We start from the raw sequence: 144,179 nt of genomic DNA on the forward strand, positions 1-144,179 counted from the left end.
TACTAACACCCCCAGAGCAATGGGTAGGTAGGGTAGTAGCCGCAAATTGCAACACTAGATTTCTTTATAATCGGATGAATCTAGTGTTGCAATACCTCCCATAGGCAGCCAATGCATCAAAACGTTGTTTTGCTATCTGATTGTGTTAAACGACGTCAAACTCACCAATATTGCAGCTCTATGGAAAGCTTGGAATTTACTCTTGCCATCTGCAAAGTGTTTGTTTCTGAAAAATCACACCCGTGTTAACTGAGCGGTGGTCGTGGTGTGTGTGTGTGTGTGTGTGTGTGTGTGTGTGTGAGACCCCCCCTCCCCTCCCCCTGTGTGTGTGTGTGTGTGTGTGTGTGTGTGTGTGTGTGTGTGTGTGTGTGTGTGTGTGTGTGTGTGTGTGTGTGTGTGTGAACGTGTGTGTGTGAGTGTGCCTGGCCTATCCTGAACAACAGCACCCCTCCCTTAACATGTGTGGTCATAAAAGGTACTGTAGGCTACATACAGACACGGACGGAGACAGACAGACAGACAGACATACCCACACACACCGCCACGTATAGGAGCGTTGTGACCACCGCTCAAAAATCCACTGTATGATTGTTATGATTTATTTTCTGTCAAGAAATCCAAGCAGACATGGTTTATTTTCTAGGTGTTGAACTTCGGAAGCGCTCGTCTTCTCTATAACGCCATGTCCCGCAGCCTCCTGCATTATGTGATATTTAGAACCAGGTGGTCACAGGACCGTTGAGGGATTTTCCACGAGCGCTTCCAAACTCCAGGACTTAGAAAAGATTATCACCTGAACCAAATTTCTTGGATAGAAAGTAGCTCCTAACATGTCTATTGTGGATTTTTCTGAAACAAACACTTTGCAGATAGCAAGAGTAAATTCCAAGCTTTCCATAGAGCCGCAATATTTGTGAGTTTGAAGTTGTTTAACACAATCAGATATCAAAAAACTGTTTTGATGCATTGGATCCCTATGGGAGGTACTGCAACCCTAGATTCATCCGATTATAAAAAAATCTAGTGTTGCAATTTGCGGCTAGTAGGGTAGTACCACCGACAACATGAAGTAGAAACAGCTGAAGTACTAGTAAAAGTAGTAATAGTGTTATTATCAGCAGTAATACTAACAGAAAGTATAGAAATAGTAGTAACAAAGTAGAATTTTAGTAGTAGTATTAGTAGAACCACTAGTCAGTGGTGGAAAGTAACTAAGTGCATTTAATTAAGTACTGTATTACCATATTGGGGTATTTGTACTGGAGTATGTCCAATTTCCAATACTTTCACTTCTATTCCACTCCATCTCAGATCCAAATATTGTACGTCACTACAATTATTTGTCAATTTAGTTGATTAATTGATTGATTGATTGATTGAATAATGTATGGATAGAACAGAGTACTTTGCATAGGATAACATCAATTACAAAAGCAGGTTCTGAATATTAATACAAAACATACATTTCACTTGTATTAAAGTATTTCTACATGACAGTATTAACACTTTGACTTGAGTAAAACATTTGAGTACTTTATCCACCGCTGCCACTTGTAATACTACTTCAAGCCCTATGAGGGGGGAATCCCTTTACAACCTTAACGTTAATCCAGGATATTGTTAGCATGCTAGCACACCTAATTCAGCTTAGCCGAGGCTTTAGCATGTGGCTAACGTTAGCCGGGAGGACCCCTATGCTCCCTGTATCTTCCACGCATTCATTGCAAGGACTTCGTAGCAATATTGTTTTCAAACATTATGTATTTGCCATTATTATGTTCTCTCCCCACTCTGTGAATACTTCCTCTATGCTGTATACCAAACTCGCTAGCTTAGCCACTCGGCCAACAACAAACATTACAATAAACAACAAGAAATACATGGCGTTGACGTCAAAAATCGCCCGAATGTGGAACATGTACACGCTAAAATACCACATGAACCTGCTCATGAGTGGAGGTAAGGTAATAAATGTACCCGTTGGTTGTTGGTCTTTCCAGAATGTTTTCAAGCTTTGGTCGTTTGTTACTGTTTGTCGCCCGAGTGATGACGTCGTCTTCTCTATAGCCCCTTTTCGACTGCAGCTTTAGCACCACACCACACCACATAAAAATATCTTCATTTTCAAGACACCAGTCATGTTGCCATACCTTAGCAACAGGCATGATACTTTTATTTTGAGAAGTACATTTTCCCCCCTGGCCCTGTTTCTACGGTTTCTTGGGCTGGATATGGCAAACTTGGCATGTTAAACGAGCCAAAATTAACAATAATGCATTGCACCTGTGCAGCTGACCTGCGGAACCTGGGAATATAGGCCTACCATTCTGTCAACATGGGGAGAATACAAGTGTGGAGAATATAATTATGATATGATATGATAGTTACCTACTCCTCCCCGGGGGAAATTCGGGTATCGCAGCCCAACCCAGCTGCTCTGGGGTCTCCGGAGTCCTAGGTATGGACACTAACCACTCAGCCATCACTGCTCTTTAATTATAGGCTAATAGGCTACCTTGTTAAAGTAACCATTTTGTTAAATTTTGCTTTTGTAGTTATATTACTGTAATTTAACAACATAATAACCAGCACAGATAGACAAAGAGACATTCATGGATTTATATTTAAAAGTAACTTGTATTTTCCCCCCTGGACCCAGGGTATGGCAGCTGCATACCCCTGCCATACCCAATTGACGGCCTGCTTTTATCTGTGATTATAATACAATATAGAGTATTAATGTATTACTATGATAATTATAATACACTATAATAGATTATAATAGTGGTTATAACACAATATAATCTATTATCATGTATTACAACTATATCCTGGTGGTCTAAATGAAAAGTCAGTGAGTGATCAGTCATTATGAAGTGTTTGGCCCTGTTTGGCCTAGCTCAGACCTACTCTAGATTGGATACTTTTTACTACCACGTTTAGTACCACTTTCACAAAACTCTACCCAGGTCCTTGTAGTGGAAAACCTGCACAAGTGGGCGGTGTGGTGTGGACTGGAGTGGTGTGGTGTTGGGTCTGTGGAAAAGGGGCTTATTCTCTGTTTGGTTTGGTCACAAAAAACAGCTGGCGTCCATATGCGGTGCGTTACCGCCATCTGCTGTATTCTAACAGCTTAGAGCAGGGGTCTTCAACGTTCTCAGGCCAGGGACCCCCAAACTGATAGGGAGATGGAGCAGGGACCCCCTACTTCAAAGGGTGGGGCAACAACATATACGTGTATATTTATGTATAACATTGTGTTTCATGTGTATAAGCACATGTTATTGTGCATTCAATACTATGCAATTAAAATAATCTAATTAATATAGGCCTATTCATGTTTTTATTTTAAGCATGCATGTACAAGTGGCAGTAGGCTACCACTGCCATTTATAAACATACCTTATTAACTGTTCTGTCAATTCTATCAATCTATCACTATAACAATCTGTCAATTGCACTGTAATCGTGTAGCTATTCAAAAGAGATAGAATCATGTTTTCTTTTTTATATTTAAAGAAAAATTTTCTAAAACATTTTTTCCGCAACAATTTCTGGGACCCCCTGCAGTATCCCCACGGACCCCCTGTTGAAGACCCCTGGCTTAGAGCAGTGTTTCTCAATCTTTTAATTTCAAGGTCTCCCCTTAACTCTGACAGTGTACAAATGGACATCATTTGGTTCCATTTGTACACTGTCAGAGTTACAGACTTGTATGGGTCAATTTAGATCCCCCTATAACTTTAAGGAACCCACTTTCCCTAGAATCAACTTTGAGAACACTGGCTTAGACTATTTAGCCTACATCAGTGGTTCTCAAACTTTTTTTTTTTATGTCAAGGACCCCCCATTAAATTGACACTTATTAGCCCGTGGACCCCCTTTTGAAAATATATGCCAGGAGGCAGGGACCCACATAAGAAAAGATGATTACAGCTCTATAACAGTGATTCCCAAAACCATTCAAGGACCCCCAGTTTGACATTCAGTAAGCGGACAGTAGTTCTCAAACTTGTTCATGTCAAGGACCCTCAAATTGACACTTAATTATTAGGCCACGGACCTCCATTTGAAAAGATATATCCGGGATTTTTGAAGCGGTGAAAACCGCTTCCTATGAGTGGCTTTGTGTGTATCACGCCCATATATGGTCATTTTTGTCCAGAATGAACAGGCTTTTTCAAAAACAGAATGTATGTCACCTCATGTCCATATATGGTCACTCCAGGCCAGAATGAACAGGTTTTATCTGTCCTGTACGTCCAGAATATGTGTGCGGTGTCCCTCCCGGTCAGATGAATGGATACTTTGAGGATTGGTCAAGCTTCACATGAAATCTGGCCTTCATGTTTTATCTGTCTTGTACATGCAATAGGTCTCACCTATTGCAGCAATGACAAATAGCCGCATAAGAGCAAAAGCAAAGGCATAATAAGAATATACAATACATTGAAAATCTAGCAGAAGTTGAAAAATTTAGTAGGCCACAAAGATAACAGAAACTGAAATAATTATAGAGGGATGCAGTTGACAAACAACTAAGAGACCAGCAAGCAGGACTTTTTATATATTTTTTTAAAACCTATTATACCGGCTGTCATACCGGCTCTCCAGACAATTCTATACTAAGATTCACCGCTTCACTTCGAACCGAGGTTTTATTTTTATTTTTACGGCTCAGTGATTCTCAACCATTTTTCAAGGACACCAGTTCGACATGCGTTTGGCTGGCATTTATATCTCTGAGACCACGATTTACACTGTAAAAGTATTTATCTCTGGAATGGAACCAAATGGACCCTAAACTATAATTTAGCTGGGGACCCCCTGGAACTCCCTCAAGGACCCCTGTGGGTCTCCGGACCCTAATTTGAGGACCAATGCCGTAAGCTAAGGAACCCCCAGTTAATGCTATTTATATCTCTGAGACCCTAATTTAGTCAAATATTGGCCTAATTGTAAAATCAATGTTTAACTCAGAGTGTACAAATGGAACCAAATGGACCCAACTCAGAATTACCCATATGAGGGTCCATTTGGTTCCTATATCACTTAGCTGGGGACCCCCTGGAACTTCCTCAAGGACCCCTGGGGGTCCCCGGACACCACTTTTAGAACCAATGATTTACAGTACAGTGTCACCCAAAGTGAGTCCCACTCCCATTCACGACATTATGCATTCAGAACTGTCTGTGCACATATCTTTTCTTCAGTGTATAATCTATTCTAGAGCTTTAATTCCACAATGTAAAAACAAATACATGTTATTATCTCTCTGAAAGCCAGATGCATAAATTGGATTGTGATAATATCATGGAGAGTGGAGATATGTTATAATGACAGTGAGCTACACTCACTCATTTTATTTACTGTGTTCATATGGCGGGCATTTTTACTCTTCATAGTTCATACCGACTCCAGTTCAGTTAATAAAGTTTTAAGAATTTGTATCTGATGTACTAATCTTTTTCTCTTCCTTTCTTTAATAGAGAGGGACAGTACAGGTACAAACCAGGTGATAAATAGGTTTTTCCACCTATTAGTCTGAAAATAATCACGCAGTTGAGGAGAAAGACGTACAACGTTCTTGGTTTTATTCGTGAGAGCTCTCAAGCTTAGCATACAGTAAAAACATCATCTCATATACAGAGCCAAGTTCCTCCCACAACCCCAGGGAGGCCTGACCAAGGCCCTAACACCTTTGGCAGACTGAGACAAAGCTCACATGGAAATTAGAGAACAACACTGTCAAAAGAATTTCAATACATTAAGTCCAGACAGTCGTTGATTAGCAATCTGAAACAAAAGAGCACACACACTACATGGGGTCCGCGAGCCAAACTGGAAGAACCAGTTTGAAGGTCACAAGAATATGGGGGCTTCAACCATCACTCTGTCAGGTTTCAAAAGTTCAGAGAGCATAGAGTGAAATACAATGTTTAAAATAGGCATATAAAATTCACCTTATCACCAGGTACCACAGGCACAGCCCTTCTCACCAAAACTGAGACTGAATCCCCTCACCCCATGTTATGTGGTCGATGAGTCAGTTCAAGTATAATGAGGACTCAATGAGATACTTTTCCCTGATGGAATCAAAATACATAAAATATAGTAGCAATTAGTGGCTCTCATTTGGGTTCACAATGACTTTCATATTTCACATTGGCAATTGAAAATAGGGATCCGATCCAGCATATCAAAATAGCACAAAATCTGTCAAAGTTCTTTATCTGTACCCTTTGAGAACATGTTAGAGGTTGGTACCCAGTTAAGAAGTGTTATAGTACTAAACTAAAATCAACCCCACAACCCAAGATGGGGTCCAACCAAAATGGCCTATTATATGGTATAGTTATTTGGTTATGATTTGTGTAGTGTATGGGCCCAAACCTCCAGCAGTACAAAACAAATACATGGTCCTACTGTTATTATGAGCCTTGACTAAGGTAGCTGTTTTCTTTGCAAAACATATTGATATGCCTTTTTTTATTTGAAAAAAGCCTTTGGCCTTTTTGTTTCTTTAACCAAAGAAGAAAGAAAGAGAAACATAAATAATTGTATGAATGTAATGAGACAGCAGCCAACACATTGTATTCAGTTATATTCTGTAATAGCCTATCCTTTTTTTTTCCTCATTCTATTAGTTTAGGCAGAGTAGATGTGTTGTGGGATCAGTTAGGTGGTTCTCAATTTTTTTTATATATTAATTTAATATAGGCTGCCTACCCAATAAATATTTTGTGCCAGGGAATCCCATGTTTCAAAAATGTCAAGATTTTTTGAAAATAACAGATCTACAAGCTCACAACTTGTTGCATCACGATGCGTTGTAAGCTTGTAGATTGGCTATTTGCAAATATCTGATTTATATAATCTATATGTTAAATTGTTCGATACTAACACTATTTTGCTGGAGACCCCCTCAAGGGCCGCTGGGGGTCCCCAGACCCCACTTTGACTACCACCGGTTGTGGACAAATGTTTGGTCACATTTCCTGAACCAACACCCAATCAAGTGCGCCCATAGTCTGGCCCTCCTACAAGTCCCAATTTGATTGGCTGAGAGTCGAGCTTGCAAACGACGAATGCAATATTTGAATTCCGGGACGGTGCAGACAGTTTTATTTACGATTTTGCAGACATAAACGCATGTTCTCGGCCTTTTAAACCCTACGCTCTCCAACTGTTGTTATAACAACATATACATTAGCGAGTGGGGTTGTTCGTTGTGACTTGGTGGTGCTGGTAGGAGGAGAAAGATGCGCCGCGGCCACGATGATTCTACAGCCAGTCGTCGGAAGGGCAAGACCCCCCAACGGCGAGAACCTTTGCCTTCATCAGCACCGGGACCCTCTGGATCCAGGGCGTCGCTCGACCGGAGCGGTGTTGCAGGTGAGGACCAACGCAATATGTATTTATTCATATGATCAGGACAGGTGGTGAATCCAAGGATTCTTTCACACGCAGAGATAGTTTTTAGGGGCGAGATCTGTGCTGCAAACAACTCGGGTATCAGCGGCGTAAGTTCAGAAAAAGCTAAGGTATGGCAACATCATGACTGGTGTCTTGCACGCGTGCAAGACACCAGGTTGCCATACCTTAGCAACAGGCATGATTACAGTACATGTTATTGTTTTGCCATAGCTTGCCATAGCCAATTGACGCCTCGGGGTGAGGACCAACGCAATATGTATTTATTCATATGATCAGGTGGCGAATCCAAGGATTCTTTGACACACAGAGATAGTTTTAGGGGCGAGATCTGTGCTGCAAACAACTCGGGTATCGTCAGCATTGCGTTTTTGACAATGATCGTCTCCAAAACTCGTAATGGTAGCGCAGACAGAACTGCAGCATGAAAAGTGACGACGGGCCCGTCGAGCCGTCTAAATATTATGGTCCGTTATAGACAACGATTTTGACATCGTAACTCGTGCACTGTCAGGCACCCTTTCGGAATAAATAAATGTATAAAAAGTTCTATGCTTGGCCTGGGCTGCTGGCGCACTCGGTGTAGGCTGACAGTGTGTGACAGTGACAATAACAATGTGATCAATTCAAGTACCGACGGTTTCTGCTGCATGGCACGTCTCATCTGACTTCCCATCTCTCTCCCCCATTTCCTGTCAGCCTACTATCTATCTCTATCAATAAAGGCCCTGTATGTGGTTACAATTGGGGGGCGGAGCATGGGTACAATTTCAGCCTTAAAATGCCAAATGTAGCTGTAGGCTACAGATCTGATGACTGAAGCAAAGTAAGACATCTTTAATAATGACTTCTCATCTTTAAGTCATTACATATATGAATATCTATGATCTTGCATGCATTGCCCACACCACCCAAGCGGGGGGTCTGGGGGGCCTCCCCCATAAATGTTAACATAGGGCCTAGTAGATGCATGTAATTTCCTGTGTTCTGGTGATTTTTTGGAGTTTGATAGTGTAGCAGCATGGGTGTTGGTTCCCACAGCCCACCCTCCTCAAAAAAAAAAAAAAAAATGGCTTTCAGCTGTGAGTTAGCTGTTGTACTTTTGTTAAAAACGTGTTTCTGCCTGCCTTTGTAAAACGAACTTGTGTGCTCCTTTATACACCAAGGTGTTTAAATCGAGTAATTCTAAAATATAACTATTTCTGGGGGCGCAACTCCCCCGGTGGCGTTGTCTGGCAATAACTTCAATTATACCACTATCTATGTCACAATTGCAAATCCAGGAGACCCCTGCCAAATCCAGGACTGTTGGCAAGCCTGAGTTACATGCTTTTTTATGTGCCTTTTTACAGATGGCGCTGCCCCCAGAAGGAGAAGGTACCGTCCAGGAACTAGGGCACTGATGGAGATCAGAAAGTACCAGAAGAGCACTGACCTACTGTTGAGGAAGGCACCCTTCATGCGCTTGGTGAGATGTTAGACAAACTTCCATGGACACCTTCAACCTAATGTCGTCCTTTCTTTATTGCTTGTTTATCATCGTGCTTTCTATTTCATTCTAGACATTCTCTTTTTAAATTCATCACTGCAAACCAAGGCCAACTAGAAGCGGTGCTCTTCCAAGCACAGGTCTCCACCAGGCCAGGCGTCCTGGTGGTGCTATAATAGGCCAATGTAAAAAGGGTGGCATGTGTTCTTCACCAATCTTGAGGCTGAGGCTGATTTGGACATTTTGTAGTGTAATTTCTTTCTTGGCCTTTTGCGAATGTGCATGCACAATTTCATTACAATTGCACGCTGTGTTCATGATTTGAGGCATTTTGTTCGAAACGGATCAATCCTGCAAAGTTTGGAGGCCAATCTTAGCCAATCAGGATGGAATATTTAATATGGGACAGATCCGTCTTGATCATTTGACTGTAGAGATGCTGTGTACTGATTTGTGTTAATTTTGAGTAATATCCAAAAATTTGTCTTACATAAGTCGGCCTCCTGGTGGCGCTATAAAAGGCTGATTGAAGGCTGAAGGCGTTTGAAACTGATCAGTGGAGTTATAGGTAAAACCACAAATTGGCCTGTTATAGTGCCACCATGACGCTGATTTCAAACATTTGAAGTGGCATTTCTTCCTTGGCTTAGTGGGAACGTGTGTGCGTGATTTCATGTTAATTGTACTCTGTGTTTGTGATATGAGGCATTTGGTCCAAAACGGACCAATCTTACAAACTTTGAAAGCCAATCTCACCCAATCGGGATGGAATATGGACAATCAGACAGATCAAATGACTGTAGAGATGCTGTCTACCGATTTGCGTGATTTTTGGACAAAATCTGTAGGAGTACTGGCCAAAGGGTAGTTTTGCACAAATTGGCCTCCTGGTGGTGCTAGAACAGGCCCATGTGAAAAATGTGGGGCAGAGGTTCTGAATTGGCATCCAGGGAGTGTGTGTGTGTGTGTGCTCAGTTTGGCAGCGACCGGGCCGACGGCGACTGAGATTAGGTGGTAACAAACTGCGAGGACTCACGCACGGACGGAGACGAAAACATACACTCCCCCATGCCTTCGGCTGGTGGAGACTGGAGACAATAACTAGATTAGTTGGTGCACATCATTTGTGTTAAATATCTGACATTCCTTCTTGTTTCAGGTAAGGGAGGTGTGCCAGACTTACACCAACCAAAATCTCAGATGGCAACTCACTGCTTTGATGGCCATACAGGAGGTTAGACAAATCTACATAAATTATACATTTAGTAAGGGAAAGTTAGCCTATTGCTACATCAATCTGGGAACTAAATCTAAATCACTAGCTTTCTTCACAAATGTGTTCACAAAGGTGTCTACTATCACCTCTGAACTTTGTCAAACCCAACTCCCTAGACATACTTTGTGGGAGCCAATCAAAGTTGGGGGTATCGGGATACCCAGGGCCTGGGATTAAAGGGGGAAAAATAAAACATGGCCAATATGAACGTATGAAGTGTGTAATTAGGGTATTGTTGGGCTGCTGAATCCATTCCAACCATTAGTTATAAGTAAAAATGACTCCTTGGCCATAAAAAAGGCCTTTAGCCAATCATGTCATTCGAGTTCACCTGTGTCCTGTTAGTCCCTATGTTTTAAACCCTGTGTTTGAATGTTCCTTGTCAGATTGTATCATGTTATCCTGTGTGTCATGTGTGATTACCCACCTGATCTTGAATAGTTTTCATGAATTCAAACACTACTCCAACCTTTTTTTTATTGCCAATACTAAAAGCTAGCGTCTAGTCGGCGACCTGGCCAACTCGGGAACGATGTAAATAGGGAATGAATGCCCCGCCCTTTAATGCAAACCCCATTATACCTGTTGTCATAGGACCCGTTTTGACCATCTGTTTGCCTGTGTCCATTTATGCCCATATATGGAGATATCTGTTATCTGTCTGTCTGTCAGCGTCCATTTTATGTCCATATATGGAGATCACTGCAGATATAGTTCTGGGTCCATTTTATGCCCATATGCCCATATATGGAGATATCTGTCTATTTGCGTCCATTTCATGCCCATATATGGAGATCTCTGTATCTGTCTGTCTGTGTCCCTTTATGCCCGTATATGGAGATCTTTGTGATTCTGCGTAAATTTTATGCCCATATATGCCATTTGCGTCCCTTTTATGCCCATTTATGGAGATCTCTGTATCCGTCTGTCTGTGTCCCTTTATGCCCGTATATGGAGATCTTTGTGATTCTGCGTCCATTTTATGCCCATATATGCTATATGGAGATATTCAGAGATTTTTTGTTGACTCATGTGGCGTACATGATGTCAGAGCCTTTTATGAGTGATGTCACAATGAGTCAGCGCTTGCGCCGATTTCCTCCGGAACAGCCTGATGTCAACAATCAGCTCTGCATAAGGATATTCCGAACGTTTCGGGCCGGTTTCGGAAAACCGCGCGTCGGGTCGGGTCGAGGCCCGGCACTGCACTCCGCGCCGCGGCGGGGAACGCGCGTGCCGAATCTGAAGCCGGTGGGACGAACGGTTCTCGAGATACGCGGATTACAGACAGACAGACACACACGCAGAGACTTCTCGCATTTATAGATAGATTATATGTCTGACACACAAAATTAGGTGTGGCCTATTTTATGGCCAAGGAGTCATTTTAACTGAAAATGAATGGTTGGAATGGATTCAGCAGCCCAAAAATACCCAAATTACACACCTCATACGCTCATATTGGCCATTTTTAATTTTTCCCCCTTTAATCCCAGGCCCTCGGGATACCCAATAACTTTGATTGGCTCTCACAAAGTATGTCAAGGGAGTTGGGGTTGACAAAGTTCAGAGGTGATAGTAGACACCTTTATGAACACATTTGTGAAGAAAGCTAGGGATTTAGATTTAGTTCCCAGATTGATGTAGCAATATGCTAACTTTCTCTTACTAATTATACAGTATGTTTAGCACCTTTCCACTCTGGTAAAACAATTAGTCAGAAACTTGAGTTTTTTTTTATACAGTGGAATTAATTGAAAGTCACTTTAACCCATTTAGGCCTAAAATTATTGAATGCTTTAACCAGTGAAAAATAGCAGATATACAAGCTCACAGTGCGGCACAGAGTGCCGCGCTGCGAGCTTGTAGATCTGCTATTTTTGGAAAAAGTCGTGAAAATGTGTGCAAATCTTTGAATATAATGTATTTTCAAGGCAAACGTTTGCAACTCAAATTTTGCTTCTGGGTTGTCCCTGGAACTAAATATTTTGAGATGGGGGTCCGTGGCCAAATACATATAATTTTGGGGGTCCTTCACATGAAAAGGTTTGAGCACCACTGACATAGTAGTCTCTCAAGAACAGACCAACTGAGCTCCATTTAAGTGAAAAGGACCTATACTTTAATGATGGCTAGCCAGATTGCTGACAAAAAAAACCTTAGAAGGATTCAAAAGACACTTATAGAATCGGGTCAAAATTCAAATTTTCACGATTTTTCAAAAATGGCAGATCTACAAGCTCGCAACTGTGAGCTTGTAGAGCTGCTATTTTTCAAAAGTTAGTGCATAAAATAATGATACACAATAATGTGCATAAAATAATGATACAATAATGTGTACCCGTTCTATTTAATGAATCTTTGATATTGTAATCACTATACTGCTGTCTGTCTTTTCATATGTACAGTGCCTCAACCTAAGTTCTCTATCCTCCTCTCCCAGGCGACGGAGGCCTTCTTGGTCAGGTTGTTGGCTGATGCCAACCTGTGCGCCATCCATGCCAAGCGGGTCACATTAATGACCAGAGACATTCACCTGGCTCGAAGACTCCGTGGCGTGGATGAGCTGTGACCAACCCTGCAATAAGTTATTGTTGAGGGGAGTTGTCGATTTGTAAAATAGTTCTGTTCTTACCAGTTTTTATGTATTTTTATACAAATTGAGGTTTGAGGTTTTACTTTTTTGTTTTGGATTATTTTTTATTCAGTTTTGTCAAAAACTTCTTATGCATGACGTGTGCTGTTCTGTTGATTTTTTTTTTTAAACAAAAAATATATAATCCAAGATTTGTTATCTGTATTCTTTTGTTGTATTTGATGTTAAGCCTGCTGTGGCCATCTGTCATGGGTATTTGATAGCTACTTGTTACTATTGCCATTACTGATGTTGATAGAACTACCACATTTTTGAGGTTTTAGATATTTTTTTGCATAAATCAGGACTATTGAATGAACACTCAGAGTGTTGGTTAAAATAATATTTAAAGTATAGATATTTAAAGTATAGGACAAAACCTAACTCCACACTTTCTGCCAAACCAGCTAAGTCCACCCGATTGGCCCTCACTTTAATGTGCGTTATTGAACAAACACCCTTTACGTCTGTGTGTTGGTTAAAAAAATATTGAACCAATTAAAAGTAGTAAAAAATCTAACTGCCTGAACTAATTTCCCCTGAAAATGAACGTTTTGGAGGTAGGTTTCAGCCTGAGATATATAGCGCATACATTGAGCTACACTCACTCATTGACCATGTTCAAATGGCAGGCAGTTTTACTCTTCATTCTGACTCCATCGGTGTATCCGATGCAATCCCAGTATGAGGGGGGAGGTGAGTGACCAGAACCCACTAGATGAAACCAAATTACCTTTCATCAGAACAGTTTGTGTCGTGATCCATTGGGACTTGATTGACCACCTGTTACAGTAGAATAACATTTATCTGTGTGCATTGAAATTTCATATACCTACATATTGGTTGTTTAACTGGTCTTGTGATGCCATTAGAGCACTACAAATTCTCTCACACTCAAACGCACGCAGGATGCACTGGTTCATAATGGAAAGGAGGTGAGCGAGATTTTGGTTTATAAATGTCGAGAGGAAACAGGTTCATAATGGAGAAAGAGAGCCAGTCAGTCACATATATAAATGCATTTATGAGTAAATGTGTTTGATACAAAGACATTGACGTTTTGACAGTGATTAGTGTTATGGAAAAAACATTAAAATAAAAAACCCCATAAAAACCATGAGACATTGAAAACATGTACAAGTATTTACAAACGGTGATACCAGTACTTCCTGTGTGATGTAAAGGCTTTGGAGGTTCATATAAAAAATAATTCCACCATGATTGTTTCCAAACCGTTGATGGTACTATTGCAGTAATAGTATTATGCTGGTACTGATGATAGTAATTCTGCAGCGCTGTCGTACAGTTAACCCATTTAGGCCTAAAATTATTGGATGCTTTAACTATTGAAAAATAGCAGATATACAAGCTCACAGCGCAAGCTTGTATATCTGCTATTTTTGAAAAAAGTTGTGAAAATGTGTGCAAATCTTTGAATATATGTATTTTCAAAGCGAACGTTTGTAACTCAAATTTTGCTTCTGGGTGGTCCCTGGAACTAGATATTTTGAGATATGGGTCCGTGGCCAAATAAATATCATTTTGGGGGTCCTTCACATGAAAAAGTTTGAGAACCACTGACATAGTCTCTCAAGAACAGGCTAACTGAGTTCCAGTTAAGTGAAAAGGACCTTTTCTTTGACGATGGCTGGCCAAATTGCTGACATAGAAACATAGGGTTTTTCAAAAAACCTTAGAAGGATTCAAAAGACACTTATAGAATCGGGTCAAAATTCTAATTTTCATGATTTTTCAAAAATAGCAGATCTACAAGCTCGCAGCGCGGCACTCGGTGCCGCGCTGTGAGCTTGTAGATCTGCTATTTTTCAATAGTTAAAGCATTCAATAATCCTAGGCCTAAAAGGTCCTTACACACCAGGAGCGGGACAAGACAAACTCTGAAAAATGCATCTGTGAATATTTCACATCAAACTATTAATTCGGTGATGGTCATTCACGCTGGTTGATGCTTTTATCTGCGGTGAAGAATCGCCCCCTTGCTTCGAAAATAAATCACATCGCTCTATCACCAGGTAATTATTTGCACTGTGTGTTTATGTACTCGTGACACAAACAGCAGTCTAAAGGGATGCAAATTAATCGAACAAAATAAATGCTCCCAGTGTAAGGACCTTTATTGTTAATAGTACTACAGCAGTACAAGCAGTTACTGTTAATCGTACTACTGAACTTAAGTACTAGTAAAGCTACCATTACAGTTAATTGTACTATTGCAGCAGCACTAGTAGTTACTATTGCTAGTACTAATGTTGATAGCACCAACTACAGTACAAGGGGCCGTGTCCGGGCGCGTAGCGCTATCCGAGGATAACCTGCCGACGCTGGTGAATGCTAACCTGCCGACGCTGGTGAATGCTAACCCTAACCGGACTACCTGGGACCTCGAAACAACGGGTCCTCGGAATATCGAGATTTTGCCCCGTGTCTAGCGCTAGCATGCAGCGTTTATTGACACTGCTCAACCGCTGCTGTGCTGTCAGTAGCCGAAAACAAACGGTAAACATGGACTGTTCATCGTTGTGATAACTGTTCAACGTCGGGTCGTAAACAACCGGCGTGTCAGACACAGCAGGGAGGATCAGACATTTGAGAGAAATTGGGTTTCTTCACAGGTGTTACCAATGATACTAATGAAGGCTCTGTTGCATTCTGGTCAAACAGAGTCAGGGTGCTGATATTGTGTACAGTATGTTGGCTCACTGGAAACACTGCTATACCGGTGGGTCCCAAATTACCCCTTAAAAGTGTGTAACTGAGAGCATACAAATGGAACCAAATGGACCCGTAATGCTCTCAGAGTTATGGGAGTCCTTGTAATAAAAGATTTGAGAACCACTGTGCTACATGAAATGGAACAGAGCCTTCATTAGAATCATTGGTAACACCTTTGAAGGAAGTGAGAAGAGACCCAACTTCTCTTCAAAATGGCTGCTGTGCATATAGCCTATTGTCTGCTCGAAGCGCCATAAAAACACCAGACACTGTGAAGCGTGATTCCTGGGCGCTGGGAAGCAGCGTTCTATTTACCTCAGAATGCATGTCAGACAGGCAGCGGGCAGCTTTAAAGAAAAAAATATATATATACGCTTTGTGTGGACACGGTCCCTAATATTACAATTACTGTTCATAGTACTACAGCAGTAGGCCACTAATACAGTTGCTGGTGATAGTGCCTTGTATTAAAGCAGTACAGGTACTGTTGATAGTGCCATTACGGGACTAGTACAGCTGCTGTTCAAAGTACTACTGTCGATAGTGCTACTGCGGTGCTCTTACAGGTGATATTGACTACTACTGTAGATAGTGCGTACTGTATTAGTAAAGTTACTGTTGAAAGCTACTGCAGTAGCAGTACAGCTGGTGTGTTGCGCTAATGGTGTTTCTGTTGTAGTCAGGGACCCACAAGCCCGAAAGCTCAAGGAATAGGGTTGAACCTGTGATGCCATGCCGTACTTTTTATTTCTGTTTTATCTAATAGTTTGTTCGTTAAGGTCCACAGAATGCGAGGCCTGCTCTGCCGGAAACATCGCGAAAAAAGGTTATGGCCATTTGTATATTCACTGTCCCATCGACTTCACTATACAGGAAAAGAAAAAAATATATATATATTTTTTTTTTAAAGAGAAGAATCTGCTTTTTGTTCTTCATGATTCTGATTCCATTGCAAGCATATTTTGTTTGGCATGAAAAACATTCCTTGGGCTACATTTCAGCCTCACAAAACAGTAAATATACAAACGGTCATAACCTTTTTCCACAATGTTTCCGGCAGAGCAGGCCTCTCATTCTGTGGACCTTAAAGACCAAACTAATAGATAAAACAGAAATAAAAAGTACGGCACGGCATCACAGGTCAGATCTCACATTCTGGGTGACTGGGTCCCCGGCTATTGATAGTACTGGTACAGGAGGTATGTAGGACAGACATGCAATAATACAAAGTAGCACCTCGTCACAGGAAAGTCACCCCCCAAATAGTGTTTAAAAGCAGTCAACTTTACAAAGTAGTGAACGCTACAACGTTAATAAATACACACCCTTCATTACTAAAATACTTTTTTTTTTCCAGGGGCAGAGCTTGCATGTATCCTATTCTACCCGGCAACGGTGAACAGAGGAGCCTCATTTGGCTCTCAATAAACGGACTTGAGTTCGGAAGTGTCACGTAATACTGTGACTGCCGGACGATGAAGCGCTGATGGATGATGGGAAATGTAGTGTTGTTGTTCGATGACTCAGCCTACACGTAATAGAATCGCAAATGTCCTGGCAACAGTGTCTATTATCACTCCTCTTTTAACATGGCTGACTTGTAGTTCTTTGGGCTGGGAATGTAGTCCTTGGCAACGCTAATGGCACATTGAGCAAATGGTCGGGGCCAACGTTTAGCTAGCCAGTTTAGCTGGTCAGGAAGTCAGTTGATTTGTTAACTAGTCAAACAGTAAGTCAGTTTGCGGGCGGTCAGTCAGTCAGTCATAAAATCAAAGCCAGTAAACCAGCTGTCCGTTCATTTCTTCTTAACAGCAGCCAGGTCTTTCTGAATTTCAGAGAAGTTGGGTCGGTTCTCAGGCTTGTAATCCCAACAGCGCGTCATCACCTTGAAGACGTCGTCCGGACAACGCTGAGGACAGGACATCCTGTAACCTAAGAACAGGACAGGGGGTTGGGCCATGTGACAGTGGGACGAGTCAAACAACTAGCAAATGGCAATAATGTGTTCCTTTTCTTTTATTCCATGATTTTTCCACCATTTTTTTTCACCCAGTGTCAATTGTCTAATGCAGGGTTCCCCAATTAGTTTTCCCCAAGGGCCACATTATGTCTAGGGTACCAAGCCGAAGGCCACAGCATTGCGGGGGACGACGGTGGCGTTCCCGCTACTCCAGCGACAGTTCAGATATCGTCGTTGTCGGGTGAAAATCTTGTTTGTCCAAAACCGTTCGTTTTGCATTTATCATTTTATAAATGATTTAAACTAGTGAAAACAGCCGATCTACAAGCACACAACGCCTCGCACCGCGAGGCGTTGTGTGCTTGTAGATCTGCTGTTTTCACTACTTTTGTGAGACGGCCTTGAATGATGAAGCAGGGCTTTACTTTGCGAAAGAACGTAAAAATTTGGAGATACGAGGTTTCCACCTGACAACGACGATATACTAGTGTTGTTGCTGCTCTTATAGCACCATTATAACTGGGGTTGGTGGGGGCCTGACAGTAGCCCCCCGCGGGCCGCAAATGGCCCGCAGGCCGCCTATTGGGGAACCCTGGTCTAATGTAATCCTGGGCGCTACACTCTCCCTGCCACGTTATTTGGAATCACCTCTCTGCCAACCTGGGGAGAGCAACGGACTGACATCATGCTTCTTTCTATGCATGAGGAGTCCAAGTCGCTTCTTTTCACCTGACAGGGGGGATTTCCCCGGTTAGACGCAGCGCGTGGAAGGAACACGTTATTCCAACCAGTTCCTTTCCCCTCCATCAGGCGCCCCGGCTGGCCAGGGGGAGGGCAGTGTAGAGACCAGGATTACTGCCTGTTTTTTATGAGGGTACCTACCCTAGGAGGCACAGGGAGTACGTGCAAACTCCATACAGAAAGGCCCTTTCGCCAACAACACCTAGGGTGTGGGCACTGATGACGCGGAGGAGAATGTGCCCACAGCGTCCCCAGCGGCAATCGACCCTTCTAGCTGTGAGGCGACAGCACTACCAGCTGCACCACGTGCCCCCCTAATATAAGTATGTGTTCCCTAAGTGTGCCATTAGCGTAACAAAGAATCTAAAGTAACTTTCATTACTAAGAAAGGCGCTATATAAACCAGAGGTAAATAATGTTATTCATTATTATTACTACCTTTCTCCACCTGCTCACGGGCTTGCTGATTGGTCATTCCCGGGTAAGGACACACCCCCAGGCTGAAGGTCTCCCACAGAAGGATTCCGTAACTCCAAACGTCACTTTCTGAACTGTATCTCCCTAGGAAACGACCAATACAAATGTATTGATCACTTAAGTACATAGGTTTCATTCATAGTATAGTAGTATGACATTTCGTCCTTTTTGTGACATAGTATGATGTTTAGACTTGTTTCATTCAAAATGCCAATACAATCCTATCAACAATTAGTACTATTACAAGCAATTGTTATAGTAGAGGTAAGAAGATCAGTGCACACGACATTGGACCACAAGTGGGCATGATTAATGCTCTGTTTCAGAATGATGTTCCAGGTTGTTAACCCATTTAGGTCTAGAATTATTGAATGCTTTAACCAGTGAAAAATAGCAGATATACAAGCTCACAGCCGCGCTGCGAGCTTGTAGATCTGCTATTTTTGAAAAAGTTGTGAAAATGTCTGCAAATCTTTGAACATATGTATTTTCAAAGTGAACGTTTGTAACTCAAAGTTTGCTTCTGGGTGGTCCCTGGAACTAAATATTTTGAGATGGGGGTCCGTGGCCAAATACTTATCATTTTGGGGGTCCTTCACATGAAAAAGTTTGAGAACCACTGACATAGTAGTCTCTCAAGAACAGACTAACTGAGCTCCAGTTGAGTGAAAAGGACCTTTTCTTTGACGATGGCTAGCCAGATTGCTGACATAGAAACATAGGTTTTTCAAAAAATCTTGCATGTGTATGATCTTTTACTGAACTTTGCTAATGCTGGAGTGAATTGCCGTAGCTATACCAGGATCTGTACATGAATAGGGATGTCAGAAAAGAAAGGGGAAGGCGTCATTTTGTACCGGATCTTTCCGACGAAAGGTTCGGTGGTCGGAGACAGTATGGACAGGCCTTTAAATTAAGGCATAAGAGCTGGTCCTTAAGACAATCAAAATAGAGCCTGCATGTTTCTCAATAATAAACAAGAAACAAATTAACTGTAATAACAAAACATTCCTAATGTGAAAATAAGCGGATTCTCAAGGGAGGGGAACGGTGGAGGTAGCTCTAGTGAATATACAAAAAAGAGAGACAGTGAAATGTATATCTACCCCGATATGCAATCTGTGCTCATGTAAACAACCCCCGGACTGTGAAACAGCATTAAAACATAAAGGCTGTGAGAGGCTATGTTAGTGAATGGTAAACCAACTCTAGCTATGGTTAGTCTATACCAGTGTTTCTCCAATGGGGGTACGTGTACCCCTAGGGGTACGCGGAGGTACTACAGGGGGTACTTGAGAGAACATGGAAAATGGAAACATTTATTTTACTGTTATGTTTAATGATAAAACATTGACAAATGTATGTGAACGTGCTGCTCTGTATATGTAGCTTTAAACCAAATTAAGTACAAATTTTACTGTTACTGTGAATAGAAAACAGGCTACTTACTTTTATTTTCAACATATTGACATAAAAACTTTTGATGTCAGTATTTTCTAGTCAAAATGTTGTCGATTAGAGCAGTGTTTCTCAAACTACCAAATGTCAAGGTATCCCCTTAACTCTGACAGTGTACAAATGTACACTGTCAGAGTTACAGACTTGTATGGGTCACTGGATTAAGTTTGAGAACCACTGGTCTATACAGTCACTAGTGTCAGTAGTGTCCCACAGGCTACATTTGACTGGATTTCATTTACAATTTCTCTAAGACAGGAAACTTACCATAATTCAAGGCCTCCGGCGCGGTCCATTTGATGGGAATCTGCTTCAGCCCCGAAGAGGAATAGATGCCATCATCTTCCTGACGACTCATCCCAAAATCACTGATCTTTAACATGTTATTATCGCCCACCAGACAGTTCCTGGCTGCCAGGTCTCTGTAGAAACACAGGGATTGGCACTCCATTAATGGTACTGATGACAACTAATACTAGCACTGAATCATCATAGTAGTACAGCTGGACTGCAATAGAGTGCTCAGTTCCCATTCACATGGCTTGACCAGGGACATGCTGGCCAATGGGAAAAGCGGGACAACTCCCGAACGGCCGGTTCATTCCCGGCCAGGCCGGCCATTAGGAAAAAAAATTAAATAAAATGTCGGCCTTCGTTCCATTTTGGGGGCTGGGTGGCCAACAAAGTAAATCGTCACAGTCGGGCAGAAACCTCGTATCTCCAAGTTTCAAATGTATAACTTTTTTCGCAAAGCAAAGCCCTGCTTCATCATACAAGGCAGTGGCACAAAAGTAGTGAAAACAGCAGATCTACAAGCACACAACGCCTCGCGGTGCGAGGCGTTGTGTGCTTGTAGATCGGCTGTTTTCACTAGTTTAAATCATTTTTAAAATGATAAATACAAAACAAACGGTTTTGGACATACAAGGTTTCCACCGACAACGACGAAATATAACTCATGTACAGTAATTGGCCCACTGGCTTGTCACTTGTCATGATCTGAAATGGCAAATCTTTGAGTAGCAGCAGAGCTATAGAGAGAGATCTCTCTCTATAGCGCGCAATGAGGGCCTCTCCAACTCTTTTTCCCGGGCCCAGGGGCCCAGCATGTCCCTGGGCTTGACTACAGTAGTAGTAGTAATAGTAGTAATTGCATCTGTAATTCTAGGTATAGTTCAAAAGAGGCTGTGAAAGGCTAAACATGGAACGTCAACATTGTATGACACGCACGCACAAAGAATTCAGGTCCACTCCAATCCTTGCGTTTGACCATTTTATGTATCCACAACACACGTAAAATACAACAGTTTCCAGTAATTAACTATTGTAAACTAAACGTGGATGTTAAGTTTGTTGCGGTCATCAGAAAACATTGGCTCCCACACTCCACCCACTCTGTCCAAATTCCCACACTACCGTGCACAGGTGAACGGCCATGACTAATTATTACCATGGCAGCGCCCAGCTCAAGTGATCACGCCCACCACCTAATACCCAATCTGTCAATCAAGTGTGCACCCCTTCACGTCAATAATAAAAACACGAGACTTCTATCTGAACGTCAGTAGCAGCAGCAGCAGTCGTCGTACTCACCTGTGTATACAATTGTTACTTTCCAGGTATGCCATCCCATTAGCAGCATCCAATGCAAACTTCACCAGCTGTTTGGTTTTCAGCTCCTCTTTTCGCTTCCTCAAAAATGACAAGAAATCGCCCCCTAAAAGAATGATGATAAATAAAGTGGAAGATAGAGTTAAAATTAATGATAAAAGTAAGTTAATGAAGTCAATATTTTTGGTAAAATAAGATACTCAAGCTCAAATTGATGGTCAAATAAGATAATAAAGGCTTCACTAGGACACTGTTATATTCCAATACAGCATGGGTCTTCAACAGGGGGTCTGGGACCCCTAGGGGGTCCTCAGAGTTACTACAGGGGGTCCTCCAAATCTTTGTGTGATAGAAACTTTTTCTCCTTTTTATATATTAACCACTTGAATCCTAGTGTCCATATTCGGAGAACTTTAGCCAAAAATAGCAGATCTACAAGCTCACAACGCCTCGCAGCGCGAGGCGTTGTGAGCTTGTAGATCGGCTATTTACGGCAAAGAGGTTTGGAGTAGAGGGGAAAAAGAGCAGACTAAGTACAGAGTGAAAGGTCAAGTTTATTTAATAAACTTGATTGTTCAAGTGGTTAAATATCTGTAAACACACATTGACATGAATCCAAAATACACTGATGATCGTACTGTCAAACGATGAAACTATATGGAATCTATGAAAGGGTTGTGGGGGTCCCTGCTTCATCTCTCTCTCAACGAAGTGGTCCTTGGCAGGAAAAGGTTGAAGACCCCTGCATTACAGGAATGGCATTCTAATAATGGAATGAATGGATGGCTGAATAAATAAATACAGTACCTGGTACTAGTTCCATCACAATATATATGGGCTGTCTCTGGGTGCACACTCCTATCAGCTTTACGATGTTTGCATGGTCGTATTGCTTCAGAATCCTACAACAAAACCATTTTATTAGCATTATATTTGTAATTATTTCATGGTAATAATTTAAAAAAAATAAGAACGATAATGCAGTACAATTAATATAAATACAAATATATAATATTTAATAGATATATATACCTGTATACAGTATATATATATAAAAAAATCACACCCGTGTGAAGTGGAGCTGTGTGTGTGTGTGTGTGTGTGTGTGTGTGTGTGTGTGTGTGTGTGTGTGTGTGTGTGTGTGTGTGTGTGTGTGGATCATGTGTACCGATTTTTGTGACATTTGAAGAAAATATGTAGGAAAAGGAGCAAAAAGTGTGTTTTGGAGAAAATTCAAGATGGCGGAAAATCTATCATGGCGCAAATGGGCGTGGCCTATATGGGGAGATGCGTCATGACCCAAGGAATCCAGGGAAAAAATAATTTTGAACTTGAAATCATTATGAACCTCCTCTCCAAGTCTTGAAACTCTAGCCCCTATGGTTTGCGAGAGACAAATAATTGAATGTGAGTTTTTGCAATTCCCATTATAAGTCAATGGGGAAAATTAATTCACTAATAAATTAATATCAATTAAACTATAGAACCTTTCTCTTAGAAAAGTAATAGCCCACGATTCCCGAGTAAGCCGGTCGATTTGACATATGGCGCGAGTGTGTGGTGGCAAAACTGTGGGACTAGTGGCGTGCCGAAGTTTAGGAAGTTCAGGCTACATACACACACACACACACACACACACACAGACAGACAGACCCACACGGCCACGTATAGGGAGCCTGTGCTTCACACAGCTCCAAATATATCAAATACACCCACACACACACACACACACACACACACACACTACCAGTAAGACTCCCTAATCGGTAGATAAGAAACCGTCACGTCGCATACACAAACTGTAGAAGGCAGTCCCAGCCAATCAGGAAGGAATATGGGAAATGGGACAGATCCATGTTGATGACATGACTCTAGACATACTGTGTGTCGCTTTGCGTGATTTTAGGCCAAAATCTGTAGGAGCAGTGTCCAAAAATGTGTTTTGCAAAATCACCCTGATGGTGCCGCCAAATGGGACAGATGCATGTTGATGACATGACTCTAGACATACTGTGTACCGCTTTGCGTGATTTTAGGGCAAAATCTGCAGGAGCAGTGTCCAAAAATGTGTTTTGCAAGAATCGGCCTCATGGTGGCGCTAGAAGATGGCCATGTGAGAATTGAGGGGTGGAGGTTGTGGTTTGGCAGCCAAGGAGTGTGTGTGCAAAGTTTGGCATGGATAGGGGCAACGGTGGCAGAGATATGAGTAGGGCAAAAGTGTGACGTGACTGACTGACAGCCGGTGGAGGTTTTAATAGTAACTGCGACCTGTACACACACACACACACACACACACACACACACACACACACACACACACACACACACACACACACACACACACACACACACACACACACACACACACACACACACACACACACACACACTCGGATATAAATAATATTCAAACTACTGGGAACTGAGTAATATGTAGTATACATGCCTGGCTTCCGACAGAAACTTGATTTTCAGCTCTTGGGGTAAATCCTCTTTGCAGGTTTTGACGGCGACTGGGGTTTTATCCCGTAATGTCCCTTTAAAAACCTCTCCAAAGTTACCCTGACAGACAGACAGACAGACAGACAGACAGACAGACAGACAGACAGACAGGTAGTGTTTAATCTCCAAATACATGACGACAAGACTTAAGAACATAAAGCAGGGGTGTCCACTCTTGTTTCAAAGGGGGCCACATTAGAAAATATTAAAACACCCAAGGGTCGATTATATCTCCCGACAAAATGTACTTCTGGCCAGACCATAATAAAGTCACATACAAATGCATCGCAATTAAAAGATTTTATTTAACTATCATCATCAATATTTAATATCAATGGTCTTTTGTCAGTTTGGCCTTGTGCCCCTCAAACCAATCGCATGACCTGAGGCCACAGTGGCCTTAATGCCCCAGCTGACTGTACCACTTTCTCCTCTGTCTCTTTCTTGTCAATATGTAGACAGTAGACACTGGTGTCTCTTTCTTGTCATGTAGACACCAGTGTCTTTTGTTGAGATTCTGAAATCTTAACTTCCCCATCTTTAAACCAATCATGTGACTTTGATTGGTGCAGGGCTGAGCATGGATCTGATTGTAAATACTATTTCACTACAGATAGGTTATCATCCCTAATGCTTAAATTCATCAAATTCTTTCAATGGACTAAAATCTTGTTTTATTTGATTGCCTCCTGCCCTGGCATTTTGCATACAGTATGTCAAAGAATGGACAACACCAAAGGCCAAATGGCCTTGCCCCTAAAATGATGAAATTCCAGGCCTGGTCAGGTCTCGTTACCAAATGTAACCAGACTTGCAAGCTAAAAAAATACAATAGAATAGCCTTTCTTTGACCCTTTCAAAATGAGATAACAGGAAACAATCGTGACAAATTATACTCTGGGAATATATACTTGCTTGACGGCGCTGGCAATTTAATACAATTTAGGAATGAAGCCCTGGGCCATTTGGCCCCCTGGGCCGCACTTTGGACAACTCTGACACACTAAAAGACATCAGATGAAAATCTGTAATTGGGTGTCTGTGGCCGATAATTGTCTGCAGTTTTTGTGGTGTGTCCTGTGCTGTTGGTACAGAGTGTTGTAGGATCGAGTCCTAAACCCATAGAAATATGAAAAATAAAAAAAAGTTTCACTTTGGGGTTGGTTAGATTATTGGTTTACAAGCTCACAATGCGCTGCGATACCCAGATTACCCACTCTCCCTTTGGCTATTAAACCTTAGCGGGCGGCAGTGGCTCAAGAAATAGCACGGCTGCTTGGGAAGCAGAAGGTTCCCAGTTTGATCCCCGGCTCCTCCTGGCTTAGTGTAGAAGTGTCCTTGAGCAAGAAGACACTGATCCCCTAACAGCTCCCAATGAGTAGTATCAGTAATCGTAATACCAGAAATACTAACCTTTCCCAACAGCTCTCCTAGAATCACATCCTCGTGGTTTAAGATCCACTTCTTGTCCTGTCCAAACAAAACATGAACAGTTATTAAATTAATCAATTAACAAAGACTATCTTTGTTATGTCTGTGTGAAAGCAATACGTTACCTTGACAACAGGGTTGAGTAGAACCACACCAGACTTCTTGGTGATGACATGTTTGGAAGTGTAGTGATGTTCTATCAACTGCGGGATTGTGGGAAATCCCGTGCCTTCAAACCGATACTGATTCTGTCTCACACACAAAGAAAGAGATAGAGAGAGCCTTGACTTTACTTTTAGACTTACTTACTATTACAACTACCTTTTTTGTGAAGATGTTACACCTTTTTCTCCCCAATGTAGTCGTTAAGCCAATGTATCCCCCTCCCCCCAAACACACATTTCTGTGTCGTCTCTGCCGTTGTATCCTACTGACCACAGATATAAAAAGCTAGATACCTCATCCGCCGCTGCAGTTCATTGGTGCAACTGGTAAAACAGGAAGTGCAGAAGTGTGGAAAGCACTCTGCCACACTTACATTCAATTAAAATGAGCTTTATTGGCATGAGGAGACAAACGTTTACATTGCCAAAGCAAGTGCCTCTGGGGAAGAGGGAGTCCCGCATCTGATTGGCCTTCCCCTTCTGTGACACACAAGGAAGAGTCCTTCAGAATCCAGGAAGCTTGCCTTAATAAAAAAAAGGCCAGTCCTCTTTTACCAACGCCCCAGAGCCGGAGGAGGCGTCTACCTTTCTATGTCAATGCTACTGACTCCCCTGCCAGTGAGGAGCCCCTAACGGGAGGCCACAGAGCTTTAGTCCTACTCCTCCCGTCCAACACTACCTGCTGACAGAAGCCATAGACAGTAGAAGTACATGCTGTGACAAATATCATCCTCCCCGTCTGGCTTCCCTCCCCCACTCTTCTAACCTAACGCGGACAGTTTGTGTAGGCAGATGGGCGGGCGCGGCGAGTCTCTCCGCAAGTCTCTGTTTTGGAATTCATCAATATCACTTCAGTAAAACAGACCTGATTTGCACTAGGGGTGGGCGATATGGTGAAAATTATCGTTGAGACGATACAATGTCTCCACGATATGCCTTCTCAGAAGTATCGTATATATATCGTGATACAATTGAGGGAGCCTTGTAAAACATCCTGTTTAATCGTCAATACAGAGATTCATTGCAGAATTCAATTTAAACCTGCATTTTGGTCTAAATCAGTAGTTCTCAAACTTTAAAATGTCAAGGTCTCCACTTAACTCTGACAGTATACAAATGAAACCAAATGGACCCGCAAGGGTCCATTTGGTTTCATTTGTATACTGTCAGAGTTACATATGTGTAAAGTTCAAATTAGACCTCCCAAAAGGAACCCAGAGAGTCTAGTTTTTGTCAAGTAACTTGTCAAAAAATAACCATAAAAACCAATGTGAAAAAGAATCGTGATAAAATCGTGTATCGTGATACAGCTTGGGAAAATATCGTGATATTGTATTTTTCCATATCGCCCACCCCTAATTTGCACTGTACTTGAGTTATTTTTCTACCCCAACTTTCTTCACCAAAAATAGCCGCTGTGACGCGTGGTGAGCTTGTAGATCGGCTATTTTTGGTGAACCTTCCCCCCAGAATAGGGATGCTGGGGTTCAAGTGGTTAAACGTCAAGTATAACGTTATTTTCAGTCAGTTCAGATGGAAACGGATATATTTCTCAGTGACATAGCCTACCGTATCGCCGGTGGAAAGATGTGCATATTTACCTTAGCGTAATATGATATAAGATTCTAAAAAATAACAGCGTAATTCAGGGGTGCCATGGATGAAAACGTTATTTACAAAGGTGCCCAGAGTCAAGTTTGAAAACAACTGTAGTACAGGGTTTTTTACTACCAGTAGCAGTACACAGGGGCGTCACACCAAATTCTGGGCCCTGGGTACAAGGATTCACTGCGGGCCCCCCATGAATGTTAACTATTGAAAAATAGCAGATATACAAGCCCGCAGCGCGGCACTCGGTGCGCTTGTAGATCTGCTATTTTTGAAAAATCGTGAAAATGTGTGCCAAGAAACCTATGTTTCCATGTCAGTCATGCTCAAACTTTTTCATGTGAAGGACCCCCCCATCTCAAAATATTTCGTTCCAGGGACCCCCCAGAAGCAAAATTTGAGTTACAAATGTTCACTTAAAAAATACATATATTCAAACTAAGATTTGCGCACATTTTCACGACTTTTCAAAAATAGCAGATCTACAAGCTCGCAGCGCGGCACTCGGTGCCGCGCTGCGAGCTTGTATATCTGCTATTTTTCAACAGCTAAAGTTACTAGGGCCCCTCAACCTTGGGCCCTGGTAACTCAGTCCCACTTTCCTACCCCTTGTGACGCCCCTGGCAGTACAAGTACTCACGTCAGCATACTGGATGATGAAGTGGCGCCTCTGACCGTCGGAGTACACCGACAGCACGTACTCCCCGGGCTTCCCGTGACTCTCCCGTACCAGGAAGTCCCCCTGCGTGCGGAGCAGCTCCTGGGCCTCGGTGCGGGGGATGGCTCCGTGGTACCACTCCTGGTCCGACAGCGGACGCTCGCTGGTCGCGATGACGTCAAAGAACTGCTGAGAGAGGGAAGGAGAGAGAGAGAGAGAGGTGGATATGGAGGGCAAGTGAGGGGGGAAGAGAGAGAGAGGGAAACGGAGAGTTATTCAGCATTGTTTTGATGTTAGATAGAAACAGTGGCGTCAGTTCAGAAAAAGCTAAGGTATGGCAACATGACTGGTGCCTTGCAAGCGCGACACCAGTCATGTTGCCATAACTTAGCAACAAGCATTTATTTTAAGAAGTGCATTCTATTTTTCCCCCCCGTTTCTACGGTTTCTTGGGCTGGATATGGCAGCCTGGAATGGTTGTTCAAGTGCAGCTAAACTTGGCATGTTAGTAAACGTGCCACAATTAACAATAAAGAATTGCACCTGTAGCTGACCTAAGGAACCTGGGAATATAACATTTTGTCAAGTTGGGGAGAATACAAGTGTGGAGAATATAATTATAATACATTTTTAAAGTGACCATTTTGTTAAATTTTGCATTTGTAGTTATTTTACTGTAATTTAACAACATAATAACCAAAACAGATAGACATAGAGACATTCATGGATTTATATTTAAAAGTAACTTTTATTTTCCCCCCTGGACCCAAGGTATGGCAGCTGCATACCCCTGCCATACCCAATTGACGCCCTTGGATAGAAATAGAGAAAGAGATGAGGAGAAGAGGTAATTGAGTACCTGAGACGAATAACGGTCCATATTGTAAATCTTTTGAATATAGATATTCTTTTGATTTACCAGACTGTAAACCACAAACTAGTCATTTTAATCTGTTAAATTGTTAATGCACTCCCCCCTCATTTTGTTTAATTGTCTGTTTTAATGTTATCTGCTCCCTTTGTCTGCTGAATATTGGTTGTACGGACTTATACTGTTGTTCCACATTTACTGTTTTTCCACTTTCTATAAGTATTATGTCTTATAATTCCTAATATATGAGAGTTAAGTAAAACAAATCTAATTCAACAAAATGAGGGGGGAGTGCATTAAGAATTTAACATTGATTAAAAACTTCTAGTTTGTGGTTTACATTCTGGTAAATCAAAAACATATCTATATCTCTGCTGTCGGGCCGAAACCTCCAAAATGTTCATTTTCGGGAAAATGAGCTCAAGTGGAGTTAGGAGGTTTTGACCGAAGGGCTTTTTACTACTTTCCATTGGTTCAATATTATTTTAACCAACACTCAGACGTAAAGGGTGTTCAATAGCACATATTTATGAAAAAAGAGAGGGCCATTCGGGTGGAGTTAGCTGGTTTGGCAGACAGTGTGGAGTTAATATTATTCAATATTATTTTAACCAACACTCGGATGTAAAGGGTGTTCAATAGCCCTGATTTATGCCAAAAAAAATCAAAAACCTCAAAAATGGAGTTAAGAGGTTTTGGCCAGACAGACAGTGACGATATTCAACATTTTAAAATATGGACTTTGTTTTTTCGTCTCAGGTACTCAATTGATTATTGATGTTTACCGAGGATGAGCCCAACATGGATTTAGGAGATCTGATAATTCCAGCGATGGAGTGACGCAACGTATCAAACTTGCTGGACACTTTATGACTTTTATCCTGAAAAACAAACACACAAACAGGAAATATTTTACCCACAACTCATGTAAATCGACAACTGCTATGATTGCTACTGGTAATATACTTCTTTGTTTTATTGATTTCCAAATACAAGAAAGTCACTATAAGCCAAGGGTCTTCAACAGGGGGTCCGGGACCCCTAGGGGGGGGTCCTCAGAGTTACTACAGGGGGTCCTCCAAATCTTCCAATCCTTTTTATATATTAACAACTTGAACCCTAGTGTCCATTTTCTGAGAACTGTAGCCAAAAATAGCCGATCTACAAGCTCACAACGCCTCGCAGCGCGAGGCGTTGAGAGCTTGTAGATCGGCTATTTTCGGCAAAGGGGTTTGGTGTAGAGGGAAAAAATAGCTGACTAAGTACAGAGTAAAAGGTCAAGTTTATTAGGTAATGACGGTTCAAGTGGTTAAATATCTGAAAACACAAATTGACATGAATCCAAAATACACTGATGATCGTGCTGTCAAACAATTAAACTATATGGAATCTACTGTATGAAAGGGTTGTGGGGGTCCCTGCTTCATCGCTCTCTCAGCTAAGGGGTCCTTGGCCTGAAAACGTTGAAGACCCCTGCACTAAGCCGTACAACTCAAACTAGCGCCACTACCATGGAGTTGGGCTGTCACGATATGACATTTTACATGACGATTAATTGTCACTCAAATAATTGGCGATTAACGACTTAATTGTGTTTTTGTCGTTGATAATTACATTTCTGTTTGGCTTTTAGTCTTTGAAGTTTACATGGTAGATATGACACATAACCTAAATATACAAAGAAATTACTGACATATTTGACAACTTACTACTTAAAAAATAACTTTGATAGTGGAAATAGCCGATCTACAAGCTCACAACGCGTCGCGATGCGACGCGTTGTGAGCTTGTAGATCTGCTATTTCCACAATGTTTGACCTTTTTTTAAATATATGAACAGTTTTCAACATGGAAACGATTATGACGATTATGAAAAATAATCACGATTATGTCAAAAAATCACGATTAGATGATTATGTAATAATTGTGACAGCCCTACCATGGAGTTGACGGAGCGGGCGTCGTCTTCGTAGTTGACGACACTCTGAGAGTCGGCCATCTTGTTCTCCAGCAGGCTCTTCTGGCTGGAGAGCTTGGCCTCGGAGCAGCGCAGCGATTGGACCGTCTGCCGCAGCTCCTCCAATGACTGCTTCTGGCTGAGCAGCAGCACCACACTGGGAGAGAGCCAATCACATTGTGTGTCTGTTATTATAATGATGATAATATCACAAGAGTGATATTCACTATGAAAATGAAACTTAACATAACTTAACCCATTTAGGCCTAGGATTTAACTATTGAAAAATAGCAGATATACAAGCTCACAGCGCGGCACCGAGTGCCGCGCTGCGAGCTTGTAGATCTGCTATTTTTGAAAAAGTCGTGAAAATGTGTGCAAATCTTTGAATATATGTATTTTCAAAGCGAACGTTTGTAACTCAAATTTTGCTTCTGGGTGGTCCCTGGAACTAAATATTTCGAGATGGGGGTCTGTGGCCAAATACATATCAGTTTGGGGGTCCTTGACATGAAAAAGTTTGAGAACGGCTGACATAGTAGTCTCTCAAGAACAGACCAACTGAGCTCCATTTAAGTGAAAAAGACCTTTTCTTTGACGATGGCTGGCCAGATTGCTGACATTGAAACATAGGTTTTTTCCAAAAACCTTAGAAGGATTCAAAAGACACTTATAGAATCGGGTCAAAATTCAAATTTTCAAGATTTTTCAAAAATAGCAGATCTACAAGCTCGCAGCGGGGCACTCGGTGCCGCACTGTGAGCTTGTATATCTGCTATTTTTTTTAATATTTAAAGCATAAAATATTGCGTCTAAATGTGTTCAGGCCTAAATGGGTTAAACAAAAAGTCTGTTGAATTACATTTTATTATACTAATTATATTATCCAATAAAAGATTGAGGACTGAATTAAACACCAAAGTACAATTGTATAAACCCATTCATTATTAATTATTGTATACTTTAGCTATTGAAAAATAGCAGATATACAAGCTCACAGTGCGGCACCGAGTGCTGTGCTGCAAGCCGCGCTGCGAGCTTGTAGATCTGCTATGTTTGAAAAATCGTATGGATTTGTGCAAATCTTTGAATATATGTATTTTTAAAGCGAGCATTTGTAACTTTGTAGCTTCTGGGGGTACCTGGAACTAAATAGTTTGAGATGGGGGTCCGTGGCCAAATACATCTTGGGGGTCCTTGACATGAAAAAGTTTGAGCACCACTGATATAGAAACGTAGGTTTTTTAGAAAGCCGTTAGGATTTAGGAGAGATTTATAGAATCGGGTCAATATATTCAAAGACTTGCTCAAAATGTCATGATTTTTCAAACATAGCAGATCTACAAGCTCGCAGAGCAGCACTCTGTGCCAAGCAGTGAGCATTTATATCTGCTATTTTTTAATAGTTAAATCATAAAATAATGGTTAAACACACACACACACACACACACACACACACACACACACACACACACACACACACACACACACACACACACACACACACACACACACACACACACACACACACACACACACACACACACACACACACACACACACACACACATATACCCACTCTGATTTCTTAAGGCAGGTTTTGGACGACTCGTCCAGCTTGGCTTCCAGGTCGCTGACCAGCTCCTCCTTGCTCTTCAGAGTCTGCTGAGTCAGCATTAATTCTTCTGCTGTCGACTTCAACCTGAAACACAGCCAAGAGAACCATTAAATGACATCCCATGGTTTATGAATCATTGTTCCAATATGTATTATATTCAAATAAATACACTTGTATATCGTCGTTGTTGGGTGGAAACCTTGTATGTCCAAGACCTTTTGTTTTGTATTTATCGTTTTAAAAATGAACTAAACTAGTGAAAACAGCAGATCTACAAGCACACAACGTCTCGCGGTGCGAGGCGTTGTGTGCCGGTAGATCGGCTGTATTCATTACTTTTGTGCGACAGCCTTTTATGATGAAGCAGGTCTTTACTTCTGCTGCGTATGTGAGTGTACATCTGTACTTATCTGTACTAACTATTTAATATTATTAGCAGTAAGACTCCCTAAATCGGGAGATAAGCAACCGTCAGGTTGCATACACAAACTTTAGAAGGCAATGGTAGCCAATCAGGAGGGAATATGGGAAATGCTGATCCATGTTGATGACATGACTTTAGAGATACTGTGTACCGCTTTGTGTGATTTTAGGGCAAAATCTGCAGGAGCAGTGTCCAAAAATTGTTTTTTCAAAAACCGTCCAGATGTTGGCGCTAGATGGGACAGATGCATTTTGATGACATGACTGTAGAGATACTGTGTACCGCTTTGCGTGATGTTTTCTCATGCCAATAAAGTTCCTTTGAATTGATATTTTTTTTCCTCTGCATTTTACCCATCCGCCCCTTTTCGACTGCAGTTTTAGCACTACCCCACACTACACTACACCACACCACACCGCACCACATAAAAGTATCTACATTTTCCATTACACAAAAGTACCTCTATCGGTAAGAAACAAATTGACCCTTTTAACTGTGATTATAATACATAATAAATTTGTATTACAACTATCCTAATTATAATGCACTATAATGGATTATAACTGTGATTATAATACATTATAAAGTATTAATGTATTACTATGATAATTATAATATACTATAATAGATTATAATAGTGGTTATAACACAATAGAATCTATTATCATGTATTACAACTATATCCTGGTGGTCTAAATGAAAAGCCAGTGAGTGATCAGTCATTATGAAGTGTTTGGCCCTGTTTGGCCTAGCTCAGACCTACTCTAGAGTGGATACTTTTTAGTACCCCGTTTAGTACCACTTTCACACCACTCTACCCAGGACCTGGTAGTGGAAAACCTCACACAAGTGGGCGGTGTGGTGTGGAGTGGTGTGGAGTTGGGCCAGTGGAAAAGGGGCTCTATACCCTTCTTTGGTGTGTAAACTATGCACTGAAAATGATTATTGTGACTCAAAGGGAAGACGTTTACTCACACGGCCTGCAGGCTGTCTGCCGTCAGGTTGTTCCACAGGATCTCATTGGCCGGCAGGTTTTCGGTCTCTTCCAATAGGGAGGCGTCGAACTCGACGCTGGGCTCTGTCGTCTCTGGAGACCTTTGGAGGTGGAAGATTAACCGCCCAATTACTACTACAGTCAATTATTCAGCCTAATCCATTTGGACCGGGTACGAATTATTGCGTATTATTATTTGATGCTTTAACTATTGAAAAATAGCAGATATACAAGCTCACAGCGCGGCACCGAGTGCCGCGCTGCGAGCTTGTAGATCTGCTATTTTTGAAAAATGGTGAACATTTGAATTTTGAGCCGATTTTGACCCGATTCTAAAAGTGTCTTCTAAATCCTTCTAAGGTTTTAAAAAAAATAATAATAATAAATAAAAAAAAAATAAAAAAAATAGTGGTTCTCAAAATCTTTCATGTCAAGGACCCCTAGAATTATATGGCCGCTGACCACCGCCTCAAAGTATTTTGTATCAGGGACCCCCCCAAGAAGCAAATATCTGAGTTACAAATGTTTACATTAAAACTGAGATATTCAAAGATTTGCACAAATGTAGATGATTTTTCAAAAATAGCAGATCTACAAGCTCGCAGCGCGGCACTCGGTGCCGCGCTGTGAGCTTGTATATCTTGCAATTTTTCAATAATTAAAGTTATAATTCTAGGGCTAAATGGGTCAACATAAGAGTTTCGGTGTTCATGGTTCAGAGTACAAAGCTAAAAACTAAAGCTTCATGCCGGGAATGATAATGCGTACATGTTTCAATCACCAGTTTGCCGTACTACTGTACATATTATGTCCCTCCAGAGTCCAGGCAATGGAATGTAAATTACAACAACAAGTCCCCTCCAGACAATGGGAGTCAAAGCAAAACATTCTTCAGCAATTTTAACGGTGAGGTTCTTCGGGAGTCTAGCTCAGTGTTTCTCAACCACTGTGCCTGGGGACCTTTGGTGTGCCCCTGAGAAGGGTCAAGTGTGCCCCTTGAAACTGCTTGAAAGCCAGAATTGTATTTATCATTTTAAAAATGATTTAAACTAGTGAAAACAGCCGATCTACATCTGCTGTTGTGCGACAGCCTTGTATGATGAAGCAGGGCTTTACTTTGCGAAGAAACGTAAAAATATGAAACTTGGAGATACAAGGTTTCTTCCCGACAGTGACGATATTTACAGCCCCGTATTATGTTGGTGTGCCCATGGATTCTTGGGACATGAAAAGTGTGCCCATGCAGAAAATAGGTTGAGAAACACTGGTCTAGCTATCTAAACTATCCACAAAGGTTTAGGAAACTTTACTTTCGGTCTATTATATTTCCTCTTTAATAATACCAATTGGTATTGTGTTTTATGTAATTTCTTCCGGTGATTAGTCACCTTTTCAACAAGTGCAGCTTGTAAGCATTGGGCATTCGTGGAATGAGCAGCAAAGCTAAGATTGTGGGTAGCACCCCCAAAAAATGTGCCAAAATGGCCTGCAATAATGTTCTGCTGGTAATTCACTCTCGTTTTGGGATTCCCTGACACCGAGTTTAAAATTAACAAAGTGTAAAAATGGCCAATATGTGCTGTTTTTTCTTTTCCTTATTACTGTGGGAGAGTGCAATCATTCAATGCACCAAGCAACAAAGGTGAATACCAACAGAACAGTATTGCAGGCCATTTTGACAAATCTTTTGGGGTTGCTACCCACAAGCATGGCTGTGTTGCTCATTCCACGAATGCCCGATGCTTACAAGCTGTACCTCGTTGTAAAGGTGACTAATCAACGATAAAATGATATATAACCAATTGGTATTAGCCATCTACCAGCTCACAATGCGCTACAAGTTTCCTCTCAGTAATAACACAAAACAGATAAATAACTACTGTCGCCAATGTCTCTACTTGTTTTCCATTCCTCTTCTCCAAATCTCTCTGTACTGTCCCTATTTTTACTTCCCCCTTCTGCATTGTGTTTGTCTACCTGGTTCTTTAGTTCCTATATCTGGCTAGTTCCTATCTCTCTCCGTTTCTGTGAAGTGTAAATTATGTTTTTCATATTATGATTATTACCGTACCTACTGTAGGTCTACACACAAGACACAAGTATACATAAGATCTACTTTCAAATTAATTCTTCGGATCTTCCAAATTCATTCAAAACTGCTCATAATGTACTAGGCAGGGGTCTTCAACGTTTTCAGGCCAAGGACCCCTTAGCTGAGAGAGAGATGAAGCAGGGACCCCCGGATTCCATGTAGTTTCATCGTTTGACAGCACAATCATCAGTGTATTTTGGATTCATGTCAATTTGTGTTATCAGATATGAGATATATAACCACTTGAACTGTCAATACTTAATAAACTTGACCTTTCGCTCTGTACTTAATGTGCTCTTTTTCTCCCCTCTACACCAAACCTCTTTGCCGAAAATAGCCGATCTACAAGCTCACAACGCCTCACAGCGCGAGGCGGTGTGAGCTTGCTATTTTTGGCTAAGGTTCTCAGAATATATGGACGTTAGGATTCAAGTGGTTAACTCATTCATTGCCTTTTCAAGATGGCCGTCAAGTACCAGGATGCCACGTTCCTAAATGTCTAGTGCACGGATCAATTTTTAGTGCACGGATCGTGCACGGCTGCACGCCCATGCCTAGATCATGCACCATATGTGTAGTACTTTTTCACAGCTTTCAAACAAAGAAATCCGCTTGGAAATCCGTTCAGGCATTCATTAGATAGAAGCCTTCAAAGTCAAACAAAACAAACAAACATGGCTGCCATTTTGAAAGATGTGTTTGTTATGGGGCTAAACATGCAATTTCGCGATCATGCCTAATACATTTTAGGCATTTTTGCCTAAAAAAGATTTAGCCAAAAAAAATGGCTGCCAACTCGGGAAACTCAGGCTGTGGCTTCCTGGGGGTACTGAAATAACTCGGGAAACTCGGGCCTGGCATTTAATGAGTTAATATAAAAAAGGAGAAAAACGTTTCTATCACACAAAGATTTGAAGGACCCCCTGTAGTAACTCTGAGGACCCCCTAGGGATCCCGGATCCCCTGTTGAAGACCCCTGCTATACGGTATATAGTAGTAGTGATAGCAGTAATCGTAGTATAGTAGTTGAAGTGATATTAGTATTAGTGGTAATAATTGTACTTACTTGTGTACTTCTATAAACTGCTCGTACTCAGTCACAGGGTCAATGCTGTAGATTGACGTGTTAATTTCTTTGTGGACTTTCACGATTTCGTCCGTCAGCAGACTGGTGATGTCACTGTAGTCCTCCAGTATGCCTTTACTGTAGATAAACACATAAACACACAGACATTATATCAGGCGCGTCCAAAACCTTTTTCAAAGGGGGCCAGATTTGATAATACGAGAATATCTTTGGGCTGAATATCATCCCCTAGGACCATAACAAAATTACATACCACACAACAATTTCGTTTAGCCTGAAACAATAATGTTTTCTGTTCAAATGACACTCCCAATCCCAGTGTATATCATACTAACTAGTTAGACGCCTAAGGGAGAAAAGCCACCTGTCTTGGCCATATATGGGAGAACAGGATATTTACTATCTGTGTGATGTAGAGTTTATGATGTCAGTGTTGTTCAGCTCCATATATGGAGATCCATGACAGCTCCATATATGGGCAGGTCAGCCATAGACATTGTGGCGTCTGTAGAACCAACCGTGTGCTGTGAGACCCCAGACATGCTTAGTCCGTTAGTCGTTATGTGAAAGTCCTATGACGTCTGACATCATACATACAATCCCTTTTATGCCCATATATGGAGCTCCCTGTCTGTAGAACCAACCATGTGCTGTGAGACCCCAGACATGCGTCCGTGCGTGTCAGTATCTTGTCTCTCAGTCCTTCTCCCCTTTTATGGGCATAAAAGGGATTCTATTAGTGTGGTTTCCCCTAACAGGGCATCATCTGGGCAAATGGGAATCAGGTGTAGAGGTTAGCTCCATATATGGAGATCTAGGTGATGATCCAGTCATCTCCATGTATGGATATCCAGGGTTTGATCTTTGATAAGGTGATGTCACGTAGATATTACAATGTCAAACAAATTGAGGCGTTAGAGAAGGACAGACAAGATGTGCCAGTTTTCATAGTTAACTGCGACCTTTGGTCGCAATAAACGACCTAACGTCTGTCTGTCCGATGTCTGTCTGATATGCACGCGTGCTGACATCACAGATACTAAACAGTGCCCAAATTTGGAGATAACTGACATCAATGATACCGCCGCCGTGGTAACAGCCGCATGCTGAAACAATATCCAAATGTGGAGATGACTGACATCACTGATTCGTATGCGTTCTCCAACATTACTTCTGAGACTCCTACATTCAATCCCTCATACAGTATACCGTGCACACCCCTTAACCCATACCGCACATAGTTCGGCGCTACATAAGTTTGAACGGGCAAGGACTAGTTAAAGGACAACTTTTTTTACAACAAGGGTACATATTTTAGATTGTAATTAGAGAAAAGAAAAAGTGAGTGTTAAAATGTTTTCATTTGCTTCGTTCTATTGTTTTATCGCGTTTACCGTGCTAAAAATGTGGGGCATGCGTACGCATGGGGGCATGTGTACAAGTGGCTAAATATGTCTTTTTAGACACAATAATCCAGCAGTTTCTTTATTGCTATATACTGTAACACTTCTAGCCCCCATAAGTCACATCCAACCATGAAAGGTTGCGTTGTATCTTGGGAATGGGCTTATTCTGTGTAAAATGACATATTTAGCTACTTGTACGCATGCCCCCAACCACTGAAATAATAATCTCTAAAACAATAGAAAGAAGTAAATGAAATAATTTTAACACTCATCTTTTATATTCTTTAATTACAATCTAAAATATGAACCCTTGTTGTAAAAAACGAAAGTTGTCCTTTAATGATGAACATGAGGATGGAAATGACTCTGTATAGTCAACCATTTCCATCATCAAGGAACGTGGACTTCATAGCCAGCCACGTCCAAATAGGCAGACCACTTACTGTAACAACATGAATGCATTTACCTCTAATGGAACGACGTTATAACCCCAAATAACTATAGCACAGGAATACTACGCACACCACGTCCTTGTGGTGGTGCAGGCTCACGACAGTGAATTCATTCAGGAGTTGTCTAAAAAAGACAGAAGTGGCCGCACACACTATAGCCAAGTGCCAAAAGTTTTATTAGGACAGAGTAACAAACCGACGTTTCGGCAGCACAGCTGCCTTCTTCAGGGTATACAGAACACATTTCAAGTCACACTTAAATAAGGTGCCTGGGATATATACAACCAATCAGAAGCATCTATACGAGCACGGGTTCTAATGGGACCTGTCCCTGTGCTGGAAGCAAATAGGGATCAGGTGCAGTCTCTCACATCAGCTGATTAGGGAGGAGTTATACCTCACGAGTAACCAAGGTGAGAGAGAAAATCTGGAAACTTAATTCCTTGTCATCATGACAACAACACATGCAATGTATACATACCAATCAGAGAAAGAACCATTAAAAACATTTGAGTGCAATGCAAAAAACACAAAAAGGATTACATATCGATCAAAGAAATAGTTAGAAATACACTTTTTATGTCCTGAATTTAGCTCTGTTGCCCTGAATAATCTGAAAGTGCGCCTCAGAGGTAGGTAGGCAGCCTGTCAATCAGAAAGGGGAAAACATGTAGGATTAGATAGTTAATTTAAAATAACTTACAAAAATATTTATTTAATGTAGAACAGGTTTAAGATCAAAATCTATATTTAGGCCAAATGGAGTTAAGGTTTTTAGAGACTGAATCCAAAAAGCCTCACGTTTTAGCAGTAACTTGTCCACCTCTCCCCCTCTCCTAGGCACTGATACTTTTTCTATGCCAATGTACTGCAAGGAGGAGACAGGGTGATTGGATTCAACAAAATGAGCAGCAACAGGATAATTAAGATTCTTGCGCCTAATAGTGCTGCGATGCTCTGCTATGCGTGATTTAAGTTCACGTGACGTCATTCCCACATATGCTTTGCCACAGGGGCAAGTAAGTAAGTAAATGACTCCTTTTGTGGAACAGGTAATTACCCCTCTGATGGGGATCTTTTTCCCAGAAGTGCTCAATGCAACAGTACTCATAAATGTCATAACTTTAAACATCCTCATTCTGGGAAAAAGATCCCCATCAGAGGGGTAATTACCTGTTCCACAAAAGGAGTCATTTACTTACTTACTTGCCCCTGTGGCAAAGCATATGTGGGAATGACGTCACGTGAACTTAAATCACGCAATAGCAGAGCATCGCGGCACTATTAGGTGCAAGAATCTTAATTATCCTGTTGCTGCTCATTTTGTTGAATCCAATCACCCTGTCTCCTCCTTGCAGTACATTGGCATAGAAAAAGTATCAGTACCAAGGAGAGGGGGAGAGATGGACAAGTTACTGCTAAAACGTGAGGCTTTTTGGATTCAGTCTCTAAAAACCTTAACTCCATTTGGCCTAAATATAGATTTTGATCTTAAACCTTTTCTACATTAAAGAAATATTTTTGTAAGTTATTTTAAATTAACTATCTAATCCTACATTTTCTCCCCTTTCTGATTGACAGGCTGCCTACCTGCCTCTGAGGCGCACTTTCAGATTATTCAGAGGAACAGAGCTAAATTCAGGACATAAAAAGTGTATTTCTAACTATTTCTTTGATCGATATGTAATCCTTTTTGTGTTTTTTTGCATTGCACTCAAATGTTTTAATGGTTCTTTCTTTGATTGGTATGTATACATTGCATGTGTTGTTGTCATGATGACAAGGAATTAAGTTTCCAGATTTTCTCTCTCGCCTTGGTTACTCGTGAGGTATAACTCCTCCCTAATCAGCTGATGTGAGAGACTGCACCTGATCCCTATTTGCTTCCATCACAGGGACAGGTCCCATTAGAACCCATGCTCGTATAGATGCTTCTGATTGGTTGTATATATCCCAGGCACCTTATTTAAGTGTGACTTGAAATGTGTTCTGTATACCCTGAAGAAGGCAGCTGTGCTGCCGAAACGTCGGTTTATTACTCTGTCCTAATAAAACTTTTGGCACTTGGCTATAGTGTGTGCGGCCACTTCTGTCTTTTTTTAGACAACTCCTGAATAACCCCCAATAAAACGATAACTACACAAAACAAACATTCAAACGTCCGTTTCGGAAACACCAGTGAATGTGAGGTAAGAAGAGAAGAGGAAGGCCAAAGAGGGGGTTTATGGATGCGGTGAGAGAGGACATGGCAGGTGGTAGGATTATTTTATGCTTTAACTGTAAAAGAAATAGCAGATATACAAGCTCACAGTGCGGCACCGAGTGTCGCGCTGCGAGCTTGTAGATCTGCTATTTTTGACAAATCATGAAAATGTGTGAAAATCTTTGAATATATATATATATTTTTTAAAGCGAACATTTTGTAACTCAAATCTTTGCTTCTGGGAGGGGTACCTGGCTGATACATAAGATTTTGAGATGGGAGTTGGCGGACAAAAACATAATTCTAGGGGTCCTTAACATGAAAAGGTTTGAGGACAACCGACATAGAAAAACATGCTTTTTAAAAAAAATCGAACCTCTGTTCGAAGTGGAGCTGTGTGTGTGTGTGTGTGTGTGTGTGTGTGTGTGTGTGTGTAGCACCTCTCTGGTCACCCAGGATCATGTGTACCGATTTTTGTGACATTTGAAGAAAATATGTAGGAAAAGGTGCAAAAAGTGTGTTTTGGAGAAAATTCAAGATGGCGGAAACTCTATCCTGGCGCAAATGGGCGTGGCCTATATGGGGAGATGCGTCTTGACCCAAGGAATCCAGGGAAAAAAGAATTTTAATTTTCCGATCTACGGTTCAACAGTTACGGGGCAAAACGCAAAGTGGGCCGTTATAGCGCCACCATGAGGCCGAGTGATGTAATTATTTTTGGATTCATTCTTAAAATCATTATGAATCTCCTCTCCGAGGTTTGAAACTGTAGCTCCTATGGTTTACGAGAGAAAAATACTTGAATGTGAGTTTTTGCAATTCCCATTATAAGTCAATGGGGAAAATTAATTCACTAATAAATTAATATCAATTAAACTATAGAACCTTTCTCTTAGCAAGTTACTAGCACACGATTCCCGAGTAAGCCGGTCGATTTGACATATGGCGCGAGTGTGTGGTGCAAAAACTGTGGGAGGAGTAGCGTGCCAAACTTTGAGGCTACATACAGACAGGGACGGCCACACACACGGCCACGTATAGGGAGCTTGTGTTCCACACAGCTCCAAAAACCTTAGAAGGATTTAGAAGACATTTACAGAATCGGGTCAAAATCATTCAAAGGCTTGCACAAACTTTCACGATTTTTCAAGAAATAGCTGATCTACGAGTGCCGCGCTGCCAGCTTGTATATCTGCCATTTTTCAATAGCTAAAGCATAAAATAATGGTTAAAGTAATAATGCATAATAATGTGTCTAAATGGGTTAAAACAGGGGTCTTCAACATTTTCAGGCCAAGGACCCCTTAGCTGAGAGAGAGATGAAACAGGGACCCCCACAACCTTATCATACATAAATTCCATATAGTTTCAGCATTTGACAGCACAATCGTCAAGTGTATTTTGGATTCATGTCAATTTGTGTTCTCAGATATTTAACCACGTGAACCGTCAATACTTAATAAACTTGACCTTTCACTCTGTACTTAGTCTGCTCTTTTTCCCCTCTACACCAAACCTCTTAGCCGATCTACAAGCTCACAACGGCGTTGTGAGCTTGTAGATCTGCTATTTTTGGCTAAAGTTCTCTGAATATGGACGCTAAGGTTCAACTGGTTAATATAGAAAAAGGAGAAAAGAATAAGACGTTTCTATCACACAAAGATTTGGAGGACACCCTGTAGTAACTCTTGAGGACCCCCTAGGGGTCCCGGACTCCCTGTTGAAGACCCCTGGGGTTATATACAAGTAGTGAGCTTCTCTTACAGTGCGCTGGTCATGTCCTCCTCCATCCTCTGGAGGGAGTCGAGGAGGCGCGGCAGCGTGTGTTGCTGGTACTCGTCCTGGTGGAGGCGCGCGCTCCGCACCGCCATCACGTACTGGTTGTGCAGGTTGTGGAGTTTGGTCGTGGCTTTGTCGTAACGCTCCCTGGCCTTCTCCGGTTCTTTACCTAAACCACGGGAAGACTTGTCTGTTATGTCGGTACTCTGACAGTCTGTTGTTACTTTGTTTGTTTTTGCTTTATTTATTCGTTGTCTCCGCCCTTGGCGAAGATGTGGCCGAGCCTATGTTTTGCCGACTGTCTGTCCGTGAACAGCTAATCTCCGGCACCGTTGGACCGATTGGAGTGTAAACTGTGCAAGCACACTGCCTGGAAGCCCGCATTTTTCACATCGGCCTGTTAGAGTCAGTAGTCCATGGGCCATACGATATGTCGGTATCGGAAAGGTGGCAAAGGTTATCATGCATTTTTGAAAAGCTCTATATCTGTAGATTATGTTTTGGTATGATAACCCTTTCTGAGACACAGCTAAATTGGTGTTATCAGCCGCTAGAGTTGGTGTCCCATTAACTTTACATAACAGGGAAAAAAAGCAAATAATTCATCTGCTTTAAGTAACATATGAGGGGTCAAACTAGGGGTTTTTCATGATTCTGAATCCATTGCAAGCATCTGTTTTGCACAAAAAACATTCCCTGGGCTACAAAACGGCCCCACAAGACTATGGTTTAGTGATGAAAAGTGATGAGTCATCACTTTTCACACTTTTGTGGGGGCCGTTTTAGCCCCTGCCTTCTGAAGTTTGTATGCGTCCTGGCGGTCGCTTATCTCCCCGATTAGGGAGTCTTACTGGTGATATTACTCCTTTTCATATTCCATCCAGATTTCTTTCCATCCTGCGTTATTATTTTAATATGGAAACGAAAATGAAAAGCTTTCACAACAGATTTATTTTATAATAAGCCACATGCAGTTGAATGCAGTGGCCCCTCTGCCTCCCTCCTTCAGCAAATCCCCTATATCCCAATCTCCTGTTCATTAGGCCTGTAGTTAGTTCATTGCTTCTAAATCAGCAGGATTATAAATATAATGTTTACCTTCTTAAAGCTAGCTTTGCGTGTTAGTTAGCTAACCTAGCTTCCTACCTATGTTTTCTTCCGACATTAAAGTCATGTATTGGTTAATGTGAACATAGCCACAATATTTTTAATACGTTGGTTATAAAGTAATGAATGTAATATTGATTTTAACTGAAAGCCACAAGATCTTTATAGCCGTCAGGCAAGTTATTAAAGTACCAAAGGTGGAAAGTCCTCATTATGCAGAATGTCCTGTTTCACAAGTTTTCAAATGTATAAAATAACTAAAAATCTTTTGAAAATAGCAGATCTACAAGCTCACAATGAGTTACATCGCAACACATTGTGAAAGCAAATATGTTTTGATTAGTGCAACCAGAATCCTAGGGCTGGCCCTGCTTATTTTGCCCATCCTATCCGTCTGTCTGTCTTCCCTTTACTGTAAATGTCCTTGTGAACTTTCTCTGGCTCCTTGCCTGTCACATGAGGACAGTTATGTATGTGTGAATTATTTTAATTGTATTTTGAGCTGAGAAAGTGTAGAAATGTCTTTTATCTTTTATCTCTGAGATACCTTTTTGTTCTCTACTTAAATAAGAAACCAAAAAGCTTAATGGCCCTCTATTTGTTGTGTTGTGTTGTGTCACAAACAAACAAAGTATAAAACAAAGTACCAAACTAACAATAGAAAAGAATAAAACAGACATATTACCTTTAGCCATGGCTTCCCTGTATTTCTCTTTAGCACTGATGGTGTCTTTCGTCAGTTGCCGATATGTTACTTTTAGCTTCTCCAAGTCGCTCTTTGTCACCTACAAGAAATACAATAATGAACAGAAGCCTCATTCCAATCAAATAGGAAAACGTGCTAGATTGTATTCGTTTGTGGAATCAATGTGATATGTCCATTTCCATTATGGATAGAGTTACGTAAATTACAACTGTGTTTAGTGAAAGAAACTGCAAAACTGATGGCCAGAATTCTGTCATAAAACTAAGTAAACAAGGAGGTAATGTCTTTCAAAAGTAAACAAACTAACATAAAGTTTAAGTGTATATAGAGAGTATCTACACATTTCTAAAGTGATAATTTAAGGACCTTTTAATACCTCTAAATGTACAGCTTAAACATTGGCCAAATTGTCAAATAGTAGAGGCAGAAATTGTGAAAATAACAGATCTACATGCTCACAACACGAGCATGTAGATCTGCTATTTTCACAATAGAACCGTGTTATACAAAATGTAATGCCTTCTCGACTCTTAGTGCTCGTCAGGGTGGGAGGGGTCCCCAGTTAAAATATGATTATTTTGGGGGTTGCGGTCTGAAACGGTTGAGAACCACTGCAGTACCCCATTAAATTAGAAAATGACCACACTTGGTGAATTTACATGCTACACCCCAAAAGCACACCTTGTTCAGGTCGCTCTCGAGCTGCTGGTAAAGACACTGGTAGCTCTTCTTCAGCTGCTGTTTGTCCTTGATCATCATGGTGAGGCGATGGAGTGGACCAGAGTTCAGGTCCTCTGCGTGAGTCTTCATGATCTTACTCAACTGATCTGTCTGCTGGATCATCTGACACCACGACTGAAAGAGAGAGAGAGTGAAATGGAACCAAGAATGAGACACCTTTTTTTTTACATTTCTTGCACTCTCCAAAGCAGTGTCTCCCCTTAACTCTGACAGTGTATAAATGGAACTAACAGGTTCATTTGGTTCCATTTGTACACTGTCAGAGTTACAGACTTGTATGGGTCAATTTAGACCCCCCTAAAGGAACCCACAGAGTCCCTGAAAATGTTCAGCTCCGTCTGTCTAGTGCAGGGGTGTGAAAGTGGCGGCCTGCGGGCATTTTGCGGCCCAGGGAGAGGTCCATGGCGGCTCAGCAGCCAATGAGGGTCTGAGGCAGTTATCCCCCCACCCCGCTGATAACTGAAGGTTAGAGATGTGCCGATTGATCGGTGAGTGATCGTGATCGGCCGATAATGCCTCTATCGGCTATGATCGGTATCGGCTTTGCCGATCTACAAGCTAGATACGAGCTATTTTCACAATATTTATCCGTGGGACTGAATGTAACCTCAGCTTCAACTCCTACAAGTTGAATTGGATACCGAAGGACCTCAGGCTGCAATCTCCTAATGTTTATACTTAATATACAATGTCAATGTTATGTAAGAAGAATCATTAAATATATAAATGCTGCTACAGTAACACAATAAATAGAAGAATTTATGGATTTGACGCTGTGATCGGGAATATCGGTATCGGCAGATTCAAATTGATCGGTACCGGCCCCAAAAATCGCAATCAGAATATCTCTGCTGAAGGTCTAGAGTGGCCAAACTTTTTTTCTGAGAGAATTAGCATCAGATAGGCTACGGACAGTGAGCGTCAAAACAGCCCCTGCCGCCCTCATTAATAGCAATGGTTGCATCATGGTTGTGTTTACAAGTGCGATGATGGCCGTGTGCAGTCGGCGCTGCCACGGGATACACATGCTCGCCAGTTGATACTAGACTCTAATGTCTACAAAGTCCATGTAACTCTCTCTTTTCTTTCTTTTCTCAGATTGCATTTTCAACGGACCATAACTAAAGAACGGATGATCGTGGATATAATTGTTCTTTTCCGGGTGATCTGTCAGACCTTAGAGACACTCAGCCTTTGTTTACATCCTGTTTGCTTGGTGCGTTCTGTGTGTTGGCGAAATAAGGTAAAAACATAGACCGTGGCAGAGGCCAATTCATTTATTAATACCTGCCAGTGAATGTGTTAATATAGTTTAATGAACTAAAATCATCTTTTCAGACTAGCATCCACTGAAAACAGGTTTGAAGCAGGGCACAAAACTCAAGGCGAGGTGTGACTGACATTACACACCGAATGCCAATCAGAGCCTCAGTAATTGCAGCAGTGCTTATTGTTTTTCTAAAACCAAACAAGTGCCCGTACGTTCCGTAACCCAACACCAGCGTGGGTCCCGTCAACCGAGGAGCCTCGCCGTCAACAAGGAAGTGAATGGTTGTTTGGCGGCAGTGCCTTTGATGTGCATTCTCTGTGGATTACTAAAACTCTAAAGGATCAACTAATATGCATAACTCATAGGATATGGCATACCGAACGAGGGCAAGGATAAAGCAAAGAAGAAACTATTGTAAAGCAACTGTAGGGTAGAAGAAGAGAGGATGGACGACAAAAGTACCACAAACACTCACTCAACTACAGGCACAGCAAACAAATATGTGAGGGGTGAAAGACATTGCTTGCGGCAGGTCAGGGTAGACTGAATTGAAACAAATGCCTTTTAATGACTTGCTGTATGTCAGCTGCTGCATGGTTTCACACACTGAGCGGAGCACGGTTGATCATGGTTATGGGCAGATATGTTTCATGTTGCGTGGTTCTTCACCTGTGGGTCGGGACCCCCAGGGGGGTCCCCAAATTATTTTGGTGGGTCCCCAGATTTTAGCTTCATGTTATCATTGTTTCCTCACTCAACAGTAAACAGACCAACATACAGTATACCGTAGGTGTAAACACATGGTACCTGCACATTACTAAAGTGTCAAATTAAGGACTTGTAAGAACGTTTTAGTACCTCTGGTCAAACATTGACCAAATTGTCAAATATTAGAAGCCAAAATAGTGAAAATAAAGCATAGCGTAAGTTTATGCAGGGCATGGGAGTCAAGTCGCTGCCAGTCTGAGTGTCAGTTGTCAGTCAGCTCTGTTCTCATACCTCATTAACATATCTGCTGGTCATTATGTCACGTGACTGCCATACTCCAATCAGAGCTCTCAATCAGTAGGGAAGGCTCCTTTAAATAGAGCTTGCTTTCCCTACCAATGCTTGGTTCCGAAGCTTCGGAATCATTTGCTGCTTGCTGCTGCGGCTGCTCTACTCTCTGGTTCTGCTCGAAAGCTTGGTGATACCATATGGTTCTGCTTTAGATACTGCTTACTGCTGTGCTGCTTCAATAGCAATGCTAGCCTGCTTTTATATCTGTTGCTATCACTATGCTACTGCTAACAGTATTATGCCTAATGTTAACTACAGCTATCATGATGCACTACTTCATTAGTTCTCATTTACGTGTTTACTACTCATAACTTGAACAAGGTCTCATCTAAAATGTATTACTAGCATGCTTGCTTCTCAGAAGAGAAAACATTTCAACAGTATAGCATATGCTAACAGTGGTAGTAGTGGAAGCTTCAAATTGTTTGTAGCAACATAAGCTAACAGCATGCTTTGCTCTACAGTGCACCCCGAACCATGATGGCATTGGCTGTGATTTGTGCTGCCTAGAACAGTATGTGAACTGTTGTTCCTGCCCAGCTTCCAGTGCTGTTTGTCTCCAGCAGATGCCACACTGGGTTTCTTAAATCTTTAATCGCAGGGCTACACTCTGCAAACACCAGCTAGTTCGGCAGCTAATCCAACATGTTGGCCGGTGTGGCCATACTCCCTTCAGATGCATGGCTCCATGCAGGGATTCCCATCCTGCTTTAAACAGGTGTAGCCTATGCTATTATTGATATCATGCATGGATGATATTCTGATGCTATTGCTCACTTCTAATATATGCCTCTTTTCCCAACATTGCTGCTAATCATATACTAATGCTACTTTTACTCTGCAGGCAGGTTGGAACTACTGAGTATATTTGTGTATTAAGATTAATGCTTTGCTCATTCAGGAATCATGTCAAGTGTTTACAGGAGTAGCACTGCCCCTTTAAGGGCAGAGCATAAGGGGAGGTGGCTGCGTCTGGGCCTGTTTGGCCATGCAGAAGCCTGAGTCCGAGTGTTTGTTGGGGACCTGTCCTTGAGGAGTGGTTCAGCTAGTATTCGGTAAGAGTCTTGAATCAAATATTGATGCTTAGATAATTCAGTGGTACAGCATTTCAAGATGTTAGAAGTTTTATGGAGGGGGTTTAAATGTTTAATGGTTAACATATGCCTTTCATGGGTGTAAGAACTTGTTACCATGAGAGAGATTGTCATGTGCTACAGTTGAATTAGTCCATATTCATCTAACTGCCACTACTTGGAGTAAAGTAGGTGAGATTGCGGCATTCAAGCGAGGATCAAACACGCTCACTCTCACACTTGCTAAGTATGGAAATGAAGGTTCTTGCACAGGTGATTATTTGGCTTTATAAACACCATAGTTAATGTCCTATGTGGTGGAATGGTGGAAAGTTGATAAGGGAGGTTGTTAAATGGGCAATGCATCATGGGTAGTGTAGTCTATGTACTGCTACCATACACATTCACACTGTTCTCAGTCTAGCAGTGTTGCCAGGTCTGCCCATTATAAGCAACTCGGTCTTGTTTCCCCATAACTTCTAGTTGTGGGTTGTTTGTTCGGGCTTGTTCTGAAGTAAAGTTGCTTATTTGGCTTGCTTTCAACATCCTTCCAACATGCTTCCTGTTAGAATCAGCCTAGTCTGTGTGCAGAGTGGGTTAATTCCCTTTTTGAGCCACATGAGGTCAAGCAGCTACTGTGTGTGTAGTGTGGGGAGAGTTGAAGACTTGTTAGAAGGTTGCATGGGAAAAGTACAGTTGCATGATGGTACAGTTCTACTAAAAGGAGATCCTAGGAAGCTCTCCCTATTTACTCAGGAACCTTTGAGAGAGAGGTTTGAGTGAGAGGAATATTCCAGCATGGTGAGAGGCTTGTTCACTGCTAAATGCTAATGTTAGCGCATTTGGAACCTTTGAGTTGTATAGAGTAAGAGGATACATTCCAGCATGGGGAGAGGCTTGTTCACTGCTAAATGCTAATGTTAGCGCATTTGGAACCTTTGAGTTGTATGGAGTAAGAGGATACATTCCAGCATGGGGAGAGGCTTGTTCACTGCTAAATGCTAATGTTAGAGGCTAATGTTAGTAACTCGGGGTTGTCATGGGCTCATGCTACAACGCTATCATGGGAACACTGGAATGGCCATGTGAAAAGCTTGTTCACTGCTAAATGCTTATGTTAGCGGCTAATGCTAGTAACACTCAGGGGTGCCATTGTCTTATGCTACAAACGCTAGCATGGTAACACTGAAGTGGCCATGTGAAATGGATAAACTGAGTTGATTATTGTATCTATGCACAGCCAGTACATGCTGAACGTTGTTCGGAACAGCGTTAAACACTTGTGCTGTAATTTTGCACACGGTGAAAAAATAAATAAAAATAAAAATATAAAAAATAATATATATATATATATATATATATATATATATATATATATATATATATATATATTTACTGCATAGGCTGGCTGCTGCTTCGATTCTGCCATTTTGCTGTATGCTCAACTTATGCTCATGCTAAAGCTGCTACATGTCTGTTGCTAACATCATGTTTCATTTCCAGGTTTCTGCCATTTTGCTGTATGCTCAACTTATGCTCATGCTAAAGCTGCTACATGTTTGTTGCTAACATCATGTTTCATTTCCAGGCTTCTGCCATTTTGCTGTATGCTCAACTTATGCTCATGCTAAAGCTGCTACATGTCTGTTGCTAACATCATGTTTCATTTCCAGGCTTCTGCCATTTTGCTGTATGCTCAACTTATGCTCATGCTAAAGCTGCTACATGTCTGTTGCTAACATCATGTTTCATTTCCAGGCTTCTGCCATTTTGCTGTATGCTCAACTTATGCTCATGCTAAAAGCTGCTACATGTCTGTTGCTAACATCATGTTTCATTTCCAGGCTTCTTTCTTTATCAGTTGTGCTGCTATGCTACAATGATCACATAATTATGGCTCTTGTTGCTGCTGCTTCAGTCAGATACTATCATGTGTCCTAGAATTTCAGCTATTGCTAGCTCCACTCAACCTGCTGCTGCCTGCTAGCATAACTGCTAATAATTACAGCTAATGCTACTGCTAGTTAATGCTAACATCATGTTTATCATTACAGCTCCATGCCGGAGCTGTGGCATGCCCACTGCTACGGCATCAGGTTTTATCATTGCAGCTTCATGCTAAAGCTGCTTCATGTTCCGCTAAATCGTGTTTTTCTATATAGCTTCTTGCTGAGGCTGCTACATGTCTGCTGCGAACATCATGTTATCTTTTCAGCTTCGTGCTGGAGCTGCTGCATGGCTGCTGCTACAGCATGTCATTGCAGCGTTGTGCTGCAGCTTCTGTGTGTTTTCTGCTAACATGTTTATCTTTATAGTTTCGTCCACTACTGTATAATGCCATGAGGCCAGTCAGGAGTCGGTTGGCACTGCAGAGGGCATTGCTACTACAGCTTCAGCTAACGCTACTTCTGCTGCAACCATGAGCCTGCCTGCCTGTACTCCTGCCTGCCTGCACGCCTGCCTGCCCACCTGCTGCACGCCTGCCCGCCTGCTGGCCCGCCTGCTTGCACGCTACAGATTCAGCAGACAGGGGAGTGGCTGCCTGCCTGTTTCATGAGCGACATCGATGTGTCGCGATGATCGAGGATTCTGGATCGAGGATACTCACCTGGACCTCCTCCCGAAGCCATGAAAGGCAGGTCATTCGTTAATCAAACTGCATCTTCATCTAAAGGCATAATTATATGGCTGATAAGTCAGATGTATTATATAGATTGCGTGGTTGTGGATGATAATAATAATTATAATAATGATGATCGTTGCAACAAGTCTCAAGATGATTCTAAGTATATTTCAGCAGCACCTTATGCTTGCATGAGTTCATTAATATTCAGCCGGGTGGTGCATCAAGGCAATCCAGACTACGTTCTCAAACTAATACTTCTTTCTATCCTCTATGTCATGGTATCTGCCTGGCGTCCTCTGGCGAGGCAAGCTGTATCGGACCTTGGAAGGATGGCTACCAGAGATGCTTCCTGCAGCATCGGGGATGGCTCCACACCTGTACATCTCTCTATGCATACAACCGGGCTGGCTCCAACTCGGAAGTTATGGACGCTGATCCTCAGCAGCTATGAATGTTACTCGCCAGGAAGGAGGTCATTCTTGTTGCTCAAAAGCATGAGCGGCATTAAGTGAGGAGACAGTCGGCTAATTAATTGCTCAAAGGTGGTTGGCACGGTTATCACAGCTGTTAATATCAACTTCCAATTGCAGGGTCACGTCTACCTAGCATGGTGGGTAACCTCAAACGGCTCGCTCCCCCTTTAAGGGATGGGGCACAACTCGGCAAGCGTAGCTGATTCACTCTTCTTCGCAGTGTAGGATGGCTTAAGACCAACTGCTTAATACAATTTGGTTCTGCGTTAGAACCGCTCGCACACACAGCACAGCAAGCGTAGCTGACCCACTTTATACACTAATGGTAGGATGGCCTTTTCTTAATTTAAGAACTGCTTCTTAACGGAATAATTATTTCAAAGGTCGGCAGCGTAGCTTCGCTGCCTCTCTTAGCTATTTCATTTCACTAATCATAGAATGGTCTCTCTTTTAAGATGCAGCATGTATCTTTTAGCATAAAATAAATTTGTCAACGCAGAGATCGCAGCTAGCTGCTGCTACACATAGTTACTGCTAAGCTTAGGATGGCTTCTCATGGTTCAAGACTCTGCAGTCTTTTACTTTTAATCATGTAGAAGTCTGCAGTGGCGCTCTGCTGCTACACATAACCAGAGTCTGACTGACACAGGTTTTATGTGGCGTTGGGTTCCGTGTTTTGGGGGGTTTTAAAGCGCTCTCTGGTTGGCCGAGCCCTGCCAAGACAGAGAGCAAGCTCATTAGTTTTGGGGGGTATTGCTGCGTTCCCTGATTTTGCTTAGCATGCTCAGAAATGCCTGCACAAAATTCAGGGAGCATCTCCGATCGCGGAGCCCTTCAAACGCCAAGTTTAACTGTATTCCATTTATGCAATAAATGGTTAAATATCCTTGCCAATATCTTGCCGAGTCTATCTGTTCATTATGTTATTAATTGTTATATTCTTGACGTGAATGTTCCTGCCTAAAATAAAGCATAGCGTAAGTTTATGCAGGGCATGGGAGTCAAGTCGCTGCCAGTCTGAGTGTCAGTTGTCAGTCAGCTCTGTTCTCATACCTCATTAACATATCTGCTGGTCATTATGTCACGTGACTGCCATACTCCAATCAGAGCTCTCAATCAGTAGGGAAGGCTCCTTTAAATAGAGCTTGCTTTCCCTACCAATGCTTGGTTCCGAAGCTTCGGAATCATTTGCTGCTTGCTTCCTCCTCCACCCCAGCCTCCACCTTTGCATGATCACTCTGGCTAAGCTCAAATACTTGTGATTGTCTGATTAAGTTACATGTCAATGTGGTTAAGCAAGTACTGTGATCTTGTCTAAGTTTCATGTCATGTTGTTAAGCTCATACTGTGATTTTGTCTAAGTTCATGTCAATGGTTAAGCTCAATACTGTGATTTGACTATGTTACATGTCACGGTTATTGCTATTTGCTATTCTAACCCTATGGGGGGTATTGCTGCGTTCCCTGATTTTGCTTAGCATGCTCAGAAATGCCTGCACAAAATTCAGGGAGCATCTCCGATCGCGGAGCCCTTCAAACGCCAAGTTTAACTGTATTCCATTTATGCAATAAATGGTTAAATATCCTTGCCAATATCTTGCCGAGTCTATCTGTTCATTATGTTATTAATTGTTATATTCTTGACGTGAATGTTCCTGCCTAAAATAGCAGTTCTACATTCTCACAATGCCTCGCGGTTGAGAGGCGTTGTGAGCATGTAGATCTGCTATTTTCACAATGAAACAGATGGAGTCAAACTAATGTAAGGCCAACTCCTACAATTCCAGGGTGCTCATCAGGGTGGGGGATCCCCAGTTGAAATACAATTTTTTGTGGGGGTTGCGGCCTGAAAACCACCGCTATAAACAATACAAAGCTAAAAATGAAACCCCATTTGCGCATTTAGGGCAAACAGAAAGCAGGTGCCCGAATGTATATCGTCGTTGTCGAGTGGAAACCTCGTATCTCCATGTTTCAAATTAGCACGTTCTTTCGCAAAGTAAAGCCCTTATTCATCATGCGAGGCCGTCGCACAAAAGTAGTGAAAACGGCAGATCTACAAGCGCACAACGCCTCGCGGTGCGAGGCGTTGTGTGCTTGTAGATCGTCTGTTTTCACTAGTTTAAATCATTTTTAAAATGATAAATACAAAACAAACGGTTTTGGACATACAAGGTTTCCACCCGACAACGACGATATATTCGAGAACCACTGTGCCAACGCAGCATCGAGCACGCACCTTGCTGACGGTGCTGACGTAGTCCAGCTGAGGCGTGGCGTCGTGGCGTTCGGCCTGCTGCGAGATGTTGAGCAGCAGGGAGGCGTACTCCTTGTCACTCTTCACCCGGAGTGTCATGAAACGCTTCACAGATTCCAACAACTGAAAAACACAACGGTTTCGAATTATTTTCATGTTATTATTAGCATTCTCAGGGGCAGGAGAAGGATTCTGTTCTGTTCTCTGTGTGTGTGTGTGTGTGTGTGTGTGTGTGTGTGTGTGTGTGTGTGTGTGTGTGTGTGTGTGTGTGTGTGTGTGTGTGTGCGTGCAGGGGTGGACACTAAGGTCTCAGAGGCACTTGACCGTCGGGCAAGTACAGGTCATGTTCTACTTGCCCAAAGGTCATGCCCACATGCCCGAAAAGTAAATCGAATCGTCCATTATAAACTGATAGGTAACATTTGAATTACTGTTCAATTTAACACTTATTTTGCTTTACTTGTGTGTGTGTGTGTGTGTGTGTGTGTGTGTGTGTGTGTGTGTGTGTGTGTGTGTGTGTGTGTGTGTGTGTGTGTGTGTGTGTGTGTGTGTGTGTGTGTGTGTGTGTGTGTGTGTGTGCGCGTGTGCGTGTGCGCGTGTGCGTGTGTGTGTGTGTGTGAGAGAGAGAGAAAAAAAATCCACTGTCTGTGGATCTACCATCCCCACTGACCAGTCTTGCCCAAATATGGAGACCAGTTGTGGGACTCCATACTTGGACGTCAATATGACATTGATGATGCATTAATAACAGATATTTAATAATGATCAGATTTGTAGAGTGCTCTACAGAGAGCACTGTTTTGGTGAGTATCTGCTTCAGCATTCTGCACCCATTAAGATCAAAGCTCATTGTTACTATAATAAGTAGTTGTTCTAGTAGTTTATTTATTGTCACATGCTGGTGTAACGCCTCAACTTGCCCTCAGGGAGTATATCTCATCTCTCTCTCTCTCTCTCTTCTGTTAGTAGTGTCGCGTGCAGGGGCGTAATACCAAATTCTGGGCCCTGGGTACAAGGATTCACTGCGGGCCCCCCATGAATGTTAACTATTGAAAAATAGCAGATATACAAGCTCACAGCGCGGCACCGAGTGCCGCGCTGCAAGCTTGTATATCTGCTATTTTTGAAAAATCTTGAAAATGTGTGCAAGAAACCTATGTCAAGGACCCCCCCGATCTCAAAATATTTAGTTCCAGGGACCCCCAGAAGCAAAATGTGAGTTAGAAATGTTTGCTTAAAAAACACATACTGTATATTCAAAGATTTTCACACATTGTCACAATTTTTCAAAAATAGCAGATCTACAAGCTCGCACTCGGTGCCGCGCTGTGAGCTTGTATATCTGCTATTTTTCAATAGCTAAAGTTATAAGGGCCCCTCCACCTTGGGCCCCAGTAACTCAGTCCCACTTTCCTACCCCTTGTGACGCCCCTGGTCGCGTGGCCAGACTGTTGCCTCCCACAAATCAATGCTTCCCTCACACTGTCTGGAGCACGTAAGCTCAGATCATGAGTAGGGATGGGTATCGTTCACCTTTTAATCGATACGATACCTTTTTTGATACCTGGGAATCGATACGATACCTTTTTCGATACCATTTTCGATACTTTTTATTTATTATTATTATTATAATTATTATTTGCCTTTTTCTATGGGCTATTTTATAGACGTTGGATCATTATCATAATAATAAACACCAGTAAGGCTCCCTAATCGGTCACTTATCTCCACAAATAGGGCAAAAATGTGTTTTGACTCTCGGCTATTTTCACAGTAACGAGTGTAGCCTACTAAAGCAGTCATTAAACTCTCAGTAGCCCAATTGTTACAGATGCGACCGGCAAGGGGTGCATTCAAAAGTATCGAAACAAGGTATCGTTCGTTTTTATGTGAACCGATACCGATAGTATCGACGTCATTGAATCGATACCATTAAAAGTATCGCCGACGATACCCAACCCTAATCATGAGCCAGCGATACTGCGGATGTGAAGCCTCTTCCCCACTTCGGTTTCGTCTTTACAGCCGTGCAATTATTATCCTAATATAAATCAAAATCATCTAAGCATGTATAGCTTGCTGCATAGCAGAAATGGAATAGAAAAATCGAATGTAATGGAAATGCCAGCATTTGGGGAATAGAGGAATAGTTGTCTGTAACCGGATCGCTCGCCCCCAAAACACACTCACACCCATTTTTTTGGACCACTCGCCACCAAGCAGTTCTTGTATTTTTTTTTTTTTTAAGATTTGTTTTGGGGCTTTTATGCCTTTACTGTCAATAGACTGACAGGAAATGGGGAGAGAGATGGGGAGTGACATGCAGCAAAGGTCGACCGGATCGGGAATCGAACCGGCGACATGCTGTCAGGCATCAGAGCCTATGTAGTATGCACCCGGACCAGTAGGCCAGCAGGCGCCCTCTTGTAATGCTTTTAATGAGGTTAAGGCTAGGAATAAGGTTAGGTGTAGACATTGTTTTACTAAGCTTACTTTTAGGAATAAGGTTAGGTTTTTAGGCATAATTTTTATCGTGGTTCCGTTTAGGAATACCTGGTGGCGACTATTCCGAGGCCGCCGGATTACACCAAGGCGTGTGCTCTTGTATTCATTCTGTTACTATACGTAGTAGAAATATTGAAATACCTTTAGTTCCCAGTCTTGAAGCTTCAGGAGTCCTTCGTGGGAGTTGCGTAGGTCTCGACCGAACCCCATCATGGACACAACATACATACACCCCAACACACAACACACACACGCTCGCACTAATACATACTAACACTTGCACACATACATTAACACACACCGGACACTAATTCATAGCTACACACAAACATGCTAATGCCACACACACCCACATCAAGTTGACAACATGACGACCTGACAGAATGAAAGAGTATAAAGAAGCCGTTAAATTGAATAATAATGTCCTCGATATATCTTGTTCAAGTGGACAGAATATAGAATATAGTGCAACCAGTACAACCACAGTCTTCCACACACACACACACACACACACACACACACACACACACACCTTAAGTTGTATTTACACAAAAACATGAAAAGTATTAGTCTTATTAATGAGTGGCAATTGCATTTGCATTGATTTAGGGTGAAGTTGCTCTGGAAGACATAATTGCTTTCACCATGCAGGCTTTGTTTTATTCTAATGATATGCAGTCACACACACACACACACACACACACACACACCGTCAATCAGCAAGCTTACTCCACTTCAGCATAACTGAAGAGGAACTTGACAATATTCAGAAAGGAGAAGTGTCCCTTGAATCAATTAAAGCAATTTATGTGTGTTTTTGTTTGGTTCATTGCGTCAGAGTGAGGAGAAAATGTTCTCCCTAACATCACAGTGATGTCACGTCGGCATACAGTATGCTGTTAGTCGAGGTTTGTTTGTTGTTGTTCAATAAAGTTATATTACCCTGTGAGTTAAACCTGTTTGTTCGTCTTACTCATTTAAAAACTCCTCTTTCACGCCGAGTCACTTCGTTTTCTTCCCCGCAAAGTTTAACAAAACTTGGGTTTTTCTTTATTTTAGAAACCCCGGTTAGCTTCCATGCTAAACTAGCCTTCCCTGCTAAGTCCGGGTGGTCCCGGGGAATCTTTCCCTGGATTCATAAATAACAACAATATGATAATCGTAATTACATTATTATTAGCTAATAATAGCGCCTCACTTGGCACCTCCAATCTACTTGACATCAGTTGGACCAGGCGAGGGTCAGTTTAATAAAAGCAGGACGAGAAGAGAAGCAGGCTATCCTGGGATCACATCTAGCTCTGGTCCATAGCGTCAGAAGGAGTTCTCATTAACGCTATGTCACAGAGTAGCCCTTGTACACACCGCAGCGGTAGCCCAGGCTGCTCAGCCTCTCTTCTGTAGTGAAAATAAAATATACACTTTCGCTATTCACAAAAAAAAAAGACTTTTAAGATGCTGAAAGCCTGCTTTCCTCAGTGGGACCACTCGGACCCCCCCACCTCACGACTAAAATACACTTTTTGTCCAGGAAAGAAAATATGTCACCGTTGAGTTTTAGCTACTCCACAGCGCCCTCTACAGATCTTGTCAATGGAAAGTGCCGTTGACCAGATTTTGCCTTCCGGTGAAATATTTTTATTTTCTGGCTATAAAGTGTATTTTAGACGTGAGGTGAGGGGCTCAGAGTGTTGCCACTGAGGAAAGTGGGCTTTCAACTCCCTAAAGCCGTCTTTGTTTTGGTGAGTAGCGAAACCGTATTTTGTATTTTTACTACAGACGAGAGGGTGCGCAGCCTTTCGTGCGGCGCAAGGGCTGATCGGTGACATAGCGTTGATGAGAACTCATTCTAACGCTATGGGACCAGAGATATCCTGGGATCAAATCCACACCCTCACTGCTTTTTTCCCCCTTTGCCAAAAACACCGTTCGAGAACCGGGGGCCAGGGTTCGCCATGTCAGACGGGACGTTGAGTAATTAAAGACCCCGATCCAGGGATCCAGCCAGGTACCAGGGGATCGGGGTCTTTAATGTCTACCCGACCCGTCCTTCCTGGGTTTGTTGTCGGCTCTGGGGGAAAGGAGGACTGGAGGGTTGGGGGGGGGGGGGGGGGGGGGGGGCACGAAAAACCAGGCCCCTGACCCACTGAAACTGTCCGAACCGAAGTGGAAAAGCAGTGGGGGATCAGACACTAAAGTGAAGGCAGGCGGGGACTCACCGGCTCGGTTCCGATTAAGGAGATGTCTCGGTTCTCTTGGTGATTCTTCTGGTGGTTTTGGAAGTGAAATCCGTGTCTCCAGAAAAACGTCAAGTTAATTCCTCCGCTCCACTCGTTTCTTTTCTCTCTCTGTGGATCTCTCTCTCTCTCTCTCTCTCTCTCTCTCTCTCTCTCCCAACAACCGGGAGGGGCTTCCGCTGAGTGTGCGCGCGGCGCGTGTGTGTGTGTGTGTATTATACAGCCTATATTATATTATACACTTATACCTATATAATATATTTAATTACAGAAGTGAATGATATATTCACTTCTGTATATATATATATATATATATATATATATATATATATATATATATATATATATATATATATATATACTTCTGTAATATAATTCATTTCTGTAATTCTGTAATTCTATATCCATTTTGCATGGCATACAGCTCATTAAAAAAAATAAAAAAAATCCATATTTCAGAATATTATAATATTACACACAACCACTCAAAAGAAGGATTTATAATACAGAAATGTCAAACTCCATATATGTTGCACTCAGGCTACTTGGTCTGGAATACTTTTGAACAAATGTCTTCATCATTGGGGAGTGGCATGAAGGTGGTCAGCGTCAGCCTGTGGTACCGATGAGGTGTTATGGAAGCCCAGCTTTGCTTTGATAGTGTGGTTGGGTCTGGTGTCTTTCATCTACTCTTGACAACACAACACAGATTCTCTGTGGGGTTCATGTCAGGCCAGTTGGCTTGTCAGTTAAGCACAGTAATAATACCATGGTCAGTACACCAGTTAGTTACTAGTAGTTTTGGCTCTGTGGGTAAGTGCCAACTGCCAAGTGCTTCTGGAAAAGGAAATCAGCATCTCCATAAAGTTGCAAAAGTGCTCTAAAATCTCCGGGTAGATGGCTGTGTTGACTCTGAACTTGATAAAACAGTGGAGTAAAACCAGCAGATGCCATAGCATCCCAAATCATCACTGACTGCGGACACTCTGTACCACTCAGTCTTCCTCCAGATACCTTGATCTCCAAATGAAATCCAAGTTGCCTGATGGTGTCGTGGGTGCCATGTCATCTGCTGGTGTTGGTCCACTGTGTTTTACCACCCACAGAGCCAAAACTACTATAACTGGTGTACTGACCATGGTATTACTGGCCTTAACTGACCAGACACAACCACACAGATGAACTAAAGGCCTCTATCAAAGCAAACATGGGCTTCCATTAAACACCTCAGCAGTACCACAGGCTGATCACCTTCATGCCACGCTCCACTGACGAAGAAATCTGTTCAAAAGTATTCCAGACCAAGTAGGCTACTTTTGTCATTTTTTAATTAGAATCCTGAAAAGTAAACAGTTTTGGACATGAGGTTTCCACCAGACAGTGACGATACACACACACACACACACACACACACACACACACAGAGAGAGAGAGATACCTAGTAGACTTTATCTTAATTAAGCCTAATTTAGAACTTTACCGTAGCCTATGTTTTTATTTCTTTACACACATACATCTGGTGAAGGTGCATTTAGTCACCATACTCTATGATTATGAGGGACGTATTCCTAATCCCATATTCGGTCATAAAATATGCATTAATGTGTTACATACTGGTGCACTAGTTAAACCAGATATAGCGCAATACAAAATTCTCCCTGATATGGGCATAATGGAGATTTGTCTTGGGCAAGACACTGAACCCCACATTGCCTCCAATGAGTCGGTCAGTGTTAGCTTGCCACCATTGGTATCTGAATGTGGTGAGGAGCTGAGGACGCTGGCATTGACTGTTCGCCACTTCACCTCCCAATGTATGAATGAATGAACCATTGTAAAGCACTTTGCATAGTAGAAAAGCGCTATAAAAATGCAACTCATTTACAAGACACAATTGGAGAATGTAGAGGAATTTTGATCGTTTGCCTGTTTTCTCTCCCATCAATACAGCATGGAATTGTGGACAAAATTGTATACAATGACAACAACATATTCTACGCCTTGGGTCTGCTAAATCTCATCAAATGGTGGTCCATGGCTAGAATGCAGAATAGATAATGGACCTCGATATGAAAATGGTTGAAAAACACTTATTTAAACCCATTCCCATATACGTCTGGAAGCATGCATCTCCCAAAATGTACACAGTTTTAAAACAGGTGGTTAGGTCCATCGGGGAGATGGTATTATTTAACCAAATTAGCCAATATTATTTGAGGCTGAAGATTATGGCAAACATTACATGTCTACAAGATATTCTACTAGACTAGAGAGTCACATCAAATAATGCTGTGCAACATATATGACACAGATCATACATAGAATCACCTTCATTTCATTTGTTAATTACCATATTTATATTTAGGGTAAGTGACCTTTTTTCCTTTTTTAATCAGCTCCAGTTGTGTCTGCTTTCTTGGTGTCATAACTTACAATTTCACTCGTTTAATCTATATATCCTCTTGAATGAGTTCTCTCTCCTGATTGGATACAATTGGTATCCCAACCTGAAAATGTATTTTGTTATTAAAGAGCAAGAGAGACATGGAGATGCCTGGTGCCAAACAAACACTCTATAGCAACTAGTAATATCAGAACATAGAGCTACATTTAACAGTTTAACAAAACAATATCACTTACCCTACCTGTATTGCATGTAGTACATACAGCAAATAAGCACGACATGTGTGCGTGCATGTCTGTGTACATAAAATGTACTTGCATGCGTCAAATGTCTGTACAGGATACCTGACAAATAGTTGAAATGCAGAAAATAATTTCACAGAATAAGAGTCTGATCACATTTCACTTAATCATTTAAACATTTAATGTGATTTTCCCATTGAATATTTCAGAGCGCACAATACCATAGCAACACATCATACAGGGTCTGCCATTAAGATTTTACCTACTTGCCCTAGGAGGTACCGTTGTCTGTGGTGCAGTGCATACATTTCTTTCAATAGACTTTGCAAATCCATTGCCTGTTGAACGTGTGCACTACAGTCCGAGTTTCTTCAAAAACCATATTACATCAATAATTCACTCATTATATTTAATTGCAGATACAAATTGGGTTCAAGGTTCCAGTATTAGCCTAAGCAATTTGAAGCATGGACAGGTAAAAGCAATACGGCAGAAACTGAACCCATCAAATGAATGAAAATACCCCAGGCAAGCAGGCAATCCTTATTGCCAGACTCATGCCATAGCAAATATACTCCAATACAGTAAGACTCAACTAACAATTTCACAATAAGAGTCGCCATGATGCTGGCAAGGGAATGAAAACAAGCATTGTCAGTCATACCATAAATAATCAAAAGCACCTTCCAAATACAACACACACACATAAGCGACGGATGGGTGTCATTTTCTCAAGAGCTACGGAACATTGGGGAGGTTATCAAACCCAAGGATGGATTGATTGGCCCGGCGGCATTCATGTCCCTTTTAACCAGCAACCCTGTAGTTGGCGTGGATCTCAGGGCGGATGTCGCAGACGGCCGCCAGCAGAGATGTGAGCACAGCTTCGCGGTTCTGCCCGAAGCCGCTCTGGATCTGGGCCATCCTGGTCACGGTCTCACGATCCACCTCCACCGCACTGTTACCATGGGAGCCCAGGGCCTGGTCGAAGAGAAGGTAAAACGTTTTTGTGGGGTTTATTAAAACCCATTTAGGCTTAGAATTATTGAATGCTTTAACTATTGAAAAATAGCAGATATACAAGCTCACAGCACGGCACCGAGTGCCGCGCTGCGAGCTTGTAGATCTGCTATTTTTGAAAAGGTTGTGAAAATGTGTGCAAATCTTTGAATATAAGCATTTTTAAAGTGAATGTTTGTGACTCAAATTTTGCTTCTGGGGTGGACCCTGGAACTATATATTTTGAGATGGGGGTCCGTGGCCAAATAAATATCAGTTTGGGCCAATTGGGGGTCCTTGACACAAGTTTGAGAACCACTGACATAGTAGTCTCTCAAGAACAGACTAACTGAGCTCCAGTTAAGTGAAAAGGACCTTTTCTTTGACGATGGCTGGCCAGATTGCTGACATAGAAACATAGGTTTTTCAAAAAACCTTAGAAGGATTCAAAAGACACTTATAGAATCGGGTCAAAATTCTAATTTTCATGATTTTTCAAAAATAGCAGATCTACAAGCTTGCAGCGCGGCACTCGGTGCCGCGCTGTGAGCTTGTATATCTGCTATTTTTCAATAGTTAAAGCATTAAATAATGATACACAATAATGTGTACCCGTTCTAAATGGGTTAATTTATTTCATTAAAAGTAGTTATTTTCTATCTACATGCTTAGCGACATGGGGTGCGTAATTGATAGAAGATGAAGTAATTGTTTTGCGTCAACTACTCCTTTAAGAAGAATCAAATACTAAGGTTGAAAGTTTACATTTCCCTGATGAGAATTTTTAAATCGTGTATACTGAGCGCATTGAACACATACTGAATACAACTTCACATTAGTGAAGTTGTATCGGCCACCGATATGACCTTTTTGGCCATATCGGTATGCACCGATATGAGACAATATGCACCGATATGCGACCGATATGACCGATATGACCGATATAACCGATATGCGACCGATATAACCGATATTACTTTTTGGGGGGGGCTAATGAAAGTTACAAGTATGGTTTGTGCGATGTGAAATGTGATAATTACAGTAATCCTTAATCATATTCCATCATATTCAAGGGCTTTAGGAGAGAAATGAGATTCCAGTCCAGTTAGAGCACAGCAGATTGGAGGTCTGTGGCTCTTTAAAGACTAAAAGCAGGAGTCGACATTAGAACCAGCCCGCTGGCCCGTATGTACTTTTTAGAGTGACAGGGCCACCAGAACTCACCAGGGACTTGCCCGTTTGGGCCAGTGAATTTAATGCCTTGAAAATAAAACAAGTAATAAGGTTTATATCTAATTTCACATGTATTCCCTGTGGTACTGTAACTGTTTTGTAATAATTTCGGTGAAATCGTCTCGTAATTACTGCTAAAATATAGCGTTGCGTGATCCAGATCAAAGTTACCTTCTGCGTGCTTGCGCACAGCGCTGCAGTCACAGTGGAGTGGCTCCACTACAGATGGGATTTATGGCTCTTTGAAGTGAGCCGGATCTCTAAGATCCGTTCCTTTCAAAGAGCCGTTCATTTACAAAAGGAACGGCTCCCTATACTGCGAACCGGATCCCATCGTTCATTTCAAAGAGCCGTTCAAAAGACTCGATTCGTTTATGAACGCCCCATCTCTATGCTCCACGCTGACACGCTCATTCACATCCATGCGTTCGGCTCCGTTGATGCTGCTAACAGCTAAACAGCGTTAGCTTCTACAGATTGTTGACAACGGAGCGCTGTTGCCCTGCTGTTCAGTATGTCCACCGCGGGTCAGAATCAGAAAGTAGGCCTACAATAGACAAGTTATGTTCTTGAAGTTGGGGAAAGGTCCATTTACTATACTGAAAGAAGACGCTGTCGCAAGTCGCTGTGTGTCTAGTGAATGAGAGAGGGGCGGTCCTGTGTGTGTGTGTGTGTGTGTGTGTGTGTGTGTGTGTGTGTGTGTGTGTGTGTGTGTGTGTGTGTGTGTGCGTGCGTGCGTGTGCGTGTGCGCGGAACGCATTCGGCAAATTAGTTTCTTTTAACTGTAAATATTTAGAATCAACATGTACTGTAGCCTATTGAGAAAACGAGAAGATGAGAATGGTCAATGGAGTGTCTCAGTGTCAGAGATGGATGCATCATGTAACACAACTGTGGGCACTATAAGGAAGAGTGGGAACTTTGATGTCAAATTTGGCAATTCTTTTTCTACATGTTAAAAAAGTCAAATATTTAGAAAATGGCCTTAAGTAATGTAACACATAGGCATACATGATTGAACATTCCACAGTTAAGGTCTAATATTTCTATAATTGCTGTCCTATCTTCTGTATAACTGACTAGCTGGAGCAGGAATGTATACACAGTTTATAAATATGATGCAATTATTTTATTTTATATCATCTATAAAATACAGCTTTGATAGCCTTGATCCTAGGCTAATTAACCCCGAATTAGGAGATCCTGGGAAGGCAGACAGACAGCTGTCAATCCACCCGATCTGGGCTGGGGCCCTCACCAGTTAAACAGGCTACAGCTGGTGTTAGGAGCAGGCCTATATTTATGGGGGATGATATTTTGAATGGCAAAAGGGACAGGACAGTACAGTTCACTGATACAACTTCTACTGAAAGGATTTAAACCACAGAAAGCTCAATGGCTTGTTTGGCATTGGGGTCCTATGTACTCAATTCATAACCAAAAAAAAGACGCTGGTATCGAAGATGAACGAGGACGCAAGTTTTGCGTCCACACGCGTGTCAGGGCCAGTGATCATCAACATCCACTGGCCCTGAGGGCCAGTAGTAAATTTCCCTTAATGTCTACCCCTGCTAAAAGGCCTGTTTTATATATATATATATGTATTTATCGGTATCGTATCGGTATCGGTGATGGCTCCCCTCTCTAGAATCGGTATCGTATCGGATCACAAAAAAGTCTATCGGTCGGTCACTACTTCACATCTTTGATTATCAAAGAAGTCAATTAGAGTGTTTTACTTAACGCCTTCAATCATTTGTCGGGAGGAAGGCATTAAGTATTATACTATAAACATCTTTGTACATTTCCCTTAATGCAGTCATTAAGTAAATTACTGCTTGCTAGTAGTAATAATTATTAATTACAAGTAGTAGTACTTACAGCAGCTTCTTTGCTTTTAAACTCCTTTTCTCTCTGGAGCCGATATTGTTCGATTTCAGCCTGAGCTTCCTCTTTGGCCTGCTTCAGACGACGGTTTTTACCTAAAGACACAGAGAGTACAAATTCATATACTGTATATATTATAAGTCTCAGTAAGACCAATTTAAAGTCAAAGTTTTACAAATTACTAGGTACAACTAGTACTACTACTACTACTACTACAACTTTGTTTATATGCAATACATGAAGCTTTGAGTGTGACTAGAATATACCATTTGAATCGAGTCCATCAAAGGCTTGATTCCCATAGCAAAATCACGATCAGTTATTTCTCTATTCAAATAACGAGGTTGTGATTTTTACGGACTTCATCCGTGTACATGCAAATTTGGGCCTGCAAAATGTCCTTTGACCACAACCTATCCATCCTCTACACATCTTACAGCTTTAATGTCACAACTGCTCCCAACTTAACACGAGACTGGAAAATTCCATTTGACTGTGTCAGCTGACTGGGTGACACAGGTTCATTGTAGCTTCCCAGTTTAAGGAACAATATTGAACATATCATTATTGTACTATTAACTCCCAACGTAATCTACATTCAGTTATGACAGGCCACACTATAATCTATGACACATTGTACTAGTCGATACTGTACTATACTCTGAGATAACTGTGCTATTCTGTTATGACAGGCACTGAAAATTAAACGATCACTTGTGTTAGAACATGCATCTGGTCAGTCCATTGCGATTGTGATGTGTCTATTAAAAAAACATTACTATAATCCATAAAACACATGGTACCACATTCTATACTCTGATACCATAACCCCCAAAGTACTGTACTAGTATACAGTGTTATGACATATTATAAACACAATGGTACTTACTACATTCTATATCCCACAATATAAAGAGTGCACTGTGCAGTGCATGCTGATTCAGTAGGCCTATACGCGCACCCACATCCAAATATAAAGATGGTAGCACTAGCAGTATTGGTAGCAGCAGCAGTAGTGGGGGTGGTGGTGGTGGTACAGTAGGCAAGTCAGATTGGCACTTGGCAGTGCTAGTTTGAGCTAGAACAGTACTAGCAGTAGTATTGTACTTACTAGTTTGAGCTAGAACAGTACTAGCAGTAGTATTGTACTTACTAGTAGTACTAGTAGTAGCCTAGTAGTGATAGGCTACTACTAGGGACTAAACAATCTTTAACACTAGCAGCCGACTGCTGCAGTACTGTACATACCAACAGTAACAGTAAGGTGGGGTTCAGGCCCTGGGCCCAAAGGACCAGGGATCCTCGGTTCCCCTCTATTAAAAAATAACCAAACTAAAATAAATGCTTTTATACTAAGATAGAGAGCATGCTATGGAAAAGGCAGGTGCCCACATATCACTAGTGCCCAGCTGTCAAATGTCTCTCTAGTCTACATAGCTCACATAAGATGGTTTTGGTGCCCACATGTCTCTAGTGCCCAGTTGGTTTTGGTGGCCACCTGACCAGTTCCCCCTTCAGTGCTCCCATACTGCCAAATGGGGGCAGACCTCCATTCAGAAACACCCCCACTTAGAAACATCCCCATTCAGAAATACCCCCACTGAGGTTAGGGTTTAGGTTAGGTTTAGGTGACACCTCCAAATAGAATAATGGAAGTCAATCTTCTGAATGGCAATGTTTCTGAATGGAGATTTGTAACCCTTCCAAATGGACCCTTACAGCCAGGTCTGTAACTCATCTGAGTTACACCCTCTGAGTGTACAAATGGAACCCCCAAGACAGTGAGTGTCCACTTTACAGTTAAACAGCCCAGCCACCGACTTAGCTAAGCTTATAACCACCGTTTTATCACGACTTTGCTCAAACAGGCCGCACGACAGCCAAACACGCAGTCGCTGCGACAGCTTTAGCGCGATTTAACATAATGATTTTAACGATAAGGACATTGGGTTCGCTGCAGTTCTGCTCGGTGGCTTTTTACTTACGCTTGCGGGCCTCGGCCACCTTCTCCGCGGCTCGTTTCTCGGCCTGCAGCAGCTGCTGGATGCCCTGGGACTGACTCGCCATTTTCGGTTAACGTTTTCGTGTTCCTCTCGTCTCGAAAAGGCCAGAAAACGACGGCAAACAGCAGACGGCAGGAACGAAACGCGGAATAACCGAGTTTGGGAGGAATGAACGGAGGATGAGAGAGAGGCTTGTTGTGAAGGTCGGTGGAGGAAACAGGACTGATGATGTGTGGAAAGTCAGCTGACCCCGTGGTGATTAACGCAGTCACGTGATATGTGTCAATGCTCAGGGGTGGAGAAAAAAATCAAACCTCGGTTCGAAGTGGAGCGGTGAATCTGTGTGTGTGTGTGTGTGTGTGTGTGTGTGTGTGTGTGTGTGTGTGTGTGTGTGTGTGTGTGTGTGTGTGTGTGTGTGTGTGTGTGTGTGTGTGTGTGTTTGTGCCTGCACAACAGCGCCCCTCCTTTAACTTGTGTGGCCACTCAAGGTATTGCCAGGCTACAGACATACCCAGCCAGCCAGCCAGCCAGCCAGCCAGCCAGCCAGCCACATAGCCAGCCAGCCACAGACATACCTGTCTATTGGGAGCGCTTTCACCGCTCCAATAAAATAAAAACTAAAACACAATAATGATAATTAAATAAATATTACTATATCTTATTATACTATTATTAGGCTATTATTATTATTATTATTACTGCTGTTGCTGTCAGTGGTGGAAAAAGTATCAATACTGCAATGTAGAAATACTCTAGTAGGCCTACAAGTAAAAGTCTGGAATTCAAAATGTACATCAAGTACCAAGAAAAGGTACAAAATGTTTCAAAATAGCAGATCTGCAAGCTCACCCAAAGGGTCGACGCGTTCTCAGCTTGTAGATCGGATATTTTCAAATAACCTAGCTAGGTATAAAATAGGGGTGGTAAATGTATGTTTTTAATAATACCGTATGCAAAGTATATACACACACACACACACACACACACACACACACACACACACACACACACACACACACACACACACACACACACACACACACACACACACACACACACACACACACACACACACACAAAGAAAAAGAAAACGACGAATGGACAGTGCACTTACATTTTATTTTCCTGCTAAAACAAGCTAAACCATTGTGAGAGTGTGTCGTGTCACCTGACTTTGGGCTACTTTTCATGTGACAGAATGGGTGTTCGTTTTGTGAGAAGGGCCAGCGAGGCGGGCGGCGTTGAGCAGCAAGTTTGTATATTTTGCTCTTTTGAGCCGCACTGCAATAAAACCGCTTCAGCCTCTCTCATATTTATCACTGATACGCTTTGCTTTTGTCACGTTAAAGGAGTAGTTCACCCCCAAAATGGCTTTTTTTCTATTGATTGCTCACGCCATGGATGATGGAGATTTGAGTTCAATAATATTTTTAGTTTTTTTGTCACATTCCTAAAGAGCTATGGCGATTCTTGGTCAGCAGGGGGGAGTCTTGACTCGTGGGTTGACAACTACAATGATTGGAAACATATGTAATGTATGTCAAATTCAATGTTCAATGATATAGCCATGCTGGTGCGTATTATACTCTACAGGTGTATAAGATATGCCACTATAAGGCTTTGAATAAATTATAAATAATCTGTGGATGAACGCTCATACATTCATGCTCAGCCATCTCTCTCTCTCTCTCTCTCTCTCTCTCTCTCTCTCTCTCTCTCTCTCTCTCTCTCTCTTTCTCTCTTTCTCTCTCTCTCTCACTATCTCACACACACACGCACACACTCACGCGTGTGCGCGCGCACACACACACACACACACACACACACACACACACACACACACACACACACACACACACACACACACACACACACACAGCACACACACACACACACACACACACACAAGCTTTATCGTTGTCAATTAATTATATGTTCATTTGTTCATGCAAATGGCAATTAATCAATTAATCAGTCAATTAAACTGCACTTTAGGCAGGAACATTCACGTCAAGTCAATTTAACCATTTATTGCAAAATGGAATACACGTCAAGCATATTTAACCATTAATTGCATAAATGGAATACAGTTAATCTTGGCGTTTAAAGGGCTGTTTGGAGATGCTCCCTGAAATTTTGTGCAAGCTTTTCTGAGCATGCTAAGCAAAATCAGGGATCACTAAGCAATACCCCCATAGGGTTCAATAGCAGAATAATAACAATAGATTGACATGTAACTTAGTCAAAATCACAGTATTGAGCTTAACAACATTGACCTGTAACTTAATCAGACAATTACAAGTATTTGAGCTTAGTCAGACTGATCGTGCAACGGTGGAGGCTGGGGTGGAGGAGGCAGCTAGCAGCGAATGATTCCGAAGCTTCGGAAACCAAGCATAGCATAGGTAGAGAAAGCAAGCCCTATTTAAAGGAGCCTTCCCTTGATTGGAGTATGGCAGTCATGTGACGTAATGATGACCAGCAGATATGATAATGAGGTATGAGAACAGAGCTGACTGACATCTGACTACAGCTGGGCAGCGACTTGACTATGTCCTGCATAAACGCTGACGCTTCATTATGCAGTTTACAAAATTGACTGCAACGCCTTTCCATGTTGAGGTGGGATGCAGAAGATTTGTGGCTTTTCTTCCACCAGTGTTGTTTTTGACAGCAAATTTTGATTTAGTTTTAAGTCATAGTCTTTTGAATAAAATGTCATTTAGTTTTAGTCGTAATTTAGTCACCTGAAAAGTTTTGGTTTTAGTAAAATTTTAGTCGACTAAATATCATAAGATTTTATGGCGACTAAATCTACAGTTGATTTAGTTAACTAAAAAGTATTTTGGCAGGCCTTGGTGGCATCGTAATGACTGATTTTACACTTGATTTGCATGCTGAAAATAGCCGATCTACAAGCTTGTGAGCTTGTAGATCTGCTATTTTCAGCATGCAACACCTGAGAGCAACCAAACATAAAATGACTCACTTCAGCACTAGTCCCTCTCTAACGTTTTAGTCTAGTTATTATTTTGTTGACAAAATTGTCAATATATTTAGTCTTAGTTTTAGTCATCACAGCTTAGTTTTTATTTCGTTTTTATTTCGTTTTTGCCAGTGAAAAAAACGCAGTCGACAAACATTTTTCGTCATAGTTTTAGTCGACAAAATCAACACTGTCTTCCACCACCTGGGCAGGCTCTGCTCTGCAGCAGACAGTAGCCTACATCAAATCCATCTCAGAAGCAGCTGAAAGAAGCAGCCAGTGCATAGAACACCCAACTACCGATGATGATGATGACGTGTCCCAAAATTACAACCCAACCTAGTCTGATAAACACCTGCCATGAGGCAAATCTCATGTGAGTGCAATAACACCTATTGGCTGTTTTGGCATAATGGAAAGTCTTAGATCACATCTCGTGTGTTATGATGCTCCCCTTGTTGCTCTTTTGTCTGTAGATTGCTTAATGGGGGAGAAAGGAATTTACTGAAGTTGCATTTGCAACCATGAAAAGCAAGAAGAGCTAATTCACCCCTTCATATGAAGGTGTCACATGCTGAAAATAGCAGATCTACGAGGATTTAGGTGCAGATAGGGATAGTGTTAATTTAACTGTTACAGACCCCAGACCATTTGGCCCCTAACTATGTATAGCCGGGGACCCCCTTGAACCCCATAAAGGACCCCTTGGGAGTCCCTGAACTTCAGAACCACTGATCTAGAAAATGTTGCCGACTTTGACCTACTGTTCCAGAGCCTAGCTGACCCTGAATTTCAGAAGCTGAACCAAAAAGACTCCACATATACAGAGATACAATTCATGAACTGGTGAACTTCAGACCAGAGCACCCCAATTGGCATTGAATATGATCAGAAAGGCTCTATTCACGCCCCGGTGGCCCCGCCCACTCAGCAAGTTTTTCAGCAACTTCCTGGTACTTTGAAGGGGAAACCCTACTAAAAGCCCATTGAGTTAACAGAAATCGCTGGACTTAAAGCCAACAAATCATTATTTCGATTGGTAAAGTAAATTATAATGCTTTGTGCCTTTTACTATCTTGTGTTCTTGATCATGCTAGCCATATTTTATACTTTACTATTTGGAAATTGCTTTAAATTTGCGATTTCTGTGTTAACTCTATGGGCTTTTAGTAGGGTTTCCCCTTCAAAGCACCAGGAAGTTGCTGAGAAATTTGCTGAGTGGGCGGGGCGTGAATATAGAGTCCATTGCTCAGGGTCCCATTTAAGAATCGCTTCTGCTAACGGATGGATACATAATAGTTTTGTTCTCCTCTCTGGTTGCCAAACAGGGACGTGCTGGCCATTGGGAAAAGCGGGACAACTCCCGAATGGCCGGTTCATTCCCGGCCGGTCCAGGCCGGCCATTAGGAAAAAAAATAAAAATAAAATGTCGGCCTTCGTTCCATTTTGGGGGCTGTGCGGCCAACAAAGTAAATCGTCACTGTCGGGCAGAAACCTTGTATCTCTAAGTTTCAAATGTATACATTTTTTCACAAAGCAAAGCCCTGCTTCATCATACAAGGCCGTTGCACAAAAGTAGTGAAAACAGCAGATCTACAAGCACACAACGCCTCGCACCGCGAGGCGTTGTGTGCTTGTAGATCGGCTGTTTTCACTAGTTTAAATCATTTTTTAAAATGATAAATACAAAACAAATGGTTTTGGACATATAAGGTTTCCACCCGACAACGACGAAATATAACTCAACTCCAACTCTTTTTCCCGGGCTGAATCAGGGTCCCAGCACGTCCCTGTTGCAAAATGTCTGTATACTTTAGAACAGAGGTGGGCAACCTTTTGGGGCATGAGATCTATATGAAAAAAGTGTTATACACATCAAATAATAATGCAAAAAAAATACTAATGACATCACTTATAATCTTTCATGCCATGTACACATACACATTCTTTTTCTCAGCTGGAGAAGTCCTGTCAGATGATTTGTAGTTTGTCAGATAAGAGGTCTTTCTTCGCTATCTGTCTAGGTCATAATGACAACTGTTTTGATGTCACATGTCAGGGCAATGCCATGCATGTGCCAAATGTGCCATGGGGCCTGATAAGCACAATAACTCTTGTCATTATCTTACTTTTAATGGCTGCATGCATGTGCACCTGTACAGGGGGGGTAAGCCTGCCATAGATGCAGAAAAAATCATCCATGCCTTCATCACCAACCGCCTAGATTATTGTAACGCCTTATTCACAGGACTCACAAAACATGCCATAGATAGACTTAAGATAAACTTATTCAAAACTCAGCTGCTAGATTATTAACCAAAACTAAGAAAAGAGAACACATCACCAGTCCTGTATACCCTCCATTGGCTCCCGGTCTCCCATAGAATAGATTTCAAGGTCCTACTCTTAATATACAAAGCACTCAATAACCAAGGCCCTGCATACATAACCGACTCTCTACCACCATACACTCCAGCCAGAACACTCAGATCATCCACACTCCACAGCACTATTACTCGACACCACCAAAAGAAAACGCTCAAATAAGAAAATTGGAGAGGCAGGGGGTCAAACTAGGGTTTTTTCATGATTCTAAGCATGATAACCAGCCCTAGCAAGGGGTTGGTTTTAAAAGGTAGGAGTCTCTTTGGAGAAAGCCATGCCCCCATGCTCTTCTGTATATATTTCTTGACATGTTGTGTCGTATGACAAGAAGTCAAGAAGCTCCTGAAGAACTGAACACAGAAGAACACACGTTTTGATTCCAGGTAAGATCTTTTTTTTGTTATTATTATTTAGCTTGAGTAACAGAGGTTCTTATGTTTAGGTGCATATATACCTGAACATAAGAACTAATAATTTCCATAATATCCTATTGTACTATTTATTTATTTGTATTTTCAAGATAAATGAATGACCAGACAGGGCATTGTGACTCCAGGCTCTCACTTGGTAAGAAGAAGTCAAAAATGAAGTCACTGATTTAACATCTTAAGTCTTTGTCTTTCCAGTTATCATGGAACTCTTGCAAGCAACTGCTGCAGCAGTGAAGATTGGTACTTCAGTTGTGTCGCTCATCGAAACTGAACGCCAGTGCAGCATTACGATCAGCAACAACAGTTCCTATAGCCTCATTAATCCCAGGTAATTATAATTTATCATATATACAGTATATATATATATATATATAAATAATAGGTGTCGAATTTAGCACGCTATTAACGAGTTGACTCAAAATCCTTTTAATGCCGATATATATTTTTTTACGTGCAATCGCAGTGATGTTGGAGCCTCGGTGCGCTCAAGAGTAAAGGCCTGTCCATACTTTGACCAAAACCGCCGTTTTCGGTCAAAAGGTCCTTTTTGACCATAAAATGATATTCCTCGGGACTTCTGAAAAGCATTGGATCGAACGAGAGTTTGGAAATTTGCACGTCGGAAAACACAACTCACCGAACATTTCGGTCGAAGTATGGAGAGGCCTCTCCATACTTCGTCCGAACATTTCGACCGAAATGTTCGGTATATATATATATATAATATATATATATATATATATGTGTGTGTGTGTGTGAGTGTCAGTTTGGGTAACTCAGTGAGATTGAGGTAAGATCGCTCGTTTTGTCGTTCACCACACACCCCTAACACCACCTGGATCAATTCACTTTGATAGTCTCTTATCAGCACGCCTGTGTAATTCTGCGTAATGACCATGAGATGGCGACAACAGCCATGCACTTGTGTAGTAGCTAGGCTACTAGCCTAGCTCAGCTGTGTTTAGCCATTAGCTTACTATGCCTAACTCTAACCCTAACCCTAACCTCAGTAAAACTATGCCTAACCCTAACCCTAACCCTAAGGCGCCGTACAGACATCTGCGTGAACATCTTCCCTTTATCGTCTGAGAACGGCCACTGGGGGTGCCGTACTAATGCATTGTCAATGGAAGGTTGTTTGGTGTTTTATCGTTGCCGTGTCTCTTGGCCAAAAGACAGGCTGCGGTTGAGCTTGAGACAAAAAACCAAACAACCTTGCATTGACAATGCATTAGTACGGCGCCCCCAGTGGCCATTCTCAGACGATAAGATTCGATGCGTGACGCACATGTGTGAGTCCGGCCTAAGGCGCCGTACAGACATCTGCGTCACGCATCATCATTTTATCGTCTGAGAATGGCCACTGGGGTCGCCGTACTAATGCATTCTCATGCATTCTCAATGCAAGGTTGTTTGGTGTTTTGTCGTTGCCGTGTCTCTTCAAGAGCGTACAGGCTGCGGTTGAGCTTGAGACACGGCAACGACAAAAAACCAAACAACCTTGCATTGACAATGCATTAGTACGGCGCCCCCAGTGGCCATTCTCAGACGATAAGATTCGATGCGTGACGCACATGTGTGAGTCCGGCCTAAGGCGCCGTACAGACATCTGCGTCACGCATCATCATTTTATCGTCTGAGAATGGCCACTGGGGTCGCCGTACTAATGCATTCTCATGCATTCTCAATGCAAGGTTGTTTGGTGTTTTGTCGTTGCCGTGTCTCTTCAAGAGCGTACAGGCTGCGGTTGAGCTTGAGACACGGCAACGACAAAAAACCAAACAACCTTCCATTGACAATGCATTAGTACGGCGCCCCCAGTGGCCATTCTCAGACGATAAGATGATGATGCGTGACGCACATGTGTGAGCGCGGCCTTACACACACACACACACACACACACACACACACACACACACACACACACACACACACACACACACACACACACACACACATACACACACACACACACAAACACACCCACACACACACACACACACACACACACACACACACACACACACACACACACACACACACACACACACACAAACACACCCACACACACACACACACACACACACACACACACACACACACACACACACACACACACACACACACACACACACACATAATATATATATATTTATTTATTTATTATTATTATTTTTTGTGCCTCTGGCTGAAGGATGTACATCAGGAGCGGCCAGTGTGCCAAACAGTTACCTCATGAAATCAGCCCCAACAAGGAGGCGATTGTGGAGTTCAAGAAGACGCGACACACTGCAACGGGCGCTGTCGGTGTCTTCACCTACGACCTCTCCAAGGGGGGATGCCACAAGAAGCTGGCCTTCATGTTCTCTGTGCCCTATGACTACAACATTTACTCAAACTGGCACGCGGCTGGGATCTTTGGCATGGACAAAGATTGCGACAAGAATCTTTACCATGAGATGTACAAGAGCGGAGAGAACGGATTCACCAGGAGAAAAGGAGGCATCTTGCTCACTCACACGGATGGTTGCTTTACGGTCAGAACCACGATGGCAGACACTTGCAAGCCTGTCATGACTGTGGAAATTCTTGACAAATGAGATCAGGGTTGTACTGTAGAATTTTGTTTATTTGTTTATTTGTTTGTGCTCTAATTAAAGCACTGCTATAGTCTTCCTCAGGTCCACATATAAAAACAGTACATAGCCTACATTTAAAAACATACATTTGAAACATATATTAAACTTTATAATCCATAATAGAAAATCACTGTATTCTAAATTGTGTTTCAGCTGACTGTAGCTAAATGATGCAGGTTTTAGATTGTAAAACCGTCCATGTTGAGAGTAGCAGTGCAGCAGTCATTTTATCTTTTAACTTTTATCCAAAATCAAAATACACGATGTTGATGTTAGTTCTGAATGGACATTGGAGAGCAAGCCATGCTGCCTTGTTCTGCACGAATTGGAGTTTGCTTAAATCTTTCTTTGTGAAATTGACTAAAGATTCTTTGTTAACTGAAATAAAAAAATCAAACCTCGGTTCGAAGTGGAGCGGTGAATCTGAGCAGCTATACCCTGTGTGTGTGTGTGTGTGTGTGTGTGTGTCTAGTCTGCACAATAGTGCCCTAGAAGCGCTATGTGTTCTAGATCTGTTTTTGATTCTGTGTTTTAGATCTGTTTTTGATTCTAGTGTTCTAGATCTATGTTTTTGATTCTATATGTTATAGATCTATGTTTTTGATTCTATGTGTTCTAGATCTATGGTTTTGATTCTATGTGTTCTAGATCTATGTTTTTGATTCTGTGTTCTAGATCTATGTTTTTGATTCTATATGTTATAGATCTATGTTTTTGATTCTATGTGTTCTAGACAGTGGCGAAATTAGACCTTATTCCCCATGGGTTTTCGGATCAAGGGGGCCCTGATCAAAGGGGCCCGGGTCTGTTGTGTTTGTGCGATTTAACCCTCTAAGGCCCGCATTAAGAAATACTTGAAATAAAAAATTGAAAAAAATCAGATGGTGTTGTAGGAGTCCTATTAAGAGGAAAATGTAATGTTTTTTTCAAAAAAATGTTTTTGTAAGATTTTATAGCCATAAATCAAAAATCATAAATCATGCTCTAATTTACATATGGGGGATATTTTTCACAATAATAACATATGTACATGTTCTAGACATTCTAATGATCACCAAAAAAAATAGTACAGGCATTTTACTTATGTTTTTGTGAGGTATAGCTTCCATGAAAAAGTGAGATGTTGTTCGTCAAAACTCTGGAATTTCAGCGGGTGTGGCGGGTGTGAATGTCAGCCCCTGTGGGGGGTATTTATATGCAAATATTGTGGCCAATGGCATTGTAATACTAAACAATAGAATCCAATGGTGGTGTTTAGGTGGTAGGGGGAGCTAAAATAAAATAATTTAAACCTTTTTTTGGATAAAATACAAACGTTGTAATATTACAACCGTGGGCCTTAGAGGGTTAAGCGCAAACTACAATGATTACCCCTAATATATTGGAAATTACTAAATACATATAATATCCTAGTATGAATTTATGTAGATATGGGCGCATTGGGCGTATATTTCTATTTAGGCCTATTAAAAACAAAATTTATTTTCGCCACTAGGGGGGGCCCTTGGGTTTTTAAAACCCAAAAACCCTATCAAATTACGCTTGTGGTTCTAGATCTATGTTTTTGATGCTGTGTTCTAGATCTATGTTTTTGATTCTATGTGTTCTAGATCTATGTTTTTGATTCTAGGTGTTCTAGATCTATGTTTTTGATTCTGTGTTCTAAATCTATGTTTTTACATTCTGTGTGTTCTAGATCTGTGTGCATGTGTGTGTGTGTGTGTGTGTGTGTGTGTGTGTGTGTGTGTGTGTGTGTGTGTGTGTGTGTGTGTGTGTGTGTGTGTGTGTGTGTGCCTGCACAACAGCGCCCCTCCTTTAACTTGTGTGTTGTGTGTGGCCACTCGAGGTATTGCCAGGCTACGGACACGGCCAGCCAGCCAGCCAGCCAGCCAGCCACATACATACATACATACCCACAGACATACCTGTCTATTGGGAGCGCTTTCACCGCTCCAAAAATGGTGCTGGTAAAACATGGTGGACACTTGGCTTCTTTGGTTTATTCATTTAGTTTATATATTTATTTTCAGCACAATACACTACATACATAAAGGACTGCACACAAGTGGTTAAATTATAAAACTGTTTATTTAAAGTATTGAAATTAAATTATCTTTTGTCAAGTCGTTTTGACCCCAAACATGTTTGAAAGTGAAACATCCCTTTAAATAGAGGGCTGCGTCCCTTAATTCAATCCATTTACAAATTACTCTGCTAAGGGTCAATGAAACACATCTAAAATCAAACCTGAACATTCATATTCCACAATTGATTGATTGATTGAAGACTTTATTAGAGGTTTGCATATGAAAAGGTACAGTTTCATGAAAGAACAGTTCACTGGTACAAGGTCAACTAAAACTAGAAAATATTGTTCCTTCGAAACAATTGTGGGCTCGCTTCAAGCCAGAAAACAATGGCTATAAAAGTACAAAATGTCAAGATCGCATGCAGGCAGTGCTCACCTTTGACGTTACTGACGCAATCGGACGTTACATGCATGATTTGAGGCATTTTGTTCCAAAAATGTGGTCAATGCAAAAGTTGACCCGCTGGTGGCGCTATAACAGGCCAATGTGAGAAGGGTGGCATCTGTTCCTTGACCTAGTGGGAAAGTGCTTGCAAGATTTCACGCACATCGCAGGCTATGTTCATGATTTGAGGTGTTTTGGGCCACTTTATCGCTGTTTGCAGCTATATTTATTATTTTTTGTGTGCACTTCATAGATAAAGTTCCTTGGATTGTGTGTAGAATGTTTCATGCAAATTGCAAAAAAATCCCAGGATAAAAACGGGTTTAAGCGTTTCACAAACAGCTCAAAATGATATAGCGCCCAGATTGGTTTAAATGATATTTGGTCTAACCCTCTACATAGTCCAGGAATTTCGGGCAGTATTTTGATGAAATCGTGCACTTTATGAAAGAAGCATGACATTTGGCACACAGTTAGAACATGCCATATGGAACATTTTTGGCTATAGGGGCATTGCAGATTTGTCTTGGGAAACTTGGGGGAGCCAATTAAAGTTGGGCTCTCATAGACTTTACTATAGAGTAAAACCAGTAAGACTCCCGAATCGGGAGATAAGCGACCGTCAGGTCACAGCGTGACCTGACGGTCACGCTGTGGACCTGACGGTGATGTCAGCGAGTTGTGACATCTGGAATAGTTACACCTGGAATGTTGAATCTCCATATATGGAGATAACCTACGCATCACACAAAGTCTGACCTCACCAGCCCATACTTGGGCATGCACGACTTATATCTCCATATACGGAGATGGCCATATATGGAGATACGATGACATCACAGAGTCCACAGCTGATGATGTGGCGTGATGTCATACAATACACAAACAAGCCCTATATAAAGGGGCAATTCTCAGCAGGGAAGAGAGCATTCCCCACTAGCTGAGTATCTTAAGATGGTTGGATGTGATGATAAGCTATAAGCTTAGTTGATCCTGGCGATAAGGTCTGAGTCGAGGAATGCTCTCTTCCCTGGTGAGAATTGCCCCTTTATATAGGGCTTGTTTGTGTATTGTATGACATCACGCCACATCATCATAATGCCGGTCTTATATCACAGCCTCCACCTCTCACGTCATACGGGCAGCCATAGTTACACCTGGAATGTTGAATCTCCATATATGGAGATAACCTACGCATCACACAAAGTCTGACCTCACCAGCCCATACTTGGGCATGGACGACTTATATCTCCATATACGGAGATGGCCATATATGGAGATACGATGACATCACAGAGTCCACAGCTGATGATGTGGCGTGATGTCATACAATACACAAACAAGCCCTATATAAAGGGGCAATTCTCAGCAGGGAAGAGAGCATTCCCCACTAGCTGAGTATCTTATCACATCTTGGATGTGATGATAAGCTATAAGCTTAGTTGATCCTGGCGATAAGGTCTGAGTCGAGGAATGCTCTCTTCCCTGGTGAGAATTGCCCCTTTATATAGGGCTTGTTTGTTTATTGTATGACATTGTATGACATCACGCCACATCATCAGCTGTGGACTCTGTGATGTCAGAGTGATATCAGCTGTGGACTCTGTGATGTCAGCAGTGTGATGTCATACTGATGCGGAGATATGAGCAGGGCAAATGTGTGACGTCACACGTGTCACGTCACACGTGTGACTCAGGGACGGACGGACGGACGGACGGACGGCCGGTGGAGGTTTTCATACTAAACTGCGACCTGACGGTCGCAATAATACAAAAAATACATATGCTTTAAGTAGCATGTAAGGGGTCAAACTAGGTGTTTGTTGGGATTCTGAATCCAATGCAAACATTTGTTTTGCAGGAAAAACATTCCTTGGGCTAAAAACGGACCCCATAAAACTATGGTTTAGTGATGAGTCATCACTTTTCAAAGTTTTGTGGCGGCTGTTTCTCGGAAAGGAATGTTTTTCGTGCAAAACAAATGCTTGCATTGGATTCAGAATCCTGAATAACACCTAGTTTGACCCCTTACATGCTACTTAAAGCATATTTATTTTTTGTATTATTTGACTCTATAGTAGTCTATGATAGCAACTTTGATTGGCTCCCACAAGTTTCCCAGGACAAATCTGCGATGCCCCTATAGCCAAAAATGTTCCATATAGCATGTTCTAACTGTGTGCCAAATTTCATGCTTCTTTCATAAAGTGCACAATGTTTGCCTGAAACGCTCGGACTAACAGTAGTTCATCATGAAAATTTGACTTTGCATGCATGTTTTAGAGACAGAAGAATAATTTGCATAAAACTGTAATATTCATTGAATTATTAAAAAAGAATGTTTCAATTAAAAAAAAATCTGAGATATCTTTAGATATCGGTCCAAAGTTCATGTAAAAAAAGTTCTGTGCACGTGGTGCGAAAATTCCAGAATAAAAGCCTGTTTAAGCGTTTTACAAACTGCTCAAAATGGCGGAAAATCTAAGGGCGGAGCTTACTTAACAAAGACACAGATGTCTTCCGCTTGAGTCAAAGCACGCGTGTAAGCAAGTTGCATGTCTTCAAACGAAACGAGTCATGACTTATGCTCGTTTGAAGTTTGAATTTTCAAACGCTTTGTATAGCGCCCCCCTTTAGCCGATTGGAATAAAATTGGTTTCAGTGATACTTTGACTAACCCTCTACATCTTTGCAGAAGAATAATTTGCATAAAACCGCAATATTCATTGAATTATTAAAAAATAATGTTTCACTTTAAAAAAAATCTGGTTTCGTGCGTGTAACGCAAAAATCCCAGGAGGAGATAGATTTTTACTGTTTTTAATATAATTGAAAATGGTGGGGGATCTAAAGGTCAGAGGTCAAAAGTCAGAGCGTAAAGGTTGTTCGGCATGAGGACACGCATACGTGTATACAGGTTTCATGGCTGTAGCTAAAACAGAGCATGAGCTATACCTGTTCAAAGTTTGCACTTTCGAAGGCTTCCTACAGCGCCACAATTTGGCCTTTCAGGCGAGCCCACAATAATGACAACATCTAAAGTGGGCTCGCCTTTCAGGCGAGCCCACAACTATATTAAATCTTTAACAATGTGTTAAAGATTTGCTATGCCATAGACTGTTCACTGAGTGACATGAACAGCGTACCGTAAACTTAGCAATATGATTGAGTGTGATTTTCTCAAGCGTGTATTTTTAATTTATTTATTGTTCTTCCTATCACATTCCAAATTGTGTTTTATCCTGTAAAATGTGTTATCTACTAAACCTCTGGCTCATAAGACTAACTTAAATTCAACATACATATTTCCAGAGACATAGTCCTGATGAAGTAGAAACGTCAAAACTGCAATAAACAAATGGAGTTGAGAGAACCAGTGTGCAGACTTTATTCTTTTCCTTTTTTTACTGCATCTCAAACCATGCATGATTGCACGTCCATCTTACATGTGACATGTGACACACACAAGTTATTATAGACATGCATTTTCTTATCTGCAAACTAGGTGCAGGTTCAACTTTATTGTCAACCACACCTATCACAAAGCAAATACATTTTGCACTAAAACCACAATAACCACTTTCTCAAGAAGATAAAGGAAGATAAACTCAGTGTTAAAAACGAAAGTTTCAATACAAAATCCTAGAACTGCATGAAAGTGCAGATCAGCAAAACAGCATCTGTCAGCATATAGATAGCACGCATACATGGCTCCAAGTGCAACAGCATAACAGTACGGCCTATTAGGAGTATAGGCATGAATCAAAGTCTGTCATAGTGTAGCCTCGGCCGGGAGGCGAACTCGGGACCTCTGATGCCGATGGCGTGTACGTTACAAGTCTGCTAAAGAGCCAGGATCGATAGTGAGCAGCAACGCACACGCCATACAATCGTCCCCCGCTCTACCCGGAAGCACGCCACACGCGCCAGTCAGGAGCTAAGCTCGACTGACTGGGGGGACCTCCACAATCAGGCAACTAACGTGAGGTCTATAACGTCCACGGAATTGAGTCCTATTTATACCTCTGCCACCAATGTAGCCTTGGCTGGGAGGCGAACCCAGGACCTATGGTGCAGATGACGCATAAGTTACCAGTCTGCTTAAGAGCCAGTCTCGATAGCAAGCAGCAATGCATACACCATAGCCTACAATAGGTCCATTTACAACACACAGTAGCCACAAGTGGTCATTTAGTCCGTGCAGTGTATCAGCTCAGCCAGCGCTTGTTCATTGGCCTCATGGCGGCCAAGGAAAAGTATTCCACAGTCTTTTAGTGCAGCTGGCCAGACTCTTGCCTGGCCATGGTCATGGCCGCAACACTGGCCTGAACAAGCTGCGCCTGCCTGGGGTGGTGGACATCTCCGACAATCCGTTCCGCCTTGGCCATTCACTCTCATATGGCGAGGTAAACTCACCTCCAACAATTTGCCGGGCTGTCATTCGTTCAAGATTAGTTTAGTTCCCATACCAGGTGATGATACCACAGTCAGCATGCGTGAAGTTGTAAAAGGAAGCAAGCAGTACAGGCCTTGTTGTGCCTTTGTACGCTCCTCATCAATATGAGCCAAAGAAATTAAACTTGTTGACACTGCAACCCTGTTGATGAAGATTAGTGCATTCCCACTCATAGGCCTCCTGAAGTCCACTATATTAGTCTTTCCAGAGTTAAGAGCGTGGTTATTCTCCTGGCACCAGAGTGCCAGTGTGTTGACCTAATTAATCTCTATGGCGTTGGTGATCAGCCCCATGAGTGTAGTGTCATCACTGTGCTTAATGATGTTATGCAGGGGGCATGGTGGCGCAGTCTGAAGTGCTGTCACCTCACAGCTAGAAGGTCCTGGGTTCAATTCCCGCTGGGGACGTTGCGGTGTTCGCTCCCCGGTGTCATCAGTACCCATACCCTAGGTGGGGTTGGCACAAGGGCCTTTCTGTGTAGAGTTTGTGTCTTCTCCCCGTGTCTCCTATATGGTAGATCTCACAAAAAAAACATGCAGTAATTCTGTTCTCGATTCTGCCTCCCCTAGCCAGGCTGCCAGCCGGGGAACCTGATGGAGGGGAAACAAAGCCTCTAGGACTCCTCATGCATAGAAGGAACATGTCAGTCCGTTGCTCTCCCCAGGTTGGCAGAGGGAGGAGGATGACATTTGACACCAGGGATTAAAAAGAAAAAGATGACATTGCAGCCGTACAGGGTCATAAAGTCGTGTGTGTACACTACAGGGAGAACAGGAGGGGGCTAAGCAAGCAGTCCTGGGGGGAAACAGTATTGAGGGTCATCGGGCCAGATGTTATATTTCTCATCGATATCACCTGACAATGGCTTAACAGAAAGTCGACAGGGTGCAGGCCTAGGTCTTTGAGGTTTGTGTCGAGTCTATCAGGAAATATCTTGTTGAAGGCTGAGTCCACAAACAGTATTTGTGGGTATCTGTTCTCTCTCTATCTCTCTGGAGTGAGGGAAGGTGTGGAGAGCCGTTGGCCACCACGTCATCAGTGGATCTGTTACTACTGTATGGCAGTATTCAAACTGCTGTCGTTCCAGTATTGTGGGTAACTTTGAGCAGCCTCTCAAAACACTTACTGACCATTAAAACGTTGAAGCCTGCCCCGATAGCTAGACCATGCTTGTACCGTATACATTCATTAACCACTTTCAAACTAGTGTCCCTATTTTGAGAATGTCATTACAGGCGAATATTTTCAAAAATGAAAATAATTATAATAATTTCATTTTCAAAAATTGCAAAAACAAGCTGAGAGTTTGCAGACTTTATACTTTGACTGCATCTCCACGGCACACCCTTCCATGTGACATGTGACACACATGTTATAGACATGCGTTTTCTTGTCTGCAACCATACATTCATTAACCACTTGGAACCCAATCTGGCAACCCATCATCAAAGAAAGGGCCACGCCCACTCGGTCTATCTCTCTTCCTTTGCCATCATTGACTCTGTCTCGAGAGATTGCTTGGAACCTGGCACCCCTATGTTGGAAATGTAATTGTAGGCACATACTTTCAAAAATAGGCCTAATACCAGTAAGGCTCCCTAATCGGGAGATAAGCGACCGTAGGTCACTTATCTCCACAAATAGGGCAAAAATGTGTTTTGCCAAAATCTTCCTGATCCATGTTGATGACATGAGTGTAGACATGCTGTGTAGTGATTTTCGTGATTTTAGGGCAAAATCTGTAGGAGCAGTGTCCAAAAATGTGTTTTTAAAAATCGGCCTGGAGGTGGCGCTATATGGGACAGATTCATGTTGATGGGATGAGTGTAGACATACTGTGTACCGATTTGCGTGATTTTAGGGCGAAAATTGTAGGAGCAGTGTCCAAAAATGTGTTTTGCAAGAATCGGCCTCATGGTGGCGCTAGAAGAGGGCCATGTGAGAAATGAGGGGTGGGGTCTCCGCGCCGGCAAGGCGGACGAATAGGTACCGGCCCCGGCTGTCCCGGTCGCTCCTAGCCGGAGTTACGGCATTTTATGTGAGCTGCAGTGTAGGGGGTCCTCCACTGGGGGCGCCACCACTTTTGCATCCGTTCTGGAGCACCAGGAGTCGGTGGTCCCCGGGAATTCCCCGTGAGCAGCCCCGTTGGGGTGGTCATTTGGTCATGTTTGCGCATTTGGTCATTTTTTAGTCATTTTTTTTAGTCATTTTTTGGTAATTATTTTCTCCAGGGACCTGGGGGTCCCTGGAGCTCCGGGGGTCCTTGGAGGTTGTAGTTTGGCAGCCAAGGAACGTGTGTGCAAAATTTGGCATGGATCGGGGCAACGGTTGCGGAGATATAAGCAGGGAAAAAGTGTGACGTGTGAGGTGTGACAGACAGACTGACAGACAGAAATGCAAAAGTGGTGGCGCCCCCAGTGGAGGACCCCCTACACTGCAGCTCACATAAAATGCCGTAACTCCGGCTAGGAGCGACAATTTCAACTTCATCATGATGATGATAATAATGATTTGGGTCCCAACAGCATTTCTCAGGCTTTGAGAGTAATAAAAGATACCCCACCCCACCACCCTGTGGTGCTGAGGTCAGGTCTTTGGTCAATATTCAACGCAAACACGCATTTTGAGCCCTCCTCCTGGGCAGGGTCAGCGGGCTCTTTTAACAGTAAAGTCTTAAAGTCTGCACTCTGGTTCTCAGCTCCACTTTCTCTTATCGCCGCTTTCAACGTTTCGATCACAAGATCGTCATCAGGAATTTTAGATTTCTTTTTGACATTGAGCTCTCATTGAGTGTTTAGTTGCAGTATAATCATGTCTAGGTTGTGGAGTGCTGTGCTGCTGTGGAGCTGTGTCTGCCTCTGGTTTCTCAGCGAGGCCCAAGGAGCGTTGGTTGATGGTGATGATGATTCCATGCAGGTAACAACAACACGGCTTGTATTTCTGCCATTTGAATTTACTAGATTAGTGCCCGTTGGCAATGCAATACCTGTTGTACCCATTGTCAGAGACCTGTCTGTCTGTGTACCTATGCCCATATGGAGATCTCTCTATCTGCCTGTTTGTCTCCTGGTGCTGCCTTTATGCCCATATGGAGATCTCTACCTGTCTGTCCTTGTACCTTTTATGTCCATATATTGGAGATTCCTGATGGCATCAGTATATGCCACCATATTATACCCATATATGGGCATATATGGGCATATTGGTGGTTCTGGACAAGCGGATGACCATACAGTCGTGGCTAAAAATATATACACCCTTGCATTTGTAAAACAGAAAAAAACAAAAAGAATCTTCCAGAAGCTTGGCAAATGAAAACATATTTTCCATCAACATACAGTATTTGGTTTGCAGAGGAACACAACATAAAACTAGAATAAATACAGAATCCTAGCTCATTCTACACAGAAACAAGTTTACTTTAATCTTCAGTAACCACTAATCCACCCAGTTTAAAGGGAGTAAAGCCCTCATGCTGCTGTTTTTGTGTCACACACTGATCATGGAGCAAACAAAAAAGGAGAGCATTGTCAGGAGGTCAGGGGTTAGATTGTAGCCAAACATGGACAATCTGAAGACTCCAAGTCCATCTCCAGAGACCTTGATGTTCCTTCACTGTGCACATGCACAATCTAGACGATTGTGTGTTTAAACAAATGCAAGGGTGCCAATACTTTCAGCCACTGCTGTACCTACTGTCTGTATGGGCATATGGTCAATATGAACCACTTGTGAAGGTACCTTTGGCCCAGGACCCACATTCAAGAGCTGGGTGTGGGTCACAAATAGAGTGTGAATATGTAGTGAAACAGTAGCCTCGGAAACCTGGCTTTTATTTTGGCGCAGAGACCAGCTCACAAAGCTAACTTTAATTAAAGCTGGCACTCCTGTCCCCCTGCTGTGTGTCCCATTTATTGGCAGTGGTGGAAGAATACTCACATTTATTTATTTTAAGTAAAAGTATTTATACCACAATGAATAATTACTAAAGTCCTGTATTCAAAATGTACTTATACTTACAACAAGTAAAATGATTATTGGCATAACAATAGACTAAAAGTATACTATTTACTCAAAGTAGAGAATGGCCCCTTACAGTTTTCAAAATGTATGAAAATCCTAAGAAAATGGCAGACAAATAGCTACAATATAGCTACAACCTAATAACCGTTTTTTTTTCTTCAAACAGCCACAGTACAAAGGGTTGAAGTGGTAAACTTTATGGTTATGGTAATAATAATACAAATCTACAAAGTAACTAATTGTAGCCGAGTAAAACGTGCAATATGTGTCTCGTGAGATGTAGTAGACGTCAACGTTTCGAAAATTGTAAATAAATCCTCAAGTAAAGTAAAAAACTAAAGAAAAAAAACGAGTAGGCTGATTGTACAAGTACAGTACTCCAGTAAATGTACTCAGTTACTTTCCATCGCTCCTTATTTGAAAACCACTGATTTAACTATTCTGGACCACCTGCTCCGAGTGTTATCTGCCCGATGGCCGTTATCAGGACAGAGGTACTGATAACAGACATTTAATGGGCTGATAACATTAGGAACAGGTGTCTGAGCTCAGACTGGAGTTTTTTAAATATTTCCGGGATTAGGCAATAGGCAACTTTTGAGGAAAAAGATAGGTCTACTCCTGGTCAAATATTTACTCAACTGCAAGTGAAGGTCACTCTCTCAAATCACTTGAGCTATTTCAAAAGTGAAAAGTGATACATTTTATTTTTTAATATCAATGCATTACGGTATTAAAATGTAGCATTTCCCCTCCAAACTTCAAAGAGTTTCCAGAAATGTTCAAAACTGTTTTCTCATTTCCACATAACATCTAAAAGGTATATTAATATTGAAAATGGGTGGTTATGAACAGTACAGGTTGAGTGCATGGGTATTGTGGGTTCAACGTTAAATTGCAAAGCAACGTATTGTGAGCTTCTAGATCTGCTATTTTCAAAAGATTTGTATACATTTGAAAAATTGTGAAATGGGACATTCTGCATGATGTGTACTTTTACTTTTGGTACATTTTGACACCTATACTTTTGTACTTTTACTCAAGTAAATTTTGAATTCTCCAGACTTCTACTTGTAACAGAGTAGGCCTATTTATTTCTACATTATTGCAGTATTGATACTTTTGCTAAGTTCTTTTTATTGACAAAATATCACAGTAGGAGGACAAAAAACAGTCACATTACTATAAAAAATAAGGAAAGAATTTTTTTTTTTCCTTATTTCCAAATTTGGTACAATGAATGAATATATTTATCAAGAATGAAGAGAAGGTTGATAACATAATACATTTTGTCTACATTCATTTTATCATCATTTGAAAGACCAAATCATATTATGCCGAATATTTAATCTAAGAGAGGAGTACATTTTGGAATTTATAAAATGATTAGATACTTTTGCTATAAGTACAGAGGCGTCAATTGGGTATGGCAAGCTATGGCAGCTGCCATACCTTGGCTACTAGGGGAAAATAATAAAATGTACTGTAACTTAACATGACTGGTGTCTTGCACCGTCGCGCGTGCAAGACACCAGTCATGTTGCCATAACTTAGCTTTTTTCTGAACTGACGCCGCTGTATAACTATTAAAGTAAGAAAGGTTCATTAGTCCGAAGGTTCATTAGACCGAATTTATTAAGAATGCTATGCCTATTAACCCTAACCTAACCTCAATAACCCAACTAAATTCGGACTAATGAACCTTCGGACTAATGAACCTTCGGACTTATGGGCAGTCCCCAAAGGGGGTACTTTTTCCACCACTTGGGCGTCGTGACGTCACGCCAGCGTCACGAGCACGAGCGCGTCCCTCAGTCGTGGCAGGTCGCTCGCTCTGCTCAGTGCTCAGGGTGTCGTGTGATTTTAAAGTTCCAAACAGGGCACTTCAACGCAGCAGACGCAACTGCCTGACACGCCGGCTAAAAAAACAAACACCTCCATTCTAACCGTCACTGCACTGGACTGTGTGGAGCACAGCCACGGACAGAGGGCAGAAACACGGTACGTTTTTGGTCTCTGTGTGACCTCCACCGAATGCTAACAGTTAGCGCTATACCTGCGAAAAGAAAAGAAAATACATAGAATGAAGTTAAAAGCGACGTAAAACTCAAAGGACGAATGAATATGCGTATTTTAAACGTTTACACGTTGCCTTTTTTTGTTGGAGTCGGAGTAAGTAGTTTGTTCGTGGCGTTTTTAATGATACGGGTAAGAATTTGTGTATATTTCTTCTCCTGTATTTCTAGTAGTGTGTCTATGTGTGTGGTGGTGGGGTGCATGCGCGCGCGTGGCATATGTGAGTGTCACGTGTGTGTGTGTGTGTGTGTGTGTGTGTGTGTGTGTGTGTGTGTGTGTGTGTGTTTGTGTGTGTGTGTGGCGCGCGTGCGTGCGTGTGTATTTAATGGAGGTCAGTGGATGTATTTGTGTGGGGAGAGTAGTGAATGTGAGGAATGTCTGTTAATTACAAGTATGGTACTACTTTTCTTGCACAGTAATAGCCTATTAGTAGGTACACGTTTAGAATTATAACATAAGTGCAATAGTTGTTACTACTAGTCCAAGTATTGTATTATAAATGTGTATTATAGTATACTAGTACAAGTATTGTGGAACAAGTAGGCTATTGTTCATTTTGGTCCGGTGAAACAACCTGACCCTGCATATCAAAGCTGAACAAAGGACATTTTTAGACTTTGTGGGGTTGATGTTAAAAGGGTCATTTTTTTAGGGAGGGAATTTGAACCGTGGGTGTGGGGTTTGTACATAGGAACTAGGAGGAAGAAAGGCTTCTATAGTTCTAAGGGTGTTATAACATGCCATGGTTACACTCCTACTACAAATCAAATTGTAATACGTTTTGTAGTGTTATCAAATGTGGCTATAAAATAAAATAATGACCGGTGGGTTTCTGCGTGGACGACTTAAGTCATGACAACTTTTGATTGAACCACACTTTTATTTGAACATGGCACCAAACTAATTCACTCCATCATGGAGTACTGAAGCGAAACATCCCTAGATTTAGTTTTACTCTCTAGATATTGTACTAAAAAAATGGGCAAATGGGGTGGCATTTCATTTACTTAAAAGCAAAATGGCCACGTATGAATAATGGTCTATACAGTCTTATCTACTTCCTATAACTTAATATTATGGTCTGTAGTCTGTTCTCACCAAGCAGGCAGAGTGGTTTTGGGGCGAACATTCCGGGTTTCCGCACTACTACTATTACCTACATTGGACTCGTCATCTCAAGTCCTTAAATTAAAACCTTCTTTCCCTCACTTGCATCCTTTACTTGCGTGCTAGTCCCTCCGGCCAAGGAAGCATGGAGACAATGAGGTGACAAGAGAGGAAACGAAGAAATGAGTTTTTAGAGAAGTGGGGTGTAAAGTGTCAACGTGTCATCCTGACGCATGTTGACAACAACACAGCTGAGCCCCAACCCCCCAACTTAATGACTCTGCTTAGACACATAATAAAACCTACAATTTACAATTATAATATACAAATAATATCTCATTTTAGGTTAGGGTTAGGACAATACTGCGGGCTAAGGTGGAGTCTAAAGAGGTGAGTCTTCAGATTACCGAGGAAGATTTCTGGCATTGAAAAAAACAGGTTTAAATTGCCACAATTATTCCACAACAATTCCAACATTGACGCGTGCACATGCATACGTGCAGTCGTGCACACGCATTGCATAATGTTGCCAGTCAATTGTGTCATGCTGTTCAGCTTGGAAAGTCTTCCTGGTAGGACAGGGCACACATTTGTGCCTGTGTCAGTATATTTCAGACTTTAGCAGGGGTGTAGGTCATGTGTGTCATAAATTCTCATCGCTATAGCCTCACCATTCTCCCCAGCCAATCAGTAGGCAGGTTGTAAGGCAGCGTAGGCAAACCTGCCCCTGTCTCCTTGACTTGGTCATGTTTGTATTGGTGAGGGTCATTGATCGAGTTGTGTATACATTTTTTTGGGCAAGTGAACGCGACCTTTGGGCAAGTAGAACATGAAGTGCTTTTTGCTACCTTCTCTAGAGTAGTAGAGTATTAAGTATTACCTGATTGGCTTCAAAACGCACGCACGCACGCACGCACGCACGCACGCGCACGCACACACACACACACACACACACACACACACACACACACACACACACACACACAGAGAGTGGACTGTCCCCAAACTCACTCTCTGTCTCGCTCTCACACACACACACACACAGCGGATTGTCCACATACACATCAGCAGGTAAACGATACCCTACAATTCTTTTGCATTTTTAATCCATTAGTCTTATTAGTTAGTTATTGTAATATGAGCATTGATCATTATCTTGTTATTATCATCATCATCATACCCTACCTTCGTATTATTATAACTTTGTATCCTTTAAGATTGCAGTTTTTGTTGTTGAACTGTCTCGGCAACTAAAATTCATAAATTGAAAAAGGCGGCATTCACGTGTTTAGCCCCCGTACCCCAACAATGAGTCCTCCCAACTGTGACCATCACCTTTGAGTGTATTGATGTTAGTGTTGTATATAGCCTATACAAGACTGTTGTTTCTTAAAAAATAAGTGCTGACAAAGAGAATTTGGCAGCTATACTGATGAATGCTGATGGTGTATATAACATGCCACGCATATTAGTGATACGCAGGTCCACCTGTAACCCGCAAGTCCTGCGGGTTAACCCACGGGTCGGTGGGTTTAGGTTAGCTTCAGATACAGTTATTGTAGGTCTGGGCGGGCGGATCAACATCTGCAAAAACAAAAGAACAAAACAACTCTCCTATTCTCCTGTCTCTCTTCTCCCCTCCTGTGTCCTCCAGGAATCGATCCAAGCTCATGTTCAATGTGTTATATAAGTTATGTGCAGTGGCGTTTGTCACTGTCCCCTCGCTAGGGCTGTCATGATTATGACATTTTACATGACGATTAATTGTCACTCAAATAATTGACGATTCACGATTTAATTGTGTTTCTGTCGTTGACAATTACATTCCCTGTTTGGCTTGTGGGCTTTGAAGTTGCACATGGCAGATATGACACATAACCTAAATATACAAAGAAATTACTTACATATTTGACAACGTTATACTTGAAAAAAGAACATTGATAGTGGAAATAGCCGATCCGACGCGTTGTGAACTTGTAGATCTGATATTTCCACAATTTTTTACGATTATGTCAAAATAATTGCGATTATGTCAAATAATTGCGATTATACGATTATGTAATAATTGTGACAGCCCTACCCCTGGCTGTACAGCCACGACAGTGACAACTTTAGAGAAATTGGTATTTCTTGAGATTTTCACAGCGTGCTGGCCTGTCGCTGTCCTCCGTCGTGGTGCTGAACCATTCAGCAATTGATCATGCATGTAGCCACTATATATTGTGGATGTTTATTTAATCATTATTTAATCAATACGTAGGATAGGCATTCATACGCTTTTTTTGCTTCAGCCTATTCCTTTTGTGTGCGTGTGTGTGTGTGTGCGTGTGTGCGCGTGCGTGCGTGCGTGCGTGCGTGCGACTAAAAATGACTGCTAATATGCAAAAAATTACTGATGAAGTTATTGTACATGCTCTCTGTCTCTCTCTGCCTGGATAGCAATCGGATGGACTTGCTAGTGTGGTCGTGGTGTAGGCAGCGAAAAGCACATTTCTTTATCATAACCTTTGATTGACTCATTATAAAACAATTTGACACAAGGAATCAGCCACCATACTTTGCAGATTACGGAGAAATGTGTATGACAGTCAGAAATCTGTTCAGAATTGTGTGCACGATCCTTAGACCAGGGACATGCTGGTGTGCACATACTGTATAAACATAACACAGACCCTGGCTCTGTGAGTCTGTGACCCATCATGTTGCGTGGCATATAGGCTAATAATAAACCATCTGTCTTATTTACACAGACTGCAAGTCAGGATCAATCTCTTCTTTACAAAACAATAATAGATGATAATAGATACATGAACATATTAATAACGGCCTCATTCTTGATATCCTGGGGATGCGGCACCCTACTATTACCTACTGATGTCTGAAAGAAAGAAAATAAGTTTTACTCTCATACAAGATGCAAAACATAAAGAACAACCTTGAACCTTGAGCCTTTACTGATTTCTCTGTAAATATTTGTAGGTGAATCACGTAGAATATTGATAATGGTGGTGGTGTGTGTGTACTGTACGACGTAATACTTTTGAACCCGCTGGAAGATGAATTATGAACCCATAAGCTGAAGTTACTCATTACTCAAGATGATTGTTTATTTTGATCTAAAATGAGAAGATTTGTGCTGTCAGCTATTGCTGGAACTAATACTACTACTAAGCTATAAGCTACTGCTATGACCACCTCTAATACGGCTACAACTACTACTTATAGTCTATAATATAATATATACTAATTACTAGTACAACTACTGGTGCTACAACCTCTGGTACTGCTGCTGCTCCTACTATTACTAATACAACAACAATTATTGCTACTACTACCACCGCTTTTTTAGTTTTATCATTTTATCAAATAATATACTATAATAAGAAAATCTATCAATCAGTATTACTGTACCTGTAGTAATAGTATTATTATTAGATTAGTATTAGCAGTAGTAATTATATTACCAACAGTAGTATAATAGTATTAGTGGTAGTTTAGTAGTATTAGCACAGTGTCTGTTTCAGGAAAGAACAAGTCACCTTAAAACGGATGATGACCACCGACAGAAAACAGACGTTTGTCACCTGCGGCAACCACTAACATCCTTAATTCTAAATGGCCACATCCCTGACCTTTTGTCATCTAACGTACTTACCCACTGATTGGCTGATAACGCCCAGAGCTATGTTCTGATTGGGTTAAACTGGGCTTGGGACTTTTGACATTAGATTAGAGAGAGCGAGGGAGAGACTGACTGCATAGAAGCCAAGAAGAATATACACGTGTACTTTTACACACACACACGCGCGCACGAACGCACACACACACGGGTTTTATCCCCAGGACTCTGATATATAATACTTATCAAACATATAATTCTCCGAATGTCTGTCCGAGCGTTTCTCCTCGTGGCTTGAGCAATTGATCTGAATCCGCATCACCATTAGCATATGAACACACCTGACATAACTGCGAAGCCCGTTTGTCACTTTCACAAATCGTATGCTGTATATTAGCATTTTTATTGTGTATCTTTTCTGGGGTTACACACCTTTGGTGTCTGCCTGAGTGTCTGGCCCTGTTACAGCGCCACCAGGAGGCGGGTTTGAGTAAAACACATTTTTGCACAGTACTCCTACAGATTTTGTCCAAAAATCATGCAGATCGGTACACAGTATCTCTATAGCCATTAAACCAAACGGGTATTTCTTACATTGGTGCTCCTACATATAATCATGCAAGCACCAGTTAAAGTTACTTTCCATCCCTCATATACTGTGTGCACAGTGCACACCCCATAACCCACACACTGCACATCATTTCGGCGCTCATATCTTTGAACGGGTAAGGGCTAGTGTTTGTACATTAGATATCCAGGAGCAACATAAAAATAATGAAACATTTTGTGAAATCACCTACTATACTGTACATCCTGAAATCTCAACAATGCCTCCTGACAAAATGACAAAATGCCCTCGGAAATGTAACCTCGGAAACCTAAAATCTCAAAGTGACTCTTGAAATGGCTTAAATATACCTATTATCATTATTTTTTCCAGATGGACCACAGCAATCACGACCACAGCCAGATGGACCACAGCCATCACGACCATGCCATGATGCATGCGACCACCGCCTCTCCAGTCCACGCCGCAGATGACCATGCTGGCCATGACCATGCTGCCATGGACCATTCTGCCCACGCCAAGTGTGGGATGGTAATACTACTAAATACAACTAGTAACACAAATAATACTCCTACTACTAGTTAGGGCATTCACGAATAGTGATTTTTAGTATTCGAATTATTCGACCTCAAAGTATTCGAATAGTCGAATATTCGACAGGACTGGCCAAACTGTCAAATATTAAGTAAGCATTGCGTTGCGAGGCGTTGTGAGCATGTAGATCTGCTATTTTCACAATATTTATCTGTGGAACCGAGTCACATTAATACCTACAATTCGAAGTGCTTGTCAGGGTGGGGGTCCCCAGTTCAAATTCAATATGTTTATTTTGGGGTCACGGCCTAAAAAGGTTTGAGAAGCCCTGGTATAGAGCATTAACAAATTCATCCACCAGGGGCATTGACAACTCATTCTTATGACTTCCTATCTAGCCAAGCTTTATAAACTATATATTTTTCAAAGAGAAAACAATACAAAAATAAAAAAAGCAAATATTTGACTTTGTTGAACAACGTTGAATAGTGACTTTGATATTTGAATATTTGGTGAATGCCCTACTACTAGTACCTGTACTTGTACTACAGTCAATACTACTGTTTTTACTATTGTACTATTAAAGGAGTAGTTCACCCCCAAAATGACTTTTATTTTCTTCTGTCGATTACTTACCCCATGGGGACTTTAGTTAAATATATATATGTTTTGTTTTTTGTTGCATTCCTAAGCCAATAATTTGATTTTAATAAATCAATGGGCTTACAAAGAGTCTCCTCCTTGGCTTAGGAATGCAACAAAAGAACTAAATATATTATTGAACTCAAGTCTCCTTGGGGTGAGTAATCGATAGGAAAATAAAAACATTTTGGGGTGAACTACTCCTTTAATACTGTTAATACTATGGCTACTACAGTTATTACTTGTATTAATATCACTGCGTGTTAATACTACTGCTGTTAATACTACTAATAGTACTACTACTAATACTACTAATACTACTACTACTACTACTAGTAATTATTGTGTTGCTTTCCCCCCCAGAAAATGTCATTCTACTTTGGCTACGAAAACATTGAACTTCTATTCCAAGGAATAATAATCAACACACCTGGAGGTAAAAACACCCCCAAACAACTCAAATTACATTGCAGGTTATGGCTTTATATTTCAGGATCCACTTTGAATCCAATCTCAGGAATTACGTTTTAATCCAACAACTATGACTTCATATCACTTGAATCTGCTTTCCCCATGTCTTCGATGGCTGTTAATCTCATGATTCACTTTCTTAATCTCTTACAATATTAGTTTTTTTATCAAAGGTTTGTCATTGTTTTTCACAATTATAACTTTTTGTGACCACAGAGATGGTGGGGGCGTGTTTTGCAATGTTCATATTGGCCATCCTCTACGAGGGTCTGAAGGTGGGAAGGGAGTACCTCCTCAAGAGGAACATGGTGAACGTGCGCTACAACTCCATGGCGGTTCCGGGGGGCGACGGGACGGTCATGATGGAGACACACAAGACCGCCGGGTAATCCAGCCGCTGACGCCAATATGCTATGCAACCCGTTCTGGAACGCATTATTACTTTAACCGTTACTTTACGCTTTAACTATTGAAAAATAGCAGATCTACAAGCTCACAGCGCGGCACCGAGTGCCGCGCTGCGAGCTTGTAGATCTGCTATTTTTTTTTAAATCGTCAAGTCTTTGCTTCCGGGCCCTGGGGGTCCCTGGAACAATATATTTTGAGATGGGGGTCCGCGGCCAAATACATATAATTGTGGGGGTCCTTGACATGAAAAGGTTTGAGAACCACTGATGATAGAAACATGAGTTTTTCAAAAAAAAACAAAAAGAAGACGAATCGGGTCAAAAATGTTCAAAGACACACATTTTCACGATGAAAAAAATTAAAATTAAAAAATAATAATATATATATATATATATATATATATATGTATATATATGTATATATATATATATATATATATATATATATATATATATTTATATATATACAGATCTACAAGCTTGCTGCGCGGTACTCGGTGCCGTGCTGTGAGCTTGTATGTCTGCTATTTCTTTTAAAGCAATTAATGGTCTAAAGTGGTTAAACGTTCCAGGTCTTAACGGGTTAATGTGACTGTGATGGAGCCAGACACTGCTAACGTGCTAACGTCCCTCCTCCACTTCTCCCAGGCCCAAGATGTGCAGCCTCTCCCACTTGTTCCAGACGTTCCTCCAAGTTGTCCAGGTGTGGGTGAGCTACTTGCTCATGCTTGTCTTCATGACCTACAACGGATACCTGTGCATCGCCGTGTCGCTAGGGTCCGGCGCCGGCTACTTCCTGTTCAGCTGGAAGAAGACGACGGTGGTGGACATCACAGAGCACTGCCACTAGAAGGGCGGGGCGCCGAGACGTGCTTTTGCACTTTCACAAATGGGCTTAGAACATAGATTTGTTTTAATTTCTTTTTTTGGATCATTATAGCTTTAATTTATCATTTGGTTCGTAAAGCGTCAAAGTCAATGCTTCAGACTGGGGTCTCGGTTACGGAAGCGGATCGGGGTTATTTTGGTGCATTGATTTAGCAGCGATGTTAAAGGGCAAAGTTGAAGGGCCGATCCGCCTTCCTCGAGACTTCCCCCGCTGACAGAGCGAACTAGCTTTTTAATTTTCGTTTTAGAATGGGAGCCGTTCATCTCGATAACTGACTAAGGTAATTACAACACCGGCCCCCCCTTTTAATGGAATGCCTGATGGAGAAAAAGACAAAATAAATCACACAGTAAGTGATTCTTCGTAGCCTGGGACCAAATAGACAAAGGGGGGGGGGGGGGGGATGGGGGCGAAGCCGAAGCCGGCAAACCTTAACAATAATGCCTTAATGACTATATCTACTGATGTATAGACCAGTGACAAATTAAAGGAAACCCCTGGATAAATACAGGTGGACTGCATGATGCAATTAAATAATAAACATCCTAACCATGCTCTGTGACATGTATAAAAATGCTGAGCAGGCCTAGTTGACCTCGATTTTGGATTAAGATGGCAAGAGCAGACGTTCTAAGTGAGGTTTAGTTATTGGTGCACGAATGTCTGGAGCTTCAGTTACAAACTGGCATATAGGGAGTAAGGAACGGTGACATCTGCATTTCCATCCAGGTTAAAGACATCAGTAAATAAGAGTCCGAAATTGTGGTCGACACGCGCACATTCAGTGACCATGATACTCGTGCATTAGTGTGATATGTAAAGAACGAGAGTAACACTTACTCAGGTGACTTGACAATGACAATGTGGGATCACACTGTGCCAGTAAGTGTCAACAACTACATACTGTGGGGATGATATAGCACTTGTGCATAAACCCTTCATTACGAACACAAATGCGCATTTGAGAGTTCAGCGGTGCAAAAACCACAGGCACTGTTCTACAGAGATGACCCTTCACGTTCTCCACAATACAAATGGGCCAGTGCACGTATGGCATACACCAGGAAAACCAAGAGAGGGCCTGGATGCTTAACCTCAACCGTGAAGAACAACAAGGGTGGCTCTGTTATGCTGTGGGGGCATTGTCCTGGCATGGTTTGGCTTCAATTCTCTCCTTAAGAGGGAAGGGTCACTGCACATTGTGATTGCCTTTATCCTATGATCACTTGATGGTTTGTTGTATGAAAATGTGAATCAAATGCTATGGCCTTCGCAGTCAACAGATCTCAATGAACACTAATGTTAGACTACTAACACTTAAAGAGCACTCTCCACCACCATCATCATAACAACTGACGAGTCATATATTTTGTTAGAATGGTGTTCAGTCCCTCTGTAGTCTCAGACTCATGTGATCTATGCCAAGGTGCATTGAAGCTGTTCAGGCAGCTAGTTTATTTTTTTCTTTTAATTTGTCACCCGTCTGTGTATATGAACTGAATATATTGCACACACATCATCTATGTAATTTATGTCCGATTCAAAGGAGATCATAGGGTAAGAGATACACCATAGAAGTAGCATCATGAAGAGATTTGTTGCCGTCTGACAGTATTGTTTGTGTTTACACTGAACCCCTCTGTGCACCACAGTGGAGTTTGGTTAAGTCTAATTTCGTTATATTTTTGTCGTAAAACAAGGTGACGTATTCTTAATGTTTTGTACTCAATGCTGGAATCGTTTGTTGAAGACAATGAATAAAATAAATGTTTATCAAAAAATGCTGGTTTGTCCAATGCATTTGTAGGTAGCAAATGTTACTGTCTACTAGTAGTATAGTACCGGTATATCAGAGATAACACAACAGATATTCCTGTCCACTAGATAGAATAATGATAAAGGTTTTGGTGTCATTTCTGTGAGGTTAGGCATAGGTTTGGTTTTTGAATAGTTTTTGTGAAGTTGACGGTTTGGCACAACCTGGGTAACACCAATGAAAGAGGGATTCTCTGAGATGTAGACAATATTAGAATAATGTCTGTGCTAAAAAATATTCCTGTCGAGAACAATATGTTCTAGAATAAGCAATGGTAGAAAATCTTTATTTTTACATTACAAAACAAATAATACAATCACAGATTGTTTTCACAATATATCATACAACTCAGTTATCGTTGTAAATAACTTGTCATTGGCCAACACACAGCGACAAAACTCAGAACTGCAGGTTGCCAAATAAGGACGGCAGGGTGTTGGGCTTTGGGTGGGGCTTGTAGCCAATCCGCTCGTTCACTGCCTGCTCCCGCGTCTTGCCCATGTCTCCGCTCCCGGTGGCGGATGCCCCTCCATCGCTGGCTCCGCCCATGGCATCAGCCTCCTCGCACTGCTTCTTGCGATTCTGACAATTTAATAAGAAACTGTTATTTAGGCAGCTGCTAGTGCTAGGTGGTTACTTACATTTAATCCATACAGAACGGGTACACATTGTGTATTATTATTTTATGCTTTAAGTATTAAAACATAGCAGATATACAAGCTCACAGCGCGGCACGGCGCTGCGAGCTTGTAGATCTACTATTTTTGAAAAATCGTGAAAATTTGAATTTTGACCCGATTCTATCCACGAGTTTCCTACGCCCCATAGTGCATTGCGCAGACGTCTGCATCGATCTTCCGCCGCCGATTTACAAGCTCACAGCGGGTTGCATCTGCGACGCGAGCTTGTATGTCTGCTGTTAAACCCGGAAGTTTGGTCCTGATAGTCTCCAGTAAACTCCCGCGGAAACTTGTGGATATGTGTCTTTTGAATCCTTCAAAGGTTTTTTGAAAAACCTGTGTTTCAATGTCAGCAATCTGGCCAGCCATCGTCAAAGAAAGGGTCCTTTTCACTTAACTGGAGCTCAGTTAGTCTGTTCTTGAGAGACTACTATGTCAGTGGAGCTCAAACCTTTTCATGTGAAGGACCCCCAAAATGATATTCATTTGGCCACCACGGACCCCCATCTCAAAATATTTAGTTCCAGGGACCACCCAGAAGCAAGATTTGAGTTACAAACGTTCGCTTTGAAAATACATATATTCAAAGGTTTGCACACATTTTCACGACTTTTTCAAAAATAGCAGATCTACAAGCTCGCAGCGCAGCACTCGGTGCCGTGCTGTGAGCTTGTATATCTGCTATTTTTCACTGGTTAAAGCATTCAATAATCCTAGGCCTAAATGGGTTAATAGTTGCGTTGATGCTACAGTCCTACCTCCATCTCCTTCTTGATGCATTCAAACTCCTCTGTGTCGTCCAGCTTGAGCTCCAGCCTAGTCGGCTTCCGTCTCAACATGGCCACTGTTGATAAACATTAAATAAACGTTAATATCTAACTTTATGCAAATACAAATGTTTTATAATTTTCTTTCTAAGGACATACTTCAGATGTGTATACATGCATTAGTTAAATATAGCCACAAAGAAGTGATTTGGGAGTTAATTCCAGGACAGACTATTAGAAGTTGAAAGCTGTGAGGCATCTATAGGCCTGATTATTTCCCACACCAGTATTAAAGATAATCAACAGGTTTATGATTGGACAGATGCTCATTCATTTACAGCCAAATCAGTGCAAAGCAATGCCATCACTGCTACTCTTCAATGTATGTCTAAAACATGATGGGGAGGTGTTTCAACAGCTTAATTAATTAAACATAGCCACTTAGATGGTGATTTGGGTCATTGATTTATGAAAGGTTGCCTGTGCCAGGCCCATGCAAGTGTTTGGAACTGATGGCACCACCTATTGAGCCATTTCAAGATACATTTATATGTCATACATGGATCAACAGTGTCACTATGAAACAATACATATCCTGAGTTTTGTAACGATTGGACAAATCATTACAATCATTGTCTGATCTGTGTTATGCCATGCCTGATTTTCTTTTTTTCTTGCATTTGTATCACCTGAACATTATTAGGAAAGAAACGGAATAAGAGTATTTAATACTTTAAATGTATTTTATTAATTAAAAGCAATAAAATGACCCACTAGACTGAATTTCAATGTAAAAAAGAAAAAGACTTTGGTGAATGTAATATGCAATCATGTCAAACCAGTGGTGTACTTGTGTTTTTACATTTTATTTTTATTCACCGTGTTGTCTCATTACTCTCATAGAATGTCTGCAAAGTGTGGTACTTGAAATTGTCTGTATTAAGCGGTATTAAGGCAGTCAAGCTGGCAAAAAGGGTGTTTCTAATCTATTTTTATAAAATTAAAATAAAACACAAAGAACAATAAAACAAGAGATCAGAGCGGTTTTGAAGGAAGGGAGGGAGGGTCTCAAATATCTTTGGGGAGTAGGCCTATGTTTATTTACAGTAGCCTAGATACTGTATGTAAACATAATATCCTGCAAGTTTTGTGATGTTTGGCCCAATGGTTATGTTCTTCTGAACCATGCCCCTTTGAAGTCCATTGGTCAATATATTATAATTAAATAAGATGACAACAAGGTGTGTACACACTCTGTACAGTTTTGATCAGCTTGGGCAATAATGATACAAGAATATCAATAAATTGTACCTAAGGTTTACTTTAGGAGGTCAAAAATGCGTTATTCAAAAAGTTTAATTAAAATGGTAAACCCAGCACATCAAGTGTTTAACTTTCAGCCCTTTGTTTTATAACCCATTAATATAGTATTTGAAATGTGAATCATAGTATTCATAACCATAATTCACGACTATTAAACATAATTAACGATATCATTTATATAACATAAAGACAGAAAGCTATTGAGGAACAGTTAATATTGTTTTATCCCTTTAAGTTTAAACATGTTGTAAGTTATGTATTATTACTATGTTAGCACTTAGTATTGAAACAAAGCCGGAAAGGTAGACACGCCGTTTTAACGTTCTTTGACTTTTCTCATCATATTGTTGCTGCTATTATTATAACTTCAACTCACCTGACTAATTGAACGTTTTATGGAGTATTGTTGTTATTGTTTTGTTTTGAGTCGGTAGCCAAAGCTCTGTTGATAGCATAGCTTCATGTAGCATCAAGTTAGCTAAGCTAAACATAAGCTAAAGCTACATTGAAAGACTTCCGGACCGGTCTTCTTTTCTTCTTTTGATTTCCGGCAGGCTGTACACTGAAAAAGTGCAATGCTGCCCCACACAGGCAAAAAAAGGTATAAAAGGGTATTTCTGCTACATGAGTGATTCTCAAACTTTTTCATATCAAGGACAAGCAAGGACCCCTAATGTGTATTTGGCCAAGGACCCCCACCTGAAAAGGTGTTGAGGCAAGGACCCCATACAAGATGTGTGGTGTTAAAAAAGTCAAAAATGTTTAAACATTTTCAAAAATAGCTGAACCCTTGGGACCCCCGGACGCCACTCTCAGAGTTACAGCCACATACAGGTCCAGTCTTTTCCTAACTATCCATCATTTATCTGAGGGGACCCCCTGGAACCCCCTCAAAGACCCCTGGGGGTCCCCAGACCCCACTTCGAGAACCAGTGTGCTACGTTTTAATAAAAAGTTGAAAATTAAACTCAGACGCAAAAAATATATTTGAGAAATAAAATGCATAAGGCCCAGATCTGACAACTCCATGAATAAGTATTTCCTATCACTTCTGTATTTCTTAGTTACAGGAAAACAACATGTTAAACTGTCTTCTGATTTACGCTGACACAGACCATACGGGATTTGGATGTTTGTTTACCAAACAATCAGTGTTCTTCTCTTTCTCTTCCCCTCTAAAGGTGAAACTGTGTGACGTCACACCAAATTCTGGGCCCTGGGTACAAGGATTCACTGCGGGCCCCCCATGAATGTTAACTATTGAAAAATAGCAGATATACAAGCTCACAGCGCGGCACCGAGTGCCGCGCTGCGAGCTTGTATATCTGCTATTTTTGAAAAATCGTGAAAATGTGTGCAAGAAACCTGTCAAGGACCCCCAAGATGACGGACCCCGATCTCAAAATATTTAGTTCCAGGGACCCCCAGAAGCAAAATTTGGGTTAGAAATGTTCGCTTAAAAAATACATATATTCAAAGATTTTCACACATTTTCACAACTTTTCAAAAATAGCAGATCTACAAGCTCGCAGCGCGGTACTCGGTGCCGCGCTGTGAGCTTGTATATCTGCTATTTTTCAATAGATAAAGTTACTTACTAGGGCCCCTCCACCTTGGGCCCCAGTAACTCAGTCCCACTTTCCTACCCCTTGTGACGCCCCTGTGTGTGACCAGACAGAGAGGTATGCTGTATTTAGTTTACAGAGTAATATGAGGTCAGCTATGCTATGGAGGTGTTGGGAAGTCCAGTAGAGCTTGTCAGATTACATTTAGTAGGGGTTGAGGTGTGTTTTTAGCTGGTTACCTATTACCTGATAATGAGGAGGCAGAGAAAATAGCAAAAAAACATAACTGAGATGAGATGTCATAGAAAGAGAAACTAAGACATTGCTCAAGAAAGAGGTAATTGGAGGATAGATGTGACAGGGATAACAAAAGAATATATTTAGTTCCATCTCATTATGTTCAAATCTATTCTTTAGCAATATGTGCACATATTTATTGATATGACACACATGTCATATCAATAAAGGTAATTGAATTGAGAAAGACAGCCAGACAGAGATAGTTATAGAGCATGGGTGGGCAACCTTAGGAACGGATGCCAACATTGGCACAGGGGAGGGTGATCACTGGCACACTGGCAGAAGTGTGGGAGGGGATATTTTCAACGTGGTCAATTAAATGAAGCCATCTAATTTACAGCAAATTGCATTCTGCACATAATTCTACGTTCATTAAAACTCTGAACTCTGACTGGGAGATAGGTGGACTATTGCTCTGAGTCTAATGATCGTTATAACAATGTCCTGCCAATCAAAATATGTCTGAATTTTGACAGGGTGTCATTAAAAATGTATGTTGACAGACATGGCAGACTGACTATCTAGAACAGGGGTCCGGGACCCCTAGGGGGTCCTCAGAGTTACTACAGGGGGTCCTCCAAATCTTTGTGTGATAGCTTTTTTTCCTCCTTTTTTATATTAACCACTTGAACCCTAGTGTCCATATTCTGAGAACATTAGAACTGTAGCCAAAAATAGCAGATCTACAAGCTCACAACACCTCGCAGCGCGAAGCGTTGTGAGCTTATAGATCGGCTATTTTTGGCAAAGAGGTTTTGTGTGGAGGGGAAAAGAGCAGACTTAAAGGGGCACTCCACCACTTTTCAACCTATCTTCATATAATAGGTCCTCACTAATGTTCATGATAAAATATAAAAAAAAAAAAAGAATTCTACTCAGTTTGGGTCTCATAGGAGAGCTGTGGGTGGGTCAAATCCTTCTACCGGTGACATCATCAATGGGAAATGCAAGCTAATAGAAACTGCAGGCTTTCTATTCCTGAAGTTGCAATGTTAAAGTGGAAGCCATTGTTCTCGTGATAATAAAAATCTAAATATTTTTTTTCAAAAATATTATTTAATTTTTTTTTGTCAAACGATGATGTCACCGGTAGAAGGATTTGACAGCTCTCCTATGAGACCCAGACTGAATAGAAAAAAAAATTATGAACATTAGTGAGGACCTATTATATGAAGACAGGTTGAAAAGTGGTGAACTACTCCTTTAAGTACAGAGTAAAAGGTCAAGTTTATTAGGTGATTGAATGACGGTTCAAGTAGTTAGATATCTGAAAACACAAATTTACATGAACCCAAAATACACTGATGACTGTGCTGTCAAACGATGAAACTATATGGAATCTATGAAAGGTTGTGGGGGACCCTGCTTCATCTCTCTCCCAACTAAGGGGTCCCTGGCCTGAAAACGTTGAAGACCCCTGATCTAGAAAATAACATAGCACTTCATTTCAAAAAGGTTGCTGACCCGTTAGCCGTTATAAAGAAACAGCACTTAATCGTTCAATTCATTTAGAGCAGTGGTTCTCAAAGTTGCGTCTGGAGACCACAATGTTGAGGGGTTACGGGTTTGATTTTGGAGAGTGGGGTCCCAGAGGTAAATGTCAAACTGGGGGTCCTTTAAATTAAAAGGTTTGAGAATCACTGACAAATGTCAGTGTGTGAATTGAATATCAATGTCTTATGTAACATTCAAGATGAAAAACCACAGTATGTAATGATGTCTCATTTGACTCCAGGTGTATTCTGGGAAGAATGAATCCATTAAAGAAAAAAAAAAAAAACATTCATCCACGCTGCTTCGTCTTTTGAATTCCAATCTTTATTGTCCCACTGTGGACCAATTCAGCTATCAACAACAATGGACATAATAACATAGATTTAAATCAAAGAAAAACCTTGATATGTGAGCAGTTGCTCAGTGTACTTTTCACTTGTCCTTCTATTCAATGACCTTATTTGCTTTGTTCTGGCCTGTGTCAAAGAGACCGGAGGGAGAATGCAGACTGATGAATTAGAGCCACAGGTGTGCGCTTAGTTAAACAATGACACAGTTTTGTGTGTGTGTGTGTGTGTGTGTGTGTGTGTGTGTTGTACTTGGGTCCTTTGTGAGCAATAGGGTTTTCAGGCCACACTACAGCCTGCTCTGAATGGGCACATAAACAGTACTTGTAAACGACGCGATTATCAGCACACTCTGTTTCCAAACAGAGAAATGACTCAATGTTTCAAATTAAAACTTCTTCTTTTCATTACTTGTCTCATGCAATAAACCCTTTTGCAAATCCCGCCCCATTCTGCCCTGTTACTATGATGGGACATTAACCCTGGGCAGATTGTTTTTTATAGTGGAAGTGGATGGGTTTTTTTTTCCCTTCATAGCCTCATTACAGCTATATAAAGTACCAAAGGAAAAACACCTAGGTGATATTAATAAAAAGGGAAGACAAAGGTACAGTAGTTACATTGCAAAACAGGGGATTTACCCGAAAATATATGTTTTAATTTGTTTAATCCCAGTGGGACAGAATCCTCTTTGCAGATTCTTTTATAGTGGTAGTGGATGCGATTTTTTTTCCCTTCATAGCCTCATTACAGCTATATAAAGTACCACAAAAAACACATCTACGTGATATTAATAAAAAGGGAAGAAAAAGGTACAGTAATTACATAGCAAAACAGTAGTTTTCCCCCGAAAAATAAATGTTTTAATTAGTTTAATCCTCTGGATCAGAGATAGAAAGAGAAGCGCATTGCATCTTGGGTACTAGGAAGAGGACAGAGAGAATGTTTCTCCTCACATAATAGGCTGGCTTTTCGTAATTCTGCCCATTTAAATTATATGTACCCAATCGTGACTCTTAGACCATTGATAAGGTACATGTGAACTAGTTTGGTGAAGCTTATTCGTTATGATGAGCGAGATCGCTTGACGCTTGCCGTCGCTATCACCGTACCGGCCGATCTCCGTGTCGCGCACTGCGGACAGTTTTTGAAAGGCTGAAGCAACATTCTCCACTGCACAAACTCCACCCCCGATAGCAAAAAGTGAATGTTTTTTTCTGGTTGGCCAGTCAGGGAGTCTCAGGGACCAATCAGAAGGCTGACAAACGGTCTATTGCATGAGTTACTAGACTCGAAGGTCAAGAGTCCACCGGCTAGAAGGATTTGGGGCTGAGACCCGCAACTTGTGCATCCTCCAGGCCTGCGCTAACAACACAAACAGAGACGTTCTGCTATGTTAAGAATGCCGTCCGGTCAGTGTGGGAGCGCAGCACGTCCCTCCATGACATCACCTTCCTCAAACGCACCCCGCCCCGCGTCGAGATGACAAAACAAGAAAGTCCTGCCGTACCAGTAGTATTAAACATCTTTATTTCTTCACCTGGGGGTTCTAAAACAAAACACACACACAATACAAAACGACTGACCGAAAGTTACAACACTCATCGGCCCGCATTCCAAAGAACAAACATCAGCGACAATATTAATAATACAATAAAGGAAGGGATCAACGGAGTCATAAATACATGAGAGACAAGTCTTCAGCTTGCCTCTGTGAACAGCGGGATTCGTACAGAAGTCAACTTCTTGCCATGTGCAGTTCAATTCATTTTAACAGGTTATCCTATACCGAGACAAATGTATACCAGAGTTCTGTCAGTTATCTATTGCTGATTTTCTATAATACCAGAACCAGCAGCAATAGGGGTCATGTTAGGCTTGAATACCAGCACTACTAGGCGTCCTTGTAGGATATAAAACAACCAGCAGTACTAGAGGTCCTGGTACGATACAAAACTAGCAGTATTAGAGGTCCTGGTTGGATACAAAACTAGCAGTATTAGAGGTCCTGGTTGGTAGAATACAAAACCTGCACTACTAGGCGTCCTGGTAGGATATAAAACAAGCACTATAGAGGTCCTGGCAGGATATAAACCAGCAGTACTACTAAAGGTCCTGGTGGGATATAAAACCAGCAGCACTAGAGGTCCTGGTAGGATATACAACCGATACTAGAGGTCCTGGACTGGTATTATAGAAACCAGCAGCACTGGAGGTCCTGGTAGGACATAAAACCGATACTAGAGGTCCTGGTAGAATCGAACACCAGCAGTTCTATATGGGCCTTTAAGTTCATTTCCGACGGCAGCGGTAGCAACACGCCGGGCACCTGCCCTGGACCTCCTCCGTGTCCTCCTTGACCATATAAGGAGGGGGCGGGTTCTGCACGCCGTCAGAAGAGGGGTTGGCCGTGCCATTGTTGTACGTGTCGCTCTGGGCCATGGGGTTGGCGATGACCGTGGCGTCGTCCACGCCCCGCAGCTTGGCCCGGGGGATGGTCACGTGGCCGTAGGGGTTGTCCATTGACAGGTTGATGTTGGACATGTTGCGGTTTGTCAGGTACCCTGGACCATGTGGAGATGAAATGTGGAAAAGAGACAGTTTAGAATGAATATTAGTACAGTACAGTCAAAGTGGATTCCAGGGACTGAGTGGGTTCCTTTAGGCGGGTCTAAATTGACACATACAAGTCTAACTCTGACAGTGTACAAATGGAACCAAATGGACCCTAACGGATCCATTTGTACGCTGTCAGAGTAAAGGCCCATTCCCACTGGGCCAGATAAACAGATACAAATATCTGTATCTGATGGTAAGATTCAGATAACAAAATATCTGTGACAGATATTTTTTATCCTTATCTTACCATCCACTTGAATGGAGAAACAGATATTTTCTCTGAATCTTATTTATTATCTGAATCTTATTTTTATCTGAATCTTACCATCCACTTGAATGGAGAAACAGATATTTGTATCTGTTTACCTGGCCCAGTGGGAATGGGCCTTTAAGGGGAGACCTTGAAATGTAAATGTTTGAGAAACGCTGCTATAGTAGGCCTACTATCATAGTAATAGTAGTAGTGGTGGTGGTGGTAGCACCATTAATAGTAAATAGGCTATTAATAGAATGTAGCCCAATTGCAGTATGCTATGCTTAGTATTAATATAGTAGAAGTGGTAATAAAAGTAGACTAAAAGCAGCATTTATCAATGCTACACAAAATCACAGCAATATGGGGCTAACCCAAATCCAACTGACACACACACACGCACGCACACGCACGCACGCCCAAATAAAAACGTCACATTCCTGTGCATTACTGTAGCCTACGTCACGGGATGCTGTTACACATTCTAACGAATTCAAATGATAAATTAGGCAATCTATCATTTGTTTTAACCATAAATGTAGTAGCCAAGGCCTATCCTATTTTCACCAATGTTTTGTCCTCTTATAGTTTCTACTCACTCTTGACAAAGATTCCACAACAAAATGTCCGTCTCCTGCCTCTTCAGTTGCTCTCCTCCTCCTCCTCCTGTCAACCTTCTTCCCTTCAGTCTCTCACTCTTGTCGAGAAAAAAACAAACCAAAACCACGGAGAAAGTGTTCTTTTTAGTTATTTATGTCCTCCTTCTCTTTCTTCAGCACGGACAACTCAGCGCGTTCAATCTCGTCTGTCTCCCCTGAGAACACAAATGACACACCTGAGGACTGAGGAGGGGAGGGGCCGCAGGTGCACAAAGAGAGAGAGAGAGAGAGAGAGAGAGAGAGAGAGACACACACACACACACACACACACACACACACACACACACACACACACACACACACACACACACACACACACACACACACACACACACACACACACACACACAGAGAGAGAGAGAGAGAGAGAGAGAGAGAGAGAGAGAGAGAGAGAGAGAGAGAGAGAGAGACTTGTTCAGTCGAAACCTAAGTGGACTGACCAGTTCTTTCTGAGGTGACATAGCAGAATGTGCACTGTCGTTTTCTAGAGCAGTGGTTCTCACACTTTCAAAACTCAAGGTCTCCCCTTAACTCTGACAAGTGTACAAATGGAACCAAATGAACCCTAACAGGTTTGGTTCCATTTGTACACTTTGTCAGAGTTACAGACTTTTATAATGGGTCAAAATAGACTTATAGACTAAAGGAACCCACAGAGTCCCTGGAATGCACTTTGAGAACCACTGTTCCCGAGCAGTGCTTCTTAAACTTTTTCACGTCAAGGACCCCCAAAATGATACTTATTAGCTCGCGGACCCCCCATTTGAAGAGATATGACAGGGAAAAGATATACCCCATAAGAGAAGATTTTTACGGCTCTAGCAGTGATTCCCAAACATTCTAATTTCAAGTACCCCCAGTTTGACATGAATTAGATTACTGACCCCCAGTTAATGGCATTTGAGACCCACATTTTTATTGTAAAATCAATGTTAGTTTAACTCAGAGTGAACACTGAGTTACAGACCTATAAGGATCCATTTGGTTATTCCATTCAGCTGGGGACCCCCTGGACAGAGAAAGGTGTCGCTCCTACAGACATTATAAAATGTGACACTGTCTTTTCCACAACATACAACGCTGAAGAAGGCTAACGCCGAAACGCGTCCGTTGCTGCTGCTTTGCAGCTTACCTTGACCTAAAACTTAAAATAAAAAGTGCCGTAAATCAAAATGGTATGGTATGGTATAGACCCCCTGGAACTCCCTCAAGGACCCCTGGGGGTCCCCAGAGCCCAGACCACTTTGAGAACCAATGCTCTAGTCTAAAGAGAGTTAACTATAAATGTTCTGCAATCTAAATTTGTGTGTCCTTTTTGTTTCTTTGTTAAAAGTCTCATTTTGAACACAGAAGAAACTCAAGGTGCCTTATCAAAGGCTCCATTGTAAAAGGCATGGAAAATACACTCAAATTCACCAGCAGGGGGAACCAAACCCCCACAAAACAACTTAACTTATAACAGAAGTTCTCAAAGTTTTCCATGTCAAAGACATCAAAAGTAATCTGTATTTGGCCACAGAAAACATTGTGCCAGGGACCCCCATCCAAATTTGTGTTGTTAAGTTTTCTAAAATATTCAAAATGACTTGTGAGCTTGTAGGTCGGCAATTTACCAAGTGGTCAAGCTGATTTTGATACTACATTATGCTGGGGATCTCCGCGACTCCGGGAGCCACCTCAAGGAGCCCTGGGGCTCCCTGGCCCCACTTTGGGGACCACTGATTTATCAGGAAGAGAGAAGAGGAGCACTCGTTAGCAACGTGGTTCATATAAACATTCGTCTAGGTTTACACGCTGAGGAAGGCCTGTTGGCCGAAACGTCCGCATGTTCTGACGGCTGCTGGGGGTAATACCTTAAAATAAACAAGAAGAATTCATTCTAAAGTGAGTGCTGGCGTCCTTGTTCTACAACCACTGATTTATACAATGACAAACCCAGGCAATACTGAAATCATTTGTGGGACCCTTTAAAGTAACATAAAAGATGGCCAGGTTGGCAGGTCAGCTACAGCAGTCTCATTTAGATTATCAGGAATCAGATTAGTAATCTTGATTCAGATTAACATGTATGATCAACAGTTACATAGTATTTAATAGAAGACCATAATGCACATAGTTCCAAGTTCACTTTATTAAAAAAAACAAAAAAACATGATTATTTGTTATTTCAATCTCCTCTCTGTCACAAAACGGTAAAAAAAAGACATCTTCCATTCCTGCTTCCTCATTTCGTTCACTCCGATGTCCAGAGTTTGAACGTGCGGTCATATGAGCATGTGGCGATCAGCTGGCCGTCAGGTGACATGTCCACACCCATGACCTTGTAAGGAAATAGAGAGGACATAATGTTTAATTTCAAGTAAACAATGACTATTTCTCAAATTTCATTAAATAAATACAAATGTGTTTGGGTTTATTGTTAAAAAGTTGAAAGCTCTATAATTCTGATAGTAATCACTGCTAGAGTGTACAGTAACAGGTCTCCCGTCTATCAGCCCATTTCCGTGTATCAGGAGAGAGTAGGCCAGGGGTTCCCAAACCTTTTTGTCTCAGGGCACCCCATAAATATTGTTTTAATCCGAGGCACCCCTACATTATAATTTTCACTCCCAGCACTTTATATTTATAGCATATCGTCGTACAAAACAAAACCGTTCGTTTTGTATTCATCATCTATAACATGTACTAAACTAGTGAAAACAGCAGATCTACAAGCACACAACGCCTCGCGGTGCGAGGCGTTGTGTGCTTGTAGATCGGCTGTTTTCACTAGTTTTGTGCGACAGAGGTTTCTGCCCGACAGTGACGATATTTTAGTGATTATGTTGCGAGGAAAACGTTGAGATAACAGTCATTTTGGTTAGAACTGACTGAAAATAACTGTTGTACTTCAAGTTTAAAATGATACTAAATAGTTTTTTCAAGTGTCCAAAAAAAATTCAAAATATCATCAAATGATCTCGCGGCACCCCTGGACTGCCGTCGCGGCACCCCAGGGTGCCCCCTCACCCACTTTGAAAAGCCCTGGAGTAGGCTACCAATTTGTCAGGTTTTTGTCATCACTTCCAGTTTCACTTGTTTATCCGGTATGAGTTCCTCCTGATAAAATGTATATCCTTAACTAAAGTGCACTTTCGGTTTACTAAAAAAAAGCTGGGGAGACAGGAAGATCCCTGTTACACAACAAATACTCCCAAAACAATATAACTTACATTATCAAGCCACAAAATAAACAAATGTTTAATTATATATTTTTTATTAAATCAAAATGCATTGTAAATAATTTCTCCTATAATAATGAAGGATCAGCCTCTGCTTATATGGATACGCATGCTCAGATTAGTGGTGTTCCATGAAAGCACACCTAAGTTTTTTGTGAAAAGCCACGTTTTCTTTTCTTTTAACCAGATGTGTTATAGTACCAAGTGCCAAATTTCAACACTTGTCCACAGCCACAAGATGCAATGGCTCACGTTTTGAGCAGATTGCTGTTAATATCCTAGGGAGGACTAGGGATTTAAGTGGTTTTCATGAAATTCTAAATGGCGTAAAATCTAAGTGCAGCTTATGGGTTCCAGTGAAAAGCAACTGGGCGGTTATGCCTGAACTGTGAAAAACGGCAGAAATAATAAAACTAACAGATACAATAGGGTAGCTACACACTTTGTGCTTGACCCCCAATTAAGCATGTCAAGGACCAATAGTGTGGGGCCTCACCTTTCCCTCGTGGCCTGCCAGCGTTTTGAGAGGCGAATATCCAGGGTGAGACCACACCTTGGCCATGTTGTCATAGGCCACCGACACCAGGAAGTGGCCATCGTTGGCTGCCGAATGGGAGGGATACAGAAGACAAATTATTTATATATATATATATATATATATATATATATAACTTGCCTGATTGAAGAAATGTAGAAAATTCTAAAAGGGTTCACAAACTTTCAAGAAGCACTTAAAGGTATATTCAGTGATTGTATTTCATTCAAATAAAAATATAATTGTTACATTTTCCATTCATTCTCCTCACTAGAATGTGTGCTGACCATATAAGGACTTCCACCATGGCCCGTGTTGTGAGCATAGCTAGATTCGGGTTTCAGAGGTGGCCAGCCAGTCCTCGACCAATCAGGGTAGAGTATGGCCGTAGTTATGTTATGATGTTTAGTTATGATGGTCAAAATAAAGGTTTTGAGAACCACAGTCGCTCTGAATTAAGATCGTCTGCTAAATGCCTATATTGTAAACTACTGAACTCATAAAATGCCACAATCTCATAGTAAATCAATATCATACATATCCTGAAGCTGGAGACGTAGGCCTACCGATATTCAGTGATTGGGTCTAATGATCAAAACGAGAACATTATAATGGTGTAAAAAATCTATAAAAAACTAAACATTTCCACGCTGTAAGGCCAGTAAGGGACAAGATGACCCCCGGCCACTTTCATTATCACTGAATACACCTTTAATGTATGTGTGTAATAATTAAAATCTATTATAATAACGCTAATAAGTGAGAAAGTGCTTACGTTGGAATCGGACAGCTGACACCAGGTTCTGGTGGGCGGGGATTGTATAGACTGCTCTCCTGTAACGCAGGTCCCAAACCTTCACCGTGTTGTCCCCGCTTCCTGTTGCTGCGTGGTAACTGCACAAAGAACATAAACCTTAATGTCCACACGTCTAATATTGCTACTTTTAACTCTCAAATACCTGGAACGCGCCCGAGTCGCGTTAGATTTTAACCACTTTAACCATTATTTTATGCTTTAACTTTAGAAAAATAGCAGATATACAAGCTCACAGCGCGGCACCGAGTGCCGCGCTGCGAGCTTGTAGATCTGCTATTTTTGAAAAATCGTGACAATGAGTGCAAGTCTTTGAATATCTTTGACCCGACTTCTAAATCCTTCCTCTAAATCAGTGGTTCTCAAACTTTTTCATGTCAAGGACCCCCAAAATTACAGGTATTTGGCCACGGACCCCCATCTCAAAATATGTTGCTCCAGGGTACCCCCAGAAGCAAATATTTGAGTTACAAATGTTCGCTTTTAAATAGATATATTCAAAGACTTGCAAAGAAAAATCACGATTTTTCAAAAAAAGCAGATCTACAAGCTCGCAGCGCGGCACTCGGTGCCGCGCTGTGAGCTTGTATATCTGCTATTTTTCAATAGTTAAAGCAGTCAATAATCCTAGGCCTAAATGGGTTAATGTTCACACATCTAATATTGCTACTTTTAAGTCTGAAAATCTGTGTTTTAGAGGAAATATAAATATATAAAGTTCTAAAGGATCACCATTGTGGATAGGGCAATAGTACACTACATTTATTCGGCTCACCCATTCGGAGAGAAGTGAATGGTGTAGATCTCCTTCAGGTGACCTTCAAGGAACATGACACAGCGTCCGGTCCGCAGGTCCCAGATCCTGCCGAACGCATCGAGCCCACTGCAGAACCAAAATGAGAAACACAAGTATCGGACGAGTGTGCTACCTCTGTGCCTTTCACAGCATCACACAATCTTTGGCCCTGTTTAGATGGCAACAGCATTTTCAGTGGTTGAAACCTCAACAAAGTGCAAACTCTCCGCCTCGAGTTTCCGTGTAAACATCCAAAACGTGTGACATCGTTCACGTCGGCTCACGCCGCGTATGCGATTCCATAGGTGTAAACAGCAAACAGCCATGATAGGAAGTAGAACGAAGTTAACCTCGCCTACCAGGCTTTCTGGGGGAAAGACTGGTGTTCGTTCACTACAGGCCGTTTGGTTTCCGCCTAAAGTGCGGAAACAACTAGAAGAAGCGGCGTCACTTTGATTTCCCCCCGTTTGTTTCCCCAATCCCTATTAAAATGCTGGAGTAGCCTAGTGTAGTCTTGCCAGTCGCTAACAGTTGGACTAAAAGATGCATACACCAAACACTTTTTTCAAAAACTACTCTGCATCAAGGAGTTTATTAGGTAGGCCCTAAAAGTATGTCCTTGAGCGCAGGGGAATATTTTGGATTAAAACTGAATCCGGTTTGATCTTTCCGGCAAATTGTAGTCCTTTGAGTACTACAACATGACGTGTTGTGGTTTCCGCTCCAGACCGGTTACAAGCCCGAAAAGTAAAGTGATCCCAGACTAGAACGAAGTGGTTCTATGCATGCGTGGCTGGTCTATCTGACAACGTGTCTCACCACCACCCGGCCACCTGGCATGCACGCAGCTGTGGCGTCTCCTTGTAAAAAATGTAGAATAAAAGGTGTTGCGTTCTGTTCTGGTCATGTAAACAGTAGTGCTTTGGGGGCCGGACGGGACCGGACGCCGTGTGGCCGGAAATATTTCCCCACATGCACGCGCACGGACGGCACCGAACGGTGCACGACCGTGTAAACGCGTGCATACCCCCCCGCGAGAGCCGCGACAACCCCCCACCCCGCGAATCCGCCATAACTACAAGCAATACTTTAATCAGTGGCTACTACTATGCATAACAGGTTTCTAGTGGTGAATGTGTGAGCGTCCTCAAGCCTCTATTCATATGGATATACAGTATAGCCTACTTGGGTTTCCAGCTGTGACTGCATGTGCATGTGTCGATGTGTGTGTGTCCTCATCCATTAACTGTGGTATTTAGTGTTTGAGATTCGTTCAAGGCAAACTTTGTTTCTCTATCCTACTGCAGCGCTGTATTTTCTAAATGAATTTAAAGAAAGTAGAACATTAAATCTTAAGTAACAATGCAAATGTAATTAAGACTAGAAAACTATTGTTTTCCCACCATTAGATCTGACATCCTTTCTATCTAAATAGCCTCTAGAGGCGCGTGCACGCGCGTGCACGTGACGTCAATAAATGACCGTCCGCCCGGAAAAAAAAATCCCAAAGCACCACTGCATGTAAACGGGGCCTCTGTTTACGCTTTCCAGTACACTAGGATAGTCTATATGACATTAGTCTAATGGCATTAGATTAATGGATTCGTTTTTTAATAAACAACAACACCCATAACCCTTTGTTGAGTAATAAAAGTTGAACTGACAAACTGTAATTAACGCAGACTCTATCGAATTATGGCCGACGAAAGCAATGTGCCTTGATAGGGCGATAGATGGAGGAGGGTAATAAGTACCCAGTGCCGGCCAGTGAGCCATCGGGGTGGAAGCTGAGATCGTGGACTCCTTTGCTGTGTCCCTCCTGGTGGAGAATCTCCTCTTGAGCTTCCAGATCCCAGAGCCGCCAGGAGTTGTCATAGCTAGAAGCATTAAGCAAGCAAACAAGCGAGAAAGAGACATATAGAGAGAGCGAGAGAAAGAAAAACAAAAGCTAAGTTAAATGAGAGAATAGAAAAACACAATATTTCCAAAAGTCACATGACATGAATTGATCAAACTTTAATATTTAATATTGGAAGATTCCCCCTGTGGTGTGTAGAGAAAGTCTACAGATAGCACGGTGCGTTCTGCCGACTTGCTCGTTTTTATTGACCAACTCACCAAGTCGTGCCGAGGAATCTTCCGGACGGATGCCAGGTCACTCTGGAGACACGCATGGAATGACCCTCGATGTCCGCTACTGGTTCATCACTGAAAGGTTAACATGCTGTTATTAATAGACGTCTGCTACTGGGTCATCACTGCAAGGTTAATATGCCGGTATTAATTGACCCATTTAGAACGGGTACACATTATTGTGTATCATTATTTTATGCTTTAAATATTGAAAAATAGCAGATATACAAGCTCACAGCGCGCTGCGAGCTTGTGGATCTGCTATTTTCGAAAAATCGTGAAAATGAGAATTTTGACACGATTCTGTAAGTGTCTTTTGAATCCTTCTAAGGTTTTTTGAGAAACCTAAGTTTCTATGTCAGCAATCTGGCTATCTTCAAAGAAAAGGTCCTTTTCACTCAACTGGAGCTCAGTTAGTCTGTTGAGAGACTACTATGTCAGTGGTTCTCAAACTTTTTCATGTGAAGGACCCCCAAAATTATATGTATTTTGCCACAGACGCCCATCTCAAAATATTCAGTTCCAGGGACCCCCCAGAAGCAAAATTTGAGTTACAAACGTTCGCTTTAAAAATACACATATTCAAAGATTTGCACACATTTTCAAAAATACCAGATCTACAAGCTCGCAGCGCGGCACTCGGTGCCGCGCTGCGAGCTTGTAGATCTGCTATTTTTCAATAGCTAAAGCATTCAATCATTCTAAGCCTAAATGGGTTAATACACGACCGGCTGGTGGCCAATGCTGGTACTGAAAACATTAACTTGCTGTTGTCATCAAAATAACTCTGCCAACACCGGCAAAGCATAAAAATGCAGTGAGTTTCAGTTTGTCTTCTATATAAAGTTAAAGTTGTCTTGTCGGTCTTTGGGTCGGGATAAATATGCTCATATATGGCCAGGCCTGAAAAAGATATCTATATATCTGTCTGTCTATCTACATCCATCCAATTATGTATCAAACCATCAATGGCTAATCAATGGATTGGATCATCAATCACAAGAAAGACAGACGATCACAAAGACATAGTATATACAGAAAGCCAAGCACAAAACCAGTCAATCTCAAAGACAGACAGCCAATCAACAAGACAACGAATGGCAACCACGCAACCCCAACCCTAACCAATCACCTGTCGAGACTCCAGAGCTTGACGGTGCCGTCGGCAGCACAAGAGGCCAGGCTGATGTCGGATTTGTCGAGCGTGAGCGTAGCTTGTGGGTGGAACCCGATTGAGCCTACATTGGTCTCGTGACCTGGATTCAACAGAAAGAATAGAGCACAATGAAGAATCATGTAACGAGATACACTATAACAATAATGCATGCGACAAAATACAATGCAACAAAAGAGACCAGAACGGTTTTTAACCACATGCTAATGTGCCTATTCTGGACATATTATGCAAACATTCCGCAAAAATAGTCAAACTTTGAGTGAAAATAGCTGATCTACAAGCAACGTGATTCATTGAGAGTAGGGCATTCACCAAATATTCAAATATCAAAGTCAAATACCAAAATAAACATATTTGAACTGGCAAGCACTTGGAATTGTAGGTATTACATTTAATGTGACTCGGTTCCACAGATAAATATTGTGAAAATAGCAGATCCACATGCTCACAACGCCTCGCGTTGCGAGGTGTTGTGAGCATGTAGATCGGCTAGTTTCACAATGTTCGCCTCTTGCTTACTTAATATTTGACAGTTTCGCCAGTCCTGTCGAATATTCGACTATTTGAATACTTTGAGGTCGAATAATTTGAATACTAAAAATCATTATTTGTGAATGCCCTAATTGAGAGCGTATAGATCGGTTATTTGCAGTGAAGAGATTTGTTGTACTGGGGAAAAAGGACGGGCCAAGTACAACAGGATCGTGTTCTAGCCGTTACCATATAGTACAGACAATATTGTAAATTGCCTTTACAATAGACTGTAAGTCAATCTATTTGAAAGTGTCTTTACGGGCTATTGTAAACTACCTTTACAATAGTTTTGAAGGACAATCTATTGTAACCCGCCTTTGCAATACAGTAGATTGTATGACAATGTATTGTAATGTGTAATCCGATACTCAACAACTCGGAAGACATTGTTTGATAAGTGGTTGGTAGTCTGATACCCACTCACCTCTCAGCGTCCGTATGAGATTACAGTCTGGAATCGACCACAGCTTACAGAGGCCACTCCTACAATATGAAATGAATAGAATAGAATAAAACAGAGCCGAATGAAGAATAGAAACAGTGTAGGATAATGAAATGGAGTGGGATAGAAGCTAATATAATAAAATACAATAGAAAGTGTTAAATGTTTTAGTTTTCTTACTTAATTTTTTAACTCGTTTACCGCCTCTCCCGATAGTCCCTATGTTCCTTCTCTGCTGGGCGCGATAATCCAGAGACTTTAATATGCTTTAATCGCTATAAAACATTTTAAAGTATAATCGCTGTTTATCGGAAATGGGGCTCTAGTCACCCTCGGAAAAGTGATTCCGGTCGCATTTCCGTATCCTGTTTGATCGGTTTCCGTATCCGTTCGGGGGTCCCGCCCCCCGACCGGATACGCGCTAGCTTCCATGTAAACAGTAGTAGAGGCAGCTCAGCGATGGATACGTCATTTTTTCAATGGGATTTTTTTATTTGAAAGCTGTGATCGGGTGTACACACACCTAGCACATGATCCGTGCACAGATTGTGCACAATGTGCACGCACGCGCCCACGTTAAAAGGTAAGGACGACGCGGCAGTTAACCCCTTCAGTCGATGTTTTAAAAGACGGTAAATGAGTTAAGTGGACCACAATGGAAATAAGTCTTAGGGCTTTTTGGGGTTTTTAACCTCTGTGATGTGTGTGTGTGTGTGTGTGTGTGTTGATGTTTTTGGGAAGGGCCCTTTCTTGTTATCACTCAATACATTAAATCAATCTATTCAATGAAATTCAGAATTTAATTCACGGGAGTAAAACACATTAAAGTATAATAGATTACACTGAAATCCAGAGCAGTTTAACTCATTCCCTGCCAGGCCCGATAGTCCCGAGATTATTCCAATGTCTTTCCCCGCCAGGCCCGATAGTCCCGAGAATTTAAAAAAAAAAAAAAAAAAAAAAAAAAAAATCAAAATTTTTTTTTGACCCCCAAAAATGGAGTAGGCATGATAGCAATCGCGAAATTGCATGTTTAACCCCCATAGCAACCCCATCTTTCAAGCATGGCAGCCATTTTGGCAGCCATCTTTGTTAAACATAGTGGCTGTTATCTCATGAATGCCTGAACGGATTTCCATTCGGATTTTTTTGTTTGAAAGCTGTGAGCAATGTGGACACACGTGGTGCATTATCTAGGCATGGGTGTGCATGATCCGTGCACACCCAATTACATGGAAGTCTATGGAGACGAATGGCAGGTGGGAGTACGGAGGTATGTTAAAATGGCGGTCAATGTGTTAACCTACAGAATTAAAACCAGGAAAGCATTCCGAGTCATTTTAGATTTAGCGTTGGCTGTTCAAAAACAGCAGATATACAAGCTCACAGGGCGTCCCTTTGCGTCGCGCTGCGAGCTTGTACATCTGCTATTTTCACAAATGTGCTGTGTGTGTGCTGTCGTCATACCATGAGGCGGTGACCAGCATCTTGGAGTCAGGACTGAACTGACAGAATGAGATGGGACGCTCATCGCCGATCTGACTGCAGAAGTTGTTCAGATTCTATTGGAGTAGAACGCAATAGAATTACAAGACAGACACACTTTTGTATTTTATATATCAAACATAACGTTTTAGTTTAAGTTTCAAAGCACACAAAAAAGGCACTTTGGCACTTATTCACAGTTTTTCTAATTTATTCAGAATTACTTCATGGAACTCCAATACTGGTTCGGCTATTTCATTTCAAGACAGATTCGGAAAAAGAAAATCTATTAACATTTATGTTGCTATGATTTTTTCTCTTCAATGTCCCACGTTGCCATGGTTACCATAGACTTCCATGTAATTGCGCAATTGTGTAAAAAGTGCACGCCCATGCCTAGATGATGCACCACGTGTGTGCACACTGTTCACAGCTTTCAAACAAAAAAATCCGCTTGGAAATCCGTTCAGGCATTCATGATTTATCAGCCATTATGTTTTCTTCAGATGTAAACAAACATGGCAGCCATGTGAAAGAATGGGTTGGTATGGGGGTTAAACATGCAATTTCGCGATCGCGATCATGCCTAATACATTTCAAAAACGGCCCAAACTCGGGAAACTCGGGGTTGGCACAGCGGTAGTACCTTTTCAAACTCGGGGTTGGCACCAGATGTGTTAATAAAAGAATAGCAGCTTTGTATGCAAATGTGCATGCATATTAATTAACCAATGTCTTGATTTTACCCGCAGGTTCTTGTGCAGTTCTTGTTGTTTGACGGTTCGTGTGGCCTCGGGGATTTCTTTATGGGCACGCGCTGCTTCCAAACGCTTCACCGCCCTGACGGAAACAAACACAAAAATATAGAGCTTAACAGTGACCACCTATAACCTTGCATCACCAGACTTTCCACCGCGGAGTAAAGCCTGGTATGTTGTAGGGATGGGATGATAATGGTTATTACTGCGATAAAAAACATTCTCGATAATCGTATCGTGGAGATTTAAATTTATTGTGTAATTGTCCTCCGTCATGCACTGGGATCAATTCCCCTTTTATTGGCCGAGCTGCATATCAGGTACCATTTAAACCCTCTATAATTGGTAAAATGGACCAGGAAATAATGTACTTGATACAGTCTTTTTTCCCCACTCTCGACCAAATCTCTTTGCCAAAAAATAGCCAATCTACAAGCTCACAACGCATCGCAACACCATGCGTTTTGAGCTTGTAGATCTGCTATTCTTTGGCAAATGTTCCGCCCCAGGATTATGGATGTTTGGGATATTTTGATTATTGTGATAATATTGTAAATCACTCATTTTTAGCGCTGGCTATTTAAAAACAGCAAACATACAAGCCCACATTATGTCACTTTCTGCCGCAATGAGAGCTTGTAGCCTACATGTGTTCTTGTTGAACACATTTGAGAAATCTGAAAAATGTTGAATTACGTAAAAGTTTGAGAGCGACGGCCTCAGCCTCAGGTCTTAATGGGTTAATGTTTGTCCCGATGCATGTTATGCACACACCTGCATCTTTGTTCCAATCTGTTAATGTTTCTACTGCTGCACCTTATGTACACATCCAAAACCTCAGGTACATAACTGGTACTGCTTTTCATAATGTACAGCCAGCAGTACATCATGTACAATATCACATGCATAACTTATATTACATAATAATGCTGCTCCTTTCATAACCGCCTCATACCTCTTCCATAATTATCTGGAATACCTGACTGCCTGTATACGCACATATGTATATTTTTATTTTGAAGGAACATTTTGATTATCTGGCCTGTTTTCTATCCTGTTTTCCTTGCTCTTCTTTCTTTTCTTTTTTTTACGATTTGTTTTTGGGCTTTTATGCCTTTATTGATAGGATAGTAGACTGACAGGAAATGGTGGGAGAGATGGGGAGTGACAGTGGGAAAGGTTGTCCGGATCGGGAATCGAACCGGCGACGCCGCCAGGCATCCATGCCTATTAGTGGCAATGCCTAAGTGGTATGCACCTGGACCAGTAGGCCATTCTTCTTCGCTTTCTTGAAAACTACAAATGATGGAGCTTGTAGCTTGTTTAGCTTGTTTACACCACGTGGTTCCCTATAGACCAGAGGGGTTTCTACTGTAAGACATCTGGTTTTATGTAGGCCGATGTTGTCCCTACAGATTAACCTGGTTTTATGTAGATCAGGGGTCTTCAACGTTTTCAGGCCAAGGACCCCTTAGTTGAGAGAGAGATGAAGCAGGGACCCCCACGATCTGTTCATAGATTCCATATAGTTTCATTGTTTGACAGCACAATCATCAGTGTATTTTGGATTCATGTCAATTTGTGTTTTCAGATATTTACCTGAACCGTCAATACTTAATGAACTTGACTCTGTACTTGGTCTGCTCTTTATCCCCTCTACACCAAACCTCTTTCCCGAAAATAGCAGATCTACAAGCTCACAACGAGGCGTTGCAGATCTGCTATTTTTGGCTAAAGTTCTCAGAATATGGATGTTAGTGTTCAAGTGGAAAAAAGGTTTCTATCACACAAAGATGTGGAGGACCCCCTAGGGGTCCCGGACCTCCTGTTGAAGACCCCTGATGTAGACCAAAGTTGTTCCTACACATTTAGGGCAGATTCACAGATTCACATTACAGCGTACCGTTCCCGAGGACTCCAGACCAACTCCCACAACCACACTATCACGACATCTGCCAAGTGGTCTCGAGTGCGCACCCGGGAGGACTGCGGTGTGAATACGCCTAAAGACACCCGGTTAGTGGCTGCAGACGTATGTAGCATTTACCTGGGCAGGGAGAATCTAGCCAGCCAGAGACGGGCTTCCTTCAGGGTGGCGGGGCCTTCATGGTACCACGTCTGCTGGTGCTGTAGAGAGAGGTGGGAGGGTGTTACAATGAGAGAGAGAGAGAGAGAGAGAGAGAGAGAGAGAGAGAGAGAGAGAGAGAGAGAGAGAGAGAGAGAGAGATATGAATGGTAGTTTGATTGATTGCTTGATTATTTTAATAGACAAAAATGGAGAACAGTATAGTCAATACAATTAAAATGTAGTACAGTACAAGTACAGTTAAACAACATGCCTAAAAGGAACATCCCAAATAAGACCTTTTACTGTCTTTTTTTTTATGTTGGAAGCCCTCTGTATTTAATTAATGGACATAGTCAAGCTTCTAACTTCACTGAAAGAGGGAGAAAGAGGACAGAGGAGCAAGAGAGATGAAGGGAGGAAAAGGAGGGAGAGAGACTGAAAGAGAGATAGTGTACTTGTTCACTTCACCTCCTCTTGATGTTTCACTTTCTCCTCGTCTTTCTTGGATTTCTTCAGAGCGTCCGGACCAACGATGGACAGCACGTTCCTCAACCTAACACACACACGTCAACATTACTACCACTAGTTCCCTTTACTACAGATCCTACTAAACCATGAACCTGAAACACATCTAACATTGCTACGATTACTGGTACCAGTTATTACAGGTCAGAAAGAAACTGTAAAGGCCCATTCCCACTGGGCCAGATAACAGATAAAAAAAATCTCTTTCTCCAGATATTTTTTATCTGTATCTACCATCCACTTTGAATGGAAAATTATCTGGAGAAAGAGATTTTTTTATCTGTTATCTGGCCCAGTGGGAATGGGCCTTTAACCATATGAAAAACACTATACTAGGACTGGTACCAATTGACCCTTTGTCAAGTCCCGCCCGTGGTTAATGTGCCCCTCTTTGCACCCATTGGTTGCCGTTTCTCGGTTGGACAAAAATCCTCTCTCTCCATCCACTACTTCCATCCAATTCTTATTTTAAACTTGTTGTCAGTAAAAAGGAACATCTCAGGTGCACTATAGTGACTGTGGGTATATCATGTTATTTTTTTTCTCTCCAAAAATGATGTTTTAGCTAATTCAAAAATAAACAACCATAAGGCGGAACCAGGGCAGAACAAGTCAGAAAGAGCCGGCTGGTTGGTCAGTCAGGGACCAACCAGAAGGCTGACAAAGGGTCAAGTTACAGGTCAGAAAGAACTGGTAATCATACTAATAGTAATTTCGACTGTACGTCGCAAGTTTACTAGGAGAAACGTCACAGCTTGTCCACGTGTAAACGTGTACACATTTTAACGGTCTATGGGTTTGCCACTCTGACATCATGCTCTGATGTCACTGTGATGTCCGGCACATCTTGTCCACGTATCCGTGTATCTCTGAAGGTCATGCCTGACACTGTGGTTCCCTTGACACATCGCTGTGACATCACAGGTGACATCACCTATGTAAAAGTCCATATATGGGTATTCCCCAGAATCCAATATTTTTGAGTGATTTCAGTGTTGCACTGATCGTTTGGCACTTTTAATTTCGTTGTACTTGTGACAATGACAATGACAATAAAGATCTATTCTATTCATATATGGGTATTCCCCAGAATCCCTTTTATGCCCATATATGAAGATCCCTGACAACGATATATATCACTGGCCAGATGGCCAACTTGACATGACCCATATCTGTGTGGCTGGTTCAGATAGTACTAGTATTAGTAGTGTTCCATACTAGTAGTGATAGTAGCAGAATATTAGTAGAAGCAACAGTGTTACATAATAATCAACCAATTACCTTTCACGCCTCTCGGCCGGCCCCTCGCCGAATATTGTGATGGGCTCCCCGAGGGCACGGAGGCACGCCTTGACCTCGGCGTCGTCCGTGGAGACGGCGATCTGCCGTGCGCGTTTCCTACGCTCAAAGTCGGCAAGGACCTCGGCCTGTCGCTCGTTGACGGCGCGATCCTCAATATCCATCGTCTCCCCTGGAGAAGACGCGTTGAGTAGTCAATTTTCCAGCCAACACAAAACGAATAGATGTCCTACTGCAGTGTTTCTCAACCACTGTGCCTGGGGACCTTTGGTGTGCCCCTGAGAAGGGTCAAGTGTGCCCCTTGAAACTGCTTGAAAGCCAGTATTGTATTTATCATTTTAAAAATGATTTAAACTAGTGAAAACAGCCGATCTACAAGCACACAACGCCTCGCACCGTGAGGCGTTGTGTGCTTGTAGATCTGCTGTTTTCACTACTGTTGTGCGACAGCCTTGTATGATGAAGCAGGGCTTTACTTTGCGAAGAAATGTACACATTTGAAACTTGGAGATACAAGGTTTCTTCCCGACGGAGACGATATTTACACCCCCGTATTATGTTGGTGTGCCCATGGATTCTTGGGACTTGAAAAGTGTGCCCATGCAGAAAAAAGGTTGAGAAACACTGTCCTACTGATCAAATTTTTACCATCGTTTTCAACTTGATCTGATTTTACCACATCACTTTGTTCTTTACTAGGGCTGTCACAATTATTACATAATCGTCTAATCGCAATTATTTGAGGTAATCGCAATTATTTTGTGATAATCGTCATAATCGTTTCCATGTTGAGAAATGTTAATAGTTACAAACACTTTCAAAACGTATTGGAAATAGCAGATCTACAAGATCTTGAGCTTGTAGATCGGCTATTTCCACTATCAATGTTATTTTTTAAGTAGAAAGTTGTGAAATGTGTCAGTAATTTCTTTGTGTATTTAGGATATGTGTCATATCTGCCATGTGCAACTTGAAAGCCTAAAAGCCAAACAAAAATCTATTTATCAACGACAAAAACACAATTAAATCGTTAATCGCAATTATTTGAGTGACAATTAATCGTCATGTAAAATGTCATATCGTGACAGCCCTATTCTTAACTATCTTATTTTTACCAAATGTTAAACTTTATTATCTTATCTTACCATCACTGTAACCTATTTTAAATGCTAATGGTACCTGAAGAGATGTTGATGTTTCCCGCCGCAATGCCAGCTTTGACGGCATCCCTTGTCCCTCCTGCCCCCAGCCTCTCCCTCTCCTTCTCCTCCAGGCTTCCATAGAAGATCCGGCTCTTCTTCACCAGCGGAGATTCATCGTCCGACATTTTCTCCTGCTGGTCAGTCCTCACAACCTGGTGACAAAAAGAGCATGGTGACCAAATACCCCAACAATACTATATAGCAGGGGTGCCCAAAAGGTAGATCGTGATCTACAAGTAGATCACAAAGGCTGTGCAGGTAGTATGACTAGTGATGCATTTTGCATCATCAGATGCAAAACGCATCTCTAGTACATGCTGAAATACTAAAATATCTCAAATAACAGATTGAACACAAAAAATAACTCAGGATTGTGTTGATCGTGTCCCAAACAACAATAAAATAAGATCGGGTTGTCCCAGAGGTGAAGTGGTCCTTTAAACAAGCCATGGCTTATCTGTACTTATCCTTTAGTTGACCTTGTACCAGCGAACTGTACTGTCATGAGACTGTACCTTTTCCTATGCAAACTTCTAATAAATACTTCAATCAATCAATCCAATGTTGCACATTAAGCTAATCATCTGGGGACCCCCCAAAAAATAATTTGGGGACCCCCAGTTTGAGTAACCACTGCTTTATGACCTTTTTGAGCTTGTGCAGTTCCCAAGACTTTGATGGCCCCCAGTTTGATGTACAAACATTTGATCGTTTATGGGCACAATAGTTTGTCTTCACTTTGGAGAAAGACAGTAATTATAGACATTAACAATAATGATGATACTGTCGGATCTTTCCCATTCATTATTACCTAACCACCAGTAACCCACCATCCATGGGCTTAAAAATTGCTCTCTGTTCCATATCCATTCAATTCCATTGTCCTATCATAATAACAGTGGGGTAAAGGAACCAAGTACATTTACTTAAGTAATTTACTTTAATACAATTTTAGGTATTTGTACTTTACTTGAGTATTTCCAATGCCTTGACTTCTACTCCACTACATCTCGGATCCAAATATTGTACTTATTTTACTCCACTACAGTTATTTGAAAACTTTAGTTACGAGTTACTGCAGATATAAATCATACATTAACCACTTTAGCCCTATTTTATACCCAGGCTATTTGAAAATAGCCGATCTACAAGCTGTGAGCTTGTAGATCTAGCATGGGGCCAGCCTATATACTAATGCAGAACTAGTAACTGCAGTATATCCCCTCCTTGTTTTAACCATAGGGTTTAACATGTGTGGTGATGATGTCTAGCTGGCTAGGCTATTGTAGATCAGCTATTTTCAAACAGTTTGGCACTTTTACTCAATTTCTGATGCCAATACTTTTGTACTTTTACTCAAGTACATTATTAAATCCAGACTTTTACTCGTAACAGAGTACTTCTACAGTGCAGCAATGAATTGATGCTTTTACTAGAGTAAAATATGTGAGTACAGTACCACCACTGGGTAAAATGATGGTCACACACACAGATGAACCAAACAGCACAGCCGCCAGCCCGCAACACGAGACACAACAGCAATGGAAGTTAGAAGAAATAGCGATAGTTTGTATCGTTGTATCAAAGTTACTTACGTGTTAATTATGTAAAAATGTAAATATTCCGAACAAACGAAACAGCGTCGTGGACGGCGTGAACAATTTAGGAAACAACTCAACTCAATGGACAACAACTTCCGGGTTAGAGGGTTCTTCTGCAACTGCTGCAACCGTTGCTTTTAGGTGCATACCGCCACCTACTGTACCGGAGTATATAGTATGGCCCTGACCAAGACTAAAATATAGCCACATAGCCCAAAGTGGCACTATGTAACTTTTGTTAACGACTAAAATGTAATTTTGTCCAATACATGTGGTAGGGACGTAAGGTATGTAAAATACAATAAATTCTTTATTGGGGTGGTTGTATATTTTGCCCATGCTCTTCAAATTAGATTGTGTCAAAGGTATGTCTCACATAGACATAGGATCATATGCAGGCGTACTAGGCTTAGGCTATTATATTATATTATATATATATATATATATATATATATATATATATATATATATATATATAATATATATATATATATATATATATATATATATATTAGCCTACTAGAAAGACGCCTCAGGGCGAGGTCGCGCCATGTCTTGGCCATCTGGCCAGTGATGTATATCGGACCAATTACCCATGGAGAGCCCTGGTAGTGGTACCCATATGGAGATCCATGTACTGTATATGGAGATATGCTGTGAGAGCCCAAATATGCTTACTCAGTTATTATTCGTTATGTGAAAGTCCTGTGATGTCTGTGACTACTGACATCATACACTTTTATGCCCATACATGGAGATCCCTGTCTGTAGAACTGTCTCAATAGAATTGCAGGGAGATTACAGTTTACAGTTTAGGCATTTAGTGAGTCCGTTGTTCTAAGTGCGACAGGGAGTTTGTTCCACAACTTTGGGGCCAGGAGGGCAAACTGTCTCGGACGAGTGGATTTTTGCCCTGGGGTTTTTAGCGAGGGTTCTGTCAGAGTTGGCTGATCTACGTGAACGGGTGGGGGTGTAGGGGTTGATCAGGTTTTGGAGGTATGGAGCCTGGAGGAGCCATGCCTTTGGCTGCTTTGAAGGTCAGCGTCAGTGTTTTGTATTCAGTGCGGGCCGCAACCGGGAGCCAGTGGAGGGACCTGAGAAGGGGAGAGACATGTGAGAACTTAGGCTGGTTGAAGACCAGTCGTGCCGCGGCATTTTGGATCAGTTGGAGAGGTTTAAGTGCACATGCCGGGAGACCAGTGAGGAGAGAGTTACAATAGTCAAGTTTTGATATGACAGATGTCTGGATGAGGAGCTGGGCTGCCTCCTGGGTGAGGAAGGGTCTAATTTTACGAATGTTATAGAGTGTGAACCTACAGGACCGGGTGACTGATGCAATGTGTGCCTTGAATGATAGCTGGCTGTCCAGGACCACACCAAGGTTTCTAGCAGTAGGAACCGAAGTCACCAATGCCTTATATAGGCCTATATCCATACAGATTGTACAAGTTATATTATATCAACATACTCATTACAGATTGGACAAAAATTACAATTTGTTCATGAAAAAAGTTACATGCAGTAGCCTAGTTCCAGACCCTGAATCGCTAGCCACACCCCTTTAAATTTTTTGTTTTGGCGAAGTGAAACGAAATGTCAATTCAGGCTGAGTGCAGTGCAATGTGGAAACATCTGAAACGTATTCCCGCTTTAACATTTTCCCAACTTGTTGTCCCTTTTGAAAGCTTCCCCTGTAAACACTGATAGAGGGTATGTGCGTGACATCATCACAAGTGTGGCAAAAAAATGGCAAAAAATAGTGGCAAAAAAATACTTTCTGGCCTTGACAGCCCATACATCCAAACAGAAAAGTCCTATCTGATTGCATTAAGTGGTAAAGTGAGTTTAACGTTGTTTAACATTGTTTAAACAACGTTAAACTGACTTTACCACTCACTTTGCCACTCGATATGCCATTCACTTTATGCATGTGCATACCCTCTATTGAATTGGCATCCTTCATCTTCACCAAGGGCCTTTAAGCTTCACATTCAAATATTATTTAAAAAATCCAATATTGCCTTAACGTAATATTATGCTATATTTTGATATGGGTTTGATGCCGATCAGATATTGCTGATACTGATATGATTAATCGTGTGCACTTATAATAATGCAAAAGAAGGAAAAGAAAAGAAAATCCAATTACATAATTCTATCTCCTCCAAATATTCCACCAGTGCTTTCTGTGTGTACCGTCCCTGTCTCCTCTCGTTCCCAGAATACATCCTCTTCCTGTCTTATCTGTTGAGCTAATTGTATTCTCTCCTCACTAATAGGCTAGTTCAGAAATTGCATGAGTGTTCCACGTGTTCTGTAATGTCACATTCAGAGCATTCATCTGATATGGCTTTTCCTTCCCGATCAGAGACAGTGTTTCGATGTTCAGGATTTTCACCAACAATAATGCATATTTTTACGCCATGCTGGCCACTAAGGGGGTTGGGGTGGAGGGGCATTCGCATGGAACAACGTTTGTCCACCATGTACAGTATGCTTGCATGCATGTATGTATGTAGGTCTACTACATGTATATTCTGCATGATGTATACATGTTGGTTGTATATGTACATATGGTATGTAGATATGTAGGCCTATATGTATGTGTAATGACCATGAATCAAATCTGTGTGGAAAGCCAAGATCTTAACCACAGACTAGGCATGTATGTATGTATGTGTATGTATGTGTGTGCGTGCGTGCGTGCGTGCGTGCGTGCATGTATGTACTGTATGTATGTATGTATATAGGCACAAAACATGTTTACTTTACACCACTACCAACTGCTACCAGGACACTTCAGATCAGCTGGTCCAGTACTCTCAACATGGGGTCCAGGGACCCCCAGGGGTCCTTGATGGGGTTCCACAGGGTTCCCACCCAAATGTGTTAATATAGCATCAAAATCAGTTTCCTGTTTTATCTAAAATAGGAAACACACACACACGCACGCACGCACGCACGCACGCACGCACGCACGCACGCACGCACGCACGCACGCACGCACGCACGCACGCACGCACGCACGCACGCACACACACACACACACACACACACACACACACACACACACACACACACACACACACACACACACACACACACACACAGTGAAACATCCCTGTTGTTGCTCTCTTCATATACATAATACACCATGACCACCACTAGATGGCGTGCATTAACCACCAGATTGAAATAGAGAGAGAGGGAGAAGGATAACGATTGGAAGAAGACATCAGTGAGAGGAAACAAAACATGAATAGAAACATATGTGATCTGATCATTAAAATCTTGATGAACTCTGTACTCAATAGGAACATAACAAGACAGGATCTAATAACGGTCTGATTATTTCCATGTTGCATTCAGTCAGTAGGCCTACTTGGAGCCAATCTGGAGCCATGTGGAACTCTGGCCTCGTAAACCAGCCTCCTCCTGAAATGGCATTTACTTCACATTTGGGCAAGATGGACGCCATATGATTGACATCAAAAACTCCATAGCCTATTTGTCAATATATTTAGGAGAGATTTGGTTATTGTGTATTTTGTGTTTTACTTTGACGTTTTTAACCTAGCCTCTACAATGGAATAGGCCTATAATTCTCTTCATTTGTAACTGTACCTTAAAGGACCAGGTCACCTCTGGGACAACCAGTTCTTATTTTATTGTTGTTTGGGACACGATTAACACAATCACAATCCTAAGTACTTTTTTGTGTTCAATCTGTGTTTTTAGATATTTTAGTATTTCAGCATGCTACAACTGGTCATATGATGCAAAATGCTCCATATGACCAGTTGTAGCATGCTACAAGCATGCTGAAATCCTAAAATATCTAAAAACACAGATTGAACACAAAAAAGTACTTAGGATTGTGTTGATCGTGTCCCAAACAACAATAAAATAAGATCTGGTTGTCCCAGAGGTGACCCGGTCCTTTAACTGCTGTACTGCCTCTGGCGACTGAATTTTCTCTACAACAGGATCAATAAAGGTCTATCTATTTCTATCTAAGTTTATAAATACATACATAGCGCGCACGTGTGTGTGTGTGTGTGTGTGTGTGTGTGTGTGTGTGTGTGTGTGTGTATGTGTGTGTGTGTGTGTGTGTGTGTGTGTGTGTGTGTGTGTGTGTGTGTGTGTGTGTGTGTGTGTGTGTAGTTTGTGTGTATCTTTTGTGTTTGTTTATTGTAGCTTGATTTTAGGCTGCAGAATTTGGGGAGGTCTGAGGGAATAACAGATTCACTGATCCTAGTGGCTTTTAGGGAATTACACACCAACAGGACAAAGCACCGCTCTGGTAAAAATCAGGGCGATAAACAATTCCTGGCGCAGGAATGTACATACCCTTGTGCCCTTTTGTTCTCTGAACCTGGCCTATGTGATGCCAATGTGCTGACCTGTCTCCACAGGGAGTTTATTGGAAGTACTCCTCTGCCCCGAATGACAACAGAACGGTCGCTCTTTAACATCACAGGTCATGAAGGCCTTCGAGCGGCTGGCGCTGCTGCAGCACAGCTGAGCTGCGGGGACCTCCCCGGAGCTGCGGGGACCTCCCCGGTGAGCTGAACACCTTTGTCACTGTACGGCTTGAGATAAACAGGCCCAACTAGCAGAGATAGCCCCACCCGAGGAAGCCAGTCTGATAGTGAAAATATGTATTTATCACTCTTGTATAGATATATACTTCATTTGTATGTGCGAGAGACCGGCGAGGGACTTGTTCTGGTTGCAAAGTGCAAAGTGAATGTGCAATAACTCTTTGCACTCTTGCACTTTCTTTGACTCATATTCTTGCCACGTGTTTGTTTATTATGTGCTTTTACGGTAGGTCACATATGTCAAAGTCAAGGATGATATTTAATTACTATTGGAACCGGCCCGCAGGTTGCAGCCACACGCAAAACAGCGTACCACAACATGCTAAATGTAAAGATAAGGCCAGCCAACCACACCACATTTCATGCTTTCCTTAGACCAGGGGTGGGCAACATCTCTTTCCAGGGGGCCATACTGACTTTGATAAAGTGAGTGAAGGGCCACACGTTGGACAATGGAAACTTGAAACACATATAGTGCGTAATTAAGTTAAAACTGCATGAATTTGATAGACACGACAGACAATCGTATTGCCTATTTTGTGTCGTGTCTTTAAGGCTTATGAATTATTTTATAATTATGGATCCATGGCAGACTGTTTCACTGTTACATTATAAACATTTAACATTTGAGTGCATACGGATGGAATATGGAATGCAGTATATACTACTTTAAATGGTACATATAGGTCTACGTATTAATTACTAATAATGAATTGGAGTTGCGTTGAATTGATTTCCTTAAAAGAACATAATCCTGCCTTTTAACATGTAGATTGTGTGGGGGTAATTTTGTTTTTCTTGAGGATTCGAGGGCCGTATTGAGATGGTCGAAGGGCCGGGTCCGGCCCCCGGGCCGTATGTTGCCCATGTGTGCCTTAGACAGACAGCTGAAGCCAACCAATCACAAACCAAAAAGGGAAATTTGGATTTAGAATGGAGGATGTAAAACAGCGCTTTCATGTTTGCATGTCGCCAAAACATACTGACAATGAAATTGCTATGGCTCTCCACACTGCCCTTCCTCACCTGGAGGTGAGCCACTGCTGTCTTCCAGTTGCTGTTTGTGGACTATACAGCTCAGCCTTCAACGCAAGAGCTCCTGCCAAGTTCGACAGCGAGCTCAGAGAGCCGGGCCTGCACCCGACAATGTGCAGCTGGATGGCTGTCACCAGGTGCTGAGAACGGGCAGCAGGGATGGGCAGAGAACGTTAGGGAGGCAGGGGCTGACATTTCTAAAAAAGGGCCTTTTGGTGGAAATATCGAAAATAGCTGACCTCCAAGCTCACAACGCGTCACAGCTACCACACTGAACTACCGGTAAGCATACATACAACGCCAGATGTAGGAGCGGTTAGCATTCCTTTGTCTGTATTTGACATATTCGTTTTATAGTAGATTTTCGTAATTCTTATCTATAACTGAAAGTTGTGGGTCTCTTTGATCGAAGATATTTTCAATTTCACCCTCTGTTATACATCTGTAAATTTGGGATTTGACAAATTGAAGTCACCGTGTATCGAATGTGTTTAAGTTTGTGTGTGTGTGCGCACGCGCGTGTGTGTGGGTCAATGCACCACTGCTGGGGACCCAGTAATGTCACAGATCTTCAGAGAAAGCATAATTTCTTTCATGCCAGCTTTAGGCTGTTGTTGACCCTTACGGTTATAACATGGAAAAGAACACCTACTGTACAGTCACACACACACACACACACACACACACACACACACACACACACACACACACACACACACACACACACACACACACACACACACACACACACACACACACACACACACACACACACACACACACACACACACACACACACACACACACACACACACACACACACACACACACACACACACACACACACACACACACACACACACACACACACACACACACCAGGAAACCCTGTGATGCTCAGACAGGCCAGATGCTGACGTAACACCATGTCAGATCCATGGTGACGAAGAAGGCAGCACCATGTATCATGACATCCAGAGTAACATTGTGCACAGCTTGTGCACAATGATGTGACCCCCAAAATAATCATATTTTAACGAACCCCCCCAACCCTGACGAGCACTGACTTGAGAGAATTGAGCCATTACATTTTGTATAACACGTTCTATTGTGAAAATAGCAGATCTACAAGCTCACAACGCCAATGTTTAATTTGTCATTTTAGAGGTATTTAAAAAGTCCTTCAATTGTCACTTTAGAAATGTGCAGATACCCTCTGTAGTCTGTACATATTATGTTGGTTTGTTTACTGTTGAGTGAGAAAACATTAAGTTAATCATCTGGGGACGCCCCAAAATAATTTGGGGTCCCCCCTGGGGGTCCCGACCCTCAGGTTGAGAACCACTGCCATAACAGATACCAAAGCTGTGTCAGTATAGCGCAGTGATGGCCGCCGTGGCAGTAATCCCAGCATCTTTCAGCAGACTTCAGAGTCATCACCTGAACGACGGGGCCTGATGACTGTGCTCGTGACGATGAGCTCATCCCTCCGCCCCTGGGAACCTGGCAATGTTGGCACAGTGAATCTGAATCCATAAATGTCAATGTCCAAATCATCATAGATACATTTGGCCGGTGTAACTGTAACCCAGCTGGCCATAAAAGAGCTGAAGCTCGACTGATGAGTTGCATTGGGAACAAACAAATACATAATCATTAATCCATGAATACATCAAATTGCATCAATGCCAAAGCCCATACATTAGAATATCATACATAAACCCAGGGGCGTCACAAGGGGGGGGGGGGGGGGGGGGGACTGAGTTACTAGGGCCCAAGGTGGAGGGGCCCTAGTAACTTTAGCTATTGAAAAATAGCAGATATACAAGCTCACAGCTCACGCTGCAAGCTTGTAGATCTCTTTTTGAAAAGTCGTGAAAATGTGTGCAAATCTTTGAATATATGTATTTTTTAAGCGAACATTTGTAACTCAAATTGTGCTTCTGGGGGGTCCCTGGAACTAAATATTTTGAGATTGGAGTCTGTGGCCAAATACATATCATTTTGGGCGTCCTTCACATGAAAAAGTTTGAGCATCACTAACATGGAAACATAGGTTTCTTGCAAACATTTTCACAATTTTTCAAAAATAGCAGATCTACAAGCTCGCAGCGCGGCACTCGGTGCCACGCTGTGAGCTTGTATATCTGCTATTTTTCAATAGTTAACATTAATGGGGGGCCCACAGTGAATCCTTGTACGCAGGGCCCAGAATCTGGTGTGACGCCCCTGCATAAACCACATTAGAAGACATGAAAATAAACCTCAAACAATAAGATCAAAAAGAACAAACAATTGACAAACAATAAAATGACAGTTACCTTGTTCCCCTTCCAGCTGGGTGCTAAATGTCCCTTGACCATGACATGTCCATTTGTTCCAACTGAAAAATACAAACCCTATTAAAACCACATTTCAACCAAATCAAGCATTGTAGATCGGCATTCTAAATGATCATGGAAACTCACAATGTCCTTCATATTTTCCGTCCTTCCTTGACAGTCCGTTTGGCCGTCTTTCCTTGACCATCCGTTCCGTATCAAAACATTTTGTGCTGTCCCCTCTCGCTCCTCAACCACCAAGTCCCTTTTAATGTTTGCTGCAGGCCCATCCTGGGTGTTGGCACCAGGTGAACTTGATTTCATTACACTTTCAGGCTGAAGTTCCTGTGGGCACTAGGCAGGAAGCCCTTCAAAATATGTCTGAGACCTGCCATTTGGGCAGGAAACTCATTCAAATTAAAAGTAAAAAAAAAAAAACCACTAGGGATTGCCATACCTTAGCAACAGGCGTGATACATTTATTTTAAGTATAATATTTTTTCCCCCCATTTCTACGGTTTCTTGGGCTGGATATGGCAGCTTGGAACGGTTGTTCAACTGCAGCTAAACTTGGCATGTTAGTAAATGTGCCACAATTAACAATGATGAATTGCACCTGTAGCTGACCTGCGGAACCTGGGAATATACCATTTTGTCAAGATGGGGAGAATACAAGTGTGGAGAATATAATTATAATACCTTGTTAAAGTGACCATTTTGTTAAATTTAGCATTTGTAGTTTACTGTAATTTATCAACATAATAACCAGCACAGATAGACAAAGAGACATTCATGGATTTATATTTAAAAGTAACTTTTATTTCCCCCCCTGGACCCAGGGTATGGCAGCTGCATACCCCTGCCATTCCCAATTGACGCCCCTGCCTTGTGTTGCTCTTTTGTGACAACCAGGAGTTTCTCCCGCTGATCGGGGAGCCTCTTCTGCTGCTCCTCTTGCACTCGTCTCTCCAGCTCTCGTCGTTGAGCTTCCAGAGCGTTCCTTTACTCTACCTAGTACCTGCTCCTGTATTTTCTCTTTCCTTTCCCGTTCCTCCATCCGTGCCTTCTCCTCCATTTCCCTTGTGGAGAGCTCTGCTGTGGCCTCAGATGAGGGTTTTGAGTCAAAAGTATCATAACTAAGTTTTGGGATATGAAATTCCTAATTCATGCCTAGTATTATACATGGGTCTCATAGAGGAGTCTGTACAAGCGGGGGACAAATATCGAATTAAGATTTTACTGATCGCTGCTAAAAAAGCAATTACTAAGAAATGTCTCAAGGACATCACTCCGGACTATAAACAATGGAGGACAATTATGGACAATATACAGGATATGGAACAGTTAACGCCAGAAGAACTTAACACGAACACGCATCCACTCTTATTCGTACATAGTCATCTGGTGTGATGCGTTTTTAATCTCAGAATACAGTCTCAAAACGTCCTTAATCTTTCTAAAGTGTCAAGGATAAGTCTTGGATCACTCTCAGCTACATTTTAACTGTTTCTTTGCCACTCGTACCATAACCTTCCACTGGTCATATAGGCAGAGAAGTTCTTTTACTTTATCATTATCATTTTGCATTTACCAAACAAAAACCTTCAATAATCGTCAAATAAATGTAACACCAAACATATAGTTTAAATAACTTGTATTATGAATTCAACAATAAACCTTGGAAATAATAAACATCAGAAATTTTAATTAAACCCCTATGCAAAATGTCCTTAGTTGTGTTCAGTTCACTTCCCGTATCGTCGTTTCTTGTTTAGTTCCTGACCTTGTGAATGTTCCGTCATGTAACTGTACCGTTTGTATTTGTGTAACCGTTTACCAGATCCATGGAACAGTATTGATGGTGTAGAACTTGAGATCAGATTGATGCCTCAGAGGGGGAGAAGTCCATAGCCCCCACAGTTAGTACAGCCATGAACCAGCGACAACGTTGTGCGTTGGTCTGGCGAGTGGGAGTCCCGGGTTCAATCCCCGCTTCCGCGCATCACTACATCTACATTACAATATCATACATACATAAACCACATTAGAAGACATGAAAATAAACTTCAAACGATAAATCCAACAATAAGATCAAAAAGAACCGTGAACAATACAAGTTTGACAAAAAATAAAATTACAATCACCTTGTTCCCCTTCCAACTGGGCGCTAAATTTCTCTTGACCATGATATGTCTATTTGTTCCAACTGAAAAACACAAACCCTATTAAAACCACATTTCAACCAAATCAAGCATTGTTGATCGGCATTCTAAATGATTATGGAAACTCACGATGTCCTTCATATTTTCCATCCTTCCTTGACAGTCCGTTTGGCCGTCTTTCCCTGACCATCCGTTCCATATCAAAACATTTTGTGCTGTCCCCTCTCGCTCCTCAACCACCAAGTCCCATTTAATGTTTGATGCAGGCATCTTCAGCCTAACCTCGCCTACCAGGCTTTCTGGGGGAAAGCCTGGTGTTCGTTCACAACAGCCCGTTTGGTTTCCGCCCAACGCGAAACCACTAGAAGAAGTGGCGTCGCTTTGATTTGGTTCGTCGCTCCGTTTGTTTCCCCAATCCCAATTAAAATGCTCGAGTAGCGTAGTGTAGTCTTGCCAGTCGCTACGAGTTGGACTAAAAGATGCATAATACCAAACGAATTTTTTTAAAGCAAAACTACTCTGCATCAAGGAGTTTATTAGGTAGGCCCTAAAAGTATGTCCTTGAGCGCAGGGGAATATTTTGGCTTAAAAATGTTTCCGGTTGGATAGTTCCGGGCAAATTGTAGTCTTTGAGTACTACAACATGACGTGTTGTGGTTTCCGCTCCCAAACGGTTACAACCCCGTTACCCCGACAAGTGAAGTGATCCCAGACTACTTCAGCCCATCCTGGCTGTCGGCAACAGGTGAACTTGATTTCACTAATCAGTGAACACCTTCAGGCTGACTACAAGTTCCTGTGGGCACTAGGCAGGAAGCCCTTCAAAATAAGTCTGAGACCTGCCATTTGGTCAGGAAACCCATTCAAATTAAAAGTAAAAAAAAAAAACGGGTCTGTTACAGTAACCAGGGCCACAGCAGCCAATAATCACCACCTTTCACAGGCACTGAGAACACTGGCAGCTCTCAGCTTAGCCTCTGCCTCTTCACTGAGCAGATCCTAACCCCCTGGACATGTCTGGACTAATCCTCTTCACTGAGCAGATCCTAACCCCCTGGACATGTCTGGACTAATCCCCTGGATCAGGCATCCCCCCGAAGGTATAGACAATTGGTTGATTGAGGTTGGCCACATAGGCAGTGGTGGAAAGTAACTACTACAGTACATTTACTCAAGTACTGTACCTAAGACAAGCTTTAATGGAGTATTTCCAAAAAATGTTTTGCTTTTACTTCACTGCATCTCAGAGACAGATATTATTATAAAACTACAAGTTACAATATGAAACTTTAGTTACTAGTTACTTTGTAGATTTTGATTATTATTACAAAACATTCATTGACCACTTTAGCCCGGGTGCATCCCCCCATTCCGACATGCTGCCATTCTGACATCCTCCATTCTGACACTAACCCTATAACGGTTAACTCTAACCCTAAGGGTCGATTCAGACTCTAATAAGGTGCCGAGTTTATTTCGGTTCGGCACTGTCCAGACCCAAATATGGGAGGTCCGCGGCCCGCCCCCGGTTCGGGGGAGCGTCAACCGACTAAACTCGGCTCCTCTGTGCTGCCAAAATGTTGTGACCTCCCAACTTAATGTAACCATATGGAGGCGCTACGCACTCCTATTACATGTATATGACAACGCCACTCTCAATTACTGGGTGAGAGACCCGAGTTTAAAGGTAAGTATTCAGTTTGAGTGAATAATAACCAAAGGTTTGGAAAAATGTTACATTTATTAACAGTTTAGGAGAATTGTACAATGCATTTCAGATACGTTCAAAACACCACTATTACGATATCCAGCAATAGTTGAACCACAGAATGGGATCAGATAATATAATTTAGGATAACCACTAATATTTGCATCCAATGGCTGGTGAACCAAACAGTGCCACTAAATGGCCAGAATACTGCTGGGTAGCTGCTGTGAGTACTCTGAAAGGGGAGTGGGTAGCCCTGCACTTAACACACAGCAAAATATAGTAAAACACAGCAAAATTAGTCAAACGAAAAAAAGGCCAAATGCACTCTACTACACAGCACAGCAAACCCTTGGAGTAGCTCTGCAAGCCCCAACTTATTTCTGCCTTATTAGCTGTACTAGTTTAAGATCACTTGATTCTTGGATGCGTGACAATAGTGGTGACTAAATACCATATACCCATTATACTCAAGGTAGCAGCATAGATAAAAAACACTACAAAAACAAAGGTTAAAAGAACAGCGGTCTGACAGAATACACTCTGTAATGAAACAAGCAGACACTGAATTAGTCTCACGAGTGAGCTGTGAGTTTGCTGATGTCTAGCTGTACCCAGAATCAGATTCTGCATGCAACTTGACATCAAACAATACAATTACCAGCAAACTGAAGTCAATGTACAAAGTTTAGTCCCAAACATTGAAACATACCCAGACGGTCAGGGAATCCCAGACTGAATGTTCAACGTTTGCACTGTCGCCGCATGCACTGCACCGTCTGCGGGATACAGAGGCATTGTGAGAACTAATTCATTTTCGTAAAACAGTTGTGCCATGTCGCAACATTAAAAGACATGCGTACCTATGTGTAACCACGCACACATAGACCCAGGAATGGCTCTAGTCTCTGCATGCTCATCACACGTCTAACAAAAACATACATATAAGTAATTTGGAGGATGTCTTGTCTACATAAATCAAACTAACCAGAAAGTTCTACATGTTAACCATAAAGCTTACCATTAGGCCTATGCCACGAGCACAAACAGGGCAACACGCCGCCAGCAGCGTGAAGCAGGAACATGCAGGCAACCTGGACAAACGCAGTCTCACTCTGCCTGTCCAGGTGCCATTTTGAAAGGTGTGGTGCCATTGCACACACCAGGTACCAATCCCACTGATTACTGTGGGACTGCCATAGCCCTCACCTGTCCCACTTATCACATTCGCCCCTCCCAAAATGCATCGGCGCCCCGACGATGTCAAACCACAAATAAACCATGTGTAGGTCAGTCCATACACTGTTCATCTCGACCCTTCCAGTCAGGGCTCACTCATCATTTCGGGTGCCAGCACATTAAGGGCCATCACTGTTGGGAATCTTCTGGACAGCATTTAAGAATACAAACATTCAAATACTACATCCCACTCACTGTACATCCATAAAATATATAGTTTTCCAACTTTAGTTTAACATTGATGCTTAGGGATTCAACATGGAGGAATGTTACTTGGGCTCTCAGTCCACCTCAGGCCTTTCCGCAGTACAATCACTCAGTCCGGCAGCTGTGACACCATCCAACCTGACAAGCTACGCAGCACAGGACCCACCAAGGCCAGTCAATCCGGATCCAAAGGAGTGTGGCTATGATGCCGCTCACCCCGCTTCCCAAGGAAGGGACCTTCGACTCCTCAGTCATTCTGTCGGCTGCGACACCAGCCAACCTGAAACGTTACACAGCAGCGGGTCCAGTCGATCCGGGCCCAAAGGAGTGTGGCTATGACGCCACTCAGCCCCCTTGTCCCAGCTGCTTGGCTCCACAATCACTCTAGGACAGAACCACTCCATTGACAGTCACTAAATGTAATCAGATCCCAAAAGTATCAATATCCCAAACACTTAAAAATCTCTTTCCCCCACTTAATTTCATATTCAGGCCCTTGATCCTAGGCATTCTGCTCTCTTCTCTGTGGGGGTGTAAACGCATGACAGTCTCAGTTTGACCTTGACCTGACAGTCTTTAATTTTTGACTTGCAGCAGTGCCATCTCCTCCCATAGTCTCTGGAGCACTTCTTCCATGGTTTCCACAGTTCAAGGGAGGGCCACCAGACAGCCATGTGGCACAGCATGCTGTCAGTCCACTGAGGGAGCAGTCTCCACTGCCAACCGCTGTTCTTTAAAAACCAAAAATAAAGCCCAACTATGCTGCTACTGCTATACAATGCACAATTCTCCAACCAACCAGAATATATCCTGCCAAAAACGCCAATTGTAAGCATATGGAGGCGCTACGCACTCCTATTACATGTATATGACAACGCCACTCTCAATTACTGGGTGAGAGACCCGAGTTTAAAGGTAAGTATTCAGTTTGAGTGAATAATAACCAAAGGTTGGCAAAAACGTTACATTTATTAACAGTTTAGGAGAATTGTACAATGCATTTCAGATACGTTCAAAACACCACTATTACGACATTAATTTCGGTGTTTAGAGGTGTCTTCTCATTCATTCAGCCCAGCTTCAAGTTCATATTTTCGGCTGTGGAGTCAAGGAAACAGCGGTCGTTTGGAAGGGAGACAAGCCGACCTCCAAATGATTGTGGCCGTGTATTGAGCGTTGCATAGCGGATACATTGTCAGCTGGCTCTTGCTCTGGCTGGAGAACCTAAATAATTTCGGGTCGGGGAGCCCTCCCGGACCAAAATAAACTCAGCACCTTATTAGAGTCTGAATAGACCCTAACCTCTATGGAAGTGCCACCACTCAGACAATTAGAAGTCAATGTCGGAATGGCAGCATGTCGGCCCCCCTTTAGCCCTATTTGAACTGGCCATTTTAAAATAGCCGATCTACAAGTACACATAACGCAGCGATGCGACGTAATGTGTGCTCGTGTAGATCTGCTATTTTCAAAATTCATTTTAGACAACATGATCAACCTTGTGAATTCTGCATAATGAGTACTTTTGTACTTTTACTCAAGTCAGTTTTGATTACAGGACTTTTACTTGTAACAGAGTGTTTCTACATTCACTTCTACATTTCGTTGTTGTCGGGTGGAAACCTTGTGTATCGGTCCAAAACCGTTCATTTTGTATTTATCATTTCAAAAATGCTTTAAAATAGTGAAAATAGCTGATCTACAAGCACAGTAGATCTGCTATTTTCACTAGTTTTGCGCGACAGTCTTGTATGATGAAGCAGGGCTTTACTTTACGAAAAACATACACATACGAGGTTTCTACCCGACAGTGACGATTTACTTAAAGGGGTACTGTCACCTAAAGGGGTACTGTCACTTTAAAAAGTCATCTTAAAATATGAGTTAAGATTTTTATGATGTCATTGTGGGAATGCACAAATCAAATTAATTGACAGTACTTAGATTACTTACTGTACAGCTTTGTTGGGGGGCGAGGGGCAGATTACACTGTGACATGAGTTTCAGACTATTTCAGACCGTTTTCAGAGAGACCACGTACTGTATCGTACTATTATAATTTCGGGGCGTGTCAGCGGGCCTTTAAAGAGGTGGTGCCATAGTTTTGTACTCTTTCTGTTTTTCATGTGTCTAGGAGGTTGACAGTACTTCATTAGACCCCCTGGTGTGGTTGTTATGAGCAATTATGTATTCCCTTTCTATATGTTTTTTTTCCCTGGAGGCTGCCACCTTGTGGGCCAAAAGTGGCGGTCCAAAAACACAGATACAATTACATCATAGAATCAACCCCTCCCCTAATTAGCATTCACCCACGTGGGTGTGGCTAACTTCAGCTGGGTCACCTCCCACCATGACAACCAGGCATACTAATGAACTGGTGGGTGTGACCACATAAAAACCGAATTTTAACTCTTTCTGTACACTTTTTTGGAAAGAAAATCTTCCTCCTGGTATAATCATAATACCTGATAATCATGTTTTAGAGGGGGGAAAAATCATGGCACTTCATCTTTAAGTAAAAAGTACAGACCACAGGCTGAGACGGTGCTAAATGCTAGTTGGCTCCCGTACGCCACAGACTGAAAGCAGCCATGGGTCAGGGCAGGGGCAGTGATTAATGAACAACGTCCTCACCACAGTAGAGTGGAGTCCTCCGCAGACCTATCCCACCTACAGATACACCCATCAGCGGCGTCAAAGGACTTGTTAAGGTGACTCCAGTAATCCATCATGTGCTGACCAGCTCTCGGAACGGCCGCTGGTAAAATCACTCATTGGCAAACCTGAGTTATATTGCAGTTATATGTCAGCATGAATGGGTGGCTTGTTGCTGGGCGACTCAGTTCAGCAAAAGCTAAGGTATGGCAACAAGCACCAGTCATGTTGCCATACCTTAGCAAC

At 41.8% G+C, this 144,179-nt stretch overlaps 8 protein-coding genes across 8 annotated transcripts in view; 2 read left to right on the top strand and 6 right to left on the bottom strand.

Annotated features, from left to right (window-relative positions):
- Positions 1 to 2,042, bottom strand: part of pja2 (praja ring finger ubiquitin ligase 2) — a gene marked incomplete at its 3' end in the record, with an annotated part of 16,233 nt that extends 14,191 nt beyond the window's left edge. The window contains exon 1 of the mRNA XM_080743728.1: positions 1,978 to 2,042. The remainder of the gene's footprint in view (positions 1 to 1,977) is intronic.
- A 5,220-nt stretch (positions 2,043 to 7,262) lies between these two features.
- Positions 7,263 to 12,778, top strand: cenpa (histone H3-like centromeric protein A; the record flags this gene model as incomplete). The annotated part of the gene is made up of 4 exons (XM_080743729.1): positions 7,263 to 7,395; positions 8,787 to 8,902; positions 10,083 to 10,157; positions 12,643 to 12,778. The coding sequence occupies 4 exons, from the start codon at positions 7,263 to 7,265 to the stop codon at positions 12,769 to 12,771; spliced, it is 453 nt and encodes a 150-aa protein (XP_080599855.1). The 3' UTR covers positions 12,772 to 12,778.
- A 3,821-nt stretch (positions 12,779 to 16,599) lies between these two features.
- Positions 16,600 to 59,201, bottom strand: fer (fer (fps/fes related) tyrosine kinase). The gene is made up of 20 exons (XM_080742485.1): positions 59,097 to 59,201; positions 57,019 to 57,252; positions 54,355 to 54,495; positions 45,555 to 45,728; positions 44,853 to 44,952; positions 43,046 to 43,229; positions 37,200 to 37,337; positions 34,023 to 34,142; positions 32,585 to 32,707; positions 30,988 to 31,162; positions 29,834 to 29,929; positions 28,160 to 28,366; positions 25,873 to 25,995; positions 25,730 to 25,786; positions 24,261 to 24,376; positions 22,622 to 22,716; positions 21,797 to 21,920; positions 20,471 to 20,625; positions 18,707 to 18,829; positions 16,600 to 17,499 (listed from the first exon to the last, which is right to left on the bottom strand). The coding sequence occupies exons 2-20, from the start codon at positions 57,103 to 57,105 to the stop codon at positions 17,363 to 17,365; spliced, it is 2,475 nt and encodes an 824-aa protein (XP_080598611.1). The 5' UTR covers positions 57,106 to 57,252; positions 59,097 to 59,201; the 3' UTR covers positions 16,600 to 17,362.
- A 2,748-nt stretch (positions 59,202 to 61,949) lies between these two features.
- Positions 61,950 to 68,120, bottom strand: atp6v1g1 (ATPase H+ transporting V1 subunit G1). The gene is made up of 3 exons (XM_080743177.1): positions 67,865 to 68,120; positions 65,874 to 65,974; positions 61,950 to 62,741 (listed from the first exon to the last, which is right to left on the bottom strand). The coding sequence occupies exons 1-3, from the start codon at positions 67,944 to 67,946 to the stop codon at positions 62,568 to 62,570; spliced, it is 357 nt and encodes a 118-aa protein (XP_080599303.1). The 5' UTR covers positions 67,947 to 68,120; the 3' UTR covers positions 61,950 to 62,567.
- A 20,972-nt stretch (positions 68,121 to 89,092) lies between these two features.
- On the top strand, positions 89,093 to 99,370 carry slc31a1 (solute carrier family 31 member 1). The gene is made up of 5 exons (XM_080742628.1): positions 89,093 to 89,277; positions 95,019 to 95,177; positions 96,186 to 96,258; positions 96,510 to 96,678; positions 97,349 to 99,370. The coding sequence occupies exons 2-5, from the start codon at positions 95,019 to 95,021 to the stop codon at positions 97,548 to 97,550; spliced, it is 603 nt and encodes a 200-aa protein (XP_080598754.1). The 5' UTR covers positions 89,093 to 89,277; the 3' UTR covers positions 97,551 to 99,370.
- A 298-nt stretch (positions 99,371 to 99,668) lies between these two features.
- On the bottom strand, positions 99,669 to 102,676 carry cdc26 (cell division cycle 26 homolog). Its single transcript, XM_080742953.1, has 3 exons — positions 102,552 to 102,676; positions 100,844 to 100,929; positions 99,669 to 99,987 (listed from the first exon to the last, which is right to left on the bottom strand). Exons 2-3 carry the CDS (start codon positions 100,922 to 100,924, stop codon positions 99,805 to 99,807), a joined length of 264 nt encoding a protein of 87 aa, XP_080599079.1. The 5' UTR covers positions 100,925 to 100,929; positions 102,552 to 102,676; the 3' UTR covers positions 99,669 to 99,804.
- Positions 102,677 to 111,536: 8,860 nt separating this feature from the next.
- On the bottom strand, positions 111,537 to 128,085 carry prpf4 (pre-mRNA splicing tri-snRNP complex factor PRPF4). The gene is made up of 15 exons (XM_080742585.1): positions 127,997 to 128,085; positions 126,379 to 126,553; positions 125,182 to 125,371; positions 123,844 to 123,928; positions 123,355 to 123,434; positions 121,296 to 121,389; positions 120,532 to 120,626; positions 119,047 to 119,105; positions 118,044 to 118,167; positions 116,897 to 116,986; positions 116,533 to 116,655; positions 114,758 to 114,865; positions 113,944 to 114,062; positions 113,130 to 113,236; positions 111,537 to 111,732 (listed from the first exon to the last, which is right to left on the bottom strand). Exons 2-15 carry the CDS (start codon positions 126,524 to 126,526, stop codon positions 111,646 to 111,648), a joined length of 1,509 nt encoding a protein of 502 aa, XP_080598711.1. The 5' UTR covers positions 126,527 to 126,553; positions 127,997 to 128,085; the 3' UTR covers positions 111,537 to 111,645.
- A 15,823-nt stretch (positions 128,086 to 143,908) lies between these two features.
- The window catches only part of cntfr (ciliary neurotrophic factor receptor), a gene marked incomplete at both ends in the record, with an annotated part of 73,881 nt that continues 73,610 nt past the window's right edge, over positions 143,909 to 144,179 (bottom strand). Inside the window, one exon of the mRNA XM_080743731.1 lies at positions 143,909 to 143,948. Coding sequence (XP_080599857.1) covers positions 143,909 to 143,948 — 40 coding nt within the window. The remainder of the gene's footprint in view (positions 143,949 to 144,179) is intronic.

Source organism: Nannobrachium achirus (assembly GCF_963921795.1).
Source record: "Nannobrachium achirus genome assembly, chromosome: 15".
Taxonomy (NCBI): Eukaryota; Metazoa; Chordata; class Actinopteri; order Myctophiformes; family Myctophidae; genus Nannobrachium; species Nannobrachium achirus.

What these genes read in the sequence shown, in the direction of transcription:
- cdc26 (XM_080742953.1), bottom strand. Translation starts at nt 100,924, where the DNA reads ATGTTGAGACGGAAGCCGACTAGGCTGGAGCTCAAGCTGGACGACACA. An exon ending in GCATCAAGAAGGAGATGGAG is followed by an intron (nt 99,988 to 100,843) that starts GTAGGACTGTAG and finishes TTAAATTGTCAG; the next exon opens with AATCGCAAGAAGCAGTGCGA.
- prpf4 (XM_080742585.1), bottom strand. Translation starts at nt 126,526, where the DNA reads ATGTCGGACGATGAATCTCCGCTGGTGAAGAAGAGCCGGATCTTCTAT. An exon ending in ATGCTGGTCACCGCCTCATG is followed by an intron (nt 119,106 to 120,531) that starts GTATGACGACAG and finishes TTCATATTGTAG; the next exon opens with GAGTGGCCTCTGTAAGCTGT. An exon ending in TGGCAGGCCACGAGGGAAAG is followed by an intron (nt 111,733 to 113,129) that starts GTGAGGCCCCAC and finishes TTTCCTTACAAG; the next exon opens with GTCATGGGTGTGGACATGTC.
- slc31a1 (XM_080742628.1), top strand. Translation starts at nt 95,019, where the DNA reads ATGGACCACAGCAATCACGACCACAGCCAGATGGACCACAGCCATCAC. An exon ending in CCCACGCCAAGTGTGGGATG is followed by an intron (nt 95,178 to 96,185) that starts GTAATACTACTA and finishes TTTCCCCCCCAG; the next exon opens with AAAATGTCATTCTACTTTGG. An exon ending in AATAATCAACACACCTGGAG is followed by an intron (nt 96,259 to 96,509) that starts GTAAAAACACCC and finishes TTGTGACCACAG; the next exon opens with AGATGGTGGGGGCGTGTTTT.
- fer (XM_080742485.1), bottom strand. Translation starts at nt 57,105, where the DNA reads ATGTATGTTGTGTCCATGATGGGGTTCGGTCGAGACCTACGCAACTCC. An exon ending in CCATGTTGGGCTCATCCTCG is followed by an intron (nt 28,367 to 29,833) that starts GTAAACATCAAT and finishes TCCCTCTCTCAG; the next exon opens with CAGTTCTTTGACGTCATCGC. An exon ending in AAGTTTCTGTCGGAAGCCAG is followed by an intron (nt 22,717 to 24,260) that starts GCATGTATACTA and finishes GTTTTGTTGTAG; the next exon opens with GATTCTGAAGCAATACGACC.
- atp6v1g1 (XM_080743177.1), bottom strand. Translation starts at nt 67,946, where the DNA reads ATGGCGAGTCAGTCCCAGGGCATCCAGCAGCTGCTGCAGGCCGAGAAA. An exon ending in GGTGGCCGAGGCCCGCAAGC is followed by an intron (nt 65,975 to 67,864) that starts GTAAGTAAAAAG and finishes CTGTGTCTTTAG; the next exon opens with GTAAAAACCGTCGTCTGAAG. An exon ending in TTAAAAGCAAAGAAGCTGCT is followed by an intron (nt 62,742 to 65,873) that starts GTAAGTACTACT and finishes CTCTTCGACCAG; the next exon opens with GCCCTGGGCTCCCATGGTAA.